This window comes from Gallinula chloropus (genome assembly GCF_964237585.1).
Source record: "Gallinula chloropus genome assembly, chromosome: 3".
Lineage (NCBI taxonomy): Eukaryota > Metazoa > Chordata > Aves > Gruiformes > Rallidae > Gallinula > Gallinula chloropus.
Genome location: NC_140087.1, coordinates 66,676,725 through 66,790,684, shown reverse-complemented (window position 1 = coordinate 66,790,684; position 113,960 = coordinate 66,676,725). Strand labels below are relative to the sequence as shown.

Genomic DNA, 113,960 nt, shown 5'->3' with positions numbered 1-113,960 from the left:
CTGCTTTACTGGGGCGTGGGAGAGGTCCTCTTCCTTCCAACTTCGGATCTTTCCCCCTTTCCTGCAGGCAGAGACACGCATTATTTCAATAACCACTCCCTTGGTAGTGGAGCAAGTCCAGGCAGCTCGCCACAGGCCTCCCCAAAGCCAGAATCCCTGTCATGGATGCTGTCTCCTCCTCCCCATGCCTCTCCCGCTTCTGAGGAGAAAAGCCAGCTGCAGAACCCCACAGACAGCACAACATCTTGGAGGGGAATAAGGGGAAAGCCAAAAACATACTAGGGTTGTCCCGGGTCGGGCCTGGCCTCACGCCCCTCCTCAGGCCCTCGGCCCCGTTGCCAGGCGGGAGACGACACTCCTCAGCGGCCACACAAGCAAAGGTCGAAGGGAAGCGGGCAGAGCCATCTTGGCTGCGGGCAGAAGCGGCCGCAGAGGCCCCGGGCGCAGCGCGGCCCCGGCCCCGGCCGCGGTCCCGGTCCCGGTCCCGGCCGCAGCGCGCCGCGCGGGCGAGGATGGGGGTGAGAGAGGCGAAACCCGCGCTGACACGGACCCGGACGGCAACGGCTGACGCGGCGCCTTCCTGCAGCGCCCCCGCGCCGGCGATAGCGTCTGCGCGGACGGCGAATCCGGCCGTGGGGGCCCTTGGGCCGGCGCGCAGCGTGGGGCTGCGGGCGAGCTTGGTGCGCGGAGGAAGGGGGGGGGGGGAGTACGTACAGAGAATTCAGTTCAGAGGGGAGAAGTTCTGGTACCTCCCACACCTTGCGCACAGGTTTTTGCCTCATCCTGCACAGGACTTGGTGGTTTTACAGGGCTGCCGTGCAAGCTCCGACCGAAGGTGCAGCCTGGAAAATCCCTGAGGAATGGCGAGCACAGAGCGCAGGGCTGTGCTGGGTGTGTGGGCTGGGAACATGATAGCGGGGCCCAAGGGAAAACCACTCCGGGACGCTGGCGGGGGTAGGCTGCGAGTCTGTCTCCTGGGGCTAACAGAGCTCACCTACAATAATCCATACGGGAGTCAAGGGACCAGGACGCCAGCTGGCCACTGCACATCAAGGGTGTCCACGTTTGTGCCCATGGCACCAAGGAGCTTAGCTGACGGTGCAGTGGAAGCATAGCAATCCCTGCTGGGAAATGGGATGTGATCCACACCTGAATTTTGGGCATGATTGACAGGTGCTGCAGCAGCCACGACAGGCGTGGTGACAAGGACCCCAGCGGCAGTCACGGGAGAGCAGCACATCCATCCTGACCCTCTTAACAGGGGTGTAGCGGGTGCTCCTGGACACGTGCTGGATGCTTTCCCAGCAAAGAGAATGTATTGCAGTGCCCCCTGACAGAGCATGCGTGGCCCAGCCAGACACCCGGGACAGTGTGTTGGTGGAGGTCAGGGAGCAGGTCCCTTTTTTGTTCAGGCAGGCAGTCGGGGAGGAAAGCTGCCGGCCGGCCTGCCGGGGAGAAGTGCTGCCAGGGGAGACCTGGCTGAGCTTCTTGGCACACACACCATCAGTGAGACTGGGAAGAAGCTAGTAGTTTTTTCCAAGAGCCTTTGGACTGCGAAGTTACTTGTGGCAAACTGATGTGTTTAGAAGGAAGTTGTTAAAAGGAAGAAAATAAATTTGAAATCTCATGGCTGCCAAGAACTGACTTTTTTTTTTTCACAGCTGTGGGAAGGTTCCCACAGGGAGAACCTTTGAGTCTGCTTTTCAGGCAGAGCAGCTGCAACTCTGCAACTGCCTTGCACTTTTAGCCTCCTCTGAGCCAGGCCTGGGCTTTTGGAGTCATTGATCCAAACTTAGTTACCTCCCGGGCTGTAACTAAACCCGGACACTGTTCTAGTGCTGGGCTACCTCTTGCAATTTACTGTGTGTCCCCAAGAACTACCCATCTGTCTGGGGAGTGGGAGGGCACCTTTTCTATAAGCTGGAAAATAGCACCCTAGGGTTTCATTTCCTTGCAAGGAGTGGGGCTGGAGCTGAGCTGGGGAATGCAAAACATCAGTAGGTCTCCTTTATTTAGCTATGAAATATTACAGCATCCAGAAAACAGCCATCTCTGTGATTTCACCCCATTGGATCATCCCGACTCTCTCATTAGAAAAGCTCTGGCAGTGGGGAACACTGCTGATAGGTTCTCCTGACTCCTGGAAAAGCAAGGAGCTCCAGCAAGCAGAACTGACAAGGAAGCCATAATGCTTATTAACAAACATCCCCAGCTCACCACTCTCTATTTGTCATAGTATTGCACTCCCTCCTGGTCTTCTTGCCACTGTAATCTGCACTCTTTACCTTTATTCTTTATGAACTGCTTTATCAGCAAAAAGATTACATTTGCCTACAGCATTTAGTGCAAGTCTGTAAGTGCATATTATGCTGCTTCTTTTTATCTGTGTGTTAATGTTAGCACACGATAACACTATGTTAGCAGCCCTGTCCGGAGTTGGTTAAAGTGGAAGGTACATGAGAGCCAGGAAATGCAGAATGAAATCCCACACTTGACTTTTACCAAAGATCAAACTACTGAGAGTCATGCAAGGGGAAAAGGAAACAACATTTTCTCACTATTTCAGCTCTGTCACAATGTGAGTTTTCAGATTGTCGACAGTGTCAGGGCCAGTCTTAAGCTGTAGAATTTCATGTCATTGAAACTAATGTGTATCTGCCGACTTACCATCTTAAAAACTTAAGGTGAAGTTTAAAAGCCTGTCTTCACAAAGAGCAGAACTTTGTAAGTTCATGTTTTTTCAGTCCTGTCCCACTGACACACCACAGGGGAGCAACCCTGTCTACTCACTTCCTGCTTTCACAAGAGCTAGAAGTGAATTTAGTACATGAAAACAGAATAACAGCTGAATAACCTCTATTCAGCAGGACGTGTTCAGAGCAGAAGGGATACAAAGGAGACAGGAACAAGGTCGATTTTCTCACTGCTGAATTATACAGGCATTGTTCTGTTTAATAGAAAAGTTTGTAGTCCGCATACTTGAGTGTTTTGAGTTCACTTCCTCACAACAAACTATCCTCTTGTTCTCAAAACAGAAAGCAAGAAAGAATATCAGTGTATTTAACTCCATTATCTGCATGAGTTTTACTTCCCAGCTCTAGAGGCTGTTACTAAAACGGATGGAGGATCAGGCTGTACTGGATTCCCATGCTGAAGTTCTGAAGCCAAGCAGACAGTGCCTTAGTGGCCTTTGCTCTGGAAAAGCCGCTTGTGGTTACCTCAGGAATGCATGTTTTTCAGGTTTCAGACAAGCCAAAGTGAGAAACAGCTCTTCAGACCCATGAGATGAGAAACTGCAACTGGCAGCTCATCTCCACTCCTTCCAGACCAGTGAGTTTTGCTGGTGGTACTGTAAATAACTAAGGGCAGAGGAAGGCTGGAAGTAAAGCTCTTTTTCACTGCTCCACCAACCCACAAAAGATAAAAGGCATCTGGCATTCTTAAGTAACTTTGGCCATGATCATCATCACCTATAGCTGTATCTGTTGTGTGCACCCCATGGTATAGCAAGAAGAGTACAGTCCAGCTGCAGAGGCAAAATACATCAAAGCTGCATTGTGACAACATACACACAAGGAATCTCCAGGTCCCTGGTCTAGCTTTATTATCCATCCCAATTCCTACCAAGGCCAGACCTGGGTTAGCATACTTCAGGAATATACTCGCTTACCTGGGTTAAAAACTCAAACCATACCTGTGCAAACCTCCTGAAAAAGATGAGTTTGGTTGCCCTAAAACTCATTGAGCTGCGTTAGCTGGTCAGATGCGTTAGCTAGTCCCTCCAGACTGGCCGGTTTCCAGGACCACATAAAAAGTTCATTGTGAGTTTCATGTTTTGCCACACCAAAGGCAGCCAGTCAGACCAGCAAACTTCCCTTTAACGGGTCAGAGGTCAGTTCCATTTAAACTGAAATACCTCTCCTTGTTATGGCTATCTCCAAACAGTGATAACTGCGTGGCTGATGCCTTGCAGAGTTTGGACCGAACTATCACACAACACTTACTGCTGATTCAGGTTCCTGGTTAACACGAAGGTCAACAAATAAGATATCCTACTTGTGTTTGTCATGCATTTTCAAGTACTTATCTTCCAAGTTACCCCAACCCCACAGACTGAACTCTGGTAACCAGTAACTGTACTTCTCTATGACAGCTTAAAGTTAAGAACAGCCAGCAGTTGTCTGCATTACAAAAAAGTGGGTCAGCCAGGAATCTGAAAAATTATTGGCCTTCTCTTTTCCCCGGCCCTAAGACAAGTTGTGTTTTTTGCTTCCTCCTTTGGTAACTAGGAGTTTAAGCCTTTTGCTTCCTGCAAACAACACCCTAAGGTACAGGAAGTTTCAAAGACCAAATGTTATTTCTGCTGTATCTCATGCCAGTAAACTGACATCCCCCACCCCCACCCCCCCAGGAATCTCTTGCTGTAGTTCTGCCAGCAGTGTCTGACATTTTAAGATGTCACTTCTAAACTCAATGTGAAATCACAGTAGCCAGTTCATGTATTAATACCATGGCCTGGAATTTTGTGTTTTCAGGAGAAACTTGCTCTCGCTTCAGAAAGTAGTTTTCTGTGGCAAAGGTTTGAAATGTGGATGTTGGGGATATTACAGCACAAGTGATGGAGTAGAAATAAGGGTTACGACTGTGCAAAGTATATGCCACCTCAAGTATCCTTGATAGTAGGTTCTGAAGCCATAGCAATCAGGGTAGGATCTCTCAGTGAACCAATTATTTAGGACTTTAGGGTTTTCAAAAGTATTCTGATCTCTCAAAGGACTAAAAGCTTTAGAAAAATAGGACCCTCAAGTTATTTTTTCCTTATTGTAAGGGTATAAAAATACATGTGGCCTTGGAATAGTAGTGTATCCTGAAATAACCTGTGTTGATTTTAGTACTAAAATGTACACCTCTTTGTGAATAATGAGCAGGAGACCTCCCCAAGTGTTTGAAATGTGAAGTAAAATGCATATGTATGATAAAGTTGGGTGAGCGGTAGATAAGGAAGTTTAAGGACACCAATCAACTACATTTTGTTACTACAAAAAAGACGTTTGATGTATTCAGTGTGCTGGCTGCTGTTAGATGCCCAGCACCCTGTCCTGCATAGAATTGAAATAAACAAATATCTTGACTGTGTGTTGATTGGCTCTTTGCACACCAGGTGGAGAACCCAGATTTGGGACAACACAAGCAGGAGACAATTTTTTTTTATCACCTCTTCTTTTGTGGGCTACCCCATTTGCATCTGCTGGAGTGGGTATTAATTGCACCTATCAATTCTAGGAGAGCATCTTTATAACTTAAAATGGAGGCTCTATTTGGATCATATTCAGTGTATCTTGCATTAAGATAACAGTCTTACTACCTGCCCATACACTATGGTGGAGTGAGGCTTTGCAGGGTGGAAGGGGGTTTTGTTTGTGGGTTTTTTGGAGTAATTAAACTTCTTCCTGCAATTACTTTTTATGTGGTTATGGCTGCTAAAGTCTGTCCCTCTGCCTACTAAGGTCTGGTCAAGAAATCATAGAGTCATATAATGCTTTGGGTTGGAAGGGACCTCAAAGACCATCTAGTTCCAACCCCCCTGCCATGGGCAGGGATACCTTCACTAGCCCACGTTGCCCAAAGCCACATCCAAGCTGGCCTTAAACACTCCCAGAGAGGGGGCAGCCACAGCTTGTCTGAGCAGCCTGTACCAGGGCCTCACCGCCCTCATAATAAAGAATTACTTCCTGACGTTTAACCTAAACCTCCCCACTTTCCGCTTGAAGCCATTGCCCCTTGTCTTATCACTAACACTCCTCGGTGAACAGTCCCTCTCCCTCCTGTAGAACCCCTCTAAGTATTGTTAGGCTGCAATTAGGTCACCCCAGAGCCTTCTCTTCTTTGGGCTGAACAAGCCCAACTCTGCAGCCTGAGTCAAGTGCCTACACTCTGACTGAGTCATAGCTAAAGGACTGAGGCCCAGCAAGCATGTATCTGTGCCCCGAAGTGAAAGGGGCACTGTTGAGCTCTAACTCCCCAGAGAGACATGCTGCTGAAGGGAAGTGGCAAGAAAATGCTCAGAGAGCTGGTGGCTTCCAGCTCTTCTCCAGTACTCCACCTGGGCAGTGCAGGACTCTTTTCTGAGTTGTGAAATGCTCACAAAGTCCTGCTGGTTTCCTCAGGGAGGCCTAGAACTTATGCCAGGAGGAAAGGAAAAGGTTTCTCTTCATTGCTACCTTTTTGCTTAGGGCTATTCAGCAATAAGAGAGTGGGTTTGGGTCTTCCTCTTCTGAGTTGTCCGCGAAGGAGAAGCATGCTGGAATTTGTCCCCCAGCCTGGAGAGGCATGCAAAGCTGAACCTGGCAGAGGTTCCCATTAGTCTGATCTTCCCATTTGTCTGTGCAGCCTCCAGCCTGCTCGCAAGTGCTCACGTGAGCTACCCTGATCCAGTGTCATCAACACTGAAAACATGCTATCATGCAGTACATCTACATGACCGTCTCAGAAGGAACATCAAGCTGTCACACCTCCAGCTTCAGCCCTCACAGCTCCAGAAGCCCCCACTATAGCTGAAAGATTTAAGCCAGCGGTGTTTTTACTTTGAAGAGTGGATCCCTGTTGCTGGCTCTATGCTAGTATTTCTGACGTCCTAGTTGCATTTACTCACTGCCTCTAGTTACTGTAGAGAGCCCCTCCTGTAATACCTGGACAGTAGGGGACCTTTTGGAGCAAGAAGAGCTGTGCAGCTTCCAGAGCTGGCACATACCCACTGCTGCTCTGCCTGCTTTCCCACTCCCAGTGCTGACACCGTTTGGGAGGAAGAAGACAAAAGCTTTGGACTTGCGCTGAGGCAGAAGAATCCCACAAGACCTCTGCCCTGCTGAAGCACAATTTCATGCACCATGTTCCTGAGTCAGCTGGGGACAGCCTTGAGTTCCTCTGGTACAAGCGAGGGACTAAGACTGTCTTAGGCTATGCATATGAACAGATACAGAAGAGGCCCTGACCACTGGCCTAAGTCTTATTTATTGCTGAAGAGCAAAGATGCATTGCAGAAGGAGTGCTGTTCTTTGTCCTAAGTCTCCAGATGTAAACTGTTTAAATGCTTTTTAGGAGAAGTCCCTCCCTAGTCTGTTATTTTTAGATTAGCTATTTTTAAAGGATGGCTTCATGCCCTCTGTATGCCTGCATACTTAAAGGCTTTTGATGCTCAGTGCTGAATATTCTGTTTCATTTGCAAGTACATCACACAAGTTTATATTCTACTGGCTGGCTCACAGACAGAGTTAGGTCTGGGCCGACATGAGATCAGAGATCTCTAATTTAAAAAAAAAATCACCACAAATTAATTTAAAAAAATGTAAAAATTTAGAGTTGCAGTGACTCAATAACTGGCTCACATTAGTCTTGGAAGAGAGCCGATTCCCTAGGTGGAAACCTCTTTTCCAAGAGTGATGCAATCTGCAAGTCCTGGCCTCTCAGCACATTTTAAACCAGGGTAGGTAGAATTTGGCATGAACCTCAGGGTTATGTTACACTGACGGGCAGGCTCATATTCTTCTTGTACTTTCAACTGTGACTTCAAAATTTCAACTTCTCCCACTAAAAAGCAGGGCAGGGAGTAACAGGGAGAATCCTTTATTCCCACTGCCAGTTTGTCATCATCCCAAACCTGGATGACCATATGAGACCCTGCAAGGGCTCCCTGGCTTTGCACATCCTTGCCTCTGCATGGGCACCTCTTCTGCAGCCTGGTCAAGCCAATGCAGCAAAGGCTTGGATGAAGCATGGGCTAACTACAGTGCTCAGCTCACAGAATCACAGCAGGCAGGGTTTGGAAGGGACCTCTGGAGATCATCTAGTCCAACCACCCTCTGCTCAACTCTCCAGATCTCCCTGGATGGCAGCTCCTCAGCCTGGGGAATTTCTGCACCCTTTATACAAAAAAGGAAACAGAAATGCCTGGACATGGGCACATTATTGTGCATATCATTGTGGTAAGGGATCACCTGATTTGGAATGAAGTAGTTTGTCACCCTTTGTTTTCCCCAGGAGGGCATCTCAAGTGCTCTGTAACACGGCCTTGCATGTTGTATTGCTGAAGGTTTCCATTAGCTGTCACCAAGTCTCTGATCCCAAGGCCCAATGTTTAACTTGTTACCACTTTTTTTTTTTTCATTTTTCCCCCCCCTTCCCTAATCTTGGAGGAAAAAATTTCAGAGCCATGAGTGCAGACTAAAACCGGAGAAACCTGAGCCGCTGTGGCTCTCTGCGCTGATCGGGTCTTCAAAACCAAGGGAGGGAAGCCCCAGGACCTGGCAAGCTGCAGCTCCTCTCCAATAATAAACAGAAGGTCTGGAGTGTTTGTGTTTAGGAGCACCAGAAACAGCTGGGAAGTAGGATACATCAGTCTGCTACTCCTCTACCTGAGCAAAGAAATTCCTTGTGTGTTCATGAAATACGGTCTTCACTTGCTGTTACAAGCCCACAGAACCCTATCAGGCTGTTACTAGCCAAATTTTCTTCGTAATAGAGACAACCATGCGGGATCCCAAGCACTCAGCTTCGCATAAATCTCCTTTCTAGATGGAGAAGATGGTAGCCTCTTCACCACAGTTTTGCCTGGAAGTTGCACAGACACCAAACCACACTGACAGTCACCGTGGCTTTGCACAGCAAGGCTTTCATATTCCAACCCAGAAGATCAAAGTCTAATGCTTCCAACTCTAATGACGACCAAGCTGACAAGAAATGCTGAATTTTTTTGAACACAGTGAAGCAGAAAAATATGATAAATATTAGTTAATCTTGTTAAATAAACATCAGCAATGAACTATGTAAAGGATTTGCAAAGTTCTGCCAAAAGATTACAAGTTAGCACACTGTGTGCATTGTGTGCATTTCCTCGGTGGCTAAGAGAGCCAATGGGATCCTGGGGTGTATCCGGAAGAGTGTAGCCAGCAGGTCAAAGAAGTTGATCCTCCCCCTCTACTCTGCCCTGGTGAGGCCCCACCTGGAGTATTGTGTCCAGTTCTGGGCTCCTTGGTATAAAAAGGACAGGGATCTCCTGGAGAGAGTCCAAAGAAGGGCTATGAAGATGATTAAGTGCCTGGAGCATCTCCCCTATGAGGAAAGGCTGAGTAAGTTGGGACTGCTCAGCCTTGAGAAGAGAAGACTGAGGGGGGACCTAATTAAAGTCTATAATTATCTTAAGCAGAGGATGCAGGGGGAATCAGCCAGCCCCTTTTCAGTGGTCTGTGGAGATAGGACAAGAGGCAATGGCTGCAAGTTGGAGCATAGGAAGTTCCACACCAACATGTGGAAAAACTTTTACACAGTGAGGGTGACAGAGCCCTGGGACAGGCTGCCCAGGGAGGTGGTGGAGTCTCCTTCTCTGGAGATATTCAAGACCCACCTGGACACCTATCTGTGCAATATGTCCTAGGGAGCTGCTTTGGCAGGGGGGTTGGACCCGATGATCTCTGGAGGTCCCTTCCAACCCCTACAATTCTATGATTCTATGATTCTGATAGCTCAGGAGAAACAACCTGTCTTTGAGAAGGGAGTGATAAAGAGAAAGGGGGAGTGATGAAGTACAGGAGGATGCCTCAAGGTTGCAGAACCAGATCCATGGCCTTATGAGCAAGACCAAAGCTAAAGCTCACCAAAAGGACCTGTAATGAAGAGGAGTGGATGAAGTAATGGACCATCAAATGTCCCTGAAGCCCACCAAGAGATAATCATGCACGTGTGGGAAGGGGTGGCACACTATAATAACGAGCTCTCATAATGGAAAAACTAACCATTCCTTGGAAACCCTATGAATATGCATATTTTATGAATAGACATATATGTCTTGTATAAAAGCTGTGTAACTGACCTGCATGTACATTCAAAGGAGTAATACCCTGTGTGCTGAGTGCTCCAATAAAGAATACCTACTTAATAGTCCCCAAGGTTACTGAGTTTTGATTTCAGCTTTTCATGGCATCAGCAGATATTTTGGAAGAAACTTTGCTACTTTTCAAATGGCTCTCAAGAGTTAGACGAACTTCTATATATAATCCATATATATGGTATTCAACCTGACAAAGGTAAGCTTAGCAGCTTTTTGCTAGTCATCTGGAAGAAAAATAGTACAGAGGAAGGTTTCTGATGCATGAGAAACACTATTCCTCAGCTACACCAAAGAGGGGGAAAAAAGGCTTGCTTATACCCCAGAAGCTCCACCTAGTCCTCTTATTCTGACAGGGATTACTCAGGGCTCATCATCAGAGAGAAGGTGCTGCTCATTGCAATTTTTGCCTCAAGTCGGGAAGATTTCTACCAAGAGCCTATTCTGAACAGTAGCACCAGCACAGGCCAAGACATTTGCCATGTGGTGTTGAAGACCAACAAGGAACTAACGAGCAAATTTCGACACTTATGTAGCTGTAATTAGGCTTCCAAATCACTGTTGAAGCTTGTATTTAAACTGAACATAGGGATTTAATGTTTTCAATGGAAAAAACAAAGGCTGAGATGGTTTCTATATGGTGTCCATCTTTACATTTCTTTTGTGGTTTCTTCTTAATAGAGCTAACATACTTTTCCTTCTCCATTTATCCTGTGGTGGGAAGTGCTTGTTTACTTCTCCAGCTAGAGTTTTACTACACACACAGCACCACAAGTCACTTGAAGCTGGGAGAGCTCAACCAATTCCTACTTTGTCCATGGAAAAGTCTGTGGCTTTCTTTTCCAGTGTCACAATGTTGTTGAGAAAGCAAGCCTGTCCCTCATGCTGGTGCATTCAGTGGTTGTACCTACTATAGCAAAACTGTCACAGCCAAACCATACAGCTTAGAAATGCTGAGCAGGTATTCTTACCTCTATTTAACCTTTTACATCAGCATTACAGCAATGGCAGATTTAATTTTGGTGGGATCTGTCCCTGAGTCACAACAACTGCTCTCTGGAACAGCCACTTCTCCTACCAGTATCGTGTTGCATAAATCAGTCACTTAGGGTAACCAGGACTGCTCAGGAGGTGGGTACCACACTGGGACTAGGCACCAGAACCGGATCCTCACAAAGCTGTAATTTTCATGACTCACATCATTTAACAGGAACTTACCATCAGGGCAACCTGGAGTTGCTAAATAACAGCAACTTCCCACAGTTAGAAAATAAATCTTGTGATTTTAGAGCACAGTGTATTTTGTTTCACAGAAATAGAAACAGCTATGTGATTCTTGCAATAAATACATTCTCACTGCATTTCTGCTTCCTGTCCAGTCCCCATCCACCAATTTTTGAGGAAGAGGAGAACATTTGAAAAGTGGGTTTTATTTTCTTTACAATATCCTCAAATATTTTAATAATTATATTAACAAAAGTGCAAAGCCACAGGAACCTGAGACAGATGGGGGGCAGGAGTGGAGCAGGAATTTGATATAATGAAAGTACTAATGCAGGTTTTTGGTTTTACATAAAAGGAATTCCACCTTCCACTTCCCTCATAAACATCATGTCTCATGGTGCTTCCCTCCCACTCTTAAACTCCACATTGGCATTTGCTTAGCAGTTCCCTGGCACGAATACAAGTTTCCATAGCAAAGGTTGGTAAATGAAACTGTAATGACAAACTTGAACTATCATGGACTGAAAGGCAAATAAACCAGACATGAAGCAGCATAAAAATGCAAAACATCCTTGGAATATCCCTACTGGGAACTCCCTATCAGTACAGAGAGATGATGGGAAAAATGTTCCCTTTAGAAATCATGCCTTAAGCAAAGCATCCAGAAGTCTACGAGCCACAGTTAAAAATGCCGGACTAGAGCTGATGTTCAAAACTGTGACTGAATCAGAACAGATGCTTTGTATCTACAGAAATACCAAATCTGTCCAAAGACTTGTGAAAACTGATGATAGAGACATAAAACTTAACATTCCCTGCAGTTTTAAGCGGAGCACTGAAACCATTGGCCATCAGAGCTTGGGCTGGCATCAGCTGGCATGATTCATGGGCTTCAGTATAAAGAAGGCTTTATAAATAAATAAAAGCTCTATTTGCAACTCTTAATGCCCCTTAAAAGGGCTTCTGTATACAAGACCCCCACCTGTATTAGTAGGAGCACATCACTCGAAGCAAAGTCTAGCCCTAATGGCAGCAGAAAGAAGATATTTCCTTCACAGGGAGACAATGCAGTGATATCTCCTTGGGTGCCCAGGTCATTTGCAATAAAAACTGGCAAGGAAGAGGAATAAAATATATGACTTTTTAAAATTTTTCAACAAGTAGCAGGTCCAGTGCTTCTTAGTGGGTAGGATCTTCTATCATGGAGAGAACATTTGTGAAGTTTGTAGGAGTGCATTGCAATCCCAATGCTTGTGCTGGTCTCTGTGCCGTTCATGCTTAGCACAGGAAGAAAATTTGAGTCATAGGGAGTTAAAGCTCTAAAGAGACCATGGGGATGGACCCAGTGTGACAACCATCCTAGTTTTAAACAGGGATAGTGGTAACAAGAGATGCTGGCAGAGATCTGTATCCTCACATTTGCCGCAGGCAACTCCAGCATCAGGTCCAAGCCCAGGAATAAAAGAGATTGCTGCATTCATGGCTGCATCTCAGCCCCCTCCATCACAGTCCCTGGGCTGTGGGGTGCCATTTCAAGCTGCAGAGCCCATTTCACATCTGGTTTCTGCAAAAGCCAGCAGCCTCACCCTGTTCCTTGTACCCACTGTACAGTTCCCCAGACACTCTGGTTGAGCCAATTTTGTGTACAGGACCACCAGCACACCTTTATCCCCCACAGGAGCTTAGTTTTGTGCCAGCTAAGCCAACTCACTGAGGAGAAGCACAAGTGGCACGTAGGGTTAGAAGGGCTGAAGAACCAGCTTTGGGGGAAGACACTGTTTGACACTGAAGAACTATTTGACCACCTCCAACATGAATCTTAAAATCACAGACTGGTTTGGGTTGGTAGGGACCTTAAAGCCAATCTAGTTCCAACCCCCTGCCATGGGCAGGGACACCCTCCACTAGCCCAGGCTGCCCAAAGCCCCATCCAACTTGGCCTTGAGCACTGCCAGGGAGGGGCCATTGCTACATTTAGGTGCCCCTGAATCAAGTGAACTGCGGTGCATTTTTACATTAGCAATAATGACAATTACCCATCTAGTTCCCTTGTGCAACTACAAGATCCAGGATTCATCTGAATCTTCCCTTTGAAAATGTGTTGTGTAAGCCTTTGAAATTGCAGGCAAGGTTCTACCTTCCCAAAACCAAGGACTTAGCATACAACTGCCTCCCAGTAACACCTGATGCTTCCATAGCACTCCAATTCCTTCTGTCACGGTTCTAAAGGTCTAACCCACTTTAAATTAAGCTGTTTCCCACTGCGCCCACCAAACCAAAGGAAAAAAAATATAGTAAAATGACATGTTGTTTACATGTTCTCTTGGCCATTAAATTTTCAAGCTGTACATGCTGTCTTATTTAAAATATTATTCAAGACAGTCATTTTACTTCCTTGCCAAGAAATAACTGACCACTGATTCATTATAATGAATGCCAAAGAAACTAGCAATCTGTAGTTACCCAATATGGTAGTTATTTTTTTTTTAAATGCATTTAAATACAAGTTTTGGACAAATTTAAACCCAGAATAGGCTCTGGATTATGTGTCACATACTTCCATGGATGTTATTAAATTTCTGGAGGTAATACAGCCTCTGAATTATTGCAGTCATTATCCTTGACCAGCAATAGAAGTTAATACATTACATGTCAGCATAAACTTGAGGGAGGTACACAGGCATAAGATATAGACAGGGAGGGTAAGAGCTGTACAATTAGTTTTAATCAAGGGTTGGACTTTCACATTGATTTTTCACTAGCACAGAAATTCAGGTTCACAGGGCATGATGCTTTTTAGCTCTTTCACCCTCTCTCTCTCCCCCATGACAGCATCAGAAGTGGGCAAAGATCTTGTGTGCTCATAGCTCTAGAGCATCTTACACTGCAAAGGGAGTTTTCAGAGCACAGACTTATCCTTGCAGCTGCCTCATGTCCAGAGAAAGGCCAGAGGGGTTGTTTGCAGGTGGAACACTATGGAAGACGCCGGGAGCCAGCTGGTATCTGCTGCCATTTGGGTTCTTCTTTATTCCCATGGCATGGGCTCCTCAAACTTGGCAGTCCCAATCCACAGGCTCTACCCTAGGTCTTCCCACAGCACATGCCAACAGTCAAGACTGTCATCATGAGTATTTGGTTGTAAGGGATCTCTGAAAGTTTCTGTTCTAATGTCCTGCTTAAAAGATGGTGATTGCCAGTGCTAAATCAAGATAGCTGTGGCTTTGTATAGCAGTACTTGGATCTTTTCCAAGAATGGAGGTTCCATGAACCCCTCTGGTCATCCATCCCAGGGCTGTACACCTTTCCCATGAGGACGTTTTTCCCCAGCATCCAACCTGAATCTTCAAAGCCACAATTTCTGACCTTTGCTTGTTATACCACCTGCCACCACTGAGAACGATTTGTCATCTATTCAACTTGTCTTCGAGAGACTGGAGGCTACTATTACATTGTCCCTTGGACTCCTAGTCATGCCAGGTCTTTGTTGCTGGAACCATTGATGGGACATTCTTCACAAAGGAGGTCACTAACAACATCCTGTTGGATACTTATGAACACTTGGCACCTTTCAGCTGGAGTCACCAGTTTGTTTGCAAACAAACCACGTAGCATCCACACAAGTGGGTGTGTGTAGACAGAGCCAAACAATCACGTGCCTTGAGTCAGGGTGCCAAGGCAAGATCCTCTGCCAGAAATCTCTTAGCAGCTGCCTATTGAGTTCCTCTGCATCCCTTGTGGAGGGGAGGGAGATAGTATTTCTTTGAGCTAAGCAGTTCAAAGCCTGTAATAAAGACAAGAAGGATCACTGAAGCATGTCTCTTTCCAGGACTGGTAGCTCACACATTCACAGAAATCTTGTGCAAGGATGTGCTTAAGGAGACTGCTCAACCCAAATCAGCATCATGGGACAAAGTGTTCAGTGTTAAGGAAGTACTCATGGAAGAAGGTGGGAGGCTGGGGGAAGAGCATTGCTCTCCTTGTCTACATGGACACCACCACTTAACACTCTTCAGTTTTAGTGGCAGAGTTCATGGGGTGCCCTTCTCAGGAGGGGAGGAGGAGTGTGCAAGGTGTGCAGGCAGGAACCAAGAGGAGAGATGGGATGTGAAAGGCAGGACATCAGCAGTTGTCCCATGGAGAAGAGATCTCAGCCTTAATGCTTGCCTACTTGGCAGGTGAGAGGTATCTTCTTCTGAGGGTGGTTGCCACAACAAAATTTTCTCTAAAACTGAATGTTCCCAACAGACCATGTCTTGTGTGCAGACATATGACCTCTTCTGAAGGAAGCCACTGGCTATCAGAACAATATCTTTTAGACATGGCTGGGGTATGATGGCCTGCCCGACATCTAAACCTGCTTAGTGTCCACAGCTTCAAGGAGAAGGGATCATCTAGACCCTGGAAAAGATCAGGCCCTCTTCTCCTGTGCCTCCAAAGGCCAGGGAGAAGAAACGGGTGGAAATCAAACATGACCCAAGAGATGCAAGATAGGGGTCTTGCTGCACAACAGAGCACAGGTACACTGCACACCAAGGACACCACAGGCACATGGCACAACTTTGGTGTTCAGCCACTCCCCGGTGCAGAAAGGTGAAGGGGACCAGAAGCAGGCAGTAGGACCATCTCAATTCAGGGAAGAAACAGGATTTTAAATGGCGGTTTATTCAATACAATAATATTTAAAATAAGAGCAAAATAGAAAACTGAAGGTGGGCAGCCTACATTCCCTACCACTAAGGACTCAGCACCTAAATCTTTCAGTCTTATCTTTCAAAGCTTGGACAAAATCCCAGCAGCAAGAACCTAAAGCCTCCACCAAACCCAAGGCTACTTACAGCTGTTAATTGACTAAACATTTATTCCTGTCTAGGATTGAGCTGCACTTTAGAGAGAAGTCAGATCCTAAGGGTGTGTAATTCCTGCCTCCCTGGCCTGTATAAGCCACTGCTTACCTGCAGGGTGACCTAAACAAGGATGTGATGCTCAGCTGCCAGATACTAGTTTGCTTTAGTGATTCAGTAATTTGCAGCAATTCAGACCGAGCTGCTCACCTGGTGAGTCAATATTTCACAAAATTTGGGTACAGGATCTGACTCCCAACCACCTTGATGAAGCTGGTTATGAAAAGGAAAAGATTCTTACAGCACTGTACTTAACCTGATACACTAATTTAAAAACTATGTCTTACTGTGCCCTTCCAACTGTAATAATCCCAACTTTACCAGCTGAGAGGAAGATGATGTAATACTGAGGAATGGGCAATGGATGGGATGGGTGGTTTGACTCTGTACTAGTGTGACCCTTGGTAAAGTCATTTCATGTCCTTGTGCCTCATATTCCTGCTTGTGAAATAGGAGTTTGAACTAAAACCTCCTTTCTTCCACAGTGCAATTATTCTATTCTTCCTGGCCAGACCACTGACTTTTCAAGATGCCAAGCAAAACAGAGCCCACGAACCACTATCAGGCGATAATCAATGTCCTGCATTCCTTGGCATCAGTTTGCAAAAGTGATTTGGTTGTTGTAAATAGCTGTGTGCCCAAGGCAAGAATCACAAAGGGCCCTGGTATTTGGAGATGGGGATAAATCTGCTTTTCTACGAAGAATTTACAAATCATCAGTACGATTAATCATCTTTTATTTCCTAAACAAACAAAACCTTAAATAAAATCCCAAAGCATCTTATTTTCAGCAATGGGGAAAATAATCAAAGTATAAGTTAAGAATCTGAGACACATACAATTAAAACAGATCTGGGAAGAACAAAAGGAAGAAACCCAGACAGTTACAGTCTTGTTAAAGAGATAATGAGTTATCATCAGGATGCTTCTGTACACCCAGCATATTTTCCACAAGGCGGAAAATATCATCCCTTGGGAGTACAACTCTTACAAGTAATGCTGAGCGAAGGTATTGAGCTCTGCTCTCATGCGCTGGGCACTGTCTTGGTGTCACTACATGGTTCAACCAGACTGGGGCTACTCAGATGTGGCTCCTGGCTAAGCAGCAGAGCCTGTATCACCCATCACATGCCCTGACAGCTGTAAAACAAGTGCTTGGTTTGATCAAGAAGGGGTTATTCCTTTTTCCTATTCCATCTCAGGTGTGTTCATAAAGAAGGAATTACATTTGGACTCTTACATGACTGGTAATGCTAAAAGGTCCATAACTGGTTGATGTCATCTTCCCCTCAATTCCACTTAGGCAACACTTCAAGCTAGGTCAGACCATTAATTAACTTTTGTATAAAATCTCTCCTTAGCCCATCCTACCTCCCACTGTCCAGTTAATTAAAATCAGCACCAATATTAGGCTGCCGCTTTGTAGCAAAAAAAGTTGCTAGTAATTATCCTTTGGGGGAATAAATTCATTATGGGTTACTATGTCTTAATGCTCAGCTGCTCTCCTGTAGCTAGAAGCCAGGATCCTCTCTGTCCCACTTGGGTTTCCTGAAGGTAACTGGGTCAAAGGAACACGTGCCTTGGCTTCACCCTTTGCTGTACTTCAGCTTGACAAATCTTTCTTGAAGATAATCTCCTTAAAACAGAGGCTAGTTTCTTCCAGCTCTCTTGTTGGAAACTGTCTCCTTGAGCACCCTGCAAGGGCATAGTTCACCTCGGGAACAAATTCAGTCTTGCCATGAGCTTGGCTTTGGGTTCATGGAGTAGTAAGGGACATTTGCCTATCTTTAACTGAAATGCCAGCAGTGTGGGCTCGTGGGTCTAAGCAAGCTGAGCAGACTCTCTGTCAGTGGAGGGCAACAAGCACGTTGACTTGCTGTTTATTACATCTTGAAGGAAACAGCTAAAATGTACAGAATAACCCTGTTTGAGAAATGCTTTCTCTGCCCTTGTTGTGGATGAGAGGGTAAAGGACATGCTTGGGTGTAGATGGATATTACGTACAGCAGAACAAATCTTACCCTTAAAAACAACTTTATTCCTGGGTAAAATTATGTTTGTGCCCTGTGCTGTTCCTGGGAGAAGTGTGGCAAGATCGTTGCTTGCCTGAGTATCTTTTTGCATCTTTGTGAGGTATTAAATATCTATGTGGCTTCTTACAATATTTTTTAACTTGTCCATGAAAACCACTTTTTCTATTTGAAGAATATTCTGTCTGTGCAATCTGGTCTTCCTCTATGATCTAGCCTTCTAAACTACATGCTTTCTTTGCTCTCCTTATGCGAGATACTGTTGTTATGTTAGATAACTTAGAAGTGTAACATATGATGTGGCATTTTGCCTGGGAAAATAATAAAACCATGTCCATTGCATATTCATTGCAACATGAATATGATTAAAGACAAATATAGCTTCTTCCAAACTCTCAACTCTCCCAAACTCTTCACCTGTTGCCCAGCTTTAGGATTTTCTCTGCTTTTGTGCAAGACTTGGTTGCACCAAAAGAAACAAAAGATACAAAGATTAGACACTTCAGAAGGAACAAACACAGTTATGAAACACTGATTATCCTAGGACATGTTCGTTAAACACAATAGTTGCAAAGCAATGGTTGATGTAAACAATGAAAATTACTTCCTCTTGCCTTTTGAATGCAAGCAATTGTAGCAAACTTGATGCTTTCCAGTTCACAAAACAGTTTGTATTTATCTGTTTGTCTGCTGAGGTATGAAGCACCCAAACATCAGAAAATGGAGTTAAGATCAAAAAGGAATGTAGCGTTTCTGTTTTCTAAATTAATAATCAATTAATAATCAATATTATGGCTTATGCTAGTGTTAAATTTAGACAGAGACATTTCATACATCTTTCTTGTGTCCTGGAAGAGACAGGGCCATTTAGTGCTACCTGCTTTTCCAGATGTAGCCCATCCTCATGGTGTGTGAGCCACATTCTGAAATTAATTTTCCTATCTTTGCCAGAAGATATTATTCCTGAATTAACTGCTCTGCCTCTCCAGAACCAGTACCACCTCTCCAAATCACTGCATAATATGTGGGAGCTGGTGGAGCAGAGCTCCACTCCACATCTCCTGCATTTTCTCACTTCCTAAACACATTCCCTGCTGGAATTCTGGGTACAGATGGGAAAAATATATTTTTTCTGACTCAGTGAACCATCTGGGAGTCTTTTTCTGCAAAGGGAAACCTGCATCGGCTGGCTCTGAGATCACGTAATCACAGAGGATCTGAGGTGGGAAGGAACCTTTTGAGGTCATCTGGGCCTGCTTAAGCAGGACCACGTAGAGCTGGTTGCCTAGGACCATGTCCAGTCATTGTCCAGGACAGATGAAGAGCGACTGCTTTAATATGTATTAACATTGGAGGCAGGCCAAAGGTGCCAAAGAATTGGGCACATTTCAGCCTGACGACCTTAATTTCCTTTTCACATCTTCCTTGGTCAAGCTGCTCTCCTCTTGGGTGGGGTTGGCTCTCAGTGAGGTAGAGCACAGTACAGACACAACAGATACCCTGGTGGGAAGAGGAAAAAGAAATCAGCAGCATGATCCAGAGGTGACAGAGCCAAAGGCTTTGCCCCAGGATTGTGCAACTTATCTACACAAGGCACATGGGGCTGAAGGGAAAAGCTTTGTATTTTGCTGTTGGAGCAGGTCACCCTTGGTTCCTGCCCAGTGAGCCTGATGCAGTTAGGAGGTTTTGTCTGAAGCTGGTGATGGAAAGGCACTGTAATTCTCGGTGTTCAACTGTTTTGCAAACCTCAACATCAAAGCAATATATTTGCTTGCCGCTTCTGCACCTTACCCTGGCATGACGCACGTGACACCAGCCTTCTGCAATGTTGATCAAATTATTTGAAACTGCTGATGGAAAAGCTGTGACTTCAACCTTTAAATTGCTTCCTGGGAAAAGGTTCAGAAGACGCTTTATGAGGCTTGGCTTTTTGCCAGGACAGTAATTCACCCATGGCAGGATGCCCCCGGAGAAAGAAGGCTGCAAGACTCACCCACAGAAAACATGGGAAAGCAGATAAATGTCTCCATATTTTGATGTCCTATGTGTCGTTGCTCTTGCCCTTCCAATACTGTGTCAACTCTGCTCCAGGTATTAAGGAGGGATAAACACCACCTGTGCATGAACAAACAGCGCCATGGGGTGATAAACGGGACCCTCCTGGAAATTGTTACTGTTTAGGAATGAAAGACCTCAATTCAACAAAACACTACTAACACGCACACCCATTGGCCTTGTACATTTTGGTGATGTTGGATGAGGACAGCATCCTTCTACCTCAAGACAGCTGCAGGTACTGCCTCCATGATGCTCCCACCCCTTGTCCTCCAGGAAAGAGGTATTCAATGCAGAAGTCACTGCCAAGTCCCAGAGGATGAGAGACCACAGTATTAAAACCAAAACTAAAGCATATTGAAGTCAATGTATACTCATTGATGGATACAGATGCTGGATCAGGCCTTTAGCAAATAAATTCTTGAGTTGGGGACAGATAAGTGTAGGGGGACTTGTAAGGGACTTGTAGTATGCTTTCCAGCAAATTATTTATTCACATGAATGTCCTCCGTTGTGCAAACAAGTCCTAAGGATTAAAATATGGCCTACAGGATGATGCCCTCAGATAAGATGAAGAATACTCAGAGTGTGATATCACAGCCATTAATTAATGCTTAGAAATGGGCAGATGCTGAAGTTAGGATGGCCATGAGAAAAGAAGACTATGAGGGGATCTTATTAATGTTTGTAAATATCTCAAGTGTGGGACACGGGGAATTGGCCAGCCTCTTTTCAATGGTCTGTGGAGACAGAACCAGGGGCAGTGGCTGCAAGTTGGAGCACAGGAAGTTCCACACCAACATGCGGAAGAACTTTTACACAGTGAGGGTGACAGAGCCCTGGAATAGGCTGCCCAGGGGCATGTGGAGTCTCCTTCTCTGGAGATATTAAAGACCCATCTGGATGCCGACATGTGTGACCTGTCCTAGGGAACCTGCTTTGGCAGGGGGTTGGACTCAATGATCTCTGGAGGTCCCTTCGAATCCCTACGATTCTGTGATGAGTCACAAGACTTTACTGACACCTGGGCTTATGAGCAAAACCATTCTTAGTGCAAAGCCATGGTTCTATTTTTAAATATAGCTACTGTCTGAAAAGTTATTGCCTATCTATAATTGGGCAAATAAAGGTGACAGTTTCAGCCAGGACATAAAGTTTTGGCAGGAGCTCTGTTATTCTATGCAAATCACTCTTCCTGCTGCCTTCTCAGCTAGTGCTGATTTTCCTTTTTTTTTTTTTTTAATTTTAAACATGCTTAATTTCTTTTGCTCAGTTCCCTAAGAAGACCGAGGTTTGCATTTTTAGGCTGTGTGTTTCCTTGTTTTCTAGTAGATTTTGCATCCATCCATTGGTTTTGGACAATGTTGCCAAAGTAGTGAGGGCCTTTGGGATCTGCATTGAGAGCCTTGTAGATGTTGTATTTGAGGAGTTAGTGACCATGAACAGACCGTGACTGTCCTACCAGGCGTCGTACGTGGGGCTTGAGCAGCTTGTATATTGGCGGGAGTAGCTGCTGCATGGGAACCTTCTGAGAGCCCCATGACAGTCTGTCCTTTGCACCTGTGGGTGTTGTGACAAAGGTGACAGTCTGGGCTGTCAGAAAACGCCTGGGTTTGTTTGTTATGCAAAATAAAAGGCACCACAGCCTGGGAGGGAGACAGAGCCTCTTTATAGACAGGATCTTCACAGCATACCATGGGAAAAATCCACCCAGAGTCTGTCTGACCAGAAGGGATGTGAGATTTACTCGCTATTTATATTCCCATTTTTATTCTGTTGTATTAAAATGGCTATTTGATTATGCCATTTGTTGTTGGGCTTTTCTCACTGAAATTTGGAAAGAGCCCTGCACTGCCTTGCCCTCTTACCCTCCCAGGGGTGCAGAACAGGATCTACGTGTCCCAGGACATGAGGGGCACAGCTCATGTGCCAAGCGAGAGCCTGCAGCATGAAATTTGTCTTTGAAACACACAAAAGGGAAAGAGATGCTGACAGTCTTCATATCCCATAATATTTAATTTTAAAACACTTTAAAAAAATAACTCAATAAATATAAAACCATCTCTGAGCAGTGCATGCTTTTTGTGCAACTGCATTAGTTGAAAAAACAAGAGATCTTTGGTTTGTTTCTGCAATAGTTTTTAAAATGCTTTCCTTATTGAAACAAAAAGCATTTTCTGTATATGTATTGCTAAAAAATCCATCTGCTGGGTGTGAAGTTATTCGGCAAAACAAACCAAAACATAAGATTAGAAAATACTAAAGCTCTGGAGCACATTGCAAAACAAAGTAAACTGAAGTAAACAGGAAATCAGTGACTGAGTAGCCACAACAAGGTCAGTTCCCCTTGCTTTGCCTTTAATCTGTAGCCTTTCCCATGGTGTACTTTTTCCAGTAATTTTTCTCTTCCCCCTCCCCCCCCCCCCCCCCCCCCTTTTTTGGTGACTGTTGCTTTTCCTTCCCAGCTTTAATCATTCCTGTCTGTTCTTTAGAGAATTTGAAAAAAATAAACTTTTATCTCGGTTTCACAGCTGGAGGTGACGATCCCTATGCACAAGTCCCAAACTGTATTTCAGAATAGGTCAAACCCTGGATCATTTACCATCTTTTCAATTACTTTGATTTAATTCACCCTGATCTTTGGCTTCATTCAGGAGTCTTTCCAGAAGATCCATGGGATAAAGGAACTAGAAAACTGATAGAATAGTCTGATGAAGCAAGGCAGTCCCCCTGCCTCAGAGTAACCATACTCTGTTCAACCCCTCCCCCCAGTGTTTCTATCCCTAGATAGAAAGAAGGGAGTTTTGGAGGTGGCTTTTAAGACCATTCCCCGAAAAACTCCTCATTTCAGTCACCATCTAAGAACTTTTGCAGATTTTGCCTGCATGGAGACAGTCCTGGGTCCTGGCCCAAAAATAGAAACCCACTGAAAGATCACACTTGTTTTTATTGTTTGATTCTCAGTGTTTGTTAATCTAAGAGATCTTAATGCAGCCTTTCAATACTTAAAGGGGGCTTATAAGAAACATGGAGAGACACTTTTTTACCAGGGCTTTTGGTGACAGGATAAGGGTTTTAAACTGAAAGAGGGTAGACTTAGTTTAGACATTAGGAAGGAATTCTTCCCCATGAGGGTGGTGAGGCCCTGGCACAGGTTGCCCAGAGAAGCTGTGGCTGCCCTCTCCCTGGCAGTGTTCAAGGCCAGGCTGGATGGGGCTTTGGGCAACCTGGGCTAGTGGAAGAAGTCTATGCCTATGGCAGGACTAGATGACCTTCAGAGGTCCTTTCCAACCCAAACCATTCTGTGACTCTAAGTCCACTAAACAAAAATGAATGCTTAATCTCCAAAAATCCTTTAGGGTGCCATATGATCCCTCAAGACAGTTCATGTTCTGAGCCCCCAGGACACTCCAACTCTGGTTAGTTTTACCAGTGCTAAAAACTGGTTCAGTTTTTAAGGTGTCTAACTATTTGTGGAGTGATATTGTGAAGGGAAACAGCAGAAATAATTACAGCTGCAGCTTGCTCTGGAAGGGAGCAGGGAAACCTCATAGGCTTGCCATTAATGTGAAATAAAAAAGACCATTTCTGTGCTCCCACTTTACTCCTCATGCTAACAAACTTATTTGTACTTTAAAAATGTGGAAGTTCTTATAATACAATGCATAAGTGGCCATAATTCAATATTAGCAGAATTTTAAAGGCAAATACTTTTCCAGCCAGAAGTAGTTGGGTGCTGGTGGTGGAGCAGCATGCCTTCCTGCAACACACAGTCTCAGCTCAAGAAAATAGGAGCCTCAAACCACCTCCCTGCGAATCAGCAGCATTTATTTTTTGTAGCCCAGGGAAACGCAAGCTGCAACAAAAAGATACTTTCTGTCCAAATAGTCTTCTAGAATAACTCCTGCAACTTCAGTCTCCAAGTGACTGATGGTTGCACCTCAATTGGTACCCCGTTTCTTGCCGGTAGCACCCAGTGGGAACACCTTTCCTGAATTGTGCGGTGCGCTGGCCTGGGTTCAGGGTGACCAAACTCAGTCTGGGACTGCAGCGCAGCCCTTCCTTACTGATATCCCTCCACAGGGATTGCTTTAAATCATTATTTCACTTGACCTCTCCCCAGGGTCAGGTCCCAAGCAGAAGAGTTGCCAGGACAGCACAGTTGTTTTCCAGCCACAAACATTTTCCCTAGATCCTGAATGGCAACAGAGCTTCAGGGCTACAATCAAACCAGAGCCTGCCACATTTCAGTTATTCAGTCCTGTGTCCGTGACTGGTCTACAGCTTTATCTGTGCTGCCCTTACACAGAGACTTGGGATCAGGCCAGTGCTCTGGCACTCCTTGACCTCTTTGGGCTGAGAGCAGCAGGGGATATTTTCAGTGTTTCAGAACAGCGTACTTACACCAACCTACAAGCCAGCCACATCACACTGGTTATAGCTTAGATTTTGCAGCTTTTATTTTCCTACCATCAGACACAGTGCTCTTTTTATGGTGAGAAAACCAGCCAAACACTCCAACAGATTTTGCACTGTTTCAAAAGTTTATCTACCCTGCGCATCTTTGGGTGAACCTGATAAACCCGTTTCTGCTGCTGTTACATAAATGCTATGCATTGTTCAGCTGTAGGGTGTATCACCCATATCCGTGATCTTGCATTTCCATAGTGGCAGCTCTTAATTTTTAAAGCTTTGGCCAAAATGCGAGTGGCAAACTTGTGAACAGCTTCCCATGGAGACAGCCACAGAGAACTGTCAGACTCAGCTGAAGCAACAACCTACTTGTGAGTAAATCTGAATTTGCAAAATAAGGGATGTTGTCATCTTTGATGTTACATACATCTTTGTGTATGAATTTCGCAGCTGGGAGTTCTTACCTTGTCCCAATGTGAAGAGGCAGAATTATTCCAAAAGCTTTCCTAGTTTGTACCTCGTTAGCCTTAAAAAAATGTTAAAAAAATCTTGGTTTTGGACATTTTCAGTGCTATGGGCAGAATAGGCACATTCTGCTTACAAGAGCTATTGTCAGAGCATGAGAGAAGTGGACAAGAATACAAGGAAGGTGTAAAGTAACTGATATGTTACAGAATCACAGAAAGGCAGGGTTTGTAAGGGACCTCTGGAGATCGTCCAACCCCCCTGCCAGAGCATGTTCTCCTGGTTTTCTACAAAAGTCTTCTTTCAGGTCACTCTTTTAAACCTCAGGTGATAAATCTGTCTCCAAGATGCTTTTCCTACATCTCCATTGTTGAAGCAGCAGATCCTTGGCAGCTAAAGGGGATTTAACCACTAGCTGCTGATGTCCCCACTTGGGCCAGGACAGCTCTAACAGTCATCCAAACTAGCTTTTAATATTTCAGGTCACTGACCCAACACAGAATATCTACTTAAAAACACTCACAAAACAAAACACCCTAAAACCTCAAAACACACACATCCTTTCTGACAGAGAGCTAGTATAGCTCAGAGAGAGGTTAGACAAGAGGGCCAAAGTTGTGCAAGAGCGGGTGTAGCAGAGACAAAATGCTGCAGCCAGATATTAGGCTAGCTTAGGCCAGGAACATCCTTATCTGCTCCTCAGGCTGAGCTTTGCTCAGAAAAAAAGAAATTGTGTCCCTGGGGTATGGTTGCATTTGCAGGAACATCAGTGCAGAAAAGGTAGTGTTGCCAAATGAGAACCGACAGCTATTTAACAAGGATAAAAAGAAAGAAGTACCAGTCACAGACAGGAATCCACGCTTTAAAAGAATTCCTCATCAATAACTGAAACATGTATCTCATCATTGGTATGTGCAGCAGGTGGAGGAGAAACGGACATTGTGGAGGACAGGAGAAGATAACTTTTTTCCCTATTGGATTTGAGGTCTCCTACTCACTTCCTCTGTGTAACTACAGTACAGGTACACTTCAAGAAATGGAAGTAGAGAGCCCCAATGGACAAGAAGAAATGTTATATTTCTGCCTTTATTGGGCCCTTTGATGTTCAACATGGGCATGGGGAACATCAGTGTCCTTCTCCCCACGGGAAACACCACACCAAAACCCTCCTTTACCACTAGCCCTGACCCGCTGAATCCAAAGGAAGAACTTGTATCACTACTATTGTTACCTGTCAGAGCATAAAATTCAGTCACACATTTTGTTTAACGTACAAACATGACCTTTGAAATAGGATTTTGAACTGCACCGAAGTCAAACCTTCCTGCTGTTGTAGGAACCTCCATCTTTCCTTATCCTAGGGCAGGTGTCCCTTCCTGTTGTTGGGATGAAAAAGGAAGGAAGGGAAGGGAATCAATATTACCTGTGCTATATTCCACAACTGCTGCCGTTCCTCATTTTCTGACCACCCTTTTCTTTGAAACAGTGAAATGGGTGCTGCTGGCAAAAGGAGTATTGGAGGTCTTCAGTACAACTCCAGAGACAGGAAGATTTTCTGCAAGACCACAAGAGGATGGCTTTTAATTGGCATGTAGACAGAGAGAGGAGTACACATATACACGTACATATACAAAAATAAACCAAAAGAGTTAGGTGTATAAGTTAAGTTACATGCATACATAAAACTTGCTTTAGCTATATTAAAAAAAAGTTTCGTGGTTACAAACCAGTTTGGCCAGTTTAAATGTGCTGCTTTGATGGTGTGGTACTTTAGTTCTTTATTTAAGCATTTGACATTAAAACTTAACTTATACATGTTTGCATTCAGAAACTATAAACCAGCTTAGACCAAAAAGCAAATCGTGTTCAGGCACCCTCGAAATGATATTATAATATGTCTCATTTCTAATCTAAGTCTCATTTCTGCACTATTGTATTAGGACCTGGGTTGGGCTGTGGATCGCTTTTTGGTTTGTTTTTAAAAAAATGTTCTCTTGTAACATTGTTTGCCACTGGTGCCAGACTATACATCATCCCTGGAGATATTCAAGGTCAGGCTTGGCGAAGCTCTGAGCAACCTGATCTTAAAGGTGGCCCTGCACACTGCAGGGTGGGGGATTGGACTAGATGACCTTCAAATGTCCCTTCCAACCTAAGACATTCTATGAAGATTAACAGTGCTTGAAAATGACGGAATTTTCTACAGGAATAAGTGAAATATCTGTTAACTTTGTTTTGGGTTTTTTTCACATTATAAATTTGATAATTGCTAGCAGTAGCCATGTGAGGTTTCATTTTATGTTACTTTACATTTAGTGAATGCTCTCATCCACCTGTCCGATACATTGTCACACTTGCTACCAGCACATCTAGTCCTTCTGTTAGACACCAATCTCCCCTAGCCAGAAAGAAATCTGAGGTATTGCAAATCTACAGTACCATTCCTCCACACCTTTTGCTTGAGTTTATGAAGTTTTTCAACACAGCCTTATCTTCTTGCTTAATTCTTTTTATCCACTTTGCTGATGTGTTTTCTATGCTCCCTTTCTAACCACTAACTCACCCAGAGAGAAAAACACATTATACTGTACTACAGTATTGCATTACCCAGAAAATGCTGCTGCACAGAGGTCTTTTTTCTAATAATTCTCTCTCATCATTTTCTGGCGGACTGAGAGGATTTTGCAATGCTAATAGCAGTTCAACTGCCTTGCGATTTTTCTTCTCACTTGATAACTTTGAGTCTCTTGGCATCACTTTTCTTTAGTGCCTGTAAATTGCCCAGATTTCACATTAGGTAATGATACAGCAATACTCTCAGTGCCACAGAAAAGGTCAGAAATGCATTTTCAAGAATAAGTGATTCTACAAAAAGATTAGAGGTATAGCTAATGAGATACTGCACGCTTAATGCTGTGCATTCATTTGCATAATGTTACCAGCTATTTTTATTTACAATAACCCACCAGAATCAGAACAACTGCTGAAACATCAAGTGCCGTAAAATAGAGAGAGTAATTCATTGTAGTACACAGAGCTTTCATCAGCTGTGTCGATATAAACAGTTCGCTGGAACCAATAATGCAAACTAGGAAGGAAGCAGCAGCACATCTATAATTTAATGCTTACAATCTTTATAACTATTTAAAAGTATGAATGAAGTTTGATTTATCGGTTAAATTTGTAATTCTGGAAGCTGAAGAAAATATTGCATTGGTTATAGAAATGGGTATAAAACCTTGAAGGCATTTCTAGTGCTTTTTTAATATAGGTATTCTATACGTTAGCCTCCAACCCCTTATTTCCTGCAGTTGGGCAAGTATTCTTCTTGTTGTTTTGGAAAAAAAACTAGTCTACATAAGTCCCACGTCTCAACTAGTACAGCCTCAAGGCTATTTTGATATTCTGCCTATGGCACAAACCATCTTCAATCCTGCTCTGTATCTGATGTCATGGCTGGAAGCAAGGTACAGTCTTAAAGCAGCTTCCAGCCTTTGAGGAGGCTGCAGGCACGTGTCGTCTTTTAGCTCTTTCACTCCTGCTCAGCAACTTCATGACAATATTGTTGCCAGAAGCATTTTGCCAGGCTGGCTAAGTACTACTAATTCTTATTAAACTGCTGCAGTGAAAAGGGAAAAGCATACTTCCCAACATGAGCACACATAGTTTATTAAATAGAGTTTGTGTTTGCACACTAGAAACTTGTCTTTCAGGAGTTTTGCAAACAGCAAATCGATTCAACTCAACCTAGGTAACATCAAACCCCATTTCCTTTGGGTTTATCTTGTTTCTATGAAAAACAAAAAAACCCCTAAACCATCAATGCTAAATTTTTGGACAGATATTTAAGAAAAATGCTATAAACTCATCTACATGCTCTAATTACTGTACAGTTTAAGGAGTAGCTGAGACTTGTCTGCTGCGTCATGGCAAAGTATGAACTTATCTGATCCCATCGTATTGAAGCAACTCCTTAAGGAGGAGAAAAAAATTGAAAAGCTTAATTAGATGCAGACCTCTTTTTTTTTTTTTTTTTCCCCTGGTTAAGCCAAGATGTAACAATATTTCCTATCTGACCCTTTTCCCACGTGCTTTAAGTACAAGCTTAGTCCTCGTTTTTGATTAGCTGCTTTTGTTTTATTCAGCAAAGGCAAGAAGTAGTGCAGTGGAATTATTTGTAGGAATAAAGTTATTAAAGCTTGGATTTCAGGTAAAGCCTTATGAACAAAGAGAGATGAGGATCTCACACGTCAAGGCAAAGTAGAGAGCAGACTTGCCTCAACCCGAAGAGCATTTCTACTGATGCAAACATGGGAACATTACTTCTTTAGAGAAATGTATCACACAACTAAAAGAAACTTCTACCCTTTGAAAAGCCTTATTGATTACAGAATTAAGACCATTATCTTTGATTGACAAACTCAGGTTACCATTAAAAAGAAAATTAGTCCAAGTCGTTGTGATAGACATTGTTTAGAATCAGCGGTTTCTCTTAATTCATTAGCATAGAAATTCCTACTAACATTCTTTCAAAATGAATATATACTATTTTAAGATACCTGAAGAATTTAAAAATGGTTTATTTGACAGAATGTCAGCTTTAGCTGAAATCAACCACATAAGTTTCTAAGGAGAAAAAGATAATTAATTGAGCCAATTATCTTAGCCTCTCTTCTCTTAGTGAAAAAGTAGGAAGATGAACATCTTTAATAAAATGAACACATTGGTATTTCTTGAATCCACTTAGGGCATAAATTGCCCTTTTTAATTTTAATGAACTATTGGAGGAAATAAAATATTCTGTTGTGATGAATTACTGTAAGAAATGCAATAATACTTTTGACTAGATACTAGCATTTTTTGAAATAAACACCAGGGCTGAAAGAGGTATGTGTCTATAAAGTATTATAATTTAGTTTATAACAAAAAATTAATGGTACAATTTTATAACATGACTAGTACAATATCAAAGACCCAATTTTGAAAAATTTAAACACATCAAAGAATGTTTGAAAGTGTTCACATCTAATCCATCTTAATTACTCAAAATAATAAATCCCCAAAACGGGCAAGAGAAAACAAGTAGGCAATTACTTTTCTAAGTGGTATTTTCTCTACGTTTCTTCTTCCTCTTTCTTCAGCTCACTGTTGATTGCACCTGTAGAAGCGATGGCTCCTAATGTTTACTTAATTACTAACAGTTTGTAACCTGAGTACACATTTGTGTTTAACAAGATCCTAATTTTCCAACAAGCACTTTTTACCAGCCTTCCTCCCTCCTTACTCAGAGGAATTCTTCTTACCCTTTAGGCTTCAAATTAAACTGCTTTTGGCTTTTGTTTCCTTTTACTGCATTCCTCTTCCTACCTTTTTTTTCCCTCTCCATTAAGAGGGATACCCTGATCTTGGAACACTCCCATAAAGACCTCAGGAATTCAAAAGTGTTATCTACTTCTCCAGAATAGAATGCCTGATACCAACATTTGGTTTCCGGCATACTGCTGCATACCATTAGTAGCGCTAACTCCCATTGCAAGGCAGGATAAGCAGTTTCTCTGCATGGTCAAACCACAGCTTCTTTGTGAAGACAGTCAACACAAATTGTATAAAGCAGAAGCAAGTTTCTTAGCAAACTATTTGTGCGAGGTTATTATTAGAGAGAAAGGACTTGTCATACAATCACAATGCCATAGTTCTCCTACAAAAGAGAGAGCAAGCTCCCTCAAAAACACAGAGGAAATGTTTCCTTTTATTTGCTGGTACTTTGTTGGGTGAACACTGGTGGGATACTCTTTCTGTCATAAAACCAGGTCTCAGGAAGGCCACAAGGCCCCAAGCACAACACTACCTTTTTGCACAGCAAAGCTCCCTGTGGACTTAGCCCAATGGTCTCACCAACCTGAAACAGAGACACCTGTCACACTCAAACTTTGGCTGCAGCTTCAAACTCTGGCACAGCCGCTCCCACATCAGTTTGTCCTGTTGCTGTTGCCGTGAAGACATGTTTCTAGCTGTTACGTGAACGACAGTCCCTTTGCTCATACAACTGGGCACACATACAGCAACCTGCACAGAGGGAGAACCTGTGCAATAGTGTGGTGTGTGTTTGTGTGTCCCTGGGAGCGGTGACCCAGGCTGACGGGGGGTGTCACCCCCATTTCAGTGGGTGGCAGAGGCCACTGCCTGCCAGTATGGCCTACACACCTGTGCAGGCAAGGCCCCAGAAAGACACACACAGGGACGGATGGCCACCACCAAGTCCACATTTCCTTCCGAGAACTGCTGTCTGCCCCTTCCTGTCACAGGAAAAGCCATCATACCCCTGACATCATGAGCTCACAGCCAGCCTACACCACTGCACCCCAACAGTGCCTCAAAGGAAACAGGGTTTCCCATCACCAGAGCAGCCCTCACGCGCCCAGGCCCCGGACGGAGGACCCAGCCTAAGGCGAGGTGACCTCAGGGGGCAGCAGGATGACAGCGACAGCCTACCTCACCTCAACAAGACACCCCCCCCCCCGCATCCTCAACCGACCACAACCATGGGCTGGGCTGGGCTGGGCTGGGCTGGGCTGGGCTGGGCTCCACCCCCCTGACGCGCAGGGCTTTCGAGGAAAAGGCACGCTGCCTTCCCCGCCCCTTCTATCGCTTCTTATTGGTTACGTCAGGAAGGGCAGGGCCGCGGGAGTGACGCGTCGCCAAGGGGGTGACGTGAGCAGCCCCCTACCCGGTTCGGCCGGGGGCAGCTGGAACCGGTTGGTGGCCGAGCTGCCGCCCCCCACCCCGCACTGTCAAGGGGCCGCGGGAGGAGGGGCAGGGAGTCCGGGCGGTGCTGCTCGCCGCCCCGCACAAAAGGGCTTGGACAGCCGGGTCAGGTCGGTCCACGTCGCCGGTCGGGGACGCGGGTCCCGTGGGGGCGAGGCGGGGCTGCGGTGGTGAAGGCGACAGGGTACGGTCGGTGCGTGCCCCCGAGGAGACCTGGGCCTGAGGGGGTCGGTTCGCGCAGCGGTGGTGGGAGCGCGCCCGGGGAGCGGCGCCGCGGGGGGCACGGCGTTCGGCACCTGGCGGGCTGCGACGTGGGGAGCTGTCGGTGCCTGAGCCTGAGGAGCACGGGGGCGGGCGGAGCTCTCCCCCACTGCGGGTGGGGGGCCGCAATTCGCCTTACCCCCGCCCGTGCTCCCGTTCCCCGCGCTGCTGCCCCCTCCCAACGCCCGCGTTCCCCTCGCGCCCGCCCCTCCCCGCAGCCCCGCCCCCGGGCTTTCGAGGAAAAGGCGCTGCCTCCCTTCGCCCTTCCTGCCCGCCGCTTGGCGGGGAAGGCGGGGCCGAGGCCGTCAGGAGTGACGCGTCGCTAAGGGAGGGTCACGTGGGGCCACCTCCTCCGCGCCGCCCCGCCCCTCTCCGGTTCGGCCGGGGGCAGCTGGAACCGGTTGGCGGTCGCGCCGCCCCCTTCGCTCACCCGCGCGCCCCGCGCTGTCAGGCGGCCCTGGGCAGCGGTCGCGGACCCCGGCGCGGGAGGAGGGGCAGGGAAGCCGGGCGGTGCCGCCCGTAGCCCCACATAAGGCGGTTGTGGAGCCGGGAGCAGCGCTCGCTTCAGTCAGTCCGTGCTGCCGGCCGAGTGTCGCGGTGGGGCCGTGCGGCGGCAAGGGGACGGCTGGTGCGTGTCCCTCAGGGGGCCTGAAGAGGGTCGGTTCGCGGTGCGGGGTGGGCGCTGGGGGAGCGGTGCCGCGGTCCTTGCGGTCGGTCTCAGGGGGGTGGGTGGGTGTCGCGATCTGAGGGGAGGGATGGCGTTCGGCCCTGGCAGGAGCCGGGGGGCAGAGGTGGGTGGTCTGCGGGGCGGGACGGCGTCTGCAGCTTTCCTGGGGGGGGGGGATGGCAGCGTGCTTGCGGCGGCGAGGCGGGAAGAGAGAGGCTGGGTGCCGCCGGTGGTGACTAAGGTGCCTGCGCGTCCCGGAGCGGGCAGCACAAGCACCGAGCTCCTGGCGCCGCTGTTGCTGCGGCGGTTGGGCTCGGGCCGCCACCGGCGAGGTTGGCTCGGTGGGTCCTGGTGGGTCTACTTATTTACGTGCCCACCGAAAGCCCTCGGCCGGGGCGGTCCTGCAGCTGCCGCATTATGTAAGCGGCCAGGATGTTAGGAAGGGGCGGGCCCAGGGGCTCGGCGCGCCGCCTCCCAGCCAGGAGCCGGCCGCAGTGCTGGGGCTTGCTGGGGGCAGCCGTCTGGGGCGGATGGGGAGCGCCCTGTAAGCCCCCGTGAGCCGGGCACGCTGCGGAGGCGGGAGGGTGGGGTGCGGGGTGTGTGTGTGTGTTCGCTCAGCTCTTTGTCTCTGCTCTGCACTGAGGGAACACGCTAGCAATCCTAACGGCTCGTGTTTCGCTATTCCTGCTGTCATAGGGACTCTGAAGGCGGCTCTGGGTTAACGTTATTACCTGCTTCGTAACCAGGGCTGTTGCAGGAGTACAGATTCGTTTCCCTATTGTTTTCTTTCTTTCCAATTAACTTCTTGTCTCGCCGATGGCTGGTGTTTTAATTCATTCAGGCAGGCGCTGGTAGATGGAGATTAGCCTTAGAAATATTTTGAAGTGTTAATGGTAGAGTGCAATAGTTGATAAGTGGAATTATTTATTATAAAATATATTTTTCTTAGGTTTTATATATATTCCAGTACTATTGTCTGTAAAATGACAATGGAAAATATTAAATAAACAGGGCAATGCCGTTTGTCTCAAATAGAAACAACTCGTCTAAACTGTCATGTAGTTAATCTCTCAGTAAAGCCAGTTGCTTCTCTAATCAAGTGGCACGGGGCTTTGAAAAACCTTTAAGAGTTGTTCATTGCTGTATTTGGTACCCAGAGCTGTGGGGGTGTTGCTTTTCGGTGCTATTTCCAAGTGAAGAGTGTCAGTATGGTCACAAAGATCTAAACTACCTCCTGGTTAAGATCTTGTCCGCCGCAGCAAACAGAAGTCAAACCGAAGCTGTTCTGGTTTAGTTGCAAATGTGCCCCAGCTATTTCCTGTCTCTTTGAAGAACACTGCCTGCAAAAATTGCTGTGACGTAGCTAAGACAGAAGAGTCTCATACAGGCAGGTATCTAAGGAATGCTGAACCTTTAAATTCTTGTTGTTTGAAATGAAGTGGATTCATTATAGATGAACGTAGTATGTCAGATAGGGATCTCGTGTTCGATTACCAGTGCTGGCTTGGCCTTGCAAATAGGTAGTGTGACACTGAAAATGCCATCTTAAAGATATATGTTTTTCCCTCTATTTCTGCATATAAATGCGATGCTGTTTCAGAAATAGCACTTGGACTTTGCTTCTTTCTAAATATCAGCAGAACCCTATTGGTAAATTTCCTGTCTTTGATTCAGAACAGCATGTCCCAGTCCCATATGCAAGCTTATTTTCTACCCAGTGTTAGTACTGCAGTGCAGTACATGAGAGCTGCTGACTTTGTGGATGTCCTTTCTCACACAGTCAAGGTGTGAGGGGGAGAAAGGAGGGGGCAGGAAGAACCTTCTGGCTGTTTGGGTGAAAACGTGTTGATGCTGTAACTTTTTTTTTTCCCTAAAAAAATCTACTGCAGTTGTTGGAGTGAATGCCCTGACAAGCATCCTCTGACCTTGTTCTAAAACCCCAGTGGTGTCAACTAGAATTACTTAATTTATCACCTACTTAATTTGTTACTTGTGATGTACTTTATAATATAGTGATAGCTTGTTAGGACCAACCACAAACAACAAAATTTGTTCTTAGTACTACAAGTGTAATTGGATTTAAATAGACATTTAAATGTTAAAGGTATAGCCTGAAATAACATGAATTGATAGTTTTATGTTTGAGGCTTAATGCTCCAAGTAAAAATGATGAGATTCTGTTTTATAACATCAGTTTTGTGTTGTTAGGCTTAGGTCTCCCCTTTGTTCAGCATAGCACTGTATCTGATGATGCACAGTGGATTTTCTATTGCTATGTTTGTAGTACAGCTTTCAAGAAAGTAAAATACAAGTAAAATGCCTTCTCCCGTGGTGTGTGGTACTGCCCAAAACGTAGGCTTCCTGGCGGAGGTTGGAGGGTGCTGTCATGCCCCGCTCCTGCCACTGCACACCCTTGAGCTGATCAAATGGCTTGGCTGGGATTGTGGCACCTTTCCCCTGCTTTGTGCCTGAGTCGGACCTCTCCTCAGTGTTGTCTGTGCTTTTAAAGTGGAGAATGTCTGCTCAAAATTGGAAAAAAATAAAAACCAAACCACTGCAGCCTTCTGCCCTTGACCCTTTGATCCTTATACACACAAAAATAAAATAAGAGTGACATTTTGGAATAATGGAGCATATGTTTACTTTTTGCTGTCCCAGTAGTCTGCACTGCAGTCTGTGATGACATGTGTGGTAAGAGGATGAAGGAGCCTGTTTGTGCATAAATGCTCCTTATTTTTCTACAGATAACTAAGCAAATTCAGTAGTATAGTGGTTAAAAATGGAATTACATTAAAAATCAGATGTTTGAAGGTATTAAAATATGTTGCAGCAATATCATAGTACCTAGGTACCTAGATGTCTCATTTTCTCATTTTTCTTTGAAAAATCCTGTTAAGTATCTGTAAAAGAACCCCAAACAAACCAACCCCCCCCCCCCCCCAAAAAAAAAAAAACCCACCTTAACAAAAATTCTCCCATTAACTACTTTTATAGGCTGTATTTTACTCTTCTTGAAAAAGCTGTGTTGTGTATTACCTTGGTCATCCATAAACATAATGTTACCCAAGAGAGTTTTGGGTTGACAGCTTTACATCAGGAGTTTCTACTGATCCTTTATTAGATAGGGTTTTGGGTCCTTCTTGGGGGTGAGGAGGGGGAAAATGTAACATGGTGTATTTCAGTGGAAGTGTGCTGCTTTTTGGCTTTCTCATCAGCATGTTACCAAATACTGATTATCCTCAGTGATCTAAGTCTGGAAAGGGTTAAGGTCTCAAATTATCTGGATCATCTAACTTTGAGGAACTTAGGTCACCCTTGGCTTAGTTCACACTCCCTTAGACACATCCTAGGGCTGATAGAACTTAAAAACTTTTTGTGTTGTCCTCATGTATGTTAGTGGTTGGGCTTGATGGTCTTAAAGGTCTTCTGCAACCAAAACAATTTTATGGTTCTATCTTATGATTCTGTGCACTGGAAGAACAGTATTTTGTTTTTCCTTTAATCTTGGAGTTATTTTTGTTGTGAGTTCATACTGTTTTCAGTATGACTCTTCCCTTCCCCCCAATTTAGAAAGTAGAATTTCCTGAGGTTTGGTCTGTTTGTCTCCTTGCTCTTTCCTCCATTAGATGTTAATGTGTATTTTTTCTTCTAGTGCCAAGTATAACCAATCATTCTGCAGCCCTTATAGCCAATTCAGAATTGATAGAAGTCAGCTTTTCATTCAGATCTATCTTAATATCATTGCCTAAAGTGTTTCCTGCCTAATTTTGAAAGCCTTCTGTCCATACAACAAAAGAAGTTCAAGACCTTCAGGCTTTTAAGTCTCTGCACTAGAGGGAAAAAAAAAGTGATGACATTGTACTTCAAGCCTGTCTTAAACATTGCCTGTAGAGTGTTAGAAGTCAGAGCTTCTTAAAACTATGAAGCTTGCTATTAAAAATCTCCCTTGTATTGAGAAGAGAGCATGTCATCTGGCTTAGTGAATGCTGTGAATTTTTGCAAGCCTAAAATTTAAGTGTTTTCAAGCTGGGCTCTTTCAGGATTGTCCCATTTTACTTGGTGTGTGTTTATCTAGGCCTGAAATACTGAGTATAAGATATAGAACAGTAAACAGCAAATACCTCTTGAAATATACTGCAAGGCTTGAGGAAATGAAGGTGTGTGCATGTGGGAAATCTACTGACACTGAAGGGCAATCCAGAAGGTTCAAACGTATGTCAAATTTGGGATTGTTAAATGATGCAGCCTGTTCTGGTATATCACAGAATTTTGACTAGAGTAAAAAAAAAAAAAAACAACTTGGTCTTCCGCATCCATGATGACCTTTGCTACCTCATATTAGAGGAGAGCAATGATGTTTTGTAATATGTTAGCAGTTGATCAGAAGGACAGGCTGAAATGTCATCTTTCTCATCTTCCAGGTGCCTTTAGGGGATCCATGGCTGTTTGCTTGCATCTTCTAGATAGATGTGCCTTTCTAGAATCAGTAGGGTAGATCTTGGGTTCCCAGTTACTTAGAGAAGTACATTGAGTCCTGTTGGTCTTGTACTCCTTCAGGTGGCCATGAGGAGAAAATTGTGAAGAGAAAGCTTTATGGGTAGCATTAAAATAAAGAGTACATTTTTAAATCATCTGTTCAGCCTGCAGGATACTACAATTAATCTTTTGTCTGTATGAAGGCAAGCAAGTGGATTTCTGAAACTGCAGGATTCCCAGTTGTTTTTCTTCCCATTTAAGACCATGAAGAGAGCTTTGTGTTGTGGCAGGGGAGCTAAGATTGCACATAGAATCATAGAATGCACTAGGCTGGAAGGACCTTTAAATGTCATCTAGTCCAACTAGACACCTTTAGGGAACACCTTTAGATCAGGTTGCTCAGAGTCACCAAGCCTGACCTTGAATGCATCCAGGGATGGGGCCTTCAGAACCTCTCCCAGTGTCTTACCACCCTCATAATCCAATCTAACTCAACATACTAGACTGTTCATCTTGCCCCTGCTCTGGAAGCCTTGCCTATTTTGTATAGTGATATTGGTTGATGAGCAGAGTTACCTGAGTCAATCTTTTTGAAGGGAAGTCAGTCACCATCTCTTTGGGAAGCCTCCAGAGATTATGAAAGGTAAGAGAAAAGAGGAGGGTGTGAGAGAATTCAACTGTGACATGGGAAAGAACATATTTTTATTCCAGAAACAGTAATCTCTAGGCAGAGAAATGCTGTCATGTGAATGTCTACCTGGGTGAGACCTCTCTTTCCCATGAGAAAATGGAGTCTGTTGTTCATTGCTTGCTTCCTTGTACTTGCAGCTCAAAAACTGACGGAATGGAGGTAGGATATGGGGTGATTGTTTGCACCCCAAGCTAGCATATGGACACATGTTGGTGCAACAGATATGAATTCAGCTTTGATACTTTTGAACCCAGATGTTTAAAAGTGGCTGTTGCACAAGGATCTCTGGTTCATAAATCTGCTCAGTTCACTTTGTTATTATTTGAAGATTAGGAAGTGTTTAATCTTTTAAACATAACTGTTCTAGCTTGTTTCAGTTCCTCTGAGCAGCCGGTTAAAAACTCTGAGCCAGGGATTATTTATGTTCTCTTAAGCAATCCATTTTGACCAGTGTGGGGAGCAGGAGGGATTTTGTTCCTCTGTCAGCTGCTTTGGTGAGACAGTGATAAACATCTGAAGAAAAGTTCGGAAGATCTCCTGACACCTAATGGTCAGATGCTTTGGCTGTCTGGGGTTTCTTGCCATTTTCTTCTGGGTGTTAAACTACTCTCTTTTCTCAGGAACCATCAGTAACTAGTTAGTATTTAGGGAGGAAAAAAGTTAGCTGTGTTTTGAAGGTAGAGAATGCTGTATAAGTGCGTGATAATATACAACATAGGCCTGATTTATTCACAAAAGCAAATCTATTCTTTCCTTGCTGTGTGTTTACAATACTCTAGCAGAAAAGATGTTTCTTCAAATGAGGTGTAGTGTTTAGACCCTGCATGCGAATGTAGCTGCAGTTCTGCTAGGAACATCAAGTCTGTTTGTTTTTCTTCTCCTGATAAGTTTCCTTTGGGCAGGTGAGTAGGCATTACAGATAAAATACCTTTTGAGCAGGATTTTGACAACTTTACAAAGTCAGTTTATCAAAATCTCCTTACATTTAACTTCTGTAGAAAAGGAAGCCTCTCGCTGGGTGGTTCAGAAAAACCCATAAATGTCTTGCAAAAAAAGATCCAGGTATCTACTTTCAAGACTGTTAAAAAGCTGTATAGATTTCAGAGGATTTCAGATTTTTCTCTAGGAATGTATGGGTAGTTAATGAATTTGGAGTAAGAGTACTTTGGAGTAATGCTGTTTTTTGTCATGTTTAATTCTGAGTCATGTTCCATTGGCTTTGTAAACAACCTTTTTTCTTTTTTTACAAGACAGAAGCCTGCTCTTGCATTGAGAAGCTCTGTTCAGGCTTCAGCTGCCACTTATCTGCTTCGATATGGCACTTCTGCCTGCTTCCTCTCCCCTTTGGCTTCTCTGCCTTTTCAGTTACTGGGTGTCTGAGTAAGGACAGAGTTGGTGAACACCGCCAAGCCCCTGAACTATCCCGTGTCATCATAAATGCACACTAGTAGTTTATATTCTCTGCTTTAAACTCAGATTTTTGTGTCACAACAGTTTCACGAGTCCAGTTTTATTTTCAGCACTGAAGCATGCTGCACTGCTGTGTCTATAAACAGCTGCTAAAAACAAGTGCTAGAATGTGTCACTGTTAACATACAGGCCTCCTAACGACATACACGACAAAGTTCATTAAGGGTGTGACCTTCATGGAATTCCTGTTCATTAATTTTGCTTATTTCTAGCTTCAGTAGCTTGGTACTTTATTATTTACAAAAATGTTACTTGTAAAAGATTGCATGCAGAATTGGAGTATCTGACCAGAAATACCTATATTGCTACCATTCTTTTTCTCTCATTTTACCACTGAAAATTCATTTCCCTTGGTGTGGAGAACGGGAGATATGGGAGGAGAAAAATTAATGTAAAGGCAGCAATAGTTAGAGAAGGAATAGATTGAGAGGGGAAGATGCAGAAGAAAAACTGTAAGCTTTTTTTGCCTTCAGACCTTAACTAACTTGCTGATTCCTCAGGAGGTATGAGGATTATTATGAGATTTTAATTATTTATTTTTTTTTCCTACTTAGTATCTAACTTTCTTTAGCTTTTCATGCTTTCAGGGTATCTGTTTAAGCGCCCTTTGAAGGCAAGAGTTTGTAGTAGAACTAATGAAAGGCAGATTTTTCTGTAGTGCTGTTAGTTTTTCTTGTCATTATTAAATCTGTTACTAAAGGGTTGGTGACCAGCATTGTAGTGACATAAAGTGCTTTTGTCCTGCTCAAAACCAGCTGTGCTTATACTCGCTTGGTTAAAAAAAAAAAACCAAACCCAAACGGTAGTGATATAAAGAAATGTATTAGTTGAGAGCATTGCAAAATTAATTCTGTATATAATTAGTATGACTGTTTTGCAGCCTGTGTCCAAAAGAGTACAGTTAGTCTAGCAACATCCAGACTTGCATTTTAGTATGACTACTGTTTTCATAAATAATGTAAAAGGGTATTTTACATCAATAGTGTTTCTGCTGTAATGGGGAGCGTGGGATTTTGCCAGCTCCTTCCCATCAAGTTGTGTATTGAAAGAGGGTAAAAAATTGAAGCAGGATCAATCCTCCAACTACTGTTGTGACTGCAGAGGCTGTAGGCACTCCCTTCCTGCTGCGGTGTTTTGGAGACTGGTGCTTCTACTTCATGGTGCTCTTTGTGAAAGGTTAGAAGCATTCGTAGGGGAGCAGAGTCCAATGTGATGGACATCTCTACCTGTGGCAACAGAGAACTGTCATCTAACATGGGTTCTCTTCCCCTTTTTCTTTCAAGGTGGTAGTGCTTGACACGCTTCTTGTGTTTTAAAGAGAATGCCAGAGAATAGCACAGGGAGCCAGTCAGAAGTTACTGCTTGCCAAAGGTCATAATCCTAAATGTCTTAAAACCTCCAGGGGACTCTTTGGGAGCACAAGTGGTCAAAACACAGATTACTGAAACATCTCTGCTTAAGACTGATGAATGCTGGATCACATTGATGCTTGCACATGTTATTTGATTTTATAGCCTTTTTTGCATGCCAGCATTTTCTGCAGGTATTTTCTGGGGCTGCTGCTGATTTTAAAGAGCTATCTATTTTTGCTGCTGACTCAAAACAGTAACATCACAGTGGCTTGCTTCCCTGCAAGTTGTGGGATTTGTTCCTTCTTGCTTACAACAGCAAAAGATGTGGTGTATTGTTCCTGAAATGTGATATCTTTTCCTCCCACTATAGGAGATTTCAACTATCCTAAGATAAAAGTTCTGCAAGTATGACCTCTTCTCAAGTCACTTTTGAAATAAGAGGACCCTCAGTACCAGGTACCCAAATCATGCTTTCTGTTTTTTTGTGGTTTAACTTGAAGAAAATGGAATAGAAGAATGTTCAAAGGCTGTTTTTGTTTTTTCTCCTCAAAGTTAGAGGAACATTTCTGTTGAAATACCAGAATGTAAGTCACTGTATAATATGTTAATTAGGAAATTCCATGTAGGAATTTGAAAATTATTTGGGAATTACTTTTTACCTCTTTCTTCAAACAGCAATTTAATCGTGTGCTAGAGGTTTTGATGCTAACTGAAATGGTTATAATTGTTACAAAATCAGTGTTCTGTCTCTAGTAATTTTTTATTCCCTGGAAACAAGGATTTACATTCTAGACCATGGTAGTCAGATGTGCATTGGCATGTTTATTCTGTCTCTTATTCTCTCTGCATCCCTGCTGAAAGTCCTCCGTAACAAGATGTGACCTGTACTTGAAGTGAAGAACGAAAAGAATATGCTGCCTAATTCAATATTGTATCAATACAAAAATGAGTAATGTAACTTGTAATCTCAGTGAGGAACACAAGGTGTAAGATAAATTGTGCTTATCACTTTGACCTTCATCTTTAGGAACTTTGAAGGAAGGTCACCAAAAAAATAATTGGTATTTGCCTTGCAGAAGCAGATGGATGTGGGGGCGTGTACATATTGGCAAAATTCCTGCTACAGACAAATACTCGATGGCATAAGTTTCTGTTGTAGTTGGAGGAGAGCAGGAAAGGAGAATGATAAAAACACTTTAAGGTTTTGACATCTGCCACATGTTAGACCTCTTGTGTTTCTCCCATTTGATTGTGTGTCAGTGACATGAAGGCTTTAGTAAGGACTAGTGTTTTTATAGCATTCTGGAGAAAGCTTTAAAAGTAAAGAATAAATTTACCTTAGATCAAGTGAGGCTATAAACCACTGGTGTAGCTATGCAATGGAATGTTATGAGCCAGGCTCTTTTTGCCCTGTATACAGTGTTGCTTCCGCTGTTGTGATGGCATTGTCACCAGCAAAGTTGACTGTCCATGTGTAGCTTTCTCTTTTACTGATAATACCTGCAGCAAAAGTTGGATTAGGAGTAAATGAGATCCTGCCTCCGTGGCTGGTTATGAATTTATATGTGTAGCATAAAGGGGTGGCACAGGCGGTTGCTTCTGCTTTGCTTAACAATATGGAAACTGTTGGTTTTGACCAGGGAAGAAGAACTTTGAGATTCAGTGGTCTTGTAGAAGAAGAAAAATGTTTTCAGAGCTACCAGCAGTTCTACAAAAAGCAAAATCCTTAGTATACTTAGAAATATCACATACTGATTTTTGTTAGTTCACCATGGTGAGTAGGTTGAGACAAGTATGCTCACCCTGAGTGCTAATATACTCCTTGTGTCCTCATCACTGTTCCTTCATTTTGTCAAAGCCAGTTCTAGGCTACCTGGCAGGATAACAGGGCATCACCAGCAGAGGAATGATGCTTTGACTCACTCACTCTAGCCAAACTACTTCAGGAATCAGTGATGAGGCCCAATACATTGAGTTAGGCTTTTATGTATTTGTGACACAGAGTCCTTCATTTTTGCATCATTCTAGTGAAAGGAAGAGTCACTGACTACGGGCTGTGACTCCTTTAGGTCTTCCCCAGGATGCAGTCTCATACCAAGAGACTGTTAGGTAGCCACAGATTAGCTATTATGAATCAAAAAATGGACCTTCTAGCTCCCAACTGTACACAAGGATTCTGCTCCAACAAAGCTGGCCCAAGCAGAGGAATTGCAACATCACTGAGGCTGTTGCAAGCTTTGAGACTGGGCAGAAGGCCTGGAGTAACTTCCTCTTTGGTGCAGCTGAAGGAGCGCTGCCAGTAGCAGCACTACAGGTTTGTGGTTTAAAATTCTCAGGAAGACTTTTTAGCAACAAATTGTTTTACTTAATTCTTGGCTCTTGTAAATTTTTTTACAACCACTGGGTCTGTGGGCATTCCTTTCATAAACAAACCTGGTGACAAACTTACTGGATTACCCTGTATAGCTGGAAAAAAAGGACATGGTTTTAGAGGCATAAGTGCATGCTGAAAGCTGTGTGGGTTTTTTTCCAGTCTTGAAAGTTCCAGCTATGATATTTGGCTTAGTAAAAGTTGGTGTATCTGTGTTGTACATAGCTTGCCTACTTTGTCTTGAGACTGTTGTGGCTTCAACAGTGTCTACCGCTTTCCCAGTTTGTAAACACCATCACAGATTCTTATATCTTGCTTTAAGGCTAATACTTTTTTATCTTGGAGTTTTCAGTGATCAATTTGATCCTTGCTTTACCTATTGATGCAGCATACAGGATAGTTCTGGATACTCTCTCTACTTTTTCTCAAACTGGCTATGTGTGTCCCCCATCCCCTCATATTAGGGTAAATTTAACTTTAGTTGAACTTCCTTGTGTATACTTTGATTTGAGGATAACTTTGTTGGAAACTTTTTGGATATTTTCTCTTTTGAGGCTGAAGTAAATATCAGTATTGGGGTTTTTATTGCATTTACTTTAGAAGTTGCTCTAATACTGTGGTAGTTCTTAGACCTTTAGGCTAAAAGGTAAATCAGATGATGCATAAATACACTTTAAGAACTTCACATTTTCTACTTCTACCGCAAATTATCTTTTTTCATGTCTAAAAAATCCTGTTGAAACTCTGTAAAAGTATATATATATACTCATTTTGCATTTCTGTATATTTATCATTGTGGTTGTTCTTAGTCATATGCATCATAAAACTTTGCAACTTACCCTTTTTTTTTTTATGTAAATGTTAACTTTAACTCCTGAATGTCCTGGAATCAAGCATTCTCATACTACTGTCGTATTTTGTGTTTTCCATATGTATATATGCATTAATGTAGATAGAGTGACAATTTCATGCGTTTGGATTGTGGGTTTTTTTTTCCCTCAACAGCATTGTGTTTTTATATAGGATAAAAACCAGAAAGCATAGCAGCAACATTAATCTCGTGTCTCGCAGGAACAAAATGAAATGGATGTATTGTCTTGCTGATGATGCTAGCAACCTTTTATTTGTCTGTACTCTTTAGATAGTAGGTGTAATTTTCAAAGAATTATATTTTTAAATGCTTACGTTACTCAGTACTCTGTGTGTGTGCGGATGTGTGTGTGTATAACTAAAGCCCACAGCCCTCTACAATATATAGAAAAAAACCTGGTTCTTCGTGACAATAAGTGTTTTACATGGAAATTCCGTCTACTGCCTTGGCAGAGATTTTTGAACAGTGCTACTGCAGGAGAATTTGGAAGCCAGCTCTTTTAAAAGCTGGGGTTGTCAGTAGTCTCTCTCTGTGGTGTTTCTTTATGATGGAGAAGAAAACACTGATGATGATCTGGGTGTGTGGGGAAATCTAGTTTCTGAACCAAAAAGAAGGAATTTGGATGGGTGTTTAAAATATTTGAATGTGGACTGTACTTAACTCTGTATAGGTTTGAGTAATGGTGATTGTGGAGTTTTTCTGTTGGTTTTTTTTTTTTCCTAGGAGAGGTTTTTGCAATATGTGGAAGCTGCAGTGCTTTGGGAAACTGGAATCCACAAGTTGCAGTGGTCCTCCAAACTGATGATCGGTAAGTTGGGTTTTCTGGCTTTTTTTATTTGATCCTGTTGAAGTAGCTGGAGTTTTGCAGCAACAATTTATTCTGGCTTTAACTCTGTAAGCTATTGACCTACACGTGCTTTAAATAAAACTCCCCAGAATTTATGTTGCCCTTGAATATTTTGAATACTTAGGAATGTGTTTGAGAAAATGTTAAATCTGGGTATGCTTTTCAAGTTCAAGATTATGGTTCTGCCATTGTGGGTGTCATATTTCAGTAGTTTAGTTGTAGACCTCTTCAATAAGAAACCGCTATGGAAAATTCCTAGTCCCATAACTATACAGCAACCTTCTCTTTAACCTATACAGGTTGTTATTGTGATTAGAGACTTGGGGAGAGGAATATTTAAAATTAGAGCTGCATTGAAACTTAAGTGGTTTGTATGTGTATAAAAACATGAGTGTGTTTAAATGCAGTAGAATAAGTCTACTTTCTTAAAAAGGTGTTCTGTTGTTCACTGATGCAGGAGAACGTGGCTCAAGAGATGCGTTTATAATTGTCAGTGTTTGCTGTGTGATCTTGGATGAGTCCCAGAATTATTTAATCATGTTTTACCTATCTGTTAAATGAGGATAAGAATTCTTGCTGCATTAGAACTCTTCAGATCTGTAGATTAGAAAGTGTGATTTAACTTCTAAATATTCATCGTGCTTTTTGTGTGTTTGGTTAAGTTGCCTTGTAGTAGAAACCTTGCAGCAACACATCATATGGAATGTCACTTAGAACACACGTTATGCCTGAGGTGGCTCTTAGGCTGTATTTTGAAATGGTTTGGGTTTTTTTTCCCCCCAGTCAATTATGGAAGGCTACTGTAGAGCTTCCTAGAGGACTTCCTGTTTGGTATCGGTATTTTAAAGGGTACTTCCTAGAACCTAAGGTATGTACAACCTTTTCTGTTTTAAATTGGCTCATCCCTAGTAAAAATAAAATAAAGGATTAAGCTTATTTGAAGTAAAGAGGATATTCTGAGTTAAGCTTGAGGTTTTTAGAAAGAAATTTTAGATTGCAACATATGAAACACTTGTGGAAACACAAGCAGTTCACTCTTGGAAATACAAGACCAAATGCTCTTAACTTCAGTTATATTTGTTAAATTGTCTTCTGTCTTTTTGCCAGTGTCAGTGTGTTTAAAACTTCCAATGATGGTGAAATTATAAAGCATAAATGATATGGTGAAGCTCTCATTCATTATAGTAGGGCTATAACAACTTCTACACTCCTGACTGAATAGGAACTTCAGCAGAGTGAGCATGTCTAGAATGGAAGCAAGTGATAGCAGGAGAAAAATGGTTAGTGTGAGCAGGTGTATTTAAATTTGCCTGATCTGCTAGAGTTTTTTAATTACTGCAGAATTTTTTAGAGAAGCATGAAGAGCATGAGCTAGCTTTTGTGCTGCATAATTAGTTTCTTGGACTGAAAAAGTAAAACAAGGAATGGGGCATCCCAGTGTGTACTCTAGGTTTTTATATGGGTATTTGTGTGGGGGAATGCACAAGACATGGGTGTGTTTTTCAGGTGCTGATGTCAGAGTTGCACATGAGTTCAGTGTACGTGGAAGTATACCAGTCTGTAGAAATACTGGGGTTAAGGGACAAGCTGTTTGTCAGTCTAGGGATGAAGACTGTATACAGGAAAGTTAGACTAATGTTGGAAAATAAGCAGCTACTCTTTAACTGTTTTCTTAATGATGAGTAGTAGCAGTAAGAAATAATCAATTTAAAGCTATTTTTGCCATCTTTCTTACTCTATTTATATCCTGTAGCCATTCACCCTAGCTTTAGTACTTGATTGAAATTGGGATTCTGAAAGCTGTAGCTAAATGTGCAAAGGAGTTAGAATCATCCAGTGTATGTCTTTTTAAGTATTTTAAATTACTGTCAGGAGTGTGTGAGTTTGTGCCAGCTGGACTGGCCTTTATTTCACTGAAAAAACCCTATTTGACAGAGGTATCATTTCAATGAAGGATACTGATTTTTAAATGAAACGAGACTGCATTCTGTTTTTTCATTACATGTAAAATAGTCTAATGATGTTGAAGTTCTGAGGAAAAAGAAGGAAGGCCAATAGATTTCTTTTTCTGAGATGAAACTGAGGCCTGATGGAACTCTATTTCTCTCAAATGCCTGTAAGTTCAAAATGTATGCGATAGCATGCTAGAAAAAGCATACCTCATGAGAACAGATTGGCAGAAAATGTGCTCATAAACAACACAATCTCATTTTTATTAATTGAAAAAGTTTGCAATATGTATTGGTGAGTGTGTTTCTTTAAGTAGGTGCTCTGTATCGTGCACGCTTTATGTACCGTGTGATGCAGAGTCTGCCAAGGTAAGTATACATTTTATGGAATATCAGCATAAAGAGCTACTGCATATAAATCAGGATAAAAGAAATCCATCCTAAGAGAACAGTATGTGAGTTGTCAGGGTACATGGTTACCTGCTTAGCAGTGTCTAGCCTGTGCCTGTTAAATGCACAGGATTTGATCCTCCTAACATACAATCTTTTGACAAAAGTATTCCAGCAACAATGTTTTCTTCCACTTTCTGTAAATTTTTTTAAGAATTATGAAAAAGCTGGATCCTTCTAACAGGAATTCTTTCTAATAAGAATGTAATTCGCAGTGTAGTAATAATGAGACAGCATATGGATGACTTTAGTGTTAAAAACTCTGAGGAAAGCATACTTCTAAGTTAAATTATTCTCAATATTTTTGTTTCAGTAATTCTTTTCATTAGGCATTACATGTGATTTAATTTGATAAGCTTAGAATAAATGATCCTTCAAGACAGTGTTAGCTTTTTGTATCAGCGTGATTTTGTGTATCATGGCCTGCAGTAGGGTAACTTGAAGGTGTCTCGTTTTAAATATATGTTGGAGTCTGAATATATGAATTTGACACCACATAACTCAGTAAATCATGCTGAAGACAGATCCAGCTGAAGTTACTGTTCCCTTCCTTTTGATATCAATGGCATCTTTGAAGGTGCTTGAGATGGACATGGTGGCAAAGCTGGGGCTGATAATGTTTACACAGAGAAATAATAATTCTTATGCAAAATATTGATACAGACTAGATATGATAATACATATAACAACTCTCACTTTGCAAAAAAATACTATTTCTTGCTAAAAAAAAAATAAGGAAGTATTTTTCTCATGTTCCTTTAAGAAAAAGTCATAATTTAATGTCAGCTAAATTATTTTGCTTGGAAGTCATAGGAAGTTTATAGAATATTTGTGGGAATACAAATATTCTCACAGATGTATATACAATGAACATTTTTCTATGAAAGTGTTGCAAGTCTTGGCTCCTGCATGTACGAGCTTTTCCTATGTGGTAAGCATCATGCTTTAGGTGACTTACGTTATCATCACTTTAAAAGAAAAATAAATACACTTGATGAAATAAGGCAGTGATTTAAGCTATTTTGCTTTAGGCTTGTTCTTTTGTCAAACATAGGTCAGGATCTTACTGTGAGGATCTTCCCATGTTTTGATTGACATATACCTCCTATTTGTTCAGGGACAGTGGGAGAACCAAACTCCCCTTGCCCGGAATTGTATATACCGTTTGTTTTAGGAGAATGTTTTGATATGTATAGTTTGCATGACCATATTCAAAAACACATAAGGAACACACATACCTTATCCTGTGAAGCTGTGTTCTATGCTTGTTTTTCCAACAGTCAGTAAATAAGCATGCAAGTTCTTTTCAAGGAAAGTGTGTGGTAACTAAGTAATCCGTGCATGTAGCAGGACATCTAAAACTAGATTAATGAACGTTTTTCACATTTAGGAGGATACTGGTTGATTATAGAAGTTTCAAATGAGAAAATTACTCTGCCAAAAAATGTAAATGAATCCAAGCCCATTTAGTGCTTGGAATACAGTAATAGAGATGAGTGAAACTTAGGTTTAGGCTCAGTAATGTAGTATTGGGATGCCTTAGAAAAGGTTTCACTTGACTGACAACACATGGTTAATCTGACAATAACAAAGAAACACAGCTGTCATGAGTGTGCTGAGATAGCAAAATGTGTGTTAAACTCTTCACAGAAATACTACTTAGCCCAGGACTTCCTGGCAGGTGACTTATATGTACTCTTGCCTCACAAAGTTAGTTAGGGTGGCTAAATGGCTTTGTTTGGTTGACTGGTTTTGTGCTTATTGTTGCTTAGATGGTACAGAAATACAGAGCTTTTTTGTCAGAAATCCAGTTAAATCTTAATGATTTTACCTGTTTCATGTTCTGGAAGTAGATTAATATTCTTGAAACATAGCAAACAAAGTGTAGTTGGATAAATATAGTTATGGGTGGTGGCTTTAGGATTCCCCCCCCCCCAATGCCTGCTCTGTTGTGCTGCCTTGGATCAGGGATTTCAGAAGTGGTCTTCGTAATAAAAACATCCACAGAAGTGCTTTCATTCTTTAATTGTACTGAGCACCCAAGCACTTGATTCAGACTGTGCATTTAGACTGTGTTGAACCTCTGGAACATTATGCTGCATGGTCATTTTACCCTTTATTTCCAAGGTGTGCAATATCAGCTGGGCTTCTGACAATGAAAGAGGACTTGAGAATTTCAGAAAAAATTTGAGTGTCCCTTAAAAGTTTTTAAATTGTTAGCTGTTTGCCTAAATATAAGTTGACATAATTTTTATATTTGCTTAAAAAAATAATTGTGTTAGTAGAGAGGGATCCATGCCATAAAATGCCACTTAGTATAATGTCAGTGTAGTGCCTGTTGGATTAGGTGCCCTTTTAAGACTGTCCTTGCAGAGGCTGACTTTTTAGATAACGTTACTTTACTGCAAGCACTGATGACACATCATTAACTTCTACAGGCTGATCTCAACAGGTTGGTTCTTTAAATGTGGTTAGTATATGCCACTGAAATCACATCAGCATTTTAACCTCATTGTAACAATGGCTTCTGCTGCGTGCAGTTAAAACACCTTGGCTGCAGGATGTTCTGAGAAGGAACTGTAAGAGGGCTCCCAGGCATGCCTGTGCCTGTTTTTCTGATCCACTGCACTCTTCCTTTTTTTTTTTTTTTCCCCAGGTAGTTTTGCTTGCTTGTTATTTGTGTAGAAAGTGTTGAAGGTTCCTGAGAGGAAGTGCATAGTCAGCTCACTGTATTCCTTTCAGGGGATGGAGTTTTCCTGAATGTATCTAGCATGTGGTGCTTAGTGTTGGGATAATGTTACTCAATTTCTTCTTCATGATTTCAGAACCCAAAATTAAAACATACGGTTACAGTACTTGAAATAAACTGGTGTTGGTATTTTAATACTATATGTTGGGGGTTTCTACAAAGAAAAACCTTTGCTTAGCTGTTGAAGTGAGAATCTTAATCCATGTTAGGACAGATTTGCATTCCCTAAGCTCACAAGCTACAAGTGCCGCGTGTGTTCACGGGAGAGCTTACAGGCCTGCCTGATGTTAGGAAGGTTCAGCTTCAGGAACAGACTGGAAGCATGCATCTGCTGTGAAAGGAGGGGGAGCAAGCTTCTCATTATTTACTTTGCTAGAAGTCTGTAAGAGTGATCGTTGTGGCAGCAGCAGTGGAGGGAATTGAAACTGCCCCATAATAGGAATAAACTGAAAACAATAGTATCATATTATGTTATTTAGATTTACATGCATTTTATCTTTAAAGCTGATCTTGAAAGATAAGTATGTTATTCTGACATAACCCTTAAGTATAGATACCTCTGAGTTCATTAGAAAAGTTAAATTCCTTATATGAGCAAATTTATCTTACTGAGCACTTCTTAAATGTTTGGTGTTTGCTGTTAACTCATCCAAAAGCATAGTAGATCAAATGTGTTTGATATGTGCCAAGGAATCCCATATGCTGCTAAAGAATGTAGTGAGCTGTAAGATAACAAAGTGTTACGGTACTGTGGAATTGTACTGATGAGTTCAAAGTTTGTCTTGATGTCCCTGTTGATCTGAAATCTCTTTAAACAACAACCTGAAGTACTGGGACAAGTTGGCATTGAAGTTTTTGACTCAGGTGTGCAACAGTAGCAAATATTTTTGAAAATAAGAAATACTTAGGCCCAAAATGACAAACAAATACAGGTATTTGACAGTTGTCTTTTGATAAGCAGCCATGCAATATTAAGGGAAACTTGGAACTTCTGATGGTGACTGAGCTGGGAATTGGCATGTCCTTCCTGTGGTTACCTAAAATCTTTGATCTTGAAAGATATTTCAGGCTTGTATTCTTTTGAAATAAGAAATTGAGTTGCTGTTCTGATTATCTAAGTTGTGGCTGTTTGCCAACAAGTACAGGCTTTTGGGGGACAGTAATTTTTTTGGTGGAAGATACTAATTTATCCTGCTCCAAATGGAACAGACTGCATGGGCTTCACTTCTGGCTGAGAGGATTCTATCAGTGTGGTTTTTTTGTGTTCTGAGGCAGCGAAATTCCATGTACTTATGTTTTAATTAGATGTACTTTGCTCTTCTCTACCACAATTAAAGTAACTGTATTTTACAGACTATGAATTAGCCAAGCAAATTTTGAGGGAGAGCCCACACATGCAACTGTTAACTACATGAGTAGTTGCTAAGTGCTCTTTGGAGTTAGAGGTGTGGGATACGTTTTTTCTCATAAATTCTTGCTATGGTATCTTAAGAAAACAGAAAGCATGCTTAATGAGTTCCTGGATTTTGAATCAGAAGGAGACTGAAGTGATTCAGTTAAGTAGCTATAAGCAGTAAAGATTTAATAATTCTTAATTAATAATAACTTTTCCACCCTGTCAGACTTTGTCACGAGTTTTGTCATTATATAACATGACCTGACACATCAGATAGTGTCATCAGCACTTGCAGGGGTAAGAAAGGAGGTTGAGCTGTGTTCTTTCTTTCATATTCTCTCTCTTTCTCTCTCCCTTTCTCTCCCCACTTTGTTCTCCCCCATCTTTTTCTTTCTTAAATCTGTAAGCTTAGTTCACAACCATCCCAAACAGTTTCATGGGTAGAAAATCAGATGTAACAAAAGAAATTATTGCAGACATTTAACTTTTAAATTACAGACTATCGATGGTCCCTGCGAAGTCATAGTTCACACGTGGGAGACTCATCTACAACCACGATCAATTACCCCTTTAGGTATGGGCATCAACTGCATCTGTTTGAGGCATATGCATAAGGTTGCTAATATGCTGCACATTGGTTTAGAGGGAATGATAACTATAGCTTTGAAATACTTAAATTTATTAATGTGTTGAAGGTATAAATTTTTTCTTTGCACAAATGGGCCTTACTCTCAATATACGTATATATTTAAATAAGTAGCTTAAATGAGTGGCTGTGAAATTGTTTGCTGTCATCCTTGATGATACGGGTTTTTATCAATTTAGTATTGTAATGATTTTTTTGTAAGCTTAATTCTTTGAGACTAAGGATCCATATTTTTTTAGACAAAATGGGGGTGGGGGGAGCGTGTGAAGTCACTGCTGTTTTTATTTAGCTACTATTTCATGAGTAAAATTTTAATGCAAAAATTCTTAATTAGGCTTCTTCTAAGAAAATAGATTAATGTAAATGAAACCATGCATGGACTCAATTTAACAGAAATTTATTTTGCTGGAAGGAAGGGTGGCATGTGGACTTGCATACAAGTTGCTGATACTTTTCTGAACAGGGCAAAAAGGTTTTTTTAAGAGCAACCTTTGTAGCTTGTAATTTAGATCTCTTATGCTGCTCTGGGATGGTGTGTTTTATGCACTGGCTTTTCTAGGATGTGAGAAGTGTAATTTTCTCCACACTTAGGAATTTACATCTATTAAATACCTTCTGGTGCATTGCAAGAATGTCTTTTTGAAAGTATCTGGAAAAAACTGTTATCCTTAACAGTTCTCTGATCATTCCTCTCCCCCCCCCCCCTTTTTTTTTAAATTTCAATTGAGTTAGTTAAATGCCTCTACTCATGTAAAAATTATGACTCCATATTTGTCAGTAATTAATTGGGGAAGCAGACTGCCCTCTGTTAGGGTCTAGACTGTATCTCTAAATATGGATAACTTCATTCCCAACCGTTCAGAACTTTTTCCCCAAAAAAGGCACTAGATGGTTCATAACCAGTCTTTAAGAAAATGCAGCAAAACAGTGATGTTAGCACTTTCTCATTATGGTCCTAGATAAATTGTTGTCTAGGTTTTTCTTAGACAAAGTGGGATTGATGGCTGTAGAGACAATTTTGTTAAGATTTATGTTTTGAGAAACACGTAATTTTAGTCTCCTGCAATTCTGTTAATGCTGGTGAATTTACTTAATGCCTTAAGACTTTAGTTGTTAAAACTTTGGAGAGGGTAAAGATAAAAGTGTGGAATTAATGTTTGAATATTTCACCCTAAATTGCTTTCTGTCACATGGGCAGAATAAGCTTTTTGACTGTGACTAACTTGCTATGGAAGCTTTAATTATAAATGTGCTTTCTTGGATGTTTGCAAGGAGCTTTAGTGTCTTTGGCACTTCAGTAAGATGTAGATACTATCAGCAAAACACTGCATTAAACGAGGAGATTATGCAACCCTCTTGCTTTTCTCAGTTCATATTTCTTAAGGTAAAACATAGAGTGGCATTTTTGTATGTTGATTGATGTATTTTTTTCTTGTAGAAACTAAGAAAAAGCAAAAATTGTGAAAAAGCTTTGTAGAAGGTTGCAAGAAACGTGCTTATTGTGTCAGTTTTCCCAGTTCTGTGTTAGATACAATTTTTAGAAATGAAATTAAAAAGTAGAATTAATTTAATTTGGTGAGGATTCTTTATAATGTGAATACTAATTTATTCCTTTCATTTTTTCCCCCCCTCCTTTTAATTCTAGAAAATGAAATTATTATTGACGATGGATACTTTGGAATCCGTAGTAAGTGAGATATATTGACCTTTGCTCTTTCCCATGTATTTAATTTTAACAGGCTTAAGTATCATAGTTGAACAGTATTCTGAAATACCAAGTTAGTTTTGAGCGGGAGTTGTCTGTTACTGCTGATTGTTTTCTTTGCTTGCATGGTTATTTTCATATCCAGCATTTACAAATTCATACACAGTCTATAATCCCCTCTGATGTTAATGAAAGGCTGCTAGGAATTGAAGTATTGTTAGTGTACTGGTGATAAAGGTTGAAATTTGTGAGCACATGAGCATGGGCATATATTTTTGGAAATACAGAAAAGGCTGTTAGCTTTGTCTTAAAACCCAGCCTTGGAGACACCTCTTTCTGCCTAGAAAAACATTATCACTTACCCTCAATGTACACAGTCTCCCTCTTCAGTTCAGCACACAACTGCCAGAAACTCTTCATGAGCACAAACCTCATGCTCTTGTGTAACCTTATGTCTTGCTTTTGGCAGGTCTAACCCAACTGTCACTTCAATCTCAATTCTGTGGTGCATACAGTAACTCTTACCTTGTCTCATGCATCTTGTTTTAAAACTCTTTTCCTTTTTTCTTCATATCCTCGTGGAGTGATATGTTTTTCTAAGAACATTTAGAAACTGCAAGGGCTGCTTCAGCACCTAGTCTTGGCAGGTTGTGTTTGCTGGCCAACCTGTTTGTAGGCTTTCCTTGTCCTGATGGTGAGGCTGAGAATACTCCTCCATGCTGTGTTTCCCCATTGTATCTGTTGCTATATCCTGCCTTCCAGACTTAACACTGCTTTACTGGTGTTGATTTTGAAATTGTATCTCAGTAGAAACAGGGAGTCTCAAGTTGCATCTGAATCATCAGAGCTCTTGTAGGTGTTCCCTGTCTTGAGATATGCCAGGATAAAGGGAATGTTACATCTCTTTTGGAGACTTAACTTAGCCCTTGATACCATAAATAAAATAATTACTGAAATACCTAGTGCTCTCCTGTAGAGAATTTACGTGTAAAGGTGGCAAGGATTATTATTTGTAATTAATCCCCTTAAAAACCAACGAATAACTGCAAAACCCGTTGCCTATCTTGAGTGGTTACAAAAAGACAGGTGAAAGGATGCACTCAACAATTGCTCTGAAAATACTATTCAATGAAGTTGATGATAAGGAGGATTGTCTGGAAGATGTTGTCAAGGGAACTGTATTTATATTTTGTATGCTAAACTGTTTAGATCTCCCTTTAGAAAATAAATTATTAAAGTGTCTTCTACTTTTTTTTACGTTTTTGATAGATGGTATTGAAACTGTGGATGCTGGGTGGCTGACATGTCAAACAGAAATAAGATTACGTCTGCATTATTCTGAGAAGCCACCTGTAGTGATATCTAAGAAGAAATTTAAAACGTCAAGGTTTAGGTAAGAGATCGCTTATCTCAGTTTGCAAATTGTCTCATGTTTGTTGTCAATTCTGCTGCTTTATTTGGTGTTTTTTTTAAAATTAATTAATGTAGCCTTTAAATTAATTTTGGTTGCTAATAGGGGTGTACTGTCAGGCCAATTTCCAGGTGTTCAAGTGCTTTGTAAAACTATCATGATAACATTAAATCGGTGGTGTGTTTCGGTTACCTCTTTATTGTTAATGTAGTGTCAAAACAGTTTCTGTTTCAACAAAGGAAGACAGTCAAACAACTTCTGGTTTCACTGTTGACTTAATACTTCTCAGCTCTTGCCTTTCTGATAGTTATTAAGCTATTACATATTTATAAAGTAGACGTGATAGCACAAGTTAAGCATTAGGTAACAGCTGCCTCACAAACACTTACCCCCTACTTGCCTTGGTGTTTTCCGCTTCTTGGCTGGAATTGTAGTGTTCTTGAGTAGTTCTCTGCTCTCATCTTCAGAATTTTCTTCTTTGCTCATTTTTTTCCCCCTCAAAAACTGCAGCATGGGAGTGGAAATTTGGGGATAGGAAAGGGAGAAGGTTTCTGGGTCTTCTTGTTGCTTTACTACTTATACTCATTACCAAAGTAAGCAGCCCTCTCCGTTTAATATATGGTTAATGCTCCACCGGCATTACAGATTTCCAGTCAATGTGGGTGATGGATGTAATAGCGTTCTGAGGTCACTTCTGTTGCTCTTTAGATCAGTTTGACTGCTTTATCTGCAGAGGTGTCCCAAAAAACATGCGTAAGCATACTGTGGACTGATAAAAGTGGGTATGTTAGTCCTGATGTTTTGAGGACTGCACTACTGCCCTGAGTATTTGATCTCCTCTGTCTTGAATGTTTGGGATCTGGAGCTGCCCCGCTCCCCATTCCCCACTCCTTTCCTCTGTGCACATGCTTTTTTGAGATCTGTGGTTTTTATCCCAGCACATACTGTTTTCTGTGTCTTTCACAGTTGTGTTTTTTTAATGAAACAATAAAAAAGAAAGTAGAGATGAGAGAACCTCTTTTCCTTAACTGTGGCCTGATAATCATCATGTGCTCAGAGAAGTATTACTACTAACAACCCTCAGCAAAAGTGCTTGTTCTGGTAGTAAGTTAGCCATGTGTTAGGAATAGGGAAGAGGGGAGCAGGAGTTCTCAGATTATTTGGCAGATTTAACAGTGTTTCTCTCACTGCTAATCTTTTGTACAGCTCATCTTGTTCAAAAAGGGTTATGGTTTCCTAATTTCTTTTAATGGAAAACATTAAAAAAGCTAGAAATCAGATTTTTGAGCTTGTAACGTGAGCAACTTCCAGCCTATCACTGTTGAATTGATTTACAGATCACTCAGTTACCCTGTGAGTTATCTCTGTACTGTGTGCTGTATTTTGATGGTCTGACACTCAATTTTTTTTTAAGATATTTTATTTTTCTTCCCTTCCCCCAGCTCTTCTGGTAAGGCAAAAGCTAATTCTCACTGCACAATGTTGTATTAAATAAATATTTGTGTCCTGTGCTCTAGAGCTTTGAAGTTTTTCTTTGTGTGCTGTAGCGGGTAGAGATAATTTCTAAAGCCTGATACTTGTCTAAATTAGGTGGCTGAAATTCAAACTTGATAGGTGGAATGTAATCATTTTAGATATTCCATTTTCTACACGCTGTCTAAAACGTTAGATCTGCCCAAGTAGTTTTTGTGACTCTCACCTGCTAGAGCAGTATCTCTTGTCACAGCAAAGATGCTGTACAAACTTGCCTTTTTTTTTTTTTCTTTGAGGGCATTAAGAATGTGGACTTTACTCATAGAGATCATTTGGATTATAATTCTTGCTTTGAGATACAACTTCAGTTTTACTAGTGAATTGGCATCTAAATAAATGTTAACTTTTTATCCCATCCACTACTTAGATGATTGAGGAAGGGATTTGGATTACTTCCATCAGGCATAATTCATTCTGTGTGGAAGTTCTGCTCTGTGTAATAATGAATACTGAGTCTTAAAGAAAGCCTCATTTTTTTCAGTCCAGGATTTTTCAGAAATTGCATTATTTACTTTTAAGTGATCATTTAGGTTTTCTCAAGGGACTTAATTATTTCAGATTATTTTGTTTATGTCTAATAAAACACACTTACCTGCCTTTTCAGTGTTCAGAGAGACTGTTTTTTATGTATGTGCTTAGCAGCAGCCACCAACACTCAGGTATTGATCTGATTACTGCTATCTTTGCTGCTTCTTTGTTACAGTTTTAGCAGTATCTGTATCCTGTGGAGAAAAGCTGGCTGTTTTGCAGTCCAAGCTGTTAGTTTGGTGCAGTGCTGCTTCTCAGACCATTACTATAATTTCTGCATTTACCCAAGTTCCAGCTTTGGAAGCAACTTGAGCACTTAAATCTCAATTTAGGAAGATTTAGCCACCAGCTGCAAATGGTGACTCTTGTGAGGGCCCACTGTGTACAGTGGTACTATGCCGGGGATGTTGAGAATTCCTGTTGTATGAGCTTCTGTTCAGGCTTCTGTCTAATTCTCTAATGCTTCCAAAGACTTAACCGTTTGTTTCGTATTTCTGGTTGAGTAGAGTAAAACTGACTCTAGAAGGCCTAGAGGAAGATGAGGATGACGAAGAGGGCCAAGAAAAAACATCCCCTACTGTCCCTCAGAAAATGGCAAACACCGTGGAGTTCTCCTTAATAAGTAACAACGAATATAAGTGTCGACACTCTCAGCCAGACTGTGGTTATGCTTTGCAGCCAGACCGATGGATAGAATACACTATACAAACCATGGAGCCTGATAACTTGGAATTAATCTTTGATTTTTTTGAGGTATGTGTCTCTGCCACTAAGAAGCAACTCTAGTCTGTCCTGAGGAGTTGAAGGAGTCAATTACCTTGAAGATTTTGCTACTAGGACAGGCATACTGGCCTGATATTTTGTGTTCTTTTGGACTTGTGTAAACAAGCTGGGAGACTGTTGGCCACTGCCCCATTTTGCAGAGAGGTTTTCTCAGCCCTCTCGGTATGACACAGAAAGTTTGCAGGTTCAGCTAACGTAGAAGTCAGTACAAATAAGACTCAAATTTAGTGTGCACTGCTGCACATAGTTTGCTTGATTTGTTTTTTCATCCTTTACCAGAGATCAGTTTTGTTTGTTTTTTTTTTAATCTGAACAATGTGTATGTGAACTAGTTAAATTACAACTACTTGGTGTTGATTTCTTTAATTTATAAATAAGATTTCTTCTACCAAGTGCATGTTAAAACCAGGTCCTTCCCAACTCACTACTACATCTGTTATTTTCAGTCTATTTTTTTTCTGAAAGATTTTAATGTTCAAAGGCCTTTTTAAAAGAAAATAACTTTTGGCTCTTGATACTGTTTATGCTGAAGAAACCTAAGTATTCACTCTTCAGTCTAAAAGTACCCTTAGATCGCTTACATTCATAATTGTAAGGTGGCTACATAATTCCTGAACCTGATGATGCTCAGGAAGTCGATGTTCTGTGTGCTAGTTGCCCTCTTCCTCCTCTGCAAATGAATAAAACATTATTTTAAGCATATCTATTATTCCAGTTCACCTTTGTTATAAACTGGACTTGGGCTTTTTAGAAGACAAGCTATTCAATGCATGCAATTTTGATCAGAAAAGCTTATAAAATCTTAAGTTTTCAAAGACAAATATATGTCATTTCCATAAACAGTTTCATATTCCTGATTACAACTTGTAATACGGTGTTATATTAAAGTTTTTAGCCTAAAACTATGGTTTTCTGTAACACACAAGAAATTTGTTACGTTAATGCCTGTATATGTATTCCTGAGGAGCAAGGTTTCCATGAGAAAGAAGAGTTGGTTTAGCGTTCTCAATTATGTGTAACAGTAGGTGTTTTGGTTGTTTTTTTGTTTGTTTTGTTTTTAGGAAGATTTAGGTGAGAAAGTAGTACAAGGCGATGTGCTCCCAGGTCATGTAGGTTCTGCCTGCCTCCTGTCATCCACAATTGCAGAACTCGGAAAGAGTGCTGGAATTCTTACACTTGCTATTATGAGCAGAAATCCAAGGAAGACAATTGGGAAAGTTAGAGGTACAGTTGATGCAAAGAGATGTAGATAACTTTCCTGGAAGTCATCCATTACCTGTTGACATGTGAAGCATATGTTGCTTTTCTTGTAGTGGACTACATAATTATTAAGCCAATCCAGGGCTACAATTGTGATATGAGGGCTTCATATGCAAAATATTGGAAACCAAGAACAACTCTAGATGTTGGACACAGGGGAGCAGGAAATTCTACAACAACAGCTAAGTAAGTTGATTTGCATTTTAATCTGGGCAGGCAGGGTGAGGTGGGTGTTACGATTAGTTTTGCTGACATCAGTTGAGGAAATGGGCAGTTAAAAATCTTGTAATCATTTAAGTCACTTCAGTATCAAATTGGGTGGGTGTTCTGTAAAACAGACTTCTGATTTGTGTTTGTTTTATTTCAATGGACTTCTGTGCCATGCTGCATCTAACAAGACCTTTTTCTTTGCTGTTATTTCAGACTTGCTAAAGTTCAAGAAAACACTATTGCCTCTCTGAGGAATGCTGCTAGTCATGTACGTATGCACCTCTGCACACACATAGTACATGTATAATTAAAACTTACTTGACCTGTATGTTTTATCTCCATGATTCAATACAATGAATAATTGCATTGATACAAAGCTTCGTCAAATCATAGTGGAAATTCCCTGATAGGAAGGGCAATAATAGCTAGATTAGACTCTCATTGTCAACTTCCTCAAAAAAAAATCCTGACTTGCATATAATACATTCTGGTGGTGTTCTAATACAGGAAAAATTTTAATCACAGCCTTGGAGAGACAGAGTGCTGAAATAAATAACATCCTGGCTCTGCTAGAGTCTGTTGTCATACAGACTAGCAAAAGTCTTGCTTGAGAACTGCTGAGTAAAGTAGTTCACCAAGTTTGGACACCAAGTAAAATTGGTGTCCAAGACTTGGGAGCTGAGCTGGTAGAATAAAATAGACCTTTGTTTCAGTGCTTGCTACAAGGAAGACTTTGAAATCTAAGATAAGACTTTTAAGTTTGGGAGGCACTAGCTTCAGGTACTTAAGTGTTGTGATTGAGGCGGTCGCTTTCATTATTTCCAATAATTGGTCACTGAAGTGGTTACAGTTAAAGCTGCTGCTATGAGATCATCTACTACATCATTTGTAGGATCGCTTCTTCACTAAGGTAGATTCTTACCAAACATCTTTTGAAGTTGTTAAAGGGATGGGAGCAGAATTTGGACTAGTAATGCTTATTGACTACTGACTGGAGAGTGCTGTACTCTCCAAGAGTCACAGCTGACAGCGTTCTCTCATCTTGGAGTCAGAGTATAATTTGAACACAGTGTCTGGAACATGCACTGACTGCAGACTGAAAGGAAAGTACAGCTACTAAATGATCCTTACAAACAGTAGCTCTTAATTTCTGAGTGGGTGCAGAGAACTTGTTAAAAGCCTGTAGGTTTGCACTGAGGCAGAAATTCACTGTGGAGTTGTCAGTAGCATCATCAGAAAAGTACTTTTGACTGTGGATTGCAAAGGCTGAAAACCATCACTCTGCTGAGAAGGTACATATCACTGCTGAGAAAAGGGCTGGAAAAGGCCTGTCCTATTTTTTTCTGTAGTGATTGAAAAAGGGTAGGTGAGTCAGGATGGTGATGTGATGAAGGCTTTTCCACGGAATGATTTATGACCAGTCAAGTAGAAAAATAAAAATAAAAACTTGTTTCTCTCTGTATTTTTCTGCCCCTCCTTATTTCCCTTAAGATTGTACTTGGAGCTTATGTTTGAGCTTTCTTCCTCCTTAAACTCAACAGAAAATAACATGCAGTTGAAAAGGACTGGAGAATACTGGACACAGCTATTTCTGTTCTTGTAATACACAACTACTGTATTACTCACTAGTGACTCCAGGAGTTCCTCAGTATATTCCCTATCTTCCTAAAGCTTTGCCAGTTTGTAGCAATCACTTGTCTCTTGGTGTGGAGGAGGGAGGAAGGGCACCACAAAAGCTGCTATGTTTTTTTTTGAAAACCATCATTTCAGCTTTTCTTTAAAATCAAGCTCTTAATAGAGTGTTACTAGAGGGTTTACAAGATTAAGTAAGCTATATATATCAAACCTGCCTTACTTAAAATACTTCCCCATATGATTTTTTTCCCCTCTCTTTACATTTCTAATCCATTGTTAGATATGACTTAACTGGTCACATCCAGCTGTATTCAACTTGTGGTTGATATCCAGGACCTGTGAATGCTTGGCAACCTGTTGGCAGTTCTGTAGTCTTTGTACATAAGCAGTTAATGGGTTTTTTGCTTTGCTCTTGTCTTCCAATTTTCTGTAGGGAGCAGCATATGTGGAATTTGATGTACACCTCTCTAAAGATCACGTGCCTATTGTGTACCATGATCTCACGTGTTGCATGGCCATGAAAAAGGTAAAACTCATAGAAATAATTCTGGGAAATCAAGGGATGGTACAGGAATAAATATGCAGCATGTGTGTAAAGTAGAGCAAGGAAGTTGAGAACTTTTTTTGATGCTGTAGCAACAGCATTTCAGATGGATGGTGTGAGAATCTTTGAGCCTACCTTGTAGTTTTTTAGCTTTTTAAAATTTATGTTTTGGAAGAAAAATGCAGGCGACTCCCAGAGGCGCTACTAAATCTAGCGGACTCTTTTAGACTGTCAGAGTAAAATCTTCTGGTTGTTTCTTTTTTGAGCAGAGTTAGTGTGATTCTCAGTGTGACTGCATAAATGTGTACTTCTCTTAAGCAGTTATGTACTCAAAAGCTCTTTAGGTGAAACTGAAGTCTACCTTGTCTGATATCCCAGTAGGTGGAGAGCAGAGAAGTGTAAGATACGGGGATCCCCTTCATTTAGGGATTTTGATTAGCCACAGATAGATTGGTTTCAGTTAGGTTTTCTAACTCCTCCTTTAGCCCTTTATTACTTCAGCATTTTGCTCTGTCCTTTAACTATGAGGTAAACAATATACTTCATGTCTCACTGGGCCTGTAAGTGAGGCTGAAGAACTCTCTTTGGGTTGCTCAGTGGAACAGAAGGGAAAGAGTTAAGACACATGTTCTAAGAGCAGGAAAATGGCTCTTGCAAACAAGTGTCCTATTCCTTTCCTTGCTTACCTTTATGAGGTTGTTAAAAAAGGAGGAACAACTGCAAAAACATACTTTCTGCTGTTTTTGTAAGCATCAGGAGTTCTGTAACATAATAACCAGTGAAGAGTACTGCTACTTGTACATAGAGACAATCATTCCTTAGAAGGTGCTCTGAACAGTCTAGCAGAACACCTTTTAAATACCTACCCTTTATGAAGCATAAAAATTCAACATCCTTCACTAAGTAAAGTGACATTGCATTTCTAATAACAAGATAACTGTGGGCTGGTGACTCAATGCTGAGCTGCTTTTCTGTTTGCTCCGTTATGTCTTCTCCATGGAGTCCAGAACACTTGTGTTCAGCAGCACTGCAAAGAGGTCGAACTATGTTGTTGGGTTTTTTTCCCTAGTTCTGTTTTTTATTTTCCTCTCTAGTTCTGGCAGTGAAATAAAAGGTAACATGGCAGAGCAGACTGTAAGACAAGTTCTAGCGTCTTGGCACTAAATCTGTCTCAGACTCCCACACCCAGTGTGCTGTTATGATTTATAAGAAATTTGTTGAACAGTTGTGGAAATGGAACTTTGGCTAAGCACAGTGCCTATTCAATATATAATCAATCAATACTGTCTTTTTAAGTAAAAAAAAGAGTATATACTGGAGAGGGGAAGTGCAAAATGGACTGAGAGGTATTTTGGCACCTGATCTTTTGCGCTGCGGTCAGGGTATGGTTTAGCTTAGATGGGAATGGTTTGACTCGATCTTCAAAGGTCTCTTCCAACCTTGTTATTCTGAGATTCTGATTCTATATGTATGCTTCAGTTTGTATGCTTCAGTTTTACCTGGACACTTACGGGGTTCTTGTTTCAGAAACTAATAAAAACCAAAACATTGCCTAGGACTGCCTTGGAGTATTGTGTAATGTATTTCTTTACTTGTAAGCTTTTTTCCTGAATAAAGTAACTGATCGAGTTTTTATAGAATGAATATAACAACTTTTTCTGAAGAAAGAACATTGAAGCCTCTGCCTTGCATGAAAGATGTATTATTTTCAAACTGACATCTTCTAGGGCTTCTGAGTGCCTGTTGTTTCCTGAAAACTGACCATCTTATTTGTATTATAATAGGATATCACTTGTATCTTGATCAATGTGTAGAAAAAATTGCTTGCCTTTAATGTTACCAAATTAAATGCATGTAAACTTTATTGTTTTCAGTCATGCTAATTATGTATTCTTTGTCTTCAAAGAAACTGGATACAGAGCCTTTGGAACTGTTTGAGATTGCAGTCAAGGAACTCACATTTGATCAGCTGCAGTTACTGAAGGTACTGTTGCTTTGGCTGGTACGATATGCTAGCTGTGGGTGTGGAGCTTACTTTTTTCGAAGAACTGTATGTAGTGTGGGAAAGTACAGGTTTTTAAAAATTGAACAAGTAGGTGATTCCAAGGATAGTACCTCAGCACTGTGGTGGGTTGACCCTGGCTGGACCCTGACTGCCAAAGCTGTTATGTCACTGCCATCCTTAGCAGGACAGGAGAAAAAAGTATGTAATGAAAGGCTTGCAGTTTGAGATAAGGACAGGGAGAGATTGTTCACAAATTACCATCACAGGCAAAACAGACTCAGCATGGAATAAAATCCATCTAACTTATTACCCAATTTACACATAATAATCTAATGAGAAATACAACCAAATTTTAAACCACCTTCTCCCACCACTCCCTTCTTCCCGGGCTTAACTTTATTCCCTATTTCTCCCCCTGGCCCTGAGTGGCATAGGGGAATGAGGGATGTGGTCAGTTCATCATGAGTTGTCTCTGCCACTCCTTCCTTGTGAGGGGGAGGATTCCTCACAATCTTCCCCTGCTCCAGCGTGGGGCTCCTCTCATGGGTGACAGTCCTCCGTGGAATGTTCAACATGAGTCCTTCCCACAGCGGCTTCAGTTCTTCATGAACTGCCCCAATGTGGTTTCCACAGGGTACAGACTTTCAGGCCCAGACTACTGCATCCTGGTCCCCTGTGTGGTCACAAGTTTCCCCAGCAAACCAGCTCCAGCATGGGCTCCTCTCTGCATGGGCTGCAGGTCCTGCCAGGAGCTTGCTCCAGCATAGGCTTCCCACTGGGTCACAGCATCCTTCATATGTCTCCCCCTGCTCCAGCATGGCATCTCTCCATGGGCTGCAGGTGGAATCTCCACTCTTCATCATTTTCCATGGGCTGCAGGGGTGCAGCCTGTTCCACCATGGCCTTCTCCATGGGCTGCACAGGAATCTCTCTCCTGTGCCTGGAGCACCTCCTCCCCCCCTTCTTCACTGACCTTGGTGTCTGCAAACTTTTCTTACATCTTCTCACTCCTTTCTCTGGAGGCAAGAAGCTGCCTGCTTTTGTTTGGGTTTTCTTGGTTGGTTGGTGGTTTTTTTCCTCCTTCTTAACCGTTATTGCTGAGGGACTACCACTGTTACTGATTGGCTTGGCCCTGGACAGCAGTGGGTCCATCTTGGAGCCAGCTGGTATTGGCCCTTCTGGACCTAGGGGAAACTTCTAGCAGCTTCTTGCAGAAGTCACCCCTGCAGCCTCCCCACCTCTTCTGACCCCAAAACCTTGCCATGCAAACCCAAAACATGGACCATGATAAATTGTATTATTTTCTAGAAAGCTGGTCTGACTTGTATAGATCCATATCACTATGATAACATTAACTTGAAAAATAAGGAGGGCTGAACACGTTGGTAGTGTTCACTTTGAGCAGATTCAGTGGAGTCTTTGAAGAAGAAAGATACCCCTTGCAAACTCTCTCTGACTTTTAAATGGTTACCTTTTACATGTGGGATTGAGATTGTGTTGACCTCCACTTCGGAGGTGCATGTGGAGATGTAGAAGTGTCTGTGATTCAATGATATGGATTTGGACAACTAATTGATTATTTTCACATAATTTAGTACTACTATATGTTCTGAACAGAATCCCTGCCTACGTTAAAGGGCGAGTCAGGGGAAAGAGACTGGGTCACTGAATACCCAGCTGAGATATCTGTTCTCAGTCAAGGAATCACCACCTTGGCTGGACCAAGAACTGTATGTTCCTTTTTATTTACAATTATTTGGTCTCCTCTTTTTTTGTGGAAAGAGAATTACAATGGACAAGGGAGTTGGCCACATACCTGGCCCAGTTCGCTCTTGGTATGTGACTACAGTATAAAACCACTGTCAGCCCCACTGACTGATCTGACTGGAAACATGGAATCTGACATCTGACAGGAGGGAAGGCTTAATGTTCAGCCTTCTTCACCTCTTAACGTTAAATTGTATGATATGTGCTTGTGCCCTTGAACTGTTTCTGAATTTGCAGTAAGATCTCTGTGGGTGGAGTATTAATTTTACTCTTATGCTCTTCAGCTGGCTCATGTGACTGCCCTGAAAGTAAAAGACCACAATGGTACGTACTAGTTTGCAAGTCTTGAGATTTACTTATTACTGTGTAATGATGGATATTCTGTGGCTGCAGTCACTTGTTCTAATCACATTTGGCTTCTTTCTGAACACTTCTAAATACTTACATAGTAACTTGAGTTTTGTGCATGATGTAGAGGTCTTTGCTGGAAAGTAAATACCTAAATGGGAATATACTCGCTTAGGAAGCAGGGACAAGCTAAAAAGATAAGTGCATAGATTAATACATGTTTATGAATGTTCATAGCAAAATTACCACTAATGTTTCCATCTTATGCTCCTTTAACTGTATACCCTTTTGGCAGATCTTCAGAGTTGTTCTGAATTGCTGACAAGAACTTTGGTAGCTGCTGTAGGGTGTCTTGTTGGTGCTGTAAATTTTTGGCCTTAATTCATCCCACTTATGGGAACAGCAAACTGGCGAAGTATCTCGCGCATCCTACATCCCGCGAAAAGATAAATTAAACAATAAGCTTTGCCCAGCAAGGCTGTTTCTACTAGATGAGATTCAGTGACTGAAACAGTGAGGGATAGGAGAAGCTGTTTCTGAAAAATATTCTGGCAGTGGGGATCAAAACACTTTCCCACTGGCAAAACAGCAATTGCCAACGTTATTCCAACATTGCTGGAGTAGGTCAGTGTTAGAAGGAAGTTTTATGTAACCAAAAGACAGACCTTATGATTTTTAAGCCAGGCTTTTCTCGTTGGGATTGGCAGTGCTGCTATTTGTAGTGATTGCATATTCTGTGTTTCTTTTCAGCATCTTTTAAAGAAGAAGAAAACTCTGCTTTTGAGACCCAGCCATTTCCTTCTCTGCAGAGAGTAAGCAGTGAATATAGAGCAATAGAGATGACAGTGGAATGTGGAAATAAACATTTTTCTTTCAGCTTTGCATGCGTAGCAAGGGATATTAATTTTGGGGGGTTAGGCCTCCCAATACCAGGGCTTGAACTGAGAACATAAACTGTATTGTTGGCCACTGGAGCCTTTTCAGTGCTTAAAAGTAATAGTTTGCGCATCTTTCAAGCTTAATTCCTCAGCCTGAGTTGTATAGCTCAGGATACACCCAGTTTTACATCTGGTTAACATCTGAGCATTGCATTATAATGCATCAACAGTTGCTTGCTAATTGTGAAAAAACTGCCTTTGGCAGTTCATCAAATACTGGCCATCTAGCAAAGCCAGACACACAGAAATGTTAAGTGAATTTCTAGTATATTCCCATTTATGACTATTTGCCAGCTGTGGGCTTTGTGTTGGCTTATTTTTCACAGAAACAGCTGATAACTGTTGGCCAAATATAGTTTGATACCATTTGCAGTGGGTTGTTTTTTCTGTGTTTGGTTTTTTTTACAACTGCTATCCTACCCCCAGTGCTTTTCCTGATGTATGAACTGCCTTTTAGGGACTTGTTTTATACAGTAGTGTAATTTATTTGTTTTATGGGGGTGATTAATATCTAGTTATTTATAGGCTTGTATCAGAGCATGTATGAAATACTCAGTTACAGGTCCATATGGCAAATTTTTATTTCTTCATTGCCTAATCAGGTTATTGTACAACTACAGAAAATGGAGAACTTTGTGTAATAGACCAAAATACTGAAGTTCAAGTCCTCTACCTGGTTTTTATTTTCTCAAATTTATTTTTTTTCCTTTAAGAAAGGGTATGTTACTCTTACATGTACTGGTCATCTTTGTAGGGTTAAAGAATCACTCACCAATGTTTCCTTTGTTTGAGTAGATAACTTTGCCTTTTTCATCTGAAGTCACTTTACAAATAATTCCTTACAAGAATTTCATTGTAGTCATCATTATAATGCAAGCTTATGGATTTTGTACTCAGGACTATGTGTTAATTAAGATAACTTTTGCATCCAGAAAGATCTGGAGAAGTAAACCACTTTTATTGTTTAGTACAAATGGGGGATTTCTCACATGTGAATTGAGTTGCATTTGTGACTTGTCAAAATTTTGTCCTTAAGATTTTACCCATTTTTATGTATTTCCTAACTTCAAACTGAAGTAGAATAAGCGGTATATGTGTCTTGTGTTAAATGTCAAAAACTTAAGGAGTTTTTTTAGTCTGCTGTTAGACCCCATTTGTGTTAAATTCTGATGTATTGTCCCAGTAATTAACACCACCATAGTACTTAATTGTCCTTCTTTTGCTGTGGTGTCTCTTAATTATGAAATTTTTTCAGGTCTTGGAGTCTGTTTCTGACGATGTTGGTTTCAACATAGAAATAAAATGGATCTGCCAACAAAGAGTAAGTAAATGTACACGTGATTTACTTTGACACTATGCCATTACCATGACTAAAGCTTGTAATTTGACATGACAATTTGAGCTACAAAGGCATCATTTGAGGGCTTTTATGTGACTTATGTTTTATTATAATACACTGTCTTCTAAAACTGGGAGTATAACAACACAGCCCTAGCCCTTACACTTACACTTAAAACAACAGGACGCGTTTCTAGATTTGAGTTTATAATGCAGCTCAGACTGCTTTAGATCCCAACAGGTCAGGCACATGGGAAAAGTGACAAGAAATTCAGACTCTTCTGGACTGGTGTAGGAGCAGTTCCAGCAGCACAGAATTGTAGGGGTTGGAAGGGACTGCAAGAGATCATCGGGTCCAACCCCCATGGTACAGCAATATAAGCAACTGTTTCCTTCTAGTCTCCAGTACTGTGGACTCAGCTGGATTTCTTAGTGCTTGGTCTAGAAGGAAACAGTAGTCGTGGCTAGGACTGGAAGCCTGGAGTGAGAAAAGAAACTAAGCAGAGAAAGGTAGGTGGGAGGCTGTATGCATAGAGGTATGCTGATGCTCTGAGATGGGCCAACTGCAGAAAAACTGGTACCAGCTATTCTGAAATACCACCTTTTTTTTCTACAAATCTTAACTGTTGCCTTTTTATATTTAGAAATATCAATACAAAGTATATGTAATAGTTGTTAGTGATCTTTCATTGCATTACTTTGTGTTCTCAATTAGAAAAGGCTTCATAGAAACTCTGTTTGTGGATGGGGAGACAGTGAATTTTTCAGTGAATCCTACTGCCATAAGATTTCAGCTGCACCTCACAGACTGGCAGTCCTGTAGAGCTGTAACTAGCATTCAGTAGACTGCTGGGGTGACTTCTGTATTCAGATTTGCATGCTGAATTCTCATTTTGCTCAGGTTGAATGAGACCCCTTAGTGTGTTAAATAATTTTGGTAAGCTTTTGTTTAAATGGCTAAAACTTGTCTTTTCTTTTTCTAGGATGGACAATGGGATGGCAACTTGTCAACTTACTTTGATATGAACCTCTTTCTAGATATTATTCTTAAAACTGTTCTGATGAATGCTGGAAGAAGAAGAATTGTATTTTCTTCTTTTAATGCAGATATTTGTACAATGTAAGTTAAGAGAGAAATAGTGTTGGGTTTTTTTTTTTTTAAATTGGTAAAATTTACTTTGGGCATAAAAATAGCCAACAGGAAACAAATAACTTTGATTACATCTGAACTTCGAGTGCCAAAATGGTTGGGAATTGCCCTGAGGTCCCATTGTCATCTGAGCTGTGCCAAAAATAAAATACAAGAGCAAAATCAAAGCAGATACTTTTAAGTGTCTTCCTGAAGTCCAGTCTGTCTTGACACATCAAAGGTCAAGATTTCTCTTGCTATTGCAAGGTCTGTTTCAGTCTTACTTGAGTGGTATGCAAGCCCAACTTATAAACAAAATCATCTTATTACCTTTTTCTTCATTAAATCTGCTGTTTAAAAGGGGCAGAAAAAGGACAGTTTTGGCCTACCCATGTTTGGTTTTGGGGTTTTGTGGTGGTATTTTATTGTTTGGTTTTGGGTTGGAGTTGTTTTTCTTGGGTTTTTTGGGGGGTTAAGTGATTTTCTTTCCTTTTTGTGGAATGTCATATTAAGGTGTTGGCACATAGGAAAAGCATAGGGGCTGAACTGGGGCACAAATGGTTGGGATAAATAGTAACTAACAATATGCCATAGTGTTTTGTAACAAGAAGTGGTTCAGCACAGTCAATGCATTTCTTCATGGAAATGTCATCTGATAGGATACTGTACTGAGGAAATGCCACTGAAGGGTAGTTGGCAGAACAAAACCAAATCAAGGCACTGATGAAGAGGTTAAGCAAGTGTGTAAGAGTGTGTAACATGCCAGTCCCAAAAATTCGTTTCCATCTGTTGTAATTTCATACCTCCATACTGCTATCTAATTGGGAAATACAATAGTGAGGTGAGGTGTTGTATATTAAACCTGTTTAGAAATTCTTATCATTCTTTAACATGCATTTAAGAAGAAAATGACAGTATTAAATGTACTTTGAGGGTGTTACATAAACATCTTTTGGATATGGATCTGACTTAAACTTGCAGTCTGGCTTCCTTTGAACTCCATGTTGATCTCTAATAGTGGCAGAAGGAGCAGTTGAAGCAGTTTGTCACATAGTTTGATGCTGAAATGTGGAACCATCTCATCATACCAGCTATGAAGTAGAACACAGTAAAGAGCGTTAATTGTCCCCAGACAGTAAGATTGAATTTCTCTGCTCCTTAACACATTTGCTATTCACAAACTTGTTTATTTTCCTAACAGGGTTCGGCATAAGCAAAACAAGTATCCTGTGTTGTTTCTCACCCAAGGAGAATCTAAACTCTATCCGGAACTTATGGATCTTAGATCTCGTACAACTCCAATTGCCATTACTTTTGCACAGTTTGAAAACTTGCTGGTAAGCTGACAAGTTCTGGTATTACCCTGCACTAAAATCAACCTAAACTATTTCTACTTGTAGTATATCTAATTTTTGACAGTAATTGTTAAAATTGCAACTAACCTTGGAAAAGAAATAACACAAACATTTGGTAACTGCCAGAATCATGTCCTTTGTTTCAAGTGGCTGTTTAAGACATTGTTGAAAAAATAGTGCTATTAGTAGACTCCTCAATTGTATTAAATTAATTTTGTTATTATTATGGATGAAATTGTAAAGAGTTGTGTCAAAAGATGAGAAAATCTGATATGAGTGTGTTTCAGGAACACTGATTTTAATTGAAGCCTTTTGTATTTCAGGGAATTAATGTGCACTCTGAAGACCTGCTGAGGAATCCATCATTTATTAAAAGGGCCAAATCTAAAGGCCTAGTTATTTTTTCATGGGGCGATGATGCAAATGACCCAGATAACAGGAAGAAGTTGCGAGAGTATGGTGTTCATGGGCTAATATATGACAGGTACTTAGTTGTGTGTTTATAATACTGCTAGAGCTGAGAAACTATTGGATCTTGATTCTTGTGTAATTTCACATTGCTTTTTGTCTGACTAGGTGCAGAATATCTTCCTTTTGTATCCCTTAAGTACAAGAGGCCCCCAAACCCAGCTCAAGAACAAGACTAATGCTAATTCTTACTTTCAGCTGTATAGATGAAGCAAAATTGCTTTTATTCCTCCTGAGGTTAACATAACTTTAATTTGGTATTTTAAATTACTAGTGCACAGCATACACATTTAACAAGTTATTAACATTCCTGATGGTAAATTGTGCATGACATGGTGAGACAATGTTACTTAGGTGTTTGAGTGAAATCGTCAGCTTTCTACGTTTAGTTATGAAACAGTTAGTTCTTAAATGAATTTTTTTTTTTTTGACTGATAACCTGTGGTGTTTGAGCTGTGAATTCACCATTTTTCTTATTAAAATTAGCTTGGAGTGACTTCTGGTGCAACTAACTGTCAAGTTAGTTGCTGAAGAGATTACTTATAACCACACAGTGCAGGTGGACATCAGAATACTCTGATAAATCTTTGAACAACAGTTTTCCTTCTGTTCCTTGAAAACCCCAGATGGTTTAGTCTTTTTATTGTAAAAGATGTGAAATTCATTATTACAAGATGATTAAATTTGGAAGCTGTACTAAATCAGAATGTATTCTAGAATACAACCAACATGTAATTGGGAAAGCATTAAGTGTAATTGAAGAGTTAGATTGTAGAAGGCTTTCAAACCTTTTACATTAGCAAGGGCATTGCTTTGCATATTGTTTTACCTGGAAAAAAAGAAGGGGGGTGGTGGTGGTGTCAAGTATCTTAAGGGCTCTGTTTTTAAAACTCAAAGTCAAGTTAACATCTAGAGGTGAGAAATCAACTGTTTTCCTCTTAAAGTTCTAGGGCCCCAGTTGCGGGGGAGACAGGGGAAGTTAACTCAAATCTATTCTTAACTATGTTGTACCTTTTATTGCAGCTCAAGACTGAGGCCTTTCAGATGATGAAAATTATCTCTGACTAGATGCAGATGATTTGTTACTGAATAGCCATGGGGTTGTTAGGAAATGCAGTCCTGTGGTGTGCATAACTTAGTGATAAATTACTGGTTTGTTGACAGGCGGGGTGTTTTAATCAGATATTGCTGCACAAAGTGTTCTTATGAAACCTCTGTTCATCTGATGTCTACTAATGCAGTCTTCTAGAGTCCTTAATTAGACCTGATGTAATAGATAACACTCTACTATGTTAAAATAGTAAAGCAGGGGACAGCCTTATTTCTGGCTTCATGTTACTCTTACTACTTTAGATACTTAATTGCTCAATGCTACTTAACTTTGCCTTTATCTCAAGGCTGTAGATCTGCTACATGTCATCTTATGTTCCCTTTCGCAGTGTTTAGTGTGTTTTAAATTGCAATATGATAGCAGGACACCTTTTACCTCATCTTTTGTTGACTTAACCTATTCATTGGAACTGCTGATAGGCTGATTTTGTGTATTTGACTGAACAAAACATTCTTAACCTTCCTGCACTGTTTAGACCATCTGTATTCCTAATATTCATTTTCCTCTCACTGCCTGCCCCTGTATCTCTTCTATGTAATTGACATCTTTCCACCTTATTGAGAGGAACACCAAATTAATATTCATTCCAGAGCTGTTAAAAAAATGTGGTTCAATGGCATTTTTTAAGTTGCAAACTGCAATTTGAAAAAACTATCTTGTTTCAGTATAATTGTTGCAGGCTTCTTAATTTCTAAATACTATTTACTTTTTTCTTTTCCTGTAGGCTAAACCAAATATTGGAATGTTCCTTTACAGTTCTTAATGATTTTTCAAAACTTGCTAATTGTCTGAATAGAAGCAGATTTAACCTTAATATAGGTTCCCTAGAAGGCACGTGATGCTTTCTGAAAAATGGCTTTAGATATCTTGAGCTGGACATTTTGAAATGCAGGTGGTACCTGCAGCTCCTTTATGGCATGACTAAATGTAAAGCCTGGGAGCAGCTGTTCCTGTTTACAGCTGGAGCAGAGGCAATCTTTCAAATTATATGAGACTACGAAGTTAAAGCAAGAGTTAAAACTGTCAGAGGTTTACATAGGTATGATATAAGCATGAATAAGTAGAGACTGCTGTATTATGATTATTAGTGTAAAGCCAGTTTATGCTATGGTTGCATGTTCAAATTCCAGAGTATTTCCAGGGCTGAATCGAGGAGTGCTTCTTCTATGGCTTCTGCAGAACTTCTGTTTTCTGCATTTAAGGCCAAATCCAGATATTTATCAGCTGTTGCTGTGTGGGGTGTTTTGTGTTGCTGTTTACTAGACATTTACTTAAACCATCTTAAGTGTTGTTTGTCTGAATAAGCTAGGAGGTGAATACAGCAATTGTGATGAACTTCAGGTGGCTTAGATGTAGCCCTGAGTTATTGTTATTGCATGCAGTAATTACTTCAAAAATAATGAACTGTCTGGATATAGATGGTTTCTATAAGCTATTCATTCCAAACTTTAATCATCCATATAGAATTGAGCAAAATATTGTAGCCGATTGTGAAGATGGCAGAAAAACTGTGTCCTGAATGTCAAAAGTTGCTGATATCAAGGGTCGGGCAAAAAAAAATACTGCAGGTAGGGGGCCTGGCTTTGTTTTGCATGGAGAAAAACATCTGGGAAGCTTGTAAATGCCAATGCTACTGAAGGAACAGTCTTGCTGAGGCAGAGGCGAGAACTCCTCACCCCCACCCCCTTCCTTCACCCCCCACTGCAATCTAGTCCTTTCTCCACTTGGGCTGCAGATCATTAGACATACCCAAAGTCATTAAACCAAAAGTAAGTATGGTATGTTGCAGTGCAGATGATTTTTCTGGTGTTTTTTGCCTATGTTCAAGTAGCATTCATCTCAGCATCTAAAATAGCTAAACTATGTGTGTTAAAAGAGTAATATGCAGATGCCTCCAGGCTTCTGTTTGGACTCAAATCCAGAAAATGGATGTATGACTTGATATCTTTTGTTCATACAGAAAATTTAAATCTCATAAATCACTAAATCTCTTAAAACATTTTTAGTTTGATGCTTAAATTTTATTTAGAGAAGAAACTTTAATGTAGTGAAAGGCTCTGGATTGGCAAAAAAAATTAAAGCAGAATTTGTGGGGTGATTTATCTGTTATTTTTTTTTTCCTGGATAAGCTGTATAAACAGTCCAGGAAATATTATGATTAATTGAATAACTTAACTCTGTAAGAACAATGCAGTCCTATGTTTTTACACCAGTTGGATATATTCTAAATACCAATGTGGAGAGGGGGTGGGCGCTAACTGACACTTGCATTATTATTATGCTTTTTTATTCACTTTACATTATCTGAGTTCTTTCTGTTGAATAATGTAGCTGCATGAAAATATTAAAGCAGTAATCCTCAAACATTTATGCTGAAGCTTTTCCTTGGGAATTTTCAGTGTGTTTGCCTTCTCCCTAAACTGCATGTTGCATTTGCAGACTCCAGACAAAAGCTCTGTACTCTGTCAGTAACTTCCCAAAACTTAACACAAATTCAGTTGGCAATAGAGGCAAAAACATTCAAAAATATTTCTCAAGAGTAAAAGGGGGTCCAAATCTATACCAATTTATTTACACGAAATTGAATGTTACTTAAATAACGGTGTGGGTATATGTAGGAAGTTACATAGCATTAATTGATTTAATGTAATCTGCTCACTGATTAAGCCTGTCATTACATAATTTCTTAATTCTTTCCTGTTTAGCAAATTGTGCAAAGTAAAGAAAAATGAGAAGTTTTATTCAAAAGCTTTAGAAAATCTTTTTAACATGCAAACAGTATTTCAGTGGTGTGGACTCTTTAGTTTTGGACCAAGCAATAGCAAAGAAAGGCAGCTGTGACTGAGACTTGATGGATGTACGTGGTTTCAGAGGCTGCAAAAACACCTGGTAGGACCGAAGCACATCAGTTGTATGTCTACTGCGTAACCACAGACTGTCCTGCGAAATTTCATGGAGAAAGTGGGAAGTCCTCTAAATATTGCTGTATTATTTAATTAGCAATCTTCTGCAGGGCTTTCTTATTAATAAGAAGTCGAGTGGAGTAACTTTGGTATGTAATCACATATAAATAATTGCCCTGTTGATGAATGAAGGATAGGGAGATGAGAGTTTTATCCTTTTTTTTCATGGTAATAATTCATAAAAGAGGTCCTGGATGTATGCCAACTGATGGTATCTCATTGACCCAGGTGAAAAACAGGGACAAGAAATTCTGAGGTACAAAGGTAGCTGTGCTTCAAATTATCTTCTCTGCTTCTGATTTAGAAGAAATACTGTATCCACATTAGAGTGGAGTGCCCGAAAGGAATTTGGGGGGTTAGAAACCTCAGTTGAAAAGAGTTGAATATGAAGCAAGAATTAAGCAATTTATGCTTGCCCCAGTAAAAAACAAATAAAATTCCTACCAGAAGCTACTTAGTGTCACACTTAGCCATGTTCTACAAACAGGGGGCTTGGAAACATGCCTTTGTTCCTCTAGTGTCTAATCGATGGGAAGGACTTCAGATTTGCAGTTCTTAAAGTCTATGGTAGAAAACTGTTTTCTCATTTCAGTGCTTTGTCTTGAATGCATGGAGATGAATATGATGTGTAATGTGTTTCTTCATATCTTCAGGACCAGCATCACATAGGCAACTGGCTTGCTACCCATAGACATTGTTCATTTTGGTAGACCCTAAAGATAATTACAATTAAAAGTGTAGCACATAGTTTAAGGAGTACATACTAGACTTCAGTTATAAGCCAAGCTTTGCTAACCTTTGTCTCTTAACTGTGGATATTCGCTGAGAAATACAAAAGCTTTGACAAAAACTCTAATAACTAGTAGAATCAAATTAAGGAAGAAAAAGCCCTTCAAGTAGAGATTGGGACTGTTATTCTCCAAATTTCAGGACTTGGAGTCTTTAGCTTTGCTTTCTTTCCCCAGTAGGAGCTTCTCCATTTTACTAAATACCTCTAAAGAAAACACGTAATGAAAAGGAGGTTATAAAACACAACACTCTATGTGGTCAATTACTGAACTTCCATGTGACAGTTTTTAATTAGGGACAAAGATGCAATATAAATCCGATGCAATGTAACTACCTAAAATTTTTTCATTCCATTTTTCTTTCTTCACTTTAACCCCCCATGACTTTTAATGCTTGGCAACACACTGACACAGTTTCAGTTTAGCAGTTTGGGATATTTTTGCTGTGCAGAGATACATATGTCATCTTAACTGAAGAAAGTACAGCTTGTACCTGCATCCTGGAAAGAAAGTTGGGCTTTTGCAGATAGCTGCTCTTAGGCATTTTTGTGTCGTACATTAGGCCTGTTTGGGATTACAGGTTCTGTACAAGTAACATAACTGCTTCTGTGTGTAGTCCATAAAGCTGGATGGTGTTTGTCGCCACTTTAGGAGTTTCTGTAAAGAAACTATCTTGGATCTTACTGAGGGTAACGTGACCCACATCTTTATTTCCTGCAGAAGTGTTTCCTCATGTGAATCCAATTTACAGTATTGCCATTTGAGCTGCATGCTCTTTTGCGTGTCTTGGACTTGCCAGTGATTCATAAACTTGCCTTGCTGGGGTAAAAAGGCACAGGGCACTGTAATCACAGGGCATTCTGATTGTGACATTGTGTTCCTTTTGGATATACCTTGCAATGATGGTATGAAAGTGAAAGGATGATGCAATAAAAACAAACCACTTTATTGAAGATATTATAAATTAACGAATGAATATTCATAAGAGACTAAGGCAGAAGCCACAGTAATTTCTTCCAGAAGCTTTTGTTTGAAGGAGATAGACCTGGAATCCTGCAATACCTGGAACTATGTATGTGCAGTAGCTGTAAATAAGGGGAACTCTGGATGCCAGGATTTAAACTTTAAATAACATCTTGATATTAGAAATAAATGTTGGGAGATCAGAAGGTATCCTTGTCACAATTAAGTGTTGTACCAAAGTTAGCTTACAGGAACGTGAATGCTTTTGCTTAATGAATGACACCAACGTAGTATTTGAGCTATGCTCAAGTGCCTACACTGTCAAGCTCAAGATGTGCTTTGGATTTGGACAACCTGGTACCGTGCTGATGGTTCAGATCCTGCAGGTTTGTGTACATGTGAAAACAAAGTGGAAAGAGGATATGGTGTTTAAAATGGTGTAGTGTAGGTAGCTAAATTTGCATTAGGTATGGATAAAGATAAGATTTTCCTTTTTTTACTCTTTACCTAATACTGTAATGGTAGTTTAAAAAAAATGGTTCTGAATTGAGGGAGGACAAAACACTTCTTGCAACAGTAATTATAAACCTAGCTCAGTATTACGCTCATGCAGTGTGTCAGCCTGTTCAAATGATCTCAGGGCTCGGAAACTTCTTGTGCTTTTAAGAGCAGAGTTCTAGGCTTCAAACTTATTTCACTGCTTTGTGCCACCTGTAAAATCACATTTTGCAGGAGAGTGAGTGAGGTTAGTGGGTAGCTTTTTAGTATATCCAATGACACTTTAACCATTGTATAAAAGGAATATCAACTTAGGTTGCTAACCTCAAATGCACTGTGTTTATAGGCTTGCTGGCACCTGATTTTTCTCTGTTAGAGTAAAAAGAATCCAAGTTGCTTCAACTTGTTTACAATTCTGGGAACTGTCAGATTATACTGATCAGTGTTTTTTCTTTCTTTTCATGTTTATTCAGAATATATGACTCAAATCCCGAGCAACCAAACATATTCCAGGTAGAGCAGCTGGAACGTCTCAAGAAAGAATTACCAGAGTTGAAAAGCTGTGTGTGTCCCACTGTTAGCCACTTTAAATCCTTGTCTCCATGCAAATGTCATCACAGTTGCCTGGAAGAGAAAGCTGTAGATAACTTGAAGAGTGTTCAAAATCAAAAGGACTGATTCTAGGCAGAATGCTGTCTTGTATCTATGTAACTTTCACCACTGGAACAGTGCTGTGGATGCCTTCAGGTTTGTTTTTCATTTTGAATTCCCCAAATAGCAATAACTGTGTTCCTCCTTCCTGACAATGTTAAAATAGTCAGCTAGTTACTGTTCCAGTTTACATATACAGTTTTAATGTTTTTTTTTCCCTGTAATAAGTCTCAAACCTTGAAAAAGAAAATTGCGTATTAACACTCGTGTTTAAAAATAAAAATATTACACAGTCTGAAGAGTGGAAGCTCAGAAACGTAGGGAACATAAAATGATCTGATATTTAATTGATTTTACTTTAATGCTACAGCTTGTCAGCTTGTATTTGACAAGAAATTGAGAGTGATTGTAAGATACATATAATTAGATCTGGCCTGAATTAATTGGTACCTCATTTATATGTATTTGCACTGATAGATCCACATGTACAAAGCTTTGTGCCATTTCAAATATCTCTAAGTAAACTGCTCTGCAATTTTCCCCCACATCATTGGACACTTAGGCTGCTGCCATCATTTTCTGATATGCCAATCAGTGTCTGCGTATAGCAGTCAAGGGTGAACCACAAGTATGATATTTTTTCTTTTCATTAAGCTTATACAGACCTGCTAAACTTTAGAAATGTTACAAATAATTTTAACAGGATTACAGAAACATCTTCAGTGATTGGGAATCATTTTTTGCACAGTAACCATAATGGAAAGAAGATGTAACATGCACAAACTCTTTACAAACTGCATGCTTTAGTTACTAAGCATGAAATTTAAGTGTTTGCTGAGGTCCTTGCATCTTTATGGTGCTAGTTATGTGTGAAGGGTGCAAGGACTAGCTCAACTACTTAATCTTCTTTACCTAAAAGCATTAGTCTATTATTCACAGACATTTGAAGAAAAAGCTGTACCATACATGGTTTGTCTTATTTACGTAAATCCAAGTTACTGGCTTTTGTATTTTGCAAGATTTTCTTTTTCCTTGCAGCAAGAATCACAAATGTTCTGAATTCAGATAATCGGTATTCTGTTGGCTGGTATCTATCCTCTGTAATTTATTGCAAAGTCATAGTTTAGAGTTCTTAATAGTTATGTATGCATGTCCTTTTTCCTTCTGAAGTTCAGGTCATGCCAACACAACAGCTGTAAGTTTCTACTGAAGTGTTACATGTATAATAAGAATGGAAAATATTTATTTTTTTCTCTTGTAAATTGACAATGAAAACAATAGTGTGTACTATATTCTTTATATACAGTCATTGCTACATAGAACTGATTGTACAAAGAGTAAAGCCATCACAAATAAGCGCTTGAGCCTGCACTGCTGAGCAGTTTTGAAACAAGCAGCTTGTTTTGACTTGCCTTGTGCATTTTAGTATTTGAAGTTCATTCATTCAGCACAAACAGCACAGTAATTATTAGTTTTCTGGAAGCTGGCTTTTATTAAAAAAACCCCACAAAAACCAAACTGAAATCTGAAAATGTGTGAGCTGTGTTTTTTGGGGGAGAGGGGGCAGAGAGTCTGATACTTTTACATGAGGAACCTGTTGCTGTTCTCTGGTACAGCAAGTCCAGGCTTCTTGCATGGCATTCTTTTTAACTCGTTTGTATACCCTGGGGGGAGAGGAGGGGAGCTGTGGGAGGGTGTTACTTGGTAATTCTCAAAGGCTTCGGTTTTTACATGGGTTTCTGCTGTGTTGGAGCTGAGCTTCTTGGTGTGGCACAGCTGCTCGGACAATGCAGTGGCCACAGAAAGAACCAAAGCTCAGGGTTGGAGAGAATTAGTTCAACCTGTCACTGCCCTCCTCTAAGGAAATGTGTTGACAAGTGAAGGCAGCAGCCTGTATTGCTCAGTGGGTGTTCATCAGCTGCTGAATCATACAATAGTCTGGGTTGGAAGGCACCCTAAGGATCACAGAGTTCCAACCCCTCCTGCCACAGGCAGGGCCACCAACCTCCAGGCCTGGATTCTTCACGAGTTCCCAGAGCCCCATCCAACCTGGCCTTGAACACCTCTAGGGATGGGGCATCCATCACCTCTCTGGGCAGTCTGTTCCAGCACCTCACCACTCTCTCTGTAAAGAAAACTTTCCCCTATTATCTAATCTAAACCTTCTTTGCTTTAGCTTTAATCCATTCCCCCTTTTCCTGCCATTGTCTGACCTTTTAAAAAGTTGAATCCTCTCCTGTTTCTCTGCTCCCTTCAGGTACTGGAAGGCTGCGATGAGGTCCTGCCACAGCTTTCTCTTCTCCAGGCTGAACAAGCCAATCGCTTTCAGCCTCTCTTTGTAGGGGAGGTGCTCCAGCCCTCTTTGTGGCCCTTCTCTGCACCCTCTCCAACAGTTCTACATCTTTCTTGTATTGTGGGCCCCAGACCTGGACACAGGACTCCAGATGGGGCCTCACGAGGGCAGAGTAGAGAAGGACAATCACCTCCCTGTCTCTGCTGGCCACCCCTCTTCTGATGGAGCCCAGGATACCATTAGCCTTTTGAGCTGCTCATGTTAAGTTTCTCATCCACCATGACACCCAGGTCCTTCTCAGCAGAGCTACAATCATGGAGCTCTTCTGCCAGACTATATATGTCTGGGATTCTTCTGGCCCAAGTGTTGAACCTCATTAGGTTCACCTGGGCCCACCTTTCCAGCATGTCAAGATGCCTCTGGATGGCTTCCTTTCCTTCTGTTGTGTCAACCACACCACTCAGCTTGGTGTCATCCACAAACTTGCTGAGGGTGCACTCAATTCCATCATCAATGTCATTGCTAAAGATGTTAAAGAGCACTGGTTCCAAGACAGACCCCTGGGGGACGCTGCTTGTAACTGGCCTCCACCTGGTCATTGACCACCACCTTTTGTCTGCGTTCTTTCAACCAGTTCCTTATCCCCTGGAACCCATCAGATCCCCATCTCTCCAATTTAGAGAGAAGGATGTGGTGGGGGACTGTGTCAAAGGCCATTAAATATACCGTTAAATGGTGATGCCTGAGAGACCTTGTTGCATGTACATTTATTTGAGGGAAACCGTGCTGTGGCTAAAGAGGATTTTAGGTGCTCTTTGCACGTTGTTCCATCCCTACGCCCTCACATGAGCAGGAAGCTGCTGAAACAGGAGGAGGGAGAGCTGTGCTCCAGAAATGCTTCTCGGGGCCATCACTTCCTGTCACGGTGTTAAACCTGTTTGGGGGTGAAGCGGCCCTGTGGGCGCAGGGGAGGATTTGCCCCGATGTGCTTCCATATAATGTCCAGGACCGAGGCAGCCTGCCGCGAGTGCTGTCAGCCTGCCTCGATTGCCCGCTCCCGTGTCGGGCTCACCATGGGAGAGCCGCCCCCGGGGCGTGGCCCTGCCGGGGCGGGCCGGTGCCGTCAGCCCCCTGAGCCTGCGTTGTGGGCGCCGGGGCGGACCAAGATGGCGGCGGGGGGGTGGCGGTACTTTTGTACTGCGGGCCGCGGGTTGGAACCCTTCTTGGCACGGGAAGTGCGGGAGCGGCTCGCTGCCACGGAGGTGAGGAGGGAGTCGGTGCCGGTGCCCACCCGAGTTGGTCCGATCCGGTTTCGGTGGGGGTAGATGATCTTCGCGCCCCCGAGCCGGGCAGCCACGGCGTGGCCTGTGCCGCCGCCTGCGTGGGGCTCTCGGTGTTAGTCGGAAGGGACCTCTGAAAACTGACTGGTCCGGCCTCCGCCGCAGGCAGGGACATCGGTCAGGCTGTGTCCCCTCTCCCCCCTCCCTGCCCAGGGCGCCGGTGTCTGCGCTGCCCTCCTCCCTGCGAAGGGGCGAGCGGTGTGAGAGGCTGTTGGAAGCGCTCATCCAACCGGCCTCACGGTTTGATAGGACAAGAGATAACGGCTTTAGACAAAAATAGGGGAGCTTTAGACTAGATGCCAGGAAGAAATTCTTCCCTGTGAGGCTGGTGAAGCCCTGGCGCAGGCTGTCCAGAGAGGCTGTGGCTGCCCCCTCCCTGGCAGTGTTCAAGGCCGGGCTGGATGGGGCTTTGGGCACCTGGTCTACTGGAGGGTGCCCCTGCCCATGGCAGGAGGTTGGAACTAGATGAGCTTTGACGTTCCTTCCAACCCAAACCAGTGTGTGGTTCTCTTTTTTTTTCCCCTGAGGTGGACTGTATCTCAGGAAAGGTCTTCTTCAGCACAGAGGCGGAGCCGAGTGAGCTAAGGAGGCTCAGGGCTGCAGAGCGACTGTTTCTGCTGCTCAAGAAACACACCCCACTTGCAGTGTCTGGAAATAAAGGTATGGCACTGATTCCTTCCCCTGGGTCATCCCCTCCAGTTTGCCCACAGGGTAAGTGCTCAGACACGTGAAGCCATGGATCAAGTCCTGTTTATAATTATTTGATTTAGTTTATTTATTTACTGATAGCTGTAGTTCTATATGACAGTAATTGAAAAACCTTTCACCCAGATATGTTTTCAGTGCCCGCTCCCCCACCCCAAAAAAAAAAAAGGCTTTTAAAATATTTTAAATAGCTCTCTTGCCAGCCTGCTGGCACTGTACACATGTTTATGTGTGTAACAGAAGTGCACTTTCTAACGTAGGTGAAGTGGATGCAGATCTGTCTCTTTTGTCACTTAACTGTTCATTCACAGATTTCTTGTAAATCTTAGCTACTCAGGTCACATTATCGGTTTTGGGATAAGAATTTCAAGTAAGATGAATGTCTATCTGTGTACTGGTGGGATTTTATTTCATAGAATTATAGAATAATTTGAGGTGAAAGGGACCTCAAAGATCATTCTAGTCCTACCCCCCCACTCCACTCACCATGGGCAGGGACACTCTCCATCAGCCCAGGTTGCCCAAAGCCTCATCCAGCCCAGCTTAGGACACTTCAAGGGAGGTGACAGCCACAGCTTCTCTAGGCAGCCTGTGCCAGGGCCTCACCACCCTCACAGGGAAGAATTTCTTCCTAATATCTAATCTAAATCTTCCCTCATTTAGTTTAAACCCTTTGTCCTGTCACTACGCTCCCTGATAAAGAGTCCTTCTCCAGCTTTCCTGTAAGCCCCTTCGGGGGCTGTAAGGCTGCAGTAAGATCTCCCTAGAGCCTTTTCTTCTCCAGGCTGAACAAGTCCAACTGTCTCAGCCTGTCTTCACAGGAGAGGTGTGCCAGCCCTCTGATCATCTTCATGATCCTTCTCTGGACTTACTCCAACAGGACTATGTCTTCCCTGTACTGGGATCCCCAGAGCTGGATACAGTACTCTTGGTGGGTCTCACGAGAGCAGAGGGGCAGAATCACCTCTCTTGACCTGCTGGTTATGATGGTTTTGATGGGGCCCAGGACATGGTTGGCTTTCTGGGCTACAAGCACGCACTGACAGCTCACGTTGAGCTTTACATCATCACTCCCAAGTCCCTCTCATGAGAGGTGCCCTCAGTCCATTCTTTGTCCAGCCTGTAGTTGTGCTTGGGATTGTGCTGGCCCATGTGCAGGACCTTGCACTTGTTGAACTTCATGTGGTTTGCATGGGCCCACCTCTCAAGCCTGTCAAAATCCCTCTGGGTGGCATCCCTTCCCTCCAGTGTGTCGACCTCACCACACAGTGTGGTGTCACCTGAAAACTTGCTGGGGGTGCACTTGATCCTACTGTCCATGTCACTGACAAAGTTGTTAAATAGTGCTGGCCCCAGTACTACTCCCTGAGGAATACCACTTAACACTGGTCTCTACTTGGACATTGAGCTGTTGACCTCAACTATTTGGGTATGACCATCCAACCAATTCCTCATCCGCTGAGTGGTCGAATCCATGTCTCTCCAAATGAGAGACAAAGGATATTGTGTGGGGCACTGTCAAATGCTTTGCACAAGTCCAGGTATATGATGTCAGTTGCTCTTCCCCTTATGCATCAAGGCTATAGCCCCATTGTACAATGCCACTAAATGTGTCTGGCGTGATTTGCTCTTTGTGAAGCCATGTTTGCTGTCACAAATCACCTCTGTACTTTCCATGTCCTGAGCATAGTTTCCAGGAGGATCCTCTCCGTTTTCATGCCAGGCACAGAGATGAGACTGACTGATCTGTAGTTCTTTGGGTGTTCCTTTTTTAAAAAAGAGAGTTATGTTTCCCCTTTTCCAGTCAGTGGGAACTTCATTGAGCTGCCATGACTTCTCAGATATGATAGAGAGTGGCTTAGCAATTTCATCTGCTAGTTTCCTCAGGACCTGTGGATGCATCTCATCAGATCCCATGGACTCGTGCACCTTCAGGTTTCTGAGAAATTCTCAAACCTGATATTCTCCTACAATGGGCATGTTTTTCATTCTCCCAGTCCTTGACTTTGCCTTCTGTGTCCTAGACAGCATGACTAGAGTTTGTCCAGGAGCCCCCTTTCATCCATGCAGGCCTCCGGGTGTTTTGCCTGACTTCCTCGTTGTTGGGATACATCACTCCTGAGGCTGGAGGAGGTGATCCTTGAATACTAACCAGCTATCCTGGGCCTCTTCATGCAGGCCTTTGTCCCATGGTACTCTACCAAGCAGATCCCCGAAGAGGCCAAAGTCTGCTCTCCTGAAATCCAGGGTAGTGAACTTGCTGTGTGCCCTCCTCACTGCCCTAAAGATCTTGAACTCCACCATTTCACAGTCACTGCAGCCAAGGCTGTCCTTGAGTTTCATATTCCCCACAAGCCCCTCCTTGTCAGAGAGAACAAGATCCAGTATGGCACCTCTCCTTGTTGGCTTCTCTATCACTTGGTGAGGGAAGTTTGCATGGATGCACTACAGGAGCTTTCTGGAATGCTTATGCCCTGCTGTGTTGTCCCTCCAACAGATACAAGGGTGACTGAATTTCCCCATGAGGACCGGCGCTTGTGAGGCTACTCCTGTCTGTATAGATGACCTCATCTGCTGAGTCTCCCTGGTCAGGCAGCCTGTAGCAGACCTCCACTATAGTGTGCCCTGTCCCTGCGCTCCCTTTAATCCTGACCCATAAGCTCTCAGTAAGTTCTTCATCCATCCCCAGAGGGAGCTGCATGCACTCCAGCTGGTCACTGACATAGAGGGTGACATCCCCCCCTTTTCTCCCCTGCCTCTGATTTGGGAGATCACAGATGGCCTTCAGCTTTGAGGTTCAAATCTAGCCATCATTCTAAATGAGAACTAGAAATACCTTTTTTTTTTCTTTCCCCCGCTACCTTGACCAGCTTCAAGGTTTTTAAGTGAATCGGCCTCTGTATTCGTTGTAATCCGAGGGATGCCTGGGTCTCTGCTGGTGGGGTAGGTGGGTGTTGAGAGCCCAGCTGTGTCTGTGGTGTTTGCATCTGCTGTGCTGCCTGGATTCACATGTTGATGAAATCTGAATGCAGCCTCTGTTAAGAGCTGTTGTCAATCTGTAGGAGAATCAAATGCTGAGACTGAACTACACCCAGAAACTGTTTTGTTTTTTTTTTTCCCCAGGGAAAATGCTGCATGACATTAAATGCTTTGTCATTGAGGAGCCAGAGTATTGGCTAGATGTTGTCTCTGCCTGGAGAAACCTTCATGGGAGTGGGGGGAAAAAAGATGGTGTTTCTCAAGCAAACCGATTGCCTCTGAAGAGAAAAGCAGAAGAAGAGACAACTACTGTAACTAAAAGGCAGGAAACAGAACAAGACAGAGAGACTTTGTCTGAGGAATGTCAGGTGGAAGCTGGAGAGAGGTGTGTGGAATCAGAGAGAAAAAGTGATCAGGACTACTGGACTGAAAGCAAGGCATCCTTAGAAGACCCTTCCAGAATCAGTGGAGAGAAGCCTATTGCAAATGAGCAGTGTAGCTTCAGTTTCAGAGTTTCTTGTCGGTGCAGCGGGGCGATTGCCAAAATACTTACTTCACAGGTATGCTGAAATACCTGGGTTTTAGAAGAATGTAGCAAAGCTGTGTAGTTGCGTTTGTCATTACAATTGTGGGTTGTATGATTTAGAAAAACAGAGTGATCAAAGGTTTTTCTGTGTATTTAAAAAAAAACCCTTAGCCTGCATTTACCTTAACCCTGTGAAAATAAAAGGGCTGTTATTAATTTCTGGGCACCCTTACTGTGAATGTGTCTCAAATCAATGCCTTTTGCTGAGGATAAGTGAAAGTAAGAGGATGAGGTAGATGTGCCTGTGAAGTCTGGTGGAGCCTGAGAAGCAACCTAATAGTAATTTACAGTTACTGAAAAGGATGTTGCAAGGAGAGGGGGGGCAGACTGCTCTCAGTCATGGCAGACAGTGTAGAAGGGGCAAAAGCCAGAACTTCAAGCTTGGGTGGGCTCTGGTTGGTTATTGGGGAGAACTTTTTCCCCAGGAGGGTGGTGCAGCCCTGGGATGTTTCCTGGGGGCATTGGATCTTGGCCCTTGGGAGAGAGTGATGGTGTAGAGACTTTGAGGGACCCTTTCCATCCAGCACTTCTCACCTGTTACCTTTCTACTATGAGAGGAAAAAAAATGATAAAAACCAACCAAACCCTATATAACTGCAATTTATGTACATTTCTCTGAGTTGAAGACAACAGTAGTTTTACCTAGAGTTCTCCCCACTCTGCCAAAACTGGTTCCTTGGGAGGGTGGGATACATGAGCCTGCCGACAGGAATGTTTGCGTAAAATTGTGCTGTGTTTGCCCTCTCCTGCTCTGAAGGCAGTCAGAGCTTGTTTTCAGAGCTTTAATGCCGTAAAAGCATTAGAACTCTGAGTTGCAGTTGTGCCTTCACAGGTTTTCTCTTAGGTAATCTGGTTTAGAGCCATCAGAACTATTTTGTGTGCATGTGCTCTGTAGTTCTAAAATGTTGACAACTTTTGTTGTGCCTTGAGCAGGACTTGAGCTTCAGTCTCCTGCACTGCAGTGACAGTTACTTTGTCCTGCAGTGTGTTCGCTGTGCCGCTCAGTCATTTGCTGTGCCTCATTGTACCTCTTCAGGTCTTTGTACAAATTGTTGTAGGGATAAAGAGGGTCTCTCATTTCCTGAGTATTTATGAGAATTGCACAATCGAGGCTATGAGCTGCAGTTTTCTTAATTTTTAGAGCCTGTAATTGTTGTTTCCCCTTGCAGGAGATCGGCAGAGCCATTGGCATAGCACTCATGAAGCAGTTTGGGTGGCGGGCTGATCTGCGGGACCCTGACCTAGAGGTAGTGGTACAAGTCTGCCAGATGGCCTCTTGCTGCTTCCAGAATTGCCCCTGCAAACTTCTTTTTTATTCCTCCCCTCCCCCCTTTGCAGGCAGGACTGTGCACTCTCCCCTGCTTGTATTTGGAACACTGAATTTAACTAAAAATGATCTAACAGCGTTGAGCACAGCTTTTCAGGGGCCAGTGTGTGCACACCTTCCAGAGCTCTTAAGCTCCACTTGTAAACCTTAGAGCCGCCAACGTGGGTCTATATGTCAGGGCCAGGATCCATACAGGAGATGCCTCAGGTCCTGACATGCTTACAAATGGCTGGAATTGGCTTCTGTTGAACATGGAGATTGCCAGAGCCTTTGGGTGGCTAGTTTAGCCTCTGCAGGAGGAGACACCTAGCAGCAAGGTCATATTCTCAAGGAACTCTACTTGAGAATGTCATTTATGAGAGCCTCCTCCTAGACCCTGTCCATGACAAGCAGCTTGCTTAAAGCACCCTTCATGGTGCCTGCTGTCTTGGAGACCTTGGAAAGGACTCGTTGCTCTTGACAAGCTGTTTCTCCATCCCTTCGTTTTGGCATAGGGAAGCTGCTCTCAGCACTGATGCTGTGAGATCTGAGGCTTTCTGTAGAAGTTCTGCGTTCATCTACTGGTTCTGGTTTTCCAGAGTATGGTTTTGTTGAGCCTCAAGTGGAGCTTCTGTTTTTGTCCATTTTTCTTCACTGAAACGATTGGAGAGCTGTGGGCTGGGATTTGTCAACAGCCTTGCATTTTGGTTTGGGCTTCCTGGAGGAGGGGGTGTGTCTTGTGGTTATGTAATAAGTGTTGGGGGTGCTCAAATCTTCTTTTGGGACAGGAGAACAATTGTTTTGAGCTGCTTATGTTCCTGGGAGGATTACCCACATTTTGCCTTCTGTCTGACATGCCCCTTAGTCACACTTGGTTTTTGGGAGGGGGTGGGTTTATTTAAAGTGTGTTTGAATAGGTAGTATACAGTGAATAATCTTCCCCTGCTTAGAGTGAATGGTTTTATAATGAAAAATATCCATTCAATCTTACAGAAATTTGTTCCTTTCAAAATTCAGGCTCTTGCTGATGGATCCCTGGCTGACAAAATCCCCTCCCAGCTTGCTTAAGTATGAAACCCTCCTCCTATTGTGATTTATTCCAATTAGTTGTAAATGTCTGAAGTATCTATTTGTGTCCTAAAAACTAGGATGAGAAGTTAACCTCTCCTTTGCCTGGTTTAAATAAGTCAAAGCTGCTGTTTGTTGTCAGTTTCAGGTTTTCTAATGTAATTTTTTTTCCTCCGCCAGATCTTCGTACATCTTAATGACATTCACTCTGTGGTGGGGATTCCTCTTTTCAGGTAGACATTCTATTTCCTGGGTTGGTTTAGAATCATAGAATCATAGAATGGTCTGGGTTGGAAGACAGCCATAGAGTTCCAACCCTCCTGCCACAGTCAGGGCCACCAACCTCCAGGCCTGGATCTACATGAGGTTGCCCAGGGCCCCATCCAACCTGGCCTTGAACACCTACAGGGACGGGGCATCCACCACCTCTCTGGGCAGCCTGTTCCAGCACCTCACCGCTTTCTCTGTAAAAAACTTCCCCCTAATATCTCATCTAACTCTTCCTTTCTTTAGTTTTAATCCATTCCCCATTGTCCTGCCATTGTCTGCCCTTTTAAAAAGTTGATTCCCCTCCTGTTTCTCTGCTCCCTTCAGGTACTGGAAAGCTGCAATGAGGTCCCTCTGCAGCCTTCTTTTCTCCAGGCTGAACAAGCCCAGCTCCCCCATCCTCACTTCATAGGGGAGGTGCTCCAGCCCTCTAATCATCTTTGTGGCTCCTCTGAACCCTCTCCAACAGTTCTACATCTTTCTTGTATTGTGGGCCCCAGACCTGGACACAGTACTCCAGATTGGGGCCTCACGAGGGCAGAGTAGAGAGGGACAATCACCTCCATGTCCCTGCTGGCCACCCCTCTTCTGATGGAGCCCAGGATACCATTGGCCTTCCGAGCTGCAAGAGCACACTGCTGGCTCATGTTAAGTTTCTCATCCACCATGACACCCAAGTCCTTCTCAGCAGGGCTACTCTCAAGGAGCTCTTCTCACAGTCTGTGTCTGGGATTCTTCCGGCCCAAGTGCAACACCTTATACTTTGCAGTGTTGAACCTCATTAGGTTCACCTGGGCCCACCTTTCCAGCCTGTCAGGATCCCTCTGGATGGCTTCCTTTCCTTCTGTTGTGTCAACCACACCACTCAGCTTGGTGTCATCCGCAAACTTGCTGAGGGTGCACTCAATTCCATCATCAATGTCATTGATAAAGATGTTAAAGAGCACCGGTCCCAAGACAGACCCCTGGGGGACCCCGCTTGTCACCAGCCTCCACCTGGACACAGACCCATTGAGCACCACCCTTTGTCTATGTTCTTTCAACCAGTTTCTTATCCACTGGATGATCCACCCATCAAATCCACATGTCTCCAATTTAGAGATAAGGATGTGGTGGGGGACTCTGTCAAAGACCTTGCTCAAGTCCAGGTAGATGGCATTGGTTGCCTTCCCTTTATCTACCGATGCTGTCACTCCACCATAGAAGGTCACCACATTGGTAAGGCACGGCCTTCCCTTGGTGAAGCTGTGCTGGCTGTCCCGGATCACGCGCTCATCCCTCATGTGCCCCACATGTCATCTAGGAGGATCTGTTCCATGATCTTCCCAGGCACAGAGGTGAGGCTCACCGGCCTGTAATTCCCTGGCTCTTCCTTGCTCCCTTTCTTATAAATGGGAGTAACATGACCTTTTTTCCAGTCCCCAGGGACCTCTCCTGACAGCCATGACTTTTCAAATATGATGGAGAGCGGCTCAGCAACTGCATCAGCCAGCTCCTTCAGGACCCTGGGATGCATATTATCCAGTCCCATAGACTTGTAGACATTCAGTTTCTTGAGGCAGTCTCGGACTTGCTCTGCTCTTACAGTGGTGCGGGATTTACTCCCCCAGTTCCCACCTAGAGGTCCAGGGATGCAAGGTTCTGGGATCTGAGAATGATGAGAATCCTGGCTGCCAGAGAAGACTGGGGCAAAGAACTCATTCAGTACCTCAGCCTTCTCCTCATCAGTTGCAGCCAATTCTCCTTTCTCATTTACCAAGGGGGGTACGTTCTCTTTGGCCTGTCTCTTCTGGCTGATGTACCTGTAAAATCCCTTCTTGTTGTTTTTAACATCCCTTGCCAAGTTCAGTTCCATCTGCACCTTGGCTTTCCTGATCCCATCTCTGCAATTCTGAACAGCATCCCTGTATTCTTTCCAGGCCACACACCCTTGTTTCCAGAGCTTGTATTTGCCTTTCTTTTCCCTCAGTTTGACCAGCAGGTCCTTGCCTAGCCATGCTGGCCTCCTGCCCCTCCTGCCCACTTTCTTATTCAGAGGGACAGAGAGCCCTTGCGCTCTCAGAAAGGCTTCCTTAAAGAGTAGCCAACTGTCCTCAACATTTCTGTCTCTAAGGACCACCTCCCAGGAGATTTTGGCCATCAAGTCCTTAAACAGCCTAAAGTTTGCTCTCCTAAAGTTCAGGGTCCTGATGCCACTCTTTGCCAGGCCCACATTCCTTGAGATTGCAAACTCAGCTAGGGCATGGTCACTGCAGCCCAGGCTGTCTCCAGCCTTAACACCTTTAATGATCTCCCCCACATTGGTGAGCACCAGGTCCAGCAATGCATCACCTCTGGTCAGTCTGTCCAATACCTGAACCAGACAGTTGTCATCTAGAGACTCCAGGAGTCTCCTGGACCTCTTGCAGCTCGCTGTGTGGTGCCTGCAACTGTGATGAAGGAGGTCCTGCAGCTGAAGGAGGAAAGCCTCATCAGTAGTCTCTCTTTGATCTGGTGGCCTGTAGTTGACCCCTATCACCAGCTGTTCTTTATTAGCCCCATCCCTAATTCTGACCCACAGGCTCTCAACCTGCTCCTGGCCACTTCTCAGAGAGAGCTCCTCACAGTCTATCCACTTTTTAACATAGAGAGCAGCTCCACCACCCTTCCTTCCTAGCCTGTCCCTTCTAAAAAGGTGATATCCTTCTACAGGGGTATTCCAGCTGTGGGAATCATCCCACCATGTTTCTGTGATTGCAACTAGATCATATTTTTCCAGTGACATCACTGTTTCCAATTCCCTTGCTTATTACCCATGCTGTGTGCGTTCATGTAAAGACACTTCAGCTGAGCTTTCTGACTCACTACCTTTTTTGAGGAGCCCTCCCTCAAACCTCTGGGAAGAATCTGAAATCTTCCTCCACTGCCTCCTAGAGGGACATTAGAAGGTTCTGGAAGGGAGGTCAGCAGTACTACCTCCTCTGAGGAGTCCCCAGAAGTTCCTATGGGACACTTTAGAGGTATTTCCCTACAATCTTGTAGAATTTCAGCATCCCCAGGCCCTTCTCTATCTCTTCACCCTTTGAATCTAGCATAAAGCTAGAGGCTACTTGCTCTACCCTAGAAAGCCTTGCTATATCCCCTTCCTAACTAGTTTAAAGCCCTGTCAATGAGGCCTGCCAGCTCTTGAGCTAGGATTCTTTTCCCTCTTGGAGACAGGTGGCACCCGTCTGCTGCTGTCAGACCAGGTGCTGAGTAAACCACCCCGTGATTGAAAAACCCAAAGTTCCTAAGGCGGCACCATCCCCTCAGCCGCCTGTACAACACCTCTACTTTCTTAGCCTGGATGGGATAGAAGAAAACACCACTTGCACTCCCCCTCCCTCAATCAGCCTCCCTAAACCCCTGAAGTCTCTTTTGATACTTCTCAGACTTATTTGAGAGATTTCATCACTGCCTGCCTGAACAATGAGTAATGGGTAGTAATCAGAGGGGCGAACCAGATCCAGGAGTTTTCTAGTTATGTCCTAGGTGGTATCAGAACAGGCTGTGAGTATTTACCGTCTGGTTTAATACCCACTGGACTGTCACATTAGTTTTGTGGTCTTACCTGGAGCTTATCTGAGTGTACAGGCCAGACTTTGCAGTGGTTATGGATAAAAGCAGACTGTGGTTTCTATCTGTCTGTCTTTCTGTAGATCTCTGCAGTTAATATTTTCTTTCATATGATGTGGGCTTTTCTGGGTGATAGTACCGTTATCTTACATTGATTTTTTTGCTGTCTGCAGGCTTCCACTGGCAAACAGAGAGTATATCAAAATAGCAGGGCTGCGGTCAACAGTTGCCTGGGCCATGGCATCTCTGGCTGAAATCAGTGTAAGTAAATGCTCATGGTGAAGATGCAGAGTCCCAAATGGAGGGGGGAGTGTGCCGCTCCCTGGGGCTGGAGCTAGAAGCTTTGAAGAAGCATGGTGATTTTAATGTCCCATCCTTTAATGCATGTAGATGGGGTTTGCCTTATCTGTGATCAGTGTGTGTGGTCACCTACTGTAATCACAGGTCCTTCTCAGCAGAGGTGTTATTCCCTGTATGAAAATAAATAAATAAATATATGTCTAAATGGAAAGGGTTTTTCACTGTCTAGGTTTCAAACCTTGTTTTGGGTTGTTCTTACAAGGGAGAACAGAAGCAAATGTGATGTTTTTCACAGACTGATTTGGTACCAATATCCTTCTGCAGTCCACTCATCATTTGTTTCCCCCTAAATGCCACCTCAATGCTGGATACACTGATGCATTGTCTTTAGTGATGATTTTACTATACTCTTTTACGAGAAGTTTGGCCAGCCAAACCAATGATTGTGGTTATCTGCCCTGGATTCAGTGGGAGGGTGTAGGTGATCTGTACATCTCTGTGTGAGCTTTGTCCTGGGAGAGGAGTCAGTCTTGCTTGGGACACGGTGACCCTTTTATTTCTGCAGGCAGGTGCCTGTGTGCTGGATCCCATGTGTGGGCTAGGAACAATACTGCTGGAAGCTGCCAAAGAGTGTCCGGTGAGTATCAAAGGTGGCACCTTTGCAAGGTGGCTTGTAGCTGCATCAAGAAAATCCTATACCACAGTTACACCAAAGTGTGTGTCTGCAACCCTGTATTTGTACCACAGCGTTTGTGTGGGGACTTCTAAAACTGCTTGAACTTATGCTGGGATCAGAGATGTCAATGGAATTGTGCAGTCAGTTATCAGTATTAGAGGCAGCGTGACTGAGATGGTTTGGCCCTGGCTAGAGGCCAGATGCCCACCAAAGCCACTCTATCACTCCTCTTTGCAGCCAGAAAGAGGAGAAAATATATATTGAGAGGCTTAGGAGTTGAGGTAAGGGCAGGGAGAGATCAGTCTGCAATTAATGTCATGGGCAAAACAGACTCAACACTGAACAAAGGAAAAAATTTACTCTTAATTTATTACACTGCACTGCACACCCAGTGAAACTAGAGTTGGATAATGAGAAGTGTGTCCAGGTCTTAAAGCACCTTCCCCCCACCTCCCTTCTTAGCAGATTTCACTTTATTCATGATTTTACTCCCTTTTTTCCCTCTGCCCCCCAACATGGTGCGGGGAGGGGCAGGGAATGGGAGAATGGGGATTTGGTCAGTTCCTTACAAGCTACTTTCCTCCTCCAGATCTTAAACCACCTTTACTTCCCCCCATCCCTCCCCTCTTAGCAGATTTTACTGTAGTCATAATTTCGCTCCCCTCTCCACCTGCCATGACAGCACAGGGAGGGGCAGAGAATGGGAGTAGGGGTTTGCAGTCAGTTCCTCCCAAGTTGTCTTCCTTCCTGCAGCACCATGGGGTCCCACCCACAGGAGACAGTCTCCACGAACTTCTCCAGCGTGAGTCCTTTCTATCAGGGCATCATCTCCTCACCAATTGCCTCAGTGCAGCTCCCTTCCATGGGGTGCTGACCTTCAGACCCAAACTGCTCCAGCCTGGTCCCCCACAAAGTCACAAGTCCCCCAGCAAACCTGCTGTGGCATGGGTCAGTGTTTCCAGAGGCTGTAGATGTCTCTGCTCCCCACCTTTATCCATGAGCTGCGAGGGAACAGCCCACTCCACCATGGTCTTCTCCATGGGCTGCAGGGGAATCTCTCTCTTTGGCACCTGGAGTGCTTCATTCTTGCCCCCCCGCCTCCTTCTTCCCTGGTCTTGGTGCCTGCACAGCTCATTACGTCTTCTCACTCCCTTCTCTGGTGGCAAAAATGCAGCTGCCTGCAGGGTTTTTTTCTCCTAAATGTGATTCCCAGAGGCACTGTGACCATCGCCGATTGGCTTGGCGCTGGTCACCAACAACTCTGGCCTTTAATCAGCCGATGTTTACTTTCTGGGGCCTGCAGAGAGCGTCTAGCCGCTGCTTGCAGAAGCCATTTCTGTAGCCCGCCCTTCTCCATTAGAATCCAGCTATGCAACACTGTGACAGTAGCTGTCTTTAGCTAGCTGGCATAATGACATAGCTTTGATATCTCTTTAAGTTACACACACCTTGCACAGAACGTGAAAGGAGTTGATGTCACTGACTTGCCCCATTCTCCTGTGCTCTGGGTCCGTGTATTGCTCTGTGTAATGGTACGAGATCTCCCAGGAAGGTTTTTGTGGTGGAAGAGCTGTGCAACAAGGCAGTTCTGAGAAAGGTTTACAAAACTGATACACTTGTTTGTCAACAAAATTACTTTTCTCTTTTTCTCTGAACAGGAAGCCTGTTACTGGGGTGCTGATATAAGTGATTCACAGTTAGAGGGTGCAGATATGAATATTATCACTGCAGGCCTCATGGATAAGATCGAGTTATTTAAAGCTTCTGTGAGAGGTAGGTATGTAGGCTTTCCAAGTGAGACATGTTTGAAGTAATCTTTGTGGTTCTGGGATTATACAGGTAGTGTAGGTTCTCGAGGTGATGTGTAGTAGAGCTAATTCTCAGCAAATAACTGAGTAGTGATTCTGAAGTACTAGTAAATGAACAATTTATTGTCTCCCCTGCTTAACTTTGGCGAGAATAAACTCAGCAGTAGACAATGAAAATAATAATTGTCAGATACGGGCAGTATTTGTCTGCCTTAATGGCAAATGTGTGAATACCACAAAGAGTACCTACCCTGTGAGAGCTTTTTGTGTCAAAGGGGGTACACAGCAAGCATAAATATAGGTGAAAAGTGGCTTGTAACTTAAATGTTTCAAATGAATAGTAGTGGGGACTTGCTAAGTTCAGTGTTGATCTTTATTCCTGTCATCTGCTCAGAGTGGGGCTAACCCCACAGTGCTGGGTCAAGCTGCTCAGGGCTTTGTCCACTCGAGTTCTGAGCATCCTGAGGGATGAAAATCTATAGTCTCATGCTTTCACATGTTGGATATGCCCTGGCCAGCACAGCTCGGTGTGTGGCTGGCCTTCATCACCACAGGGGTGCAGTGCTGCGTCATGGTCGAGAAAACTGACTACTCTTAGCATGCAGAAACTGGGGAGATACTTCAAAGACACCAGTGGTGGTGACTCTAACCAGATTAATGGGGGGACACAAGGCAGGGTTCCCAGAAGTTTATCTGAACTTCTGTGCTAAGTAAAGTGCTTGCAAGCTTAGCTCTTTTGGATTTTGTTTGTAAAGATGCAGTGTGTGTTGAGAAGAGGCAGTTAGTTTGGACACATGCCGTCCCCTGTTTGAAGATGCCCCGTTGGGGAAAAAGGAATCAGCAAGCACAACAGCACTGTCAGGCATTTGTCTCTTCTCAGTCTGTGTTGGGTTGGGGGCTTTGTAGCGCTGTTTGTGAGAGTAAGTACAGAAGGAGCTGTGAATCTGGGTGCACAACTGTGAAAGAGCCAGCAGACAGTTTTGTATGGGCAATGGGGGCAGAGCTGATGTTCATTTTTTGACGGTCAGATGCAAACACCTGCCTTTGTTTCACAGCACTGCCATTGCCTTCAGAAAGCTTTGACGCTGTGATTTCGGATATTCCATTTGGGAAGAAGTTCAAGATCACAAAAGACATAGAGCTGCTCCCAGATATTCTTCGGGAAATGGAAAGGTGTGTGTGGCCTTTGACATGCTTGGAGTTTGGTGTAAACGTCACGATGGCTTGTGAACCTGAGAGTTCAGTCAGCTTCAGGTTTGCTTTATTCCGAACACTCGCCAGCTCTTTAGTCTGATCCTGTGCAGGCTGTGAAAGTCCAAGTCCTGTACTGGGCCCTGAAAGGCTATTGTGGTTTGTCTCGCAAGCCATGGAAGTGCTGATGGCAGCACGAGCTGACAGGGAATGAGCTGCTTATGTGAACCACACTCACAAATGTTCTTCACATGGCAGAAAGGAGGAGGAGAGGATGACTGAGACAAACTTAAAGCACAGCCAGGCAAATAAAGCACTAATCCTTTCTGGATCGAGGTCTGCTTGTAACCCTGTTGGGTTCACAAGCCAGCTTTCACCAGCCTGCCTTGGCAGGTAGGATCTCAGACCAGAAAATGGTGATGAGCATTTTCTTTTCTGTTAGTGTGTATTGGCATTTCCAGCTAGCCATTGCTCTGCCTCCTTTCATCTCTCACCATGTGGTTTTGTGCCAGAGTTGAGCCAAGCCGACAGCGGGCTCCTTCTCATGGGCAGTTCAAACCATCTGCTGTTTTATTTCTTTTCTTGGATAAAAACAAGCTCTTTCTGTAGGACTGGTCTTCAGTGAGTGTTGTTCTTGTTCCCTCAATGTGGTGGGAAGATGGCGAGGAAGGTGAAGTAGCACCAGAGAATGGCAGGGCAATCCTGTGTCAGCTTACAGTGACCATCCCTCTCTTTGTCCATGTTTGCCTTCTGGTCTCATTTGCTCTGTTGTGCCATCCTAAGCAAAATGCTTCCTTGAGAATGTGGAGGTGAGGAAGGGACCATTACCATGTGAGCCCCACCAGTAAGACTGTTTAATCCACTTGCTGTGAGCAGAGCCAGGATAAGCTGTTTTTTGGCCCCTTCTTTGAAGGACAAGTGTAACGTTTCCTTATGTATGAAGAAAAATAGACAATGGTTAATTTTCCTGTTTCCTGATGAGTTTAAAAGCCATTAAGGATCAGTGGAACATGGAAAGGACAGACCTTTTAAAGTTTCCAAAGGGAAAGGCCAGCTTCAGAATTGCTTTATGAACTGGAGGAGCTCTTGCTGCCCTGGAAGCTGTACCTTTTGCATACTGGTGGGAAGCTTATGAGACCCAAAACCAGGGTTTGAGAAAATAACTGCCCTTGCTCCTTGGAAGAATACTAAGGGGGGAAAGACTGTCCATCTTCCCTGCTAACCCAATGGAAAAGACCTCCTGGGGCTAGAAGTGTTTAGGAGTCAGGATAGAGCCCAGTTCTCCCATTCAGGAAGAGTTTTGAAGATGGGGAATTTAAATTCCACGTGGGGAATTCAAGCTTATGAAGCTTATGGAGTTGAGCTGTGACCATTAACGTTCTGAGGTGTTTTATCCAATGCAGATGGCACCTGAAGCATCAGCAGTGCCGAGTTCTGCCAGATGAATGGGTGCCCAGCGGGCTGAACACCTAACCTTTGCTTTTCCTGCAATTGGCAGAGTACTTCGTGTTGGAGGCACTATTGTATTGCTGCTGAGCCGCCACCTCCACAGCTACATGGATGGCATTACCCAGCGTGCTGACTGTGAGTCTCGTAATGCCGTTTCTCACGGCGCAGGTGAAACCACCCCTGCAGAAGCCTTGAATGCTGGTGGGAATTCATCCCCCTTGGTGAAGGGTGTTGAAGAAACCTTTCTCAGCAGCAGAGAGTTGCATTTTGGATCTCTCGTGCTAGATGGCATCTACGGAGTTAGTCTTGGAAAGACAGACGCTTTCATACACAAGTACAGGAAGATCTCTTCTGGTGGGAATCAGTAGTTTCCCTGCACTGTGACTAAGGGGTCTTGAATCCTGGTACACTTGAAAAGAGCGTGGTGGTGATCTGGTGGGACCCTGCCGTGCCATTTGTGCTCACCTTACATTCTTTGGATGCCCTAAGGTGTTGCTTTTCTCTCTCTGGTTTTTAGGAGAGGTGGAAGATGTTTACAGTATTTTAGAATAAAAACATCTGAATGAGACAAGAGTCCTCAAGTCCTTGTTTGGGCAGTTTGAGGAGTTTCTTTGGGAGAGAAGGACTTCATTTGCAGAACTGAAAAAGCAAATGTAGTAATAATAAATGTGAATGGATTTATGTGACTGTTTTTAGGAAAGCACTTCTTGTCTGGAGAAGTCCCCAGCTCTTTTTTGAGGGCTGTATGCATATTTTACCATGTGCCTTGCAGTCTTGTATTGCATTTTAAAGCTTGTTTCTGAGTAGTTTGACATGTTGCTGTTGAAATCTCTTTGAAAAATAAACTACTTATTCTTTGCAGCATTGGTATGTGTCTAATGATGTGCCTTAGGTTGTTATAGTGAAGAGAGTTACAACTATTAAAAGTAACTCTTTCCCTCACCTGGTAATGTCACTCTAAAGGCACAGTGTGGGAGATGGAAAAGCTTGCCAAGTGGATGAACAATTAGAAGTGACTTTATGTGGTGGGTTGACCCTGGCTGGAGGCTGAGTGCCCCTCAAAGCCACTCTATCACTCCCCATGCTCAGGTGGACAGAGGAGAGAAGATATAATGAAAGGCTTGTGGGTTGAGGTAAGGACAGGGAGAGATCACTCAACAGTTCTCATCATGGGCATCTCAACTAGGAAAAAAATTAATCTAGTTTATTACCCAATGAAAACAGTAGAGCAAACTTTTTTGCCTTTTTTTTTTTTATTCAAAGTTTGTTGTGTGCAGCCAGGTGGAAGCATTACTCTATGTGTGTGTTTTCCATAGCAGTCCCTACTCTGGACATCTTGGAGTTGGAAATAAGAGCCTGTGGTGCAGACTGAACTATAAAGACTCAAAGGGAACGAGGATATGGGTCAGATTGATATGATCCTGCTGCTATGAGCCCTGCTGAAAATGTGCTAGTGCACCATAAGGATAGAATTGGGGGGTTTATTTTTATCATGATCTATCCTCCCACCCAAGTACAGCTTTCAAAGAAGCCTTGGAGAAGAAAGTTAATGGGTAACTTGTTCACACCATTACCTCTCTATCAAATTGTTATGGTTTAACTTTAGCTGGACATCCACTGGTCTATCACTCCCCTTCTCAGGAGGACAGGGAGGGGAGAAAAATAAGATGGAAAAAGCAAACAATCCCAAACTCATGGGTCAAGATAAAGGCAGTTTAATCAAGCAAAAGCAAAAGGCCACACATGGAAGTGAAGCAAAACCAAAAGATTTTTTCTCTGCTTCCCATCAGAAGGTGATGTCCACCACTTCCTGGGAAATAGTACTTCAGTACACCTAATGGTGCTCTGGAAGACAAATGTAAAAAAACCCTAATGCCCCCTCAATGATAGTGTAAAAGTTGGGAGTAAAGAATTCGCTGGTCTGTTTTTTTCAGAGCTGATAAGCATAGATGAGGGGGTATTTGATGCAGAGACTTTGTGGCAGAACATTGTACTCTGCGTTTTGGAGGCAGGTGACATAGATCGTCAGAATTTGGCTTGTTTCCTTCCTTGAGAAGGAGATTCTCACATACACAGATAAAATTGCTCTCATAATTACCAGAAAACTCGTTTCTCCAATACCGTCCTGAGGCCGTTTGTGGACAATCGGCCCCGGTACTCCAAAACTCCGGCTTTAGAGCATCATCACCTTGGTGTTATCTTGCTTCTCAAGCTTGCATTGTGCCTATCTGAAAGGCTGGGGAAGTGTGTTTTTTGGATGAAGTGAAGGCTCAAGATGCTATCATCTCTGCCACAACCGCCAAAAGACAAGAAAACTAAGAAAAAACCCTCAGATTTTCATAGCCTCTATTGAATGGAGGTTGCGGGGAGCTTGTTTTCTGTGTCTGCAAGACACTTCTCCAGGGTGTGATGCCTTGGGAGAAGAACAGGAGAAAGCCAGTGTATCAAATGCTCTTAGGTTTCACCTGGGGCAACACTTCTCACAGCAGGTGCCTTGGGCAGAGACCAGTAGCAGCCTTTTCCTCCCTTCATACTTCCCAAAGGAAGGGTAATCTTGATGGAAGAGCAAGTCTGTAGCAATAGTTTGGAAGAGGCACAAACCTATTAACTAAGTGACTGTGATCTCTAAAATTGGGTATGCTGGTGTATGTGTGTCACTTGGTTCACGTGCAAGAACATGCAACACATTTCACACACAGTGGATTTTGCTTGTCTCAGGCTTCCCTGGGTTTCTCATTGAAGAAAGTTGTTGGCATTCGTTACTGAAACAAACCAAAGACCTTGTCCAAGAACAATTTCTCCATTACTTCTTTGGGATTGCTGCCTTTTAGTTTCCACTGTCAGTAAGCATGTTTACAAGCTCAGGCGAGGCTGAGGGCTATAACAGAACTTTCTTCTTAGCCTTTTTAAGTGCCTAAGTTGAAGGGATTTCAGAAAGGTACTTCATTTCTGGAGTGTGAGCTACCACAGCTCTGTCTTCTCTGGCATACACCTCCTCAAGCTTCTATCATCCAACATCTGATCAGGAATCCTTGTCCTTAGGAGTTCAGTCCCCATTGAGAGGCTGTTTGGGCTCTGTCTTGGAGAAAGATACAGTGAGTCCATTCATTGGAGTTCACAGGGAGGTCAGAAGGGAGAGGACGAAGGTTCATATTGACCTGAAGTGGTAAATGAATCACAAGGTTGGAAAAGACCTTGAAGATCATCAAGTCCAACTGTTCCTGTCCTATGCTAAACCATATCCCTAAGTACCTCATCTACCCTTTTCTTAAATATATCCAGGGATGGTGACTCAGCCCCCTCCCTGGGCAGCCTGTCCCAGGCCCTGACAACTCTTTCAGTGAAAATTTTTTTCCTAACATCTAATCTGAACCTGCCCTGGCACAGCTTTGTGCCATTTCCCCTTGTCCTGTCTCCTGTCCCCTGGGTGAAGAGACCATCGCCCACCTCTCTACAACCTCCCTTCAGGTAGTTGTAGGCTGTGATAAGGTCTCCCCTCAGCCTCCTCTTCTCCAGACTAAACAGCCCCAGCTCCCTCAGATGCTCCTCATAGGATTTGCCCTCCAGCCCTTTCACCAGCCTGGTGAAGTGGGTCACCTTGTCATAGAAGGTGATTGGGTTAGTTTGACAGGATCTACCTTTTGTAAACCCATGTTGACTGGGCCTGATCCCCTGGCCATCACGCATGTGCTGCATGGTAGCTCCCAAGATGACCCTCTCCATGATCTTCCCCGGGACTGAGGTCAGACTGACAGGCCTGCAGTTCCCCAGATCCTCCTTCCGGCCCTTTTTGTATATGGGTGTCACATCTGCCAGCCTCCAGTTGAGTGGAACTTCCCCAGTTTGCCAGGATTGCTGGTAGATCATGGAAAGGGATTTGGCAAGCACATCTGCCAGCTCCCTCAGTACACTCGGGTGGATCCCATCAGGCCCCATTGACTTGTGGGTATCTAACTGGCCAAGTAGGTTGCTAATCATTTCCTCCTTACCCATGGGAGCTTTGTTATTCTTCCTCTCCCTGTCAGCCAGAAGAGCTGTGAAGAGCCGAGAGAGAGAGATGCAGTTACGGTATCACTCAGCTTTTGCTGTAAACCATGTGCATAAGAGTGAGAATATGTGTACAGCTGTTCTAGAAGGGGACAGGTGGAAGGTAGTTATTCCACTCTGGGAGGAAGAATCAAGATTCTCATTTTGCTGTACTGTCTCATACTGACCTATGATACTGACCAGCCTTACTTTTGAAAGGAGGATCTGGAGAACAGTAGGCCTCTCAGTCTGACCTTGGTGCCAGGGAAGGTTATGGAGCAGATCATCTTGAGTGACATCATGTAGCATGTACAGGATAACCCTGAAAAGCAGGTCCTGCTTGACCAACCTGATCTTCTTATATGACAAGATTTTAGGAATAAAATGGCCAGATGGGCATTGTCAGATGCCCAGTGGCTGTGATCAACAGAAGAGCAGCTATGTCTCCACTGAGGAGACACAAGCTTTCTGAGGCATTGTGGGTTTTTGGAGGATGCATATCCCAAACAGCAGTCTGATTTTAAGGCCTCTCTGTCAGGTGATGCAGGATACAGGGGAGGAGGAGACCTTTAACAGCCTTTGGTGAGGTAGGAATTGGCAGTACCTGATGCCCCCAGCCTCCACCTCCAGTGCTGAGCGCCTGAACTGCTGGCACCTCAGCCTTGGACCTGTGGCAGTGACAGGTCCTCATGGCAGAGCCAGGCACAGGCCCTGGACTGAACTCAGCACCTCAGAACACAGCTGCTTGTTCCTCATACCAACCACTGCCAGTCCTGTAGTCCCAGGGAGGGGAGGGGACCGAACTCAGCACCTCAGAACACAGCTGCTCGTTCCTCATACCAACCACTGCCAGTCCTGTAGTCCCAGGGAGGGCAGGGCCTATGTAGCTTTGGCTCTCTCCCTTATCAAGACAGTTAGACCCCCCGCCCTGGAGTTTCTCTGTGGTGTTATGTGCCTACACTCCCACTGTTTGTGGCTCTACCTGTTTGCTGACTTTTAATATGCTTGCCTCTTAGGTAAGTTTTTATATACCTTTGTATCTATGGCACATGTCATCTCACAAAAGAAGCAGGAAATTGAGTAGATACAGCAAAACCACTCCCCAGCATCTGAAGAAGTGAATAGTCCCCTGCATACTTGTGGCAGGAGATGCTCAGCATGAACACTGCATTCAAGTGAGAGAAACAAAACCCATAGAATTATCCACTTAAATTGTCTTGCTTCAACAGCTTACTTTAAGACTAAAAAAGATGGGGGAGGAGTGGGTAGGAGTTTGCCCCAGTGTTTTTCAGATTAGTTTCAAGAAATAGTTTAAGGACTGGAAACCTATTGCAACCTCTTGGGCCTTAAAACTGCAGGATCCATCAGGATGGGAGAGTTGTAAGTACATAAAAGACCCTCAGTAATGAAAACCCTAAGCAAAGCCTCAGGGAATGAGCTTGTTTACACAGAGCGATGCAGTGGCAGCAATGACTTTGAGTTCCTGAAACAGATTGAGACTGTGTGTGAATAAACCATTCCTTTACCTGCAGAGATTGTGTGGGACTTCAAAGGAAATAAAAGAGAGCTCAAAGTTTCAATAAGGGGTGTCCATCACATCCCTTCACACCAACACTGGGGCTTGCTCTGTGCTTGCTCTGCCACCTAATCCTCACCCTCACCTTCCCCCTCCAGCCCCTATGAGCACCCCTGAAGCCTGTCTGGCATGTCCTGCCATGGCTGCCCAGGGACTTTGCAGGTCCCCATTGCCCTTGCAGTGCTATAGCAAGTCCTGGTGACAGCTGTCTTTCAGAGAGGTTTGATTCTCCAAACCAGCTGGCGTCAGGCTTGTGCCAGAGGATCCTTCCTTTTCTGCTCATGTTTTTGTGCACGTTGTATAAACTACGGTGTGGAGGTCCCTAAAGTCCCCCCTCACTTGACCTGCATATTAAAAACATTTGTGTCATATTTTTCTGATTTTGCAGCCTCCTTCAGCCACCTGCCCCACTGCTTCCTCCATAAGGGAAAGTTTACACACAGTCTTCTTTTCTTGCACTTGGTACCCCCAGTCTCTCCATGTCCCTTGGATTCAGGACAGGCATTTATTCCTTTCCTCCCTGCAGAGCTCTCCCCAATTCCTCCTGCCTGCCAGCCTGCTGCAAAGAAGAAAAAAACCCAACCGAAAAGCATCACAGAATCATAGAATCGTAGAATACACCGACTTGGAAGGGACCCATAAAGATCATCAAGTCCAACTCCTGGCTCCACACAAGACCAGAGCCATACAGGTCTTACCTACTGCCTTCAGGTGTAAGCTAGTGCCACCCACCACCACCTAGGGACTTGCTCAGCTTGTGTAGAGACAGCTCTGCTCAAAATGCCTCAGCGCTGCCCCCATTTCCTGAAAACCTCCAGTGTGGCTCCTCCATCAGCCACCAAGTAACCCCTGTCAGAGGGTTTGGCCACACCTGTGCCATTCACTGCTTTCTTCACCTGGCAGCTGGAAGCAGGGAGGGAAGAAAGAAAAACAGGAAGAAGGGGAGGGGAGGAGGAAAAGAAAGAGGAAGAAGAAGGCTGCATTTGGTAGTTAGATCCAGCAGCTAGAGGCAGAGCAGCTGATAGTCGCTGTGGGAGAGGTTTGCAATGTCCTCTGCAGCTTCCACCACCTCTTTGCCCAGTGGCCTGGCTGTCCTAAAAACCTTCCCAGATGTGCTCTTCATTCCTGAAATCGTAAGTGCTGTTTTTTCCCTGGGGGAGGGCAGATCTGGCTTGAGGGGCATCCAGCACCCTTCATGCTGCAGGTATCTGAGGGATGAGACGTGGCTGAAAGCACGGGATTCAGGAGTCGTGCCAGATCCCTGAGTCTCGAGGGCCTGGGGGTCACCTCTGATACCTACCTTGCCCTCAAATAAAACGGAAAGCTGGAACTGGGGCTCTGAAACTCTCCTTTAGCCTGCAGGGAAATTTGTGGTGCCTCTGAAAATCCTTCGTAGCTTTCTGCGTAACAAAGTTGAAGGAGTTTAAACTAGAATGCCAAATTAAGACAACTAATTAATTAATTGGAAGATTGTTTTAGCAGCTGATACAGGCAGAGGGTAAACCCTTCGGGTAAAGCCGGGGGTAAAAGCTAGCAGAGGTGATTATTTGCAGCAGCCACAAGCTTAGGCTGTCAGAGCTCTGCTGCTCAGTTGACATGTTCCTGAGCTGGAATAGTGGAGCACTAGGTATCTGTGTGTGTGGGTAACAGTGTGTGAACAAAGGCTGAACAAACACCTTCCTGCAGCTTCCTCCATATTGTATTTTCATTGAACAGGAGAAGATCGTTATTGTAATAGATTTGGCACAGGTGATTAAGAGCATTTGCTGTGAGCACTGACTAAAAGATGGAAAGTTTCCTCTAGAGCCTTTTTCATGTGTCCTCTGCCCCCATCCATGAAACCTGCTCTTCTCACAACAGTTTGAGAGGCTTTTTCCAAAGCTTGACACTTTCATCCAGCAGCGAGAGGTCTGTCTGAGTGTTGTAGGATGGCACTCAAGATTACTTCATACTAAAAACTTCAACTTTGCCATCTGCAACCAAATCCTTTCACTGCTGTGGTTTATGGCATTTACTTTGTTCTCCTAGTGATAGCAATCAAAGAGGAACAGGTGTTACCTATGTGTGGGGAAAGGTTTTGGGTCAGCTCTGCTTCAGTTCTTCCAAATATGCTCCAAGGACTTGGTCTCTGTGCCCAGGCGCTGAGACCCAGGTCCAGGTTTCCTGCAGCTGCATGAAGGAGGGTGGGAAGTCCCTGTGGAGGTTCCAGGTGGGCTTGGGTTCTGTTAGTCCTGGTGCTGAGCATGCTGCTTGCCTTGGCACGCTTATGGCTGTGCCTTGAACTCTACACAATTCCTCACTCCAGGGGATTTGGTAAGGCAGGCTGCTTAATGAGACAAAAATAAGCACCCTGTCCCTTGATTTAGGTAAGACCTGGAAATGTGCATCCTAAAGGTTCAGGAACCACCTGGAAAAAGAGGAATGTTGCATGACTGGCTTTCTTCATCTCCAAAGGTGGGAGGTGTATGTCTTTAGGTTGTGTGGTTGTATTCTCTGCTGTGTACAAAGGAGGTGGGTGCCCTGAATCACAGCATTCAGAAGGATAAAGAGTTTCTCAGTCATTAGTGGAATCTGAGGTTACCTGCAGTGGGTTAATAAAAAACCCCCACAAACAAACAAAAATCCCCAAGACCACGGCATTTCAAATGCTAAAAGGCAGCTGTGAAAATGCCTCCAGGTTCTGTCTGCCAGCTTAGATGACTGTGGCACTTGGATGTGCTGACTGAGTTACCATTTTTTATTCTGTGATGCTGGGTTTAATCCTTGTCATCTGTTTCATCTGAAGAGCTTTCTGCATCTATGTATATCTGTATATTCTGCATCTATGTATATTCTGCATCTATGTATATGGGAAAACTAAGACAAGATGGAACCAGGTACGTTTGCTAAGTTTCTCTTAGACTGCTGTCCCCAGCTGCCCATGGGTTCTTGCTGAAAGCCTCTTGACTTGTCCCTGATTTTCATGAGCCTGCTGAGCAGCAGAACCATAAAACCAGAGTCAATAATCAAACCGTGACAAACATACTTGACTGAGTCAAAAGTCCCATCTCACATAAAGGAGCGATGGGGAATGGTAAGAAATGAGAAGTGATCCTTCCCCCAGCCTCTTATCTCACCCCCATTGTCTTGAATTTTAATGGTGCAACTGTAAGGTTTTCTCCAGGATCTTTAGCTAACACATGCATGTTGTCGCCACAGGAGTTTTCACAGGGCCTGGATTAGGGTGTGGGTGTCAGTCTTCGGTTGTTACAAGAGGCACCAAAACAGCAGCACTTTGGAAGAGCTATTTTCTCCCAGATACTTGAAGGTCTCAACTACATTAACGATGTATTGATTTGTGTAACGGAACCAATGAACTTTCCCACAAGTGTGGGGTGACAGAAATGGTGTGATGTTTTCTGAATAGCATAGTGACGTGGTTTAGCTCTGGCAGGAGGCCAGATGCACACCAAAGTTGGTCTATCACTCCCCTTTTCAGTTGGACAGGAGAAAATATATATTGAGAGGCTCAGGAGTTGAGATAAGGACAGAGAGAGATCAATCCACAGTTAGTGTCACGGGCAAAACTGACAACACAGAATAAAGGAAAGAAAACTAATTTATTACCCTGGACTGCACACACAGTGACACCAGCGTTGGGTAATGAGAAGCACAACCAGATCTTAAAGCACCTTCCCCACAACCTGTCCCTTCACTTTCGTGATGGTTTTGCTCCCTTCTTCCCCCACATTGTGGCACGGGAAGGGGCAGGGAATGGGGGAATGGGGTTTTGGGTCAGTTCCTTACAAGCTGTTTTCCTTCTTGGCCAGGGAGAGGGGGCATTCATTCCACACACCCTCCCCCTGCTGCGCTCTGGGGTCCCACCTATGGGAGACAGACCTTACCGAACTTCTCCAGTTTAAGTCCTTTCCCACGGGGCTTCAGCTCTTCACCAGCTGCCCCAGCGTGGGTCACTGCTATGGCAGGCAGTCATAAACCACAGAATGTCTCTCAGTCTCTCAGGCCCAGACAGCTCCAGCCTGGTCCTCCATGGGGTCACAAGCCCTGACCCAGCAAACCTGCTCTGTTGGGGATCTCTCTCTCATCTCTGTGTCTCTGTCTCTCTCCACGGGCTGCAAGTGCTGGCAGAGCCTTCCTCTAATGCAGGTCACAGCATCTCCTCTATGTCTCCACCTGCTCCAGTGGGGCCTCTCCACAGGCTGCAGGTGGGGGTCTCGGCCTTTTCCATGGGCTGCAGGGGGGACACCTGCTCCACCATGGGTTTCCTCACGGGCTGCAGGGGCATCTTTCTCTCTGGCACCTGGGGTGCCTCCTTCCCGCCCCGCCTCCACCTTCCTTGTCCTTGGTGTCTGCACAATTTCTTACATCTTCTCACTCCCTTCTCTGGTAGCAAAATACATCTGCTTGTGGGTTTTTTCCTCCTAAATGTGATTCCCAGAGGCGCTGTGACCATCGCTGATGGGCTCAGCCTTGGTCAGGAATGACTCTGGCCTTGAGTCAGCTGGTGTTTGCTCTGTTGGGGCTGCAGAGAGCTTCTGGCTGCTTCTTGCAGAAGCCACCCTGGCAGCCACCCCCCCCCCCTTCTCCGCCAGAACCCAGCCACACAAAACAGCAACACATAGATTGGAGACTTTTTTTCCACTTGCAAAATGCCTGCAAGGAAACGGAAATGCCCTGATTTTGTGAGCCTGGACTTCGGTGCTGGCAGAGGCTGGCCTGGGGTACACTAGCAATCAGACTGATCTTTGATCTTTGAGTAAGGCTCTCTTTCCTCTGGAGTTGTGCCTGCAAGGTAAATACCAACCGGTGATGAGGTTTCACACTGCTTCTTACAGGGGTCTGCCACACTGGGTGTGAAGCAAACATTTCCTTCTGAAATAAGCCTCCCTGTTAGTTGAAACCAGCTTTCAAAAACGTCTGAGCCAGCTTCCTGAGCATGCTGATGCAGGGAGGGTGTAAATGGCAGTGATGCCAGGAGGCAGGGCTACAGCGAGGCTTTTTTTGTGTCAGGATCAGTCAGGTGCTTCTGGCTAAATACCCAGTTTTGAGCAGAGGCTGGAAAGAAGTCAGAGGCATCCCTGGGCCAGTGCCATGTGCAGCACTAGTGCCAGGAGAATGCATGGCTTTTGGCGCTGCTCTAGATAAGCCAGTTTATCCCATGCTCACCCTCTCTCCCACTTACACTTGCAGATCTTTGGGGGCCTTGTCTGGATCCTGGTGGCATCCACGAAGGTCCTGACGCCCATCTTGGAAGGCTGGGTGATGTTTGTCTCTGTGTTCTGCTTCGTCATGTCCACCACCCTCCTGTGCCTCTATTTGTGTGGGGCACACAGGGGCAGCAGCTCCTGGGTCACCTTGGTAAGTGGATGTGACAAACCTCAGGGCCTCTCCCGTCCCTGGTGTCACTGGTGGACAATTGTTTCCTTTGTTGTTACTGCACTCCCAAATCACAGGCTGGGGCTTGTGTGGGTCTCTTCCCCTATTACACACCCCCCACACCCTTTGCAGCGTGCTCCTTCCTTGTGAATGACTGTGTGATCCTTCTTTCTTAGGATGTCATCTGCCAGGAGACAGCAGCTCTGTTCTACCTCAGTGCTGCTGTGCTGGAAGCCTACGTCACCTACTCTTATTCTGTGACTGTTCACATCAGTCCTTTACTACTTCCCCTCTACCGGGAGAGCATTTCTGCTGTGGTGAGTGCCTGGCAGGCAGGGAAAGGAAGGTGAGGAGGTGACTGTGGAGCAGCCTGGAGGGAAAAGCTTTACTTGCTTCAGGGAGGGGGAGAGAAACTAGTCCCAGTCCTACTACGCATGAATGTCTCCAAACATGCAAGAGTCAATAGAAATATGAAGTGTTTGCTCACTGCAGGAACTCATACAATATAATAAAAAGTTAACAGGCTGATGTGTTTTTCCATTGTAGGTATTTGCATTCTTAGCCACCCTGATGTACGTGGTCCATTCGGTGTACTCACTCCTGCGATGGAAATCATCCTAAGAGCTTCACCTTGGAAGTGTCTTGTGGTCACCCCATGAACACAAAAGTTGTTCAACAGCTGCTGTTTCTAGGCTGGGTTTGGGTTTTGGTTTTTAATGTATATACTATAAACAAGCAGCTTTTTAGGTGGGACCACAGCAATGAAGACAAAGCCTGCTGGAGAAAGCTGGCACAGTCTGTTTCTCTTCAGTTTCTTCTGTGTTCGGTACAGGGTGATGCTGGTAATTTGGGCCCAAATAGAAAAACACACAGCTTAAAAAATAATAATTTAGTTGAGTTCAAAGTGCAAGATCTCCTTGAATCACACCCTAGTGCCTCCAGGATTGTTACTGCTGTCAGAGGAAGCCTGAACAATCGGCAATATACTCAGGGCATGAGTATGAAACCAGGTCATTTTAAGTGCTGCCCATCCTTCTGCAAACCTGCTGTGCCCAAAAAACATTGTCATGCAGCTTCTGGAAATGCCATCTCGGACTTGTGATGGGAGATGGGGACAGCCTTGAACTTGCCTCAAGGGGCAACAATGTGAGTTAGAGCAACCATAATGCCTGGAATTGCTGGTCTCCTTAAATCCCCTACAAAACACAACTTAGAATTCCAGGGTTGTCCGAATAATGCCTTGAGTAAGCAGAGGCAACCAGCTCCTGTCTTTGGTTGTGTCACTTGTGCATCTTGTATCTCCAGTACAGGTGGGCTTGCTGTGATTTCACAGAGAGGCACGAGTCATTGCTGGCGTTGTCCCTGTGCTGCACAAGGGTGCACAGCCCCGCGCAACTGCAGGAGCACTGCACCCCTAAGGGAGCAGTGCTTAAGGAGGAGGCACAAACTTGGGCATGAATGAAAGGGGAGCCCGTGTTGCTCTGCAGCCAGGGCCAGGGGCTAAACCATCTCTGGCTAATCTCAGTGATGGTGTTCACCTGAATCCTTAAATTGCTCCATAGCATTAACTTCAATGAGTGTGCTGGTTTGGGTTGGGCAGGAGTTTGGTGCCTTCACAGTAGCTAGTACGGGGTTTTCTTTTGGATTTGTGCTGGAAACTGGTGATAATTCAGGAATGATTTTGTCACTGCTGAGCTGAGAGCCACGGCCTTTTCTGCTCCTCACATTGCCCCGCCAGCAAGTGGGCTGGGGGTGCACAAGGAGCTGGGAGGGAACACGGCCGGGACAGCTGACCCCGACTGACCAAAGGGATATTCTGTACCATATGGTGTCATGCTCAGCAGCTCAAGTTGGGGGAAAGAAGGCGGAAGAGGGAATGTTTGGCCTGATGTCATTTGTCTTCCCAAGTCACCATTACATGTGCTGGAGTCCTGCTTTCCTGGAGATGGCTGAACACCTGGGAAATGGTGAATGAATGCCTTGGTTTGCTTTGCTTGCGTGTGTGGCTTTTGCTTTACCTATTAAACTGTCTTTGTCTCAACCAAGGAGTTTTCTCTCTTTTACCCTTCTGATCCTGTCCCCCATCCTGATGGGGGGAGTGAGCAAGTGGCTGTGTGGGGCTTGGCTGCCAGCTGGTGCAAAACCACGACAGTGACTTCATTTAAGTGGGGTTTCAACTCAAGAAGAGGTGTTTCCACAGGTGAAAGGGGCCCAATAACTGTGGTACCAAATTAGCCTTTCCAGCTGGTGGGGCAAAAAGTTTCCGTATAAGCTCATGGCTAGTAACAAGAACTGGATGGAGAATGGAAGGGAATGGAAGGCTTAGAGGGACCTCTGTTATTTCAGGTCCAGGGGAGACTTGAGCTGGACCAGGGGGTTGAGGTGAAGCCTTTTAATTGCAATGTCAGACAAACATTTGTGGGGTTTTTTCTCCTTGCTTGCTGAAAACCAGCTTGACCTGTTTTGCTTGTGTTAGTGTGACAAAAGCAAAAGCCGATTGCAACAGAAATGGAAAAAACCCTTTTTCAGAGCAGGGAGGGACCTCAGAGACGCTTTGGACAATGGCACTTGGTTCTGAAGGCTTAAGATGCACCTGTCGAAACTGGCTTCAACATCACATCATCGTGGGGCGTATGTGGGGCAGGGTTTGGTGAATAGATTTGCCCTTCCTCTGTTGGCACCCCCAAATTTAGCATTAAAATACAAAGGCACCTTTCTGTTCAGAGCTATTTACACAGGCAGATACTTTGGGCGATACCCTAGACCTAGGGATGCAATATCCTTACCCACCTTCCACACCCAGGCATACCCAGTGCCTCAGCACCAAGCAGTGCTGCCTGTCCCTATGCCTTCTGGCCATCACATTTGCACCCTGCATCTTGGCAGGGCTCCTGTTGCTCCTCCCTGGTTCTCTCTTGCGTTTCCTGTTGATTCTCCCTGCCCTGCTGTGTGGCAGTTTAAACCAGCTTGTGCTACAGTGCACCAGTCAGCACTAGTTCACTCGCTCATCCCTTTCCTTCTGGCTGCACTTACACCCCCCTCCCTTCCTTCCCCCCAAGCATTAGCATAACCTTGCTGTAAACTGGCACTGGAAAAAAAACACAGCCAGGTGCTGCAGATATGAGAGGGCCCACGGGTCCCATGGCAGTCAGGGATGGGGCTGAGACAAGTTTAGACACTGGGAGAGAGGTCCTGTGCCCCCAGCCTGCCTGGGCAGGATGGGGCTTGGCAGAGGGACCAGCGTGTGGTCAAGAGCAAGCAAAGGAACCAATATGAAGTGATACTGCAACTCAAACCTTCATGGCATGGCCCCAACGCTGATCCTGTGCTGCTGAGCAGCTTTGCAGGTGAATGAGCGTCCCTGTTTGGTGTGGGGCTGCTGGCACCCAGTGGCACAGCGGGGCGCGGTGTTGCATCACGCTGCTCAACAGCACCTGTCAGGTGTGCTGTGAGCTGCAGCAACATGCCATGTTCCCCACATGGTGGAAAGGCAAAAAGAAAACCCTAAAATGAAAAAAGCATCCTGAGGTGTTGGCTGGCCATGATGCCCGGTCCTCCCAGTGTCTCTCTGCACCCCCAAGATCCACATGCCCTGGTAGCCTGGAAAATGGTCACCGTTAATGCTCCTGAAGAGAAAGATGCTGCCTAGAGCATCTCCCAGGACTTACAAACTGTGTGTATGTGCACCAGGTCTTATCCCCACAGTAAGTCCCAATGATAACATTGGCCTGAGAATTTGCTGTCTGCCCCCTGGAGATGTTGGGCATCATGAACACTGAGCCTCCTCCCATGAAAATACTTGTCTGGGGATAACAGCTCATTGGTGGCTCCCCAGGTGAGACAGTCGTCTCTGCTGCAGGCTGCCTACACAGGGCTGGCCCTTTGTTGACCACAGGGGCCTTGCCTGCAGAGCAGCTTCCAGCCTGGACCATTACAAGGGGCTGCTCCATCCCAGGCTCTGCCTTTGCTCAGACCCACCTCGTGCCATTTCATTAATCCTTCCCCTCCCTGAGATTCCCTTGCAGTCCATTCTTCAAAAGCCACAGATCAGGTGGCTCTTTCCTCAGAGCGCTTACAGGCCCCACTCCCACAGCAGAAACCAGCGGCACTATTGCATCCCTGCAGCCACCACAAGATTTTAGCTGGTAGTGTAACTGGAGTTCCCATCTCTGCTCTTCCCCAGCTTCCTTGGGAAAAACAAGGAGGGCTGCAGGCAAATGCTCTGGAGAGGAGGCAATCAGCCTTCAGTTACATAAGTACCCACTTGCAGGCAGGCAAAAACTCAGCTCCTGTGATAACAACATACTTACAACCATATTCATTAACTATACCCAGATTGTAATCTTGGTTCATCCTGATTAAATAGTTTCTTAACCACAATGCTGGACACCCTGCTTACAGCAATGCAATGGGATAGCAGCACTGCCATTGTCTCCTGAATTGTAGAAGACGTTGCTTTGTCTGAAAGCAGCTTAACAGAACATTGTGGCCAGCTCCAAGGAAAGCGTAGGCGTTTCTGCTGTGTCTCACCTTACAGCCAGCTTTATCCCTGAGCAATGAGCAAACTGGGCAAAACAGCTGCACAAGCATCTATATTAACTCGAGATGGGAAAACTGCTGTGGTCCATTCCCTGCCTCTGCTCTTTGCACCCAGACCACAGCCCCCACACTGCGCTCCTTGTTCTCCCTTATGCCAACAGCATCAAGCACTGAAACCCCATTTGCTTTGAGGACAGGGATGGAAATGCCTTATTCCTAACTCATGGACATGCTCAGACATGAGCTACTGTCCTGTGGATCAGAGAAGAGCCCTAAACCTCCTCCAGAGAGCAGAAGCAAGGCTGACGAGTCCTGAAGACCCTCAAGGGAGCAGATGTAATGTATGTTTGTAGATCCCTGCTCAGCAAAGACAGGCTGGGACCCTTGTGCCAAGGGATGGCACCTCAGCAACTCAAGATCTGGGAAAATGTGGTGTGAGATCTGTTTGGGTCGCACAAGGAGCAGCATCCGGGGCACGTAAAGAAGAGAAGAGCTAGAAGACTTCACAACTTGCTCTGTATTGGGTACTGTCAGCCAAGGACCTGTCCCTACAGCTTGCCTGTCTTCAGCTCTTCTCTGCCCAACTCTGCCATCTCCCCCCACTATGCAGATGGGGCATTGACATCACCCACATCCTGCACTGTTGCGCAGTAGTGGCCTTGTATGACCTCCTGTGACACCATCACGATGGTGGGGGGAGCAGGGCTTTTCTGTATGTGCTGAGTAAGGAAATGCAAGAACAGAGTGCCAGGCAGCAGGAGGACATGTCCAAGCACCCACCAACCAGGAGCACAAAGGTTAATTTCTGAATTCTTTTACAGCTTGGATTGCTCTAACACTGTTTGGGTTCAGTTCCAGTGCCTCTTTTCCCATACCCAAGACAAACATTACGCCCCAGCATGTGGATGCAGAGTCCTTTTGTCTTCTGGTGGGACTTGGGTGACGGATCCTCCAACCAGTGAGCTAATCTAGCATCTGGCATGTACCTCTGTGTGCTTCAGTTGGAGATCTGATACATGAA

General features: G+C 43.4%; 3 protein-coding genes across 4 annotated transcripts; all 3 read left to right on the top strand.

Moving 5' to 3' along the window:
• Positions 1–32,749: 32,749 nt before the first annotated feature.
• Positions 32,750–79,386, top strand: GPCPD1 (glycerophosphocholine phosphodiesterase 1; the record flags this gene model as incomplete). Its single annotated transcript, XM_084261101.1, has 19 exons — positions 32,750–32,993; positions 44,616–44,700; positions 45,523–45,607; positions 51,782–51,857; positions 53,575–53,616; positions 54,904–55,027; positions 57,613–57,859; positions 58,951–59,113; positions 59,203–59,335; positions 59,573–59,627; positions 61,428–61,520; positions 63,445–63,522; positions 65,595–65,634; positions 66,409–66,470; positions 67,852–67,917; positions 68,918–69,054; positions 70,265–70,400; positions 70,742–70,902; positions 77,683–79,386. 19 exons carry the CDS (start codon positions 32,750–32,752, stop codon positions 77,885–77,887), a joined length of 2,232 nt encoding a protein of 743 aa, XP_084117227.1. The 3' UTR covers positions 77,888–79,386.
• A 1,933-nt stretch (positions 79,387–81,319) lies between these two features.
• On the top strand, positions 81,320–98,277 carry THUMPD2 (THUMP domain 2 tRNA and snRNA guanosine methyltransferase; the record flags this gene model as incomplete). Of its 2 annotated transcripts, XM_084261998.1 has the most annotated exons (10): positions 81,320–81,415; positions 82,021–82,153; positions 85,322–85,737; positions 86,933–87,010; positions 88,318–88,370; positions 92,172–92,259; positions 92,864–92,935; positions 94,633–94,747; positions 95,838–95,955; positions 97,472–98,277. In XM_084261998.1, the coding sequence occupies 10 exons, from the start codon at positions 81,320–81,322 to the stop codon at positions 97,788–97,790; spliced, it is 1,488 nt and encodes a 495-aa protein (XP_084118124.1). In that variant the 3' UTR covers positions 97,791–98,277. The 2 variants fall into 2 exon arrangements, with proteins under 2 accessions (XP_084118124.1, XP_084118125.1); XM_084261999.1 differs by lacking the exons at positions 81,320–81,415; positions 82,021–82,153 and adding an exon at positions 84,759–84,864.
• Positions 98,278–104,070: 5,793 nt separating this feature from the next.
• Positions 104,071–109,021, top strand: MAL (mal, T cell differentiation protein (MAL blood group); the record flags this gene model as incomplete). The annotated part of the gene is made up of 4 exons (XM_084261100.1): positions 104,071–104,157; positions 108,215–108,382; positions 108,577–108,717; positions 108,947–109,021. 4 exons carry the CDS (start codon positions 104,071–104,073, stop codon positions 109,019–109,021), a joined length of 471 nt encoding a protein of 156 aa, XP_084117226.1.
• Between the last annotated feature and the right edge of the window lie 4,939 nt (positions 109,022–113,960).